Raw genomic sequence first — 144179 nt, 5'->3', positions numbered from 1 at the left:
AAAGTGGGTTCAACTCTCCTTTTTCCATTTCAGATAAAAGTAAGACTGATCTCATGCCTGCTTCTCAACCCACTCCCCCCACCCCATCTCTTCCTTTATGCTTATAAACTCTTCTTCTCACTCAACTTAACTGATATATAGCAAGTTATTCCTTCTTAACACACTATTGCCTTCTTTCTTTTACCCTCCCTTATCTTTGTTCTCTTAAAACCCTCAGAACAAAACCAATCTACCCTTTCAGGACTTCCATCTAACAGTAACTGCCCTCATCCACACTGTCTGAGAGTGATGTGTTTTTAAATTCATCCCTCCCCCAGGGGTCTCCAGTAACCATAAGGAGGTCTGGAAGGTGTCAGTGGGGATCTCCAAATTTTGAGTTCCCTTGTGCCTCATTTCCATTTAACCATTTTGTGGTAGGTTTAATATTTACTTCAAGTATAATAAAAACAAAAATACAAACATCCCACCCTAACAGTAGGGGAATAAATTGCTTCATGTACCATCTCAGTCCCTGGGAAGGACAGAGGGATCAAATTCAAAGCTTAGGTCAGTTTCTATTTTGACACAGTTCCACCAGGTTCTAATTTCAAAGCCCCCTTTGGCTCAAGTTCCAGGTCTTCTTTGCTGAGGGTCAGAAGCAACAGCCAGCTTAGAGTGCTGCCTCCAAAGTCACCATGATTTGAGCCTGGATGCTAGAAATCTACTGCCTGTGGCTATAACTGAAAAGGGCAAACAAAATAGAACAAAATCCCAAGGCTGTGTCTCTCTGGATCCCATGGCCTAAAAGAGAGGAGAGGCTGATCTTCCCTCAACTCAGCTCAGGTCACTGCTGTAAATGAACCGAATTTTACCCCACTTTCATCCCATTGACACTTCCAGAAAGAGATAAAGAGATTGTGCCAGGTTGGTGGTTAGAAGACCATACATGAAATAATGCAGAATGAACTGAGCAGAACCGAGAGAGAATTGTATGCAATAATAGCAGTTCGTTTGAAGAGTAACTGAATAACCAAGATCTGAGCAATATGATCACTAGAATAGCTACCAAGGACTTATGAAGGAAAATGCTATCTACCTCTAGAAATATGGAAGTATGTGTTGTTATGTTCTCACATGTGTGTGCATGTGTATACCTGTGTGTGCATGTTTGTATGTATAAATGTTGGATTCCTCAAATGTGAGTTTGAGAGGGAAGGAGACAACTCAAACTCAAAATGTAATAAAAAAAAAATACAGGGGCAGCTGGGTAGCTCAGTGGATTGAGAGCCAGGCCTAGAGACGGGAGGTCCTAGGTTCAAATCCGGCCTCAGACACTTCCCAGCTGTGTGACCCTGGGCAAGTCACTTGACCCCTATTGCCTACCCTTACCACTCTTCCACCTATGAGTCAATACACAGAAGTTAAGGGTTTAAAATAAAAAAAAAATTTTTTTAAAAAAATACATAGTTTGGAGGGAGGGTGGGGGAAGGGAGCAGCTGGATGGGTCATTTGATTGAGAGCCAGGCATAGAAATGGGCCTTCTTGGCTTCAAATCTGGCCTCAGACACACCCTAGCTATATGACCCTGGGCCCTTAACTTAACCCCAATTTATTTTTCTTCTGTTTTGGAACCAATAAATAGTATTAATTCTAAGAGAGAAGATAAGAGGTTTTTTTAAATAGATATGTATCTATTTTTTAAAAATATCTTTTGCCTTTTAGAATATTATATCCCAAGATTTCCTCTTATCTTTAGCGGAAGCTCTGCCATGTCTTGGGCGATTCCCAATCATAGTTTCTTAAGTATTTGAACTAGTTCTGATTTTTTTTTTAAGGAAGCAACGTTGGATTTTGCCTATGACATTCCTAGGAGTTTTTTGGGGGGAGTTATGTTCAGGAAGTGATTGGTGGATTCTTTCTACCTTTACTTTGCCCTCTGGTTCTAATAGATCTGGGTAGTTTTCATTTATGATTTCTTGAAATATATCATCCAGACCTTTTTTTTGATGAGTGGAGAAAATCATAGTTTTCAGGAAGTCAAATGATTCTTAAATAATTTTTACCTAATTTTTAGCTCCATTGTTTGTTTATAACAGATATCTTACATTTTATCCAATTTTTTTCAGCCTTCTGATTTTATTCTCAGAATCATTGGTTTCTATTCAGCATAATTTGGTTTTCAGTCCATTATTTGGGCAAAGTTTACTATTTTCTGTTCTAAGTAATTTTTTCTCCTTCCAATTCCTTCCTCCAGAGCTCATATATATGTATTTTTATCATTTGCTTCTTTTCATCAATTCATATAGTCCTTATGGGAAATTCATTTTTTTTCCTTTAAGTCTCTGCATTTATTTACAGTTATTTACTTCTTGTTTAAGGAGATTTACAAATCTTTAACAATATTTAATTGTGGTCAATGTTTTATTTGATTTACTCATCTCTCTAGCTTTTGGTCTTGCTTGATCTTGCTATGAGTGACCTGGGATCTTATGTTGATCTTCACCTCCCACAGTAAGGCTTCCCTGGATCTTTGGGGTTCAGAATACTGAACCTTTAGTATGTCAAGATAGAGTGCTAGGAACCTTGGAGTCCAAATGCAGAGACTCAAAGGAAAAAAATGAATTTCTCATAAGGACTATGTGAATTGGTGAAAAGAAGCAAATGATAAAAATAAATATATATGAGTCCTAATCTGAGTCCTTCTATGCCACTCCTCATACCTTCCAAGGGCCTTTCCCTCAAGCCTTTTCAGGGGGAGCCCTCCACTCTTTTTCATCTCAGGATATAGAGCCCTGCAGACTTCATGTGTCTCTGGGTACTGGGAGGCTATTGGCTTATTGTCCACTTTACACTCATACTGACTTTGCTGCTAACCCTTTTCCTATCGCTAGTTTCTTATTTGATTTCCTGATGACTATTCAGTTTGGTGCATGTTTCAGGGTTTTGCTGGAATAGGTATGTGAGAGCTGGTCTGTCTGCCTTCCATTCAAGCAGACATCTTTGTGACCATTCCAGCTTGGTGGCTGAGATAGAGAGGAGACAGGAGTCATAAGAATTGAAAAGTTCAAACTGAGATGCTAGAATATTCAAAAGGACATCAATGTGAATACTGAAATCTGGCCTCACTGAAATCATTAGGGATAAAGGTATGGACATTGGACAGAAAAGAATACTTTGGAGTCAAGGATTGAAAGCACTGAGGTAAGATGGAAGCTAGACTGGAGTTAAAGAGACAACACTAACACCTGGACAATGTGATAAAGACAGATGGAGTAAATTAAAAAGATCAAGAAGTGACTGAATTCGATAGTAGCAGAAGGAGAGTCTCAAAGTGACAGTGGAGAACAAAGAAAAATGTCCTCTTGGTCCATTATGTTGTTGGGTATGAGAGAAGGATGAACCAGCACTAAAGAGAGCAGAAAGAGATGTGGTGCCTTAAGCAGAAAGCCAAAATTCTATGAGCATTACAATCTAAATCAACAAGCTTTTGTTGAGTATCTACCATGTGCGAGGCATCATGGGAGGTACTGAGGACACAAAGACAAAAATAAAAATATTCACTTTACTCAGGAGCTTACTATCAGATTCATGAGTTATGACTCAGAACTCTTTTTGGTCAGCATTGTCCAGAACTCACTAATCCCAAATCAAATCACTTTTTGGTCCTGTTTGAGATCTCTGTGTCCTGCACAGTGTTCATACTTCTTGGCTAAAGCTCTAATGTTCCTTTCAGACATACTTGGGAGCCAGACTCAACCTACCCATCCAGGACTCACTATCCAAAACTTGGGAGCCTCAGCTTCCCAAGAGCTCTCAAAATTCAAAGACCCTTCCAAAAGAGTGTGAAAGAAAGACATCTAGGATAAAGGGAAATTTTGTTAATGCTAGAGTGGAAACACCAGTGGACCCTATGGAAGAGAAGAGCAAAGGAGGAAATAAGGATTGCGAGGGATACGTATGGATTGAATAAGGATGAGGGTGCAGAAAGAAAATAGCAAGGGGAAGGGTTTTTTGCTCCAGAAGATCGCTACTCTTAATCTCAGGGACTAGAGAAGCAGAAAGGAATTTGCTCACCTTGGGGCAGAGACAATACTAAATATAGAGAAGGCTGTAGTCTAAATAAACATCAGATTTTTGTTAAAAATTTAGATGTGAAATTGTTTCTGCTGCTGGTATCTTCCAAGTGGAGCCCCCTGGTAGATTTTATGAGGCATAGAGGAGTCATTTGTAATGATGATCTGGAAGGTCTTGTGGTAAAGAAGGCCTTTGAGGCCTTCCCAGGTGGCTACTTCAGTCCTCTTGCCACCAACGGATATGCCCTTGGCAATGTGATGGTGAAGGTACCTGGGACAGTGGCAGCCAGTTCACTTCAGCCCTGCTTTGACAGGGACCTTTTAGGCTAATTGGAACAGGGACAGGGACAGGAGAATAAATTGTAGTGACAACTAGAAAGGCTGTATAGTGAAGGGCCTTTAGAACTACCATTTTTATTGCTATAGAGTTGCAAAGTCTCTCCCTTCATGCATTTATTTTTTTTAAACCCTTACCTTCTGTCTTAGAATCAATACTGTGTATTGGTTCCAAGGCAGAAGAACAGCAAGGGCTAGGCAATGGGAGCTAAGTGACTTGCCCAGGGTGACACAGATAGGAAGTGTCTGAGGACAGATTTGAACCCAGGACCTACCATCTCTAGGCCTGGCTCTCAATCCACTGAGCCACCCAGCTGCCCCCTCCTTCATGCATTTAGATAAAACAGTCTCTCACAGGAGGAGAATCTGATTGGGAAAACATGAAAGTGCCTAATGGAGATATTATGCACACAGCTACTTGGCTCCATGGGGGTAGATATGGAGCTCCCTGAACTCTTAGGTGTACTCTGGGAATCAGGAATGCAGAGTCCTAAAACCTAACTTTTTCGCTATACTTGTTTCTCAGAGATATGTATTATAGCATGGTATAGTAAAAAGAAAGCCCAATATTTGAAGTCAGAGGACTTGGGTTCTGCCACTTGCATGTTCTATGACCTTTAGGAAACCATCTTCCTCTCAGGCCTCAGTTCCCTTATTTGTAAGATGAAAGAGTTTGACAATGGGAATTCTAAGTTCCTTTTTAGCCCTAAATCTATAACTCACGATTCCTGTAAAGGTAGTTCTAATCCTGTGACCTCCTAGGGCATGGTTTTATCAAGCAGTAATAAAAAAAAAAAAGCATTTAAGTAACGTGTGGATAGAACAGTGGACTTGGATTTAGGAAAACCTGAATTCAAATTCCGTTTCATATACTTGTTAGCTATATGACTCTAGGTAAGTCATTTAACTTGTCTACCTCAATTTCCTCATCTGTTAAGCAATAATAATAGCACCTACCTCCCAAGGTTGTTTTGAGGACAAAATGAGTCTTCTGGACTTACTTGTCACTGGTCATGACTCAGGCATGGCAAAAGAAGATTGCTTTGTACTTTGTACTACTCTTGTCCCAGATCCCTTATGATTTAGGACAAAAAGAGATTATATATACATATACATATATATGCATGTATAATGCTTTGTAAAACTTAAAGCATTAAATAAAATGCTAGCTATGATCATTAATGTTATGACATTAATTGTGAGAGGTAATAGGGCATACTGCCTGGGTTCAGTGATTCTCAGGCCAGAGCTAAATATCAAATACAACAAATTTCGATGGCAAGGATTGACCCTTTGGGTTTTTTCATGTTGTACAGTTATGTACAACATTCAAATGTTAAGACTTTAAAGAGTGACATGATAAGCACACTATATACTTCCATCCTTAAAGCCAGCATAGAGAAAGAATGCCCTTATCTTTGGGAGCTGTTGTTTGTTTAACTAAATTAACTTGATGATGGCTTAGCCTGGAACTATTTGTGACAAATGCACAGACACCGTGCAAAGGTCACCTAAATTGTAAGGGATCTGGGACAAGTACAAAGTACAAAGTACAAAGCAATCTTCCTTTGCCATGCCTGAGTCATGTCCAATGACAAGTAAGTCCAGAAGACTCTACTGTATAAAAAGTGACCCCAAATTCCTTTGGGACATCCTGTATTATTTGTTGTCTTTCAACATGATGGAAAATACCAGCTGGCTCTCCAGACAGACAGGCATATATGAAAAGTGTCCTTAGGCAATAGGAAATCTATAAAAGCAGCTTCAAATAGAAGGGAAAGGAATTTGGGGTTAGATAGACAATTACTTCTAAAACTCACATCATCTCATTGGATCTGTTTTCCAGAATACCATTTCCTGTCCATTGCCCTAGTGATGCTAGGAAAGTTTGGAATCACCTCTGCATTCTCAATGCTGTATGTCTTCACAGCTGAACTCTACCCAACCCTTGTCAGAAACATGGCTGTGGGCGCCACTTCCATGTCCTCCAGAGTGGGTAGTATCATTGCTCCTTACTTCGTTTATCTTGGTGAGATTTTTACTTACAACTTATTCATTCTTTCTAAGCCAAGAAAAATTCAAACGTACATTAAAACCTTAAAGTGGTTCATTTCTGAGAGGTTGTTTTTTGTTGTTTTTTTTCTGTTTTGATACTTTAAAAATGTTTTTATCTATGACTTTTGTTTTTTGCAGCAGTCATTTTTGGAAACAACTCACATTCCACTTCCAGTATGAGCTCTCCCTTTTTAAAGAAAAACAGTTAAAGCCAAAATATCTGATACAATCTATGTCTGATAATGCATACAACATTTCACCCAAGTTACTCCCTTACCTCTGGGCCATGAGGAGTGGGTGTGTTTTATTATGTGTTCTCAATCAGTGCCTTCTGTTTTTATATCACAGTCTTTTCTGTAGATCATCCTCCTCATAGTAAGCCTTTCCTATAACAAAGTAGTTAACCAAAAGAAATCAACACTATGGCTTTATGAGATCGTGTATACAAGATTCTGTATCCATAGTCTCTCATATGTCTCCAACAAAAGGAAGGAAATGTATTTTCCTTTTTTTTTAAACCCTTACCTTCAGTCTTAGAATCAACACCGTGTATTGGTTCCAATGCATATGAGCTTCAAGGGCATTTTACTTCCTTTATTTTAATGTTGATTTTCCTAAACAACATTAGATATTGGATTCTCAAAGCTACAGTGCCTATAATTCAGCAGTCCTGTCAACTGCTTTCCCCTCCCCTAAGTTCTCTCACCTCCTTGCAATAAATGGAAGACTGAGTTAGCTCAAGTTCCTCCACTAAAAGAACAATCTGTTTCACATGGATGACTGAGTCCAGCTGACATGGAGGCTCGCAAGGGAATGCAAAATTGAGCAAGTAAATGATTATGGAAGTCCAGAGGTTCCATTGAGGCTGCCAACGTGGAAATGACATTTCATACCTTCTTCCTGGTTTTTGAAGAATTTTAAATCTGAAACTATAGCCTCAAATTCTACTGATGTCTTAGCAAAGAAATCATAGCCACAGATTATTACAGGCAATTTCCTTATATCAAGCTATATTAGGAGGGTTGTAAAAAGGTTTCTTGCACTGGGTGGAAGGTGAATCTAGATGGGTTCTAAAGCTACTTCTTAATCTAAGGCTCTGGTTTTATGATTCTTATTTTCTACCAGGTGCTTATGACCAAATCCTACCCTACATTCTTATGGGCAGCCTAACTGTGCTTATCGGAATCGTTACCCTGCTTTTCCCAGAAAGCTTTGGAATGGCACTACCAGAAACCTTTGAACAAATGCAGAAGATAAAAGGGTAGGTAGGTTTGATCTAGCCTCTACTAAAGTCAAAATAAAGCTGTTATCACTCAGAAGTATTTAAAAAGAAACACATTAAATAATAATGCCACAAAAAGGACTCATTTTTTGTTTTTCTTCATTCCTTTCTTCCTTTTATAAGAATATCTGGCATGGTTAGTGGTTGGAGAGAGGTTTCAGGATGGTGATTTCATTAGTGTTCAGAATACCCAGCATAGAAGCCTCCTTTGATGCCAATTAGCAATTCCTCAGCTCCTTATCGTCTTTGTTGACTGTGGTACTGGGTGGCTAAGCAACTTACCATTGAACCCCCTTGCTAGTATGTGTCAAAAGCAGAACTTGAACCCAGGTCTTCTTGACTCCAAGTCTGTCTTTCTGTTCACTATACCAAACCATCATAACATTTATTCAGATGGTTCTCATTCATGAGAGGCAAAGAGGTTTGAAAGGTTAAATCTCATGATAACAAAACTACAAAGAAGTTCATTGTAATTTACCACATCTTAGTACCTAAAGAGATGCATTACCTGGATATTTCTTCTTTCATTGAACGTTACACTCACCTATTCCTTCTCATCCTATGAAATTCCTCTTCATGTCCTCTAATTAATACTCCCTGGAGAATCCACTCAACCACAGAATATCTTCCTCAAAGTCTTTAACATTCCTAGAATGCCAGTGTAGCACTTGAGCTTCCATCTGTTTGTATACAAGCCTCACATCTTTGATAATAACAAAATGAACTGACATTTGATATCTTTATCAGGTGGGACCACTGGATATGTATTCTTCACCAGCTACAGTTATAAAGGCTAAGTGGAGTTGGGATAATTCTTTGCTTAATTGATTGACAATAGATATATAAAAGCATTTTGCATCATTAACTCAACTAAATAGCACAATACGGGACATATTTTAAGGACTTAGTAAATGTTTGTTGTTGAGTTGTATCTGACTCTTCATGATCCCATGGACCATAGCATGCCAATTCTATCCATGGGATTTTCTTAGCAAAGATACTGGAGTAGTTTGTCATATCCTTCTCCAGTAGATTAAGGCAAACAGAGGTTGAGTGACTTGCCTAAGATCACGTAGCTAGTTAAGTATCTGAGGCTAGATTTGAATTTCAGTCTCTTTAACTCTAGGCTCAGTGCTCTATCCACTGAGCCATCTGACTGTCTCAATGTTTATTGACAATCCTCATAAGGTCCCTGTCAGGTAAATTTTACAGGTATTATTTTATTTTATTTAACTGAAGCTCAGAGAGGTTGTGACTTTTCCACACTTAAAGTATAAAAAGCAGAAATCAAATAAAGGTTCTTTCTGAGTCCTATCCATTATTCCATGCATCTTTTTAATAACCAACTGGCCAATTTCCTTTTCCATACAGTACCTGGACACCATCCATTATTCTACTTCTTACTTGCAAGTCATGTTGGATGACCTAATCACATCCATGCTATGATCCATTGTTTATTGAGTCACTCACAACTTTGATTCATCTAATGGAAGACTTTCAAAGTTGAAAAGTTACCAATGATCTCTGTCTCTGTCTCTCTCTGTCTCTCTGTCTCTTTGTGTCTGTGTCTGTGTCTCTCTTTTCTCTCTCTCTCTCTCTCTCTCTCTCTCTCTCTCTCTGTAACAACTCTAAGACAAAAAGACAAGGGCTAGGCAGAAGGGCTAGAGTTTAAGTGACTTTTCCATGGTCAAACTGCTTGGAAATGTCAGGTCAGATTTAAACTCAGAATCTCCCAACTCCAGGACGGACACTCTATCCACTGCATGACCTAGCCACCCCCCTAAGATCTCTTAATTGTTCAATCCAATTACTTTTTCTCAATCTTCAGTCTTTTTTATCTTTCTGAAGCTTTTGACATTGTCACCCTCTTCTCTTTGATACTATATATCTGTAGTTTTTCGAGATACTCCTCTCCTGTTTCTTCTACCTATCTAATCATTTCAGTCTGTTTTGCTGGATCTTTGATCTACGTTATGCCCACTAACTGTAGGTGTCCCACAGGACTCTTTCCTGGGTACTCTTCTCTTATCCCTACGTCCTATTTCACTTGGTGTTCTCATCAGCATCCATGGATTTCATTATCATCTCTTTGCTAATTATTCTCAAATCTACTTACCTAGACCTAACTTCTCTCCTAACATCAGTCTCACATCTCCAACCTATTAAACATTTTGAACTGGATGTTTGACAGACAACTTAAACTCAACATGGATAAAACTGAACTCATTATCTTTCCCCCAAAACCCTCCCTTTTCCAAACTTCCCTATTATTGTTAAAGACACCTTCATCCTTCTCCTAGCCAGCCTCACAATCTAGGTATCATCCTTGATGCCTCATTGCTTCTCACCATCTATATCCAATCTGTTTCCAAGTTCTATTAATCATACTTTTGCAATATCTTGAATATGGCCTCCTTCTCTCCTCTGATACTATCATCACCCTGGCACAGGCCCTCATCACTTCAAGCATGGGCTGTTACAGTAGTCTGTGGTTGCCTCTCTCTAGTCATTCAGTAACCAAAGTGATTTTCATGAAGGTCATGTTTGACCTGTTTGGTCAAAAACCATCCAATCTGTAAGAGAAGTCACTGTGATAGAACTCCAAGCATGATCAATCAATTTATTGAAGATTCTGGAGATTCCTAATCAACTGGATCCAAGATGCCTAGAGAGAATGAAACCACTACTTCCTAAAGTAGTCCATTCCATTTTTGGATAATTCATTTTAAAAGTTTTTCCTTATATAATACCTACATCTACTCCTACAGTTTTGACCGAGTGCTTATACTTCTCCCTTAACAGGATGGGTACAATTTACAGAATCACAGAATATCACAATCTCCCCATTTTTCTTGAATTTCAATTCCTAGTAAGCATTTTTGTTTATCTTCACATCCCTGAAGGAAAAAATAGAGCAATATAGTGATGGAATAGTTCTAATTTCTTCCCATAATGCACTGTACTCAGTCCATCCTCTATAGACAGGAGATATATCTTTTCTTTGATCATCTTTTCCCCCAATATATTTGAAAAGGTCTGTTTCGTTTTTCTTAGTTTCTTGAGCTTCTCTGCTCTTCATATTATACCCTCATTACCACATCTTGTTTTTTATATAACCTTATCTACCCTGCCTTCCATCTTCTATAAATGTCTTTTTAAAAATCTAGGTGATCATTGCATTCTTATGCTTCCCCATTCATCCCTTTAGACAAGTCTCTTTTTTTTCCTCACCAGAATTGTTTCTCGTTCAGAAATTCATTCTTTATTTTTTTATTATTTTTTTAAACCCTTACCTTCCGCCTTGGAGTCAATACTGTGTATTGGCTCCAAGGCAAAAGAGTGGTAAGGGCTAGGCAATGGGGATCAAGTGACTTGCCCAGGATCACACAGCTAGGAAGTGTCTGAGCTCAGATTTGAACTTAGGACCTCCTGTCTCTAGGCCTAGCTCTCAATTCATTGAGCCACCCAGCTGCCCCATAGAAATTCATTCTTTAAAGAGCATTAACTTTGCTACAGGGGAGGTATAAGGATAAACTATTACATATATGATCACATATGACTGACATGTGATTGGTTTTCCTGAACTGCATTTTTATTCTTTCTTTTTATAATATTGATGTTTTAAAAACGATAAAGTTTTGTGTCAGGAGGCAAGTCAGGATAATTGAAAGTGCCATACAGTTTCCCAAATACAATCCAGATCATTTTCTTTCCCATCAATCCTTAGCCCATTTTCCAGTTCTCATTGCCTTTCTAAGATACATGTATTGATTGGAGTAACCCAGTGGAAGGCCATTCAACTTCATGTTATAGTCTGGACAGTAGACATCTGTTAGGATTTTCATTCATTTGTTTTTTCCTATGTAGATTTTGGGTTGATCTCCTGAATGGCCCTATAACTCATTAAAAAGACTAGTATTCTGGGACTTGATGCAGGAAGGAGAATGCCATTCCCTAACAAGGACATCTATAGGAATTCACTTGTAAGAGAAGACTTCTTCCATTTGAACCTTTTACAGAACATTGTATGTGAACATTATGAACACCTTTGCAAGTGTTGTTTCATCTCTTGCTTGATACTGATAGCAGATTGCCAAACAAAGTTAGTTCTTTCTGATTTCACACATTTTAAACGTCTACATGTGACAAATCTTATTAAGGGAAAATCTATAAGGCTAAAAGCTTGTTCTATTGAGTGAAGTGTATTTTTGTAATCAGTAAACAATAGCAGTAATTTCCTTCTTGTTTTAGTCAGGCATATGATTATAAAAGAATTATGGCCCTCTGTCAAAAATTATCTACTAAAGCCTGCCTGTGCCCTTCTCATATTGTCATCAAGGATGTTGTCAATATGTGTGTAGAACATTCTCAAAAAGTTTTTACTAGAGGGAAGAATGTAAATATATGGGTTTGCAGTTACTAATGGATTTTTTAGGTTGTTGTAGTTTTTTCCTATTTGATTTTGTCAAATTTTTAAATCTTTTTCCTTCTGAGATATTTTATAATATGATCTCTGAAGGCTTTTGAAATTATTTCACCTAAAGAATAAGTTCCTTTTTTATGTACTTGGTTAGGGCTAACTACTCTAATTCAATTGTTTTCAGTCTATTGGATATTTCCCTACAGTCTGCAAACATCCCAAGTCTCCTCACTTCTCAAAAAATCCTCACTTAATCTATCTATCTCCACTAGCTTATCATTTTATATTTCTTATCTCTTTTGTGGTAACAGTAGTTTCCTCTGCTTCCTTTCCTCCCACTATCTTCTTAACTCTTTGTTAATTTGTTGGCCTCATTGGGGCAACTATTTTACATAAAATAAACTTCTATGTGAAGTGATATTAGGAGCAGCTAGGTAGTGCAGTGAATAGAGTACCCAGCCTGAAGTCAGGAAGACTCATCTATCTTCCTGAGCTAAAATTTGGCTTCAGACGCTTACCACCTGAGTGTCAAGACAGTGCCTCAATAAGCTGGAGAAGGAAATGACAAACCATTCCAGAATATCTGCCTAGAAAACCCCAAAGGGGGACTCTTATAGAGTTGAACATGACTGAAAAAGAACTGAACAAAAAAGTGATTTAAAATCAATGTTTTAAAATTTGTCCATTTTCCATTTAATGATGCCAACAATTTGTTTGAATAGATCAGGTTGTAGCCCTTATAATTGATCTTTATCTTTTGTTGTAATTCATCTTTATCTTTTCTTCCAACATGGTACTGATTGCACATAAACATATTTGGAATAATTTTTGCATCAGTAACCAGTCACATCCAACTGCCTCTACAGAGAAAAAATGGACCCAGGGCACACTTTTAAGTTTAATATGCATTATTAACACTTTACTAAGTCCAGAAATCAATAAATTGAGCCCTGATTTGTACCATTTGCCCATTTGTGAGGTGTAAATATTTTCACTGAAAATTTAACAATCTGGGGAGGTATTCAAGTTGGCTTCAATACATCTCTATTTTCAAAAATCCTTTTAAAGGTAATATTCATGGAATAGAGGTATGAAATTTCTGAGTCTTCTACAAGTCTTCGTTTGGACTCTCATTTATTACTCCCAAATAGTTTCCAACTTTTTTTTGGATCAAAGTTGTCAAATATTATGTTATATATTGATGTATCTTGAATTTTTTTGTGAAGTTCTTCATTGAATTTCTCTACTTATTTTTCTTCTGCCACAGATGTTGATTCATAAAATTGGATTTATTTTCACAGTAATATTTTTGCTTATTCTCACCTTGAGCACTTCCCAGCAAAATGAACCATGAAATGTTTCTCATTGCCTTTACTTGCAGCTCTGTAGACTCCTTTGTTTGCTTATCCAAAGAGAAACTATGATCCAGTTTTCCATTTAGCTGCAACTTTATGTCTTCTAGCTTAATTTACAGTGAGAATAGCAATATTGACCTAGTTTATTTCCTCTAGTAGTCTGGTCAATAGACAAAAGGCCTCATATTTAAGGTACCAAAAATTAATGTAATTAGTGATTCCCAGACTTTAGGTTGGGCCCCAGACCCTTAGAATTCTGAGGTGTTGTTCCATCTCATAAAATGATTCATTATAATAAATAAACAACCATATTCTCTTTAGGTTGGATAAATAACATGTGTTGACATTTTTCAAATGAATTAGCTGCTGCTATGATGAACATAATACAAATTCAATTAAAAGACTGGAAACTCATAATAAACCATTATGGAAGCAGAAAAGGACTGTATAATACTGAAGGCTAGTTTGTCATCTTTCTTCTTTTCTTTGTTCATCTTTAAATACAGAATTCATCACCTCTACTTATTTAATCATCAGTAAATCCACTCAATCTCACATATGGTATCCCAATTATAAGCATATTATAATTTGAAGAAGGAGGGGGAGGAAGAGGAGAAGAAGTAATGATCATGGAAATGTCTTTACCAATTGACAAATCTATAAATCAATATGGCATTCAACTAAACCCAAAGGGACTCATCACCAATAGGCTGGACACTAGGTGATGAATTTGAAGGCACCTATGATGACAAAGGGGATCCTTGTACAGGTTGTTAGATTAGAGGGAGATGGTCTGTAAAATCTCTTCCATCTTTAAAACCCTGTGACTGTGTGTTCATGTTAATATTTGAGACAGAAGGGAAATTAGTTTAAAGAATTTTTTAATTTAACTTTACTAAGCAGAAAAAATTTTTCTTTAGTTTCAGATCCAGGACAAAATCAAGGAACTCCACTGGGAGAGAGGAAAATCCCAAAGTTATCATAACTGCATTCTGACCAACTTCTGTTGCATTTGGAAAAGGAGATCTCTGAGACAGAGGAGAAACCAGAGCATATCCTACCAGAAAGAACTAATTGATGGAAAACATAAAAAGGACACCATTATTATTATTACCTTTGCTATTTCATGAACTAGGGTTCTGTTATTTTTTGAAACCTTGTCTTCTCACCCATAATCAAAATATGTTTTCATAGAGTTCTCAACTGCAATGGTTTCCTTTATGTCTATGAAGGAGGTCCACAATGCTTTTTGAGGACCTGACAGTCAAGAAGTGAAATGCTCAGGATGTCTCATTTATTCTTAGACATGCAAATACCACCCACATCCGAAATGTTGTATATTTCTATCTCAGAAGGCAAGAGTGCAGCTTTGGGTACTGGAAAATGTTTGTGTTTTTTTTTTAATTGGAGTATACTTCAAATGTGGTCATTTCTGAAACAAAACTATCTGGCATTCCCTACAAACCCTCAATATTTGATATGCAGTAATGTAATAACCTTTTATCCTAATATTTGAAGACATCTGCTTCCTTTTGGACACTCCTCTTGAGATGCTAATGACAAAAGAAAGGCATTGTCATCATGGTACATTGTAGAGGTGAAGAAGGTGCTCAAGTGACCCACCAGATATAAGCAACAATGGAGCTAAGGGGATAGTTCTTGGGCCCAATACCAGCATTCTTATACAATATCATGCATCCTCAGGAAAACTCCAAATTTTTTAGTATTTCCTTTGAATATAAGAGTTATCTTATTGTATTAAGCTTGTTTACAAATTAGATATTTCTGTTGTATGTCAAGAAAAGTTTCAAATGAAAAGCGTATCACCAGGTCATCCCACTGGCATAGATATTGATTTATTCATGGCAGTAATGTGGCCTAAGCATATTTTTCAATGAAGTTGCTCAAAGCTAGACATGTTTTGGTTTTTGTTTTTAAATCTTTATTTAAAACATCTCTTTTCCAGAAATAGCTTCTCTATACCTGAGCACTACTGTCCAGGTGTGCCCCTGTGACAGGCATCAGAGTTTCCTACTGGGTAAACTGATCAAGTTTGCACTCCAGTTAAGACTTGGGGGTTTGTTTTTAATGTAGGCTAACCCTACACAATAAACAATCAGTGGAAATACCTTTGCTCTATTCAGCCTTTACATGGCACTGTCTCTGAGAGCTGCTGAAGACCAAATCCTTGCATTATCTAAGTATTGTCTATTACACACATTCCTCTTTAAAATATAGTTTTTGTAAAGAAAAATACATAAGTGCTTAAAGCATCATTGTTATATGCTGACTCATCTTCCTCACACATTGTGATAGAATAAACCACTAATGGCCACTAGTTTGTTTTTTAATATGTCTTCTGTGGTACTGAAAAGAATTTTCTTTGACAGAAAGTTTTCCATGTAATAAACCACTAATGGCCACTAGTTTTTTAATATGTCTTCAGTGGCTCTTAAGAATTATCTTCAACAGAAAACCTTTCAAGTATTTTTCAAAGGAACCTCTGATATAGCATCTAGGCAAGCTCTTTTGATCATTTAAAGATGTTTACCTCAAAATCTTTTACTTTAATAGCTAATTATTAGCCTCCTGAAAAGAGGATTTGTCAGAGGGTACTATTTGTTGTTCTTCTAAATATATATCTATTTATATCTATAAAGTGTTAACACATTGGATCTATTGCACATATTATAAATGTAATTTTAAATATATTAAAGTGTTTTCTAAATCTCATACCCATTATAGAGCAAAAAGAAAAATGGGTGTGCATTTTTCTTAATGTTTGGTATTAGCTGTTTTCACTAATTCGTTTTCAGTCAGTCTCATAGATTCTCCAAGGAAAAAAATCAGCCTCCTCTGGGCTTTATGGCTTCTCTCATTCAATTCAATAAACTTGTATTAAACACCTTTTATAGGGATGAATTAAATGTATAACTGTCAAGGAGGAAAGGATTTATACAGTAACATCCTATGCTACTGTTTCATTTATGAAGTGAGGTTTTTTTTTTGTTTTGTTTTTATAAACTCTTACCTTCTGTCCTGGAGTCAATACTGTGTATTAGTTCCAAGGCAGAAGAGTGGTAAGGGCTAGGTAATGGGGGTTAAGTGACTTGTCCAGCATCACACAGCTGGGAAGTGTCTGAGGCCAGATTTGAAGTGGGTTTTTTTAATTAATGTTTGCTTCCAGAAAAATATACAGTCAAAAATGTAAACTGGAACAATCTCTGAGAAGTATTTTTGGAGAGGTCATAATACATTTCCCTAACCAACAATGACTTAAATTTAAACTGTGTCAATGATTTGAGGATGGGCAATACATAGAATGTATAAGTGCCTTAAATATCCCTGATTCTTCAAAGATCATAAATGTTAAAGCTAGAGAGGATTTAGAGATTACCTAGTCCCATCCCTTCATTTTACTGGTGAAGATACTGACACAAAGAATTGTGATTTGCCTATTGCCACACAGCTCAAGGCTGGCAGAGGCATTAGAGCTCATCCAACCTCTCCCTATTCTACAGATGAGGAAACTGAGGTCTAGAGCTACTGCCCAAGGACTATAGAACTAGTGAGTATCTAAAATGGGATTAACCCTAAACAGTATCTACAACAATGCACTGCTGGCTCAAACTGGGATTCAAATTGGATCTTTTGATTCCTAATGCACTGGAACCCAGACAGATATCACTAAGAAATACTTCATTTCCTCCTCATCTTTTTTCACTTTCTTTGGAAACAGCACATTTGCAATTACAGATTTAGCAAAATGTTTCTATTCCCATTTCTTTTTGCCTGATGCTTTATTTAATCAAATAGCATGCTATTTCCCCTAGGTGGAGGCACAAGCCAAACAGTGACTTCTATGAACAACCTCTCCCACCCAGTCTCTGTAAATATAAGTCCCAGAGTTAAATGTTTTTATATTAGTAGACCAAAGGGTTCCAATAATGTCCTCCAAAGAACAAGTTAGTTCTATGGGAATTTTAGAAGCCTCAATTTAAAGAGAGTCATGACAAATCCAAAGTATATTCCTTTTTTATCTCCTCTATACTCCCAATTTGATCTCATCCTAAAATATCAATGACAAAGTATCAGTGATAAGGCAAATTATTTATTTAGTTATTATTAGTTAGCCTTACAATCAAAAAAGCATCCTTTTCATCAGGGTTTTTAGAATATAAACATTTTCCCCTTCTAAAATGAAAATTGTGTATTTTACTTCTGTGGTCATTTTTAGTCTATTTCAAAATTCTTCATATTATAATTAGTATCTTTAAAGCAAATTATAATTTAGGTAACTGTCTAAAAGAAATCTACTACAGAAATGTTCATTAAAATGATGTTCTCAAAGTATTTGAGGAGGCCACGATGTTTCTTCCTCAGGACGTCACAATCTCTGCAAAGATTTATGACATCAAGAATTCAAACTCCTGGCATACCAGTACATGAGAGGTGCGGCTTCTGAGACTGATCCAGAAGAAGCTATAGCCTCCCTGCTCCTGGTATCAGGTCATGGCTTTTTTTTTTCTTTTTTTAAATCCTCAACTTCAGTTGAATTGATACTAAGTATCAGTTCCAAGGCAGAAGAGTGGCAAGGGCTAGGCAATTGGTATTAAGTGATTTTCCCACGGACACACAGCCAGAAAGTACCTGAGGTCAAATTTGAACCCAGGACCTCCCATCTGCAAACCAAATTCTTTATCAGCTGAGTCAACTAACCACCCCTCATGGCTTTTCTTAATTGCTTCCATCTTCAGAAAACTTCCATCATCTTCATGGTTCTTCCTAGCAATTTCTGCTTGATATATTTTTTTACCTCTGGTGATGTGCCTTGATTCCACTATATTGTGGAAAAGTAAACCTTGTTCCTATCAACTTATGTGTACTTCTCCCACTCTTCCCCATCCACTGTGTGCTTGCCTTTAGACCATTTAATATGTTCTGGAAATTTTCTCCTCCATGCCTGGAATGCTCCTTCCTCCACCCAACTACTAACCTCACTGGTTCCCTTTAAGTCCCACCTAAAAACCCACTTTCAACAGGAAACCTTCCCTAACCCCTCTTAAATCCAGTGCTTTCCCTCTTTTAATTATTGCCTATTTATCCTGTATATAGATTGCTTTGTATATATTTGTTTGCATGTTGTCTCTCTGATTAGACTGTAAACTCCTTGAGGGCAAGTACTGTCTTTTGCTTCCTTTTTTTTTTTTTATCTCCAAGGCTTAGCACAGTATCAGCACTGTAGGTGCTTAATAAATGTTTATTGATTGATTGACTGATCACGTGTGAGCACATCATTACAAGTGAAAGGTATAAGGTAAGACCAATGAAAAATAGAGGAGATAATGGTCTGCAGTCTGCCCAGAAACCAAGGTCATTATAATCAATCACATAAGTATTGATGTGATAGTATGAGAGCCCAAATTGGAATAGGACCAGTGTATTCCTCTGTTACTAGTTGATGTTCTTCTGTTTGATAATGCCCCCTCCCCACAAAAAAGTTTAGGGACTTAATCTTTGTTAATGATGTATTACACTAACTAGAAAGATGCTATGCAATGATGCCTTTCCCTAAGGGAATTAAAAGGAATACCCTCGCTGAAACAAACAAACAAAAAGACATTAGCCATCATTAGCCAAACTTTAAATTGCAAACCTTAAAAAATGATTTCATTCAGGAATAGAGGCTTGGAATTCTTTGTGAATATTCTGATATGAGGAGGGCAGAAAAATCGAGAGTTCTCTCTCTTCTCCCCACTCTCCAACTGGAAACATCCCATCCAGCAAGTCTAATAGTTCTTTGTTTTGAGAGAGCTCAAGGCCCAACAAATAGAGCAGAGAAAAAAAATCAGAGAAACAGTCACTCTAGGAAAGAAGCAGTTTCAGGAACTATAGCAGTCAACTATGGGTCTGCCCTCTGGGGATCAAACTATTGAATATGAGAGAAAATTGGGACAGTAACCCAAAGGGAGTATAACACAGAAATCAATGGCCCAATTCTCTACCCTGGTCTAGCCTCTAGTTCAGAGAAATACACTCTTATTTAACCCTATGATATCCAAATTGAATTCAAATAGTTGCCCTGAAAGATCTCAATTTCCTACAGAATCTGGAGCATTGAATACTTAGGGGACCAAAATATGTTCACCCATACATTTTAACTACATATTTGGTCCAATTTTCCTATTATTTAAGATAGTTTTCTAAGAGGTAACACTCACCAACATCTCCATAAGGAAGTGTGAGCCCTTCTAACAAGCCAAAAACACATTCAGATTTTCCCCATGTCCAGAAGCTATTTTCTAAAGCAGGTTTCTTAAGCTTTATTTTATGTCATGGACCCCTTTGGCAATCTTGACCCCTTCTCAGACTAACATTTTTAAGTGCACAAAACACAGAGGATTATAAAGGAAGTCAATTATACTGACATGACAGTTAAAAAATATATTTTAAGCATTCACTGACAGGTTAAGAACCCCTAGTTTATAGTCATTTATCCCTGGTTTTAGAAAACCAAGGTGCACTAACTCCATTTGTTCAATTTCATAATTACTTCCATGAAAATTTCAAACTGTCTCTTTTAAAATAATATTTTATTGGTGTTTTCTTTTACACCACTGGCACTTCCTGATAAATTACATCACCACCCTCCCTTATTCAAAGAATAGTTAAATTCTCACAGAGACCACATCTAAATAGCAATCTTTACCAAAAGGAGAAGTGTATCACTCTTGGTCCTCTAGAGCCAAGACTGGTCATTGCATTAATCTGAGTTCTAATGTCTTGTGTTGTTTTTATTTATTTTATTATAACTATTGCACATGCGTGTATATATAATCTTTATTTTGCTTTTTACTCTGCATTATTTCATATAATTTTTATCTTGTACATTCAAATTTCTCATTTTAGCATATCTGACAGATTAATAATCCATTAAATCAACATATCATTTTTTTAGCAGTGTTCCAAAAGATGGGCAATTAAATTTGTTTCCAAAGACTACTAATAAGAATATTTTGTGGAATATAGGAAACTTTTCTGTCACTGACCTGCTTGAGAAATATGTCCAGTAGTGGAATTGCAAGGTTAAAAATATATGTTTGGGCTGTATAGTAATTCTTCTTATATGATTCCGAATTGTTTTTCAGAAGCCTTGGAACAGTTGACAAATTAATAGTGTGCTCATGTACCTGTCACCAACTTTCCTATAGCCTTTTACATGTCTTTTAACATGTTTGGAAATTTACTGGTTATGAAATTAAACTTCAGAACTGTTTCATTTGAAATATTTTATATGGTTCCTTACCTCCTACATTTATTTTTTGGCAAATTGTTCATAATCTTTGAAAACATATATTAGGAAATGATTCTTGATCTATATTTGTGTAAGTTTCCTATAGAGTTTGGCTTTCAGACTATTATTAAAAATATCTGATGCAAAATTTTTCTTCTCACTCAAAAATTTTTCTTTGTATGATAGTTGTACTGATGCTAATTGGGCAGGGCAGCTAGGTCTATGTCGCCAAAATTTTTTTTTCCTTTTGCAATCATCTTTATCCCTTGTTTAGATGTGAGTTCTCCCCTTAATCAAAGATTTTAAAGCTGTCTCCTATTTATCACTGTTTTTTTTAAGATGGTCTTTTATATTTAGGTTGCTTATCCATTTGGAGCTTATTGTTATATATGGTGCAAATACTGGTCTAAACCTAATTTTTCTTGCACTCTTCCAGTCATTCCAATAGTTTTATGGGTTTATCAAACACCAAGCTACTGTGCTTATTTGCTTATGGGACTTATTTATCTCTCCTCTTTCATTAATCTCCTTTTCTGTTTTTTAAACCAGTACCAAATTGTTTTGATGATGAATGTTTTGGGTGATATTTGTTGTTGTTCAGTCACGTCCAACTCTTCATGACCCTGTGGGACCGTACTGTTCAAGGAATTTTCTTGGTTAAAAAAAAAAACCTGGAGTGGTTGGCCATTTCGTTTTCCAGTAGATTTAAGTAAGCAGAGGGTAAGTGACATGCCCACAGTCACAAAACTAGTGTTTGAAGATAGATTTGAACTCAGCTCTTCCAGAGTCCAGACTCAGTATTCTATCCACTGAGCCATCTAGCTGCCCCTGATAGCTTTTTATTTGAGGCCTTCTTTATTTGTACATTTAAAAAATTATCTCCCATGAAATTCTCAAACTTTTTTCCTCTAAATAAATTATTATTTGATTAAGTTCTATAAAGAAACTTTTCTGAACTCTTAAAGGTGAATTTGTGATTTTAAATGATCAACATTAGGCCTATTTCCCTAAGTTGTGTTGATTTTTAACTCCATATTTCTCAAACTTTTATTAAAACATGCAAAATCTTTTAAGCCCCACTCTGATTTTAATTAACGTCATGCACTCAGTTGAGCTGACAAACACAATAACTAGATAATAAAATTGCTCAGTTCCTATTGCAGACATAATTACAAGGTACAGTCACCTAGAAAATCCTATTCCATGAGAAGAAAGACAGAAACTAATGAGCTCCAGGAGAAGGAAATAGATTTTAAAAGTGCATATAACTGAGTTTGACCTCTGGACTCAGATCTTTAGAATCTTCTGCTACCTTCCTTCTTCCTGGTTATGTTAGGGGAAAAAAGGCCATGGTAACTCTTTACCTAATTCATTAGTAGGACAAGGCCTAGACTTCTGAGCTCTCCCAACAAATTATTTTTCAGGTAGTTTATGAATTGAAAATTCTAGCTATTGATCTAATTCTAGAATTGTAGAATCATAAAGCTGGAAGGGCCCTTATGACAGTATTTGGACAACTTTGTTGCTTTCAGGCAAATGACTTATCTAAATCAGAGGTTGTTAAACTTTTTTTTTGTGACATAGACACCCTTTAACAGTCTAGTGAAAACTTAGGGACTCTTCAGAACAATGTTTTTAAAATAATAAAATAAAATACATTGGATTACAAAGGAAATAAATTATATTAAAATAAACATATAACTTTTTTTGGTCCTTTCCAAGTTCCCAAACCCCCTGAAATCTATCCACAAGCCTCAGGTTAAGAATCATCTACTATATGAGGTTTATTCAAAATACACAACTTATTAAAGATATATAACTTCTAACAAAATATATATACTTATGAATAATTTCTCATATCCAATCAACATTTCAAATATCTATTTAAACCATAGGTCTTTAATCTGGTGTCCAAAGGCATCTGTGGATAGATTTCAAGAGGATCTGTGAACTTGGATGTAGAAAAAAATTACACCTTTATTTTCACTAACCACTAAATGAAACTTAACATTTTCTTCCATAGGCCAAAAACCCCTTCTGAAGAATAAAATCAGTCTGCCAAAGAGCTCTATGACACAAATCACTCATTTAGATCCATTTCATTCCTCTATTAAAACTTTGCTCTGACACTAGGAAGTTACAGTGAATTCTTGGAGGCTATAAAAGCAGAGCCAAAGTTCTAGCTGGTATAAGCCAAATCAGAAAGTTTTTTTGAGGTTATGAGCCTTTGAGCCCAGAGATAGGTAAAGACCAGCTTAGATAAATTCAAGGCATACTCATCATCAAGTTGGATTCAGGGTGATGAACTTTTGCCCACAAAAGCTCAGAAAGATTACTAATAAGCAGAGGGCTTGTGATCAACACAGCCCTGTAGGGTGCCCACAGTGAGGATATAATGGATGTTTCAACTTGGAAGTCCCTAAGTATTTTTGACTAATCAAGGAAGATAATTGTAAAAAATTGTAAAAAAAAACATCTTTGAAAGAACAGGAATTACAGAAACAGTGAACAGAGGGGCAATGAGCAGTGAAACTTTTTGTAATACTAATGATTTTAACCACTCAGTTTTTAAAAATAAATTTTAGTGATATATTTTGTTTACATTATCACCTACATTTCCCACTATACTGATCCTCCCAGAAAATCATTCCTTTATTAGAGAAAACAAAGAAAAACACAGTTCAGCAAAATCTTACCAAGACATTGGAAAAGTCTGACCTATATGCAGGGTTCTATACTACATTCCCAAGAAGTAAAGAGGCCAGGTCTTCCCATATCTTCTCTGAGACCAAGTTTAATCATTATCATTTCATGGTACTTGGTTTTATTGTTTTGTGCTTGTTTCTTTCTTTTACATTGTTATATCCGTTGCTTTTTATGATTTTCCAGGTTCTATTTCATGGTTCATATAGCTTTCCATACTTCTCTCTATCCAAGTTATCAACAATACTATGTGCCAGGCATTGTACTAAGTACTGAGAATGCAGTGAAAAAAGCCTTGATCACAAGAAACTCAGTCGAACCGAGGAGAAAATATTCAAATAGCTACAGACAGTTCTCGGTTTTCATAAAGGGAAGACCTCTATGAAAAGCAAATTTTTCTTAACTCAAATTTGCCCTGGACATGGGGAAAGGAGGGAGGAAAGGAGGAAGAGGGCTATGTGCTTGAGGAGAGAAGAAACCAGCAAATCATTCAAGAACACATGAGGACCAGAGACAGAGAATTGAGAGCAGGCCTGGCTGCACCAAGAGAAAGAACAGGAGGAGGAGATTGGGAGGGAGGGGGGAACACACAAGTTAGACCAGATACATGATGGCCTAAATAGCCCTGAAGTACCAGAAGCTAGACATATGGGTGGCTGAGCAGAATAAGCAAAGGTCTTCTCTCTCAGCTCCAGAGGTCTCAAGCCAAGTCCCCATCTAGCAGCTGCAATGGTGGTAACATTGGCATCCCATTCTTCTGCTTTCGCCTGGAGGGTTTCTTTTAGGGTTTGTTTAGAGGGGGGCCTGAGGCAGGGAGGCTGCAGAAGATGAATCTGAAGGGCATCAACCAAGATATCACAATACTGTACTGTAAAGGTAACATGGGAGACTTTTAGAATGTGAATTTCTTAGAAAATTCTTTGTGTTTCAACTGCGTGGACACTTGGGTTGATGAGAACATGATTGGGGATGTAGACCGGAAAAGACCACACCCATGTAACTATCAATAATGTGTAAATAAGCCTTGACTGACCACACCAGTGGAAATGCGAATTAGCTAGGGAGGAGGAGGGGGGGAATTGGGGGATGGGGGGTGGTGAAGGAGGTGAAGGGTAAAGTAAAAACATGACTTATATAACCATGGAAATTTTTTCTAAAAATAAAAAATTATTAAAAAAAAAAAGAAAAAAGAAAATTCTTTGTGTTTAATTCAAATTTGTGATTTCTGTAAAGTCAGAACTGTCTATACATACAAACAATCTATATGTAAAAGGTAGAATTTTAGCTGGGAACAGAAGGAAGTCAGGAGGCATCGATAAAGAAGGACCAAATTCCAGGAATGAAGGGCCAGCTACTAAAAATGTCCAGTCAGGGGATGGAATGTATTCATTGGATTTATCCTTTCTTTTAGTATAATAATATTCATATACTACAGTTAGTCATTTTCTGATGCACATGCATCTATCTACATATACTTTGTTCCCAGTTCTTTGTTGCTGTGGAGGTGACCTATAAGATTTAGGGAAACATCTCCTCAGAAAAAGTAACCTTAAAAATCAAAGAAACAGGGGCATCTGGGTGGTTCAATGGATAGAGAGTCATGCCTAGAGATGGGAAGTCCTGGGTTCAAATTTGGCCTCAGACACTTCCTAATTGTGTGACCCTGGACAAATCATTTAATCCCCATTGTCTAGCCCTTACCACTCTTCTGCCTTGGAACCAATACATTGTATTGATTCTAAGATGGAAGGTAAGGATTAAAAAAAAAAAATCCAAGAAACAGAGCTACAAGTTTATATAGACCAATGATGGGCAACCTTTTGAGCTTGGTGTGTCAAAATTCGCCAAAAAACTGAACATAACTCGTGTGGTGTGTCACTTTGAGAAAAAAAAACATAATTTCATGGTATTTATAGTTTAAATAACAAAAATGTATAATTGTAATATATAACTGTATTTAATAAACCAAAGTAGGTAAATTAATATTGGTAGAATTGTCATCTATAGTGCACAGAGTGTCTGCACTACAGCAAATGTTTCATCCTCAGCATGCAGCCCATATCTCTCTGTATGCAGCCACATGCAGCTACGTGTCATCAAAAATGGCTACACGTGTCAGTGCTGATGCGTGTCATAGGTTTGCCATCACCGATATAGACCCTCAAAGTAGCAAGGGCAGGATGAGTTTTAATGATTTCTATCTTGAAGATAAGCCTCTACTTAGAGGCTTAGAGATTTCCTGCCCACCAGAATATTCAAAGGAAATATCCTACTAGAACAAACCTGATATCTGACAACTCCTGAGACCCAGAGATTAAGGTGCTCTAACTGTGAGGTTAATACAGTCAGATCACCTGATCTCCTGTCCTGATTACTCAATGTCTCAAGTTAAGGGGCTGAATACCTTCACCTATGTAAAACCCTCTATCTGTACATCTCCCCTTGTTTTAGGCACTGCTTATCTACCTGGCCATGGTCCATCCACAGAGGCTAATTAAATTGTTTCTCTTCTGGCCTTGCCTCTTGATTTTTTTTAACATATTCTTTTTTTTATTTATTTAAAATATTTTTCCAATATTTTTTCCAAAACAAGATTCATGTTCTTTCCCTCCCTCCTCCCTGAGCTGACATGCAATTCCATTGGGTTTTACATATGTCATCATTCAAAACCTATTTCCATATTCTTCATATTTGTAATAGTGTTCTTCTAAAGCCAAAACCCCAAGTCATATATCCATCAAACCATGTAATCAATCATATGTTTTTCTTCTGTGTTTCTACTCCCACAGTTCTTTCTCTGGATAACATTCTTTTTTAAACCCTTTCTCTCTTAGTAACAACTCTAAGATAGAAAGTCAAAGGGTGCCCAGGGTCACACAGTCAGAAAGTATCTGAGGGACACATTTGAACCCAAGTCCTCTGGACTCCAAGCATGGTGCTCTATCCACTGTCCTACCCCCTTGTTTATTGGTTTATTGACTTGAGACAAATGGACTTAGGTGGAAAGAAGCATAGTCCTTGATGATTTGAGAACCTTTGGGTTGAAGAATTCCCCAACACTACCATAGTGCTGCTATAGATATTTTGGTGTAGATGGAGCCTTTTTTTTTTGGTCACTGACCTGATAAGCTAGACCTAACAATGGAATCTCTGAGTCAAAGGGTACCAGACATTAGTCTTAGAATAATTGCAACTGGCTATCTTGAAAGGAAAGACCAATTCACAGCCTCACCAATTCCTTTCCAGACCCCTTCAAAACTGACTTCCTATTTTTGTCATCTTCATCAATTTGTTGAAGGTGAAGTGAAACTGTACTTTTTTGTAATTTCCCACATTTTATGGAACTAACTACATTTCCTTGTTCCCAAACTGCTAGAATAAATATTGTGAAGCTAAGAGATTTCTTACGTTTATGTTTTGGTACTAAAACTAAAATATATTCCTTCTATATTTGGGTATGATTATGTATATTTTTAAAATATATTCCTTATTTTCTCAAATTTATAAGGAGCTAAATCAATTGTACAAAAAAATTAAGCCATTCCCCAATTGATAAATGGGCAAGGGACATAAATAGGCAGTTTTCAGATAAAGAAATCAAAACTATCAATAAGCACATGAAAAAGTGTTCTAAATCTCTTATAATTAGAGAAATGCAAATCATAACAACCCTGAGGTTCCACCTCACCCGTAGCAGATTGGCTAATATAAAAGCAAAGGAAAGTAATAAATGTTGGAGGGGATGTGGCAAAATTAGGTCATTAATGCATTGCTGGTGGAGTTGTGAATTGATCCAACCATTTTGGAAGGAAATTTGGAACTATGTGCAAAGGGCTTTAAAAGACTGCCTGCCCTTTGATCCAGTCATACCACTGCTGGGTTTGCACCCCAAAGAGATAATAAGGAAAAATATGTGTACAAAAATATTTATAGCCACGCTCTTTGTGGTGATGAAAAATTGGAAAACAAGAGGATGCCCTTTGACTGAAGAATGGCTGAACAAATTGTGGTATCTGTTGGTGATGGAATACTATTGTGCTATAAGGAATAATGAACTGGAGGAATTCCATGTGAACTAGAAAGACCTCCAGGAATTGATGCAGAACGAAAGGAGCAGAACCAAGAGAACATTGTACACAAATACTGATACACTGTGGCGTAAACAAAAGTAATGGACTTCTCTACTAGCAGCAATGCAATGATCCAGGACAATTCTGAGGGTCTTATGAGAAAGAATTTGATCTGCACCCAGAGAAAGAACTGTGGGAACAGAAACACAGAAGAAAAACATTTGCTTGATCACATGGTTCACTGGGATGTTGACTTTAAATGATCACCCTATTGCAAATATCAATAATATGGTAATAGGTTTTGAACAATAATACATGTAAAACCCAGTGGAATTGCTCATGGGCTACAGGAGTGGGGAGAGAGGAGGGGAGAGAAAGAACATGAATCATGTAACCTTGGAAAAATATTCTAAATTAATTAATTTTTTTTAAATGAACTAGAAAAATATATATCCCTTATATTATTTGGTATGATATATAGTTGGTATGATTGCATCCAAATGATAGAATGCTTTTTCTCTTGCCACATTAGCAATATAATACCAAAAGAGTGGTTTAATGTTATCTAATAGTTTAAATTGTCAAGGTTTAAATTCAAATTCCTACCTGATCTTCATCAAGAACTTTCATCCTAAACTGTTTTCCCCTAGTTGTGGGTTCTAGGCCTTAATAAAACTTTAATGAAGCTCCTAGGGCTAAAAAAATGCAAATTAATAGTTAGCTTTGCCTAAACAGTTTTCATTACAAAACCAAATATGAACAATTTCAAGATTATTATGGCCTTTAAGTGCCACTCATCATTTCCTAGGGCAAGGGAATGTTAATTTAAGAAAAATCTCCATTCACAACTTTCTTTTGAAGAAATCAAGGGCCACTTTAAAATTCTTCACCTTCCTTTCCCAAGTCCCCTGGGCAAACCTCCAATTCCCTCAACTCACCTCTGCACTCTTAAAAAAAAAAAAAAATAAGAGCTAGCGCTAAATACTGTACTCAGTAGGTGAAAGTTCAAGTCTATTTTCTTTCTTATTTTTATTTATGCTTATTTTTTTCTCTTTTACGAAATGTATGTTTCTTACATTTAAATGTCAGTTAACTCCCTCCTCCCTTCCCCCCATTGTCATCTGACAAAAAAGTATATGTATATATAAAACTACATCTTCTTATTTCTATTTATCAGTTCTTTCTCTGGCGGTAGACATAACACAAGTTATTCTTCAAACAATATTTATTTTGCTGTATATAACGTATTCTTGTTCTTTATATAATATTCTGCTTGTTTCCCTCTTCATAATTTCATGTAGGTCTTTGCATTGTTTTTCCAAAATTAACCTGCCCAGTCATTTCTTACAGTGCAGTTTAGTATTCCATCACAATCACATGCCACAACTTATTTAGTCATTCCCCAATTGATGGGCATCCCTTCAGTTTGGCAGAGAGATGCTATAAATATTTTAGAACATATAGATTCTTTTCCATTTTTCTTGATCACCTTAGAAAATAAAGGTAATAGTGTTATTGCTGGGTCAAAAAGTATACTCAGTCTGGAATTACTCTCAAAGAGTTATAAACCTCTTATTTTTACATCACCTCCATTTCCATATACTGTATCCTCTCTGCTACCTGGCAAGCCATCCCTTGCAACAAAAAGAGAAAAAGAGCAACTGCAGGGTTCTGAGCTATGCTCTCCAAGCCCCTTCTCTCCAAAGGGTCTCAGAAAGCCTCGTTTTCGACAGCGGAGTCTTGCAGGTGGTCCCTTTAACTGGAGCGTCCCCAGGGACTGGGAGCACTAGGAGCCTCAGCTCTCTCCCGGACCACTCTGTGCCCAGCCAATCGCAGCCACGTCTCTCCAGGGGCTCGACCAGGAAGGTTCCCCACCCCCACACCTCCCTGGAGGCCTGTGCGCGCGGCTCACCCCCGGCCTATGGAGAGAGGCTTCAGCCCTCCAGAGCGGGACGGGGACAGTCCCTTGGGGAAGGCAGGATCCAGAATATCCCGAGCTACCGTGCCAACGGTGCTAACGGCCGGAGGAGGCCCAGGGTCAGTGGCCCCGCCCCCGGAGCCGCCCCACGCCCCAGCGCCCCGCTCCTCCTCCGCCGATCCGCTTTCCCCTCCCCTGCTAGTTAAGGCCCTGGCGGTTCGGCTGCGACCGCTTAGTCTGTCGGGTCGTATGCTCAGCGGGACCGCCCTCCCGCACTCCGCGCACGCGCTCTCCCAGGTCCGGGAGGTCTCCCATAGACCCCGCGCTGCCCGCGACATGCGGGACTACGACGAGGTGACAGCCTTCCTGGGCGAGTGGGGACCCTTCCAGCGCCTCATCTTCTTCCTGCTCAGCTCCAGCATCATCCCCAACGGTTTCAATGGCATATCCGTAGTATTCCTGGCGGGAGTCCCCGAGCACCAGTGCCAGGTGCCCGCCTGGGCAAACCTGAGCAGCGAGTGGCGCAACCATAGTATCCCGCTGCAGCTGCAGAACGGCCGGGAGGTGCCCAGAAAGTGCCGGCGCTACCGGCTCGCCGCGCTAGCCAACTTCTCGGCCATGGGACTAGTGCCCGGTAGGGACGTGAATCTGAGTCAGGTGGAGCTGGAGCCCTGTCTGGACGGCTGGGAGTACAGCCAGGACACATACCTGTCCACCATCGTCACTGAGGTGGGTGCTGGACTGGGGTCGGGGCTGGGGCCAGGGAACGCGGACGCGTGGTGCTGGGTACAATGCCCTGCGTAGAGCTGACCCCTAGAGGTATGTGGGCAGTGTAGACTGGAGTCACCTTTTAGCTCTTCTGGTGCTGCGAGATGCACGGTAGTGCTTTTTGCTAAAGTGCCTGTCATTCTAACCAATTCCTGCTCCTTTGCCTCTAATAACAGCATCACTATAGGAGATACACAAGAAATACAAAACCTAACTTTTCACCGAAGCCTGCTTGGTTCGGGCGTTTTCACTGGTGACTTAAAAGGATTTTTGAAGGGTTTATGACTTTCAGTCTCTCCCATAATGCACCCTTCAAAACACACTCAAAGTGGTGTCTCCAAAAATATACAGAATTTTTCCTAGAATTCTTCAGTTCCTTAGAAAAGAGGTAACTGTGATAGTCATCTACCTCCTTGCTCTATACTGGCATACTTTTTTTTTTTAATCAGGAAGTAATAGAACATTCCTGGAAGGTTAGATCTAGGACTGTTAGAAATCTGCTAAAATAAATGTTGTGATGCTAAGAGATACCTTAAACTTGTGTTTCTCATTTTGCAGATGGGGACACTGAGGCTTATAGAGAGGAAATAACTTGTTCATGGTTACATAGTAGCAGTGTCAGATATAGAAAGATATCCATGTCACCAGCCTTCCCTTTTATCAAGACATGATAAATAAATAGTGTTCATTTTTCAGGAACTTTTATTGGTAACATGAAAAAAATAAACAAGTCTTTAGCAAAATGCTTCTCTTCTCTAGCACACAGAAGTATCCTCCTTCCCTCAGAACAGATTTTTTCCAGATCATTTGATTGAAGGAATTGACTGCATTTTTTACATGAATGGAATGGGGATCCAAGTGATGTTTTCTATTTACTTGCAACTCATCCAATAGTTATCTACAGCCTAGATAACCATATCTAAAAATGAAAAAAATTAATATGCTCCTAATAATCCTTTCTTGTGGTTTTTGCATGCTATAAGTTGAAAGTGGTTTCATGAGTCTTAAATGAGAAAACGAGATAGACTTTGGTAGTTGTTCATATGCTATGATGATGGGAAAAAAAAGTTCTTCATTTAAATTGATATATTAGTGTTCACATCAGGCAAATGGCATAATGAAAGACATTCTGGAATCAGAGTAGGTGAACTCTCTCTAAAGTGTTTTTCCAGTTTTCACCTTCTTTGATACTTTGATTTCTTTTTGCTATGGGGATGGTCTTTAGTGGAAACAACATTGGATTTGGAGAAAGAGGCCCTGGATTTGAATCCTGACCTTACTACTTACTATCCTTGGCACCTTGGGCAAGTCCATTAACTCCTTAAAGCCTCAGTTTCCATCTCTGTTAAAAAAAAAGAGGGTGTTGTTAAGAGCAAGTGATTTATAAAAGCCTTAAACCCTGCATAAGAGTCAAATAGCATAATGGAAAGATCACTAGAGACTGGAATCAGGAAACATGGGCTTGAACTCATGAAGTCATGTTCAGAACTTTGCTACATTTGTGATTTAAAATTTTTGAGTCATACTTGCATAAACACCTGTTCCAACTTGACTACATGAGGAGACCAAGGAAATACATTCAATAGTAAGGCTGCCATTCCTCCAAACCCTTTCCCCCTTCTGTGGAGCCTGAAAGATTTCAGGGCTTTAGACTATACCAGTTTTTTTCTTCTTCCTGAATTGTGCTTACTGATAACTAAGAAGACTTCAACTTGGAGACAGGGAAGGGTTGGTTATTCCTGTTACAGATTTGTAGGAATCCAGTGTGATTTACTTTCCCCATCTCTGGTTTCAGGGTTGTTACAGAATTGTATGTCCTTGTTTCCCATCCAGCTGAACTTCACAGTCAAGTTGGCATATGGTTTCCCTCTCCAGGTAGTAAAGACAAAATAGTTCAGTGGAAAGAATGACAGACAATAAATAGATCAGTTACTTAACCTTTCCAGTCTCAGTTTATTCTTCTATAAAAACAGGGATAATAGTTATCTCACAGAAGTGTGAAGTGAGTAATAATTCTTAAATTGTAGAGTGGTCCATTTTACTTCTACCAGAATGGTACTTCTTATTCAATTTGACAAAAGAATGAAAAAGGCTTATGTTTATGCTTATGTATTCAAATACTTTAGATATGGCAGGTGTCTTATTGCCAGAGATTTTTAATCAATAGAGTTTCAGTTCTTCCATGGAAGGGTGATCCTCTTTGAAAATAAAAACAAACATTTGAAAATACCCTGGGGGGGAGGGGGACTCGGGTAAGGTGCAGAGGGATGCAGCTAGGTATCCAAGCCTGGAGTCATGGAGTTTGTAGGTTCAAATATGACCTCAGACATGTCTTAGCTTTGTGACCTTGGACAAGTCACTTAACCTCAATGGCCTAGCTCATATTGATCTTCTCTTGGAATATTCTAAGACAAAAGGAGGGTTTGTTGTTGTTGCTGTTGTTGAAGAAAAATAGAAACTAGGGGCCCGTAGAAATAAGATTTGAATGACAAAGTTTCCTTTGAAGGGAGGATTTGGAGTTGGCTCATAAATGGAGAGTTGTCTTTGTTCAACAAATATTATTAGGTGCTTCCTAGGCTTTGTGCTAAGGACTGTAAGTGCTTACTGTTAACCTACATGCTTAAGAATAATACCCTTGTTAGGGTTTAAAAGTGGGGGTGGGGTCCTTCCCCAGGTAGGAGAATTGAATTAGATGGTTCTCTTGGACTCAATGTCCCTATTGGTTCTCTCTTGGGCTTGATTCCTCCATTGGTTCTTTTCTCAGTCTGGGATTCTTTCTCTCTCATTCTCATGCTTTTTAAGCTTCTTTCACTACCTAAGACAGATAGATCATTCTGGATTTTTATCCTCTTGCATTAAAATACATTTCTCCCCATTTTTCTTCACTGACTTCTGCTATGGCAGTGCTTTCCCATGGGCTCAGAGCAATGCAGACTGCTGGATTGATGGGTAGTTATTGTTCAGTCAGTGATAATTAGTAACTGCATGCTTGGGGCCTTGCCTTTTTACACACTGGAGTGATTTATGCTGCCTAAGGAATGGCGCAAGAGCTGTGTGCCCTTTCCCCTACTTTCAGGTCCTCTGTTAGCTGGGAGGCAAATCTAGCCCTACCTAAATTTGCTTGAGTATCTGTAGGCCCTGGGCTTATTGTGTTTTTTTGTTCTCTGGGAGGGACAGTCACCACTGGCAGCTGATGGGCCTAATCTGACTTTGCTCTGTTTTTTTGGACCCATTTTCTTTCAATACCTGTGTGAAAATTTTTCTTCTTGGAGTGTGCTTCACCTTGGTAATTGGCCTTGTTGGTATTTAGCCCTGTGAGTTGGTTGGCTAGTTATTGTCCTTCTTACTCGTAGAGAATTAAACTGATGTTGGGACTGTCTAGTTGGAGTTTCTAATGAGGAGTCTGAAGCCTTCTTGGCACTGTTTCCTGGACTTATTGACCTCATTGTACTGCTATGACTAAGAAAACAAGGTTTCTGTGGAATTGGATTTTTGCTGATTTGTCAAGCAGCTTAAAAGAAGGCAGTTCAAATAGAGAAAAGAGAAATAAGGGACTAAGTTTAACAAAAAGAGCACTGCTTGCTTTAAGAAAATTTTTCATAAAAGTTCCCCTGAGTTTTTGTTGGGTACTCTTCTATAGGCTGTTCCTAGATGTCTTAGGGAAATGGCCTATGTAAATTAGGAGACAGATAGATGCAAGTCTGAGAGCTCTGGACCATTTAAATACTTTTTGCTTTTCTCTCCCAGAAGTTCCTGGAACATTGGGAGCCTTTCTTCTCTGATCACCTTCATCAGCTCTCCAGTTTTTCTTTCATCCTGCTATTGACACTGCTCTAAATGCTAGGCAATTCCCAGCTGGATCCTGCTGTTCCCTGCTTCCTTGCATTGGAAAAAGCAGAAAGGTCTGGATTTCAGCACTCCTTGTTCCTTCTTTTCCCCAGGAGTTCCCTCACCCCAGACCATGCAAGGGAAAATCACAGGATCATAGATCTAGATTGGAAGGGAATTCATAGTTTCCTATTTTGCAGAAGAGAAAACTGAAGCCCAGGAAGGTTATGATTTGCCCAAGAACACATGGAAAAATCTTCTAAATGTGTATAATGGAAAGTAGGTTTGGAGTTAAGCCTTGGGTTCAGTTTTTATCTCTGAAACTTACTAGCTGTGTAGCCTCGACAAATGTCCAGTACCCTCATCTGTAAAATGGAGATAATAATAGCATCTTCCTAATGGGGTTGGTATGTACTATGTAAATGTAAGCTTTAAATTTGTTATTTAAATGAGTTCTTTAGTTCTTTAGTTCAACTTCATCTTTAAGAAGCAGAAAGTGAGGCCCAGACAAATTAAGTGACAGTTGCTAGCTATTGGGGAAATCCTCAACACAAATGTCCTTATATCCTTAAAGAGAGAAATCCCTTCCACCTCAGTCCATTTGTTTGTTTATGTGTGTGTTCAGTCATATTTGACTCTTTATGATCTCATTTGGAGTTTTCTTTTTTTTTTTTCTTTTTTAAACCCATACTTTCTATCTTAGAATCAATACTCTTTAAGAATCAGTTCCAAGGCAGAAAAGCAGTAAGGGCAAGGCAATTGGGGTTAAGTTATTTGCTGTGAGAGTCACACAGCTAAGAAGGGTCTGAGGTCAGATTTGAATTCAGGCTCTATTCACTAATACACCTAGCTTGTATTTTGTTCATATACATCAAGTAGCAAGACTAGATTAAAAGTTTAATTAGCATTAGGCTGTTGCCAATTGGATTAGCTAAACTCAGAACAGAGAGAAACAAACATGTATAGGGTTTTACATAGCCTTAGAGGTAGCATTACGTAAGCTGGGCAAAAGGGAAGTATCAGATGAGGATGCTTGGCCATTTTCTTTATTCGAGGGGTTGAGTAAAGTGATTTAGGGGAAAATGTGTTCACCTTGGGGTTAGAACACCCTATCCTTGGATCTTGGGAGTTGCCAAAGATCTGGTTTGTTCCAATGAGATATTTTTCCCTTTAGTAAATCTCATCAGAATATCCTGGTGGGGCAGAAAATCTCATAAGACAGTGGAGTGGAGGTCTCTTTCCAGTTAGAATTAGTAAGCTTATTCTCTTATTGAATAAAATATAGTCTGAGGTTGGTTTCTATTTACATAGCATCCATAGCTCTATTTCTTTTATCTCTAAAATTATGTTTTCTGCAAAGATGTTTCCTCCAAACTCACAGGTTTTATCTAATTCCTCTAAATAACACCGATAAAGTACTAGAACCAGGATTCAAACCTAGGTCCTGTGACTCAAACTTTGCGGTGTCTTAAGACAGGCACAACACTGTTGGTTTAAGGTAGACTTGAGGATGTCTACTCTAAGCATATGAAGACTTTCCCTGGCAGAATGGGCAGAAGAGAACAATTTGTTCTAATGGCCATGAAGGCAGCTAAAGCAGGCCCTCTGGAGTGCTTAGAGCTAGGTTCAGACATTAATACCAGTTATTTTGACTTATGTGCTGCCACTGGACTTCCAACTCTGCCTCACTTAAATCCAATTTACAGGCAAGTCAAGCCATCACTCTCATGATGTCATTGGTCATTTTCAGAAACAAAAAGCAAGCAATAGCCTTAATGAGTGTTTTGGCTTTGTTTTAGGATTGGCTTACCACTGCCTTCCCTTTTCTCTTTCTCTGATTGGCTCCCTTTCCCCTTCAGATGAATAAAGGATCTGGGAGCACCAGAACAAAACACAGACCTCAGAACCTGCAGTCATTCTCAGATGTTTGTGAGAATATGACCATGCATGTCCTAAGATGAAGATGATAATGATAACTAACATTTAGCACTTGAAAACCTGCAAATGATTTACAATAGCTAGTGCTTTAAGCTTACCAAGGGCTTTACACAGATCAGACTATCATTTGACTAACATATTACCTTGGCCAAGTTAGCTAAACTCAATTTTCCCAGCTAGAGAATGAAAATCAGGGTTTCCTGATTGAGCAAGTACCGTGTTCTAGGTACTAGGTTATATGGGATTTTAAAAAATTAAAATAACCAAGTCCCTGTCCTCAAAGATCTTGCATTCTGGCAGCAGGTAGGTTAGGGGAAAAGCCTCCAATAAAACTATAATGCTGAGCAGAATAGAGTCAGTGTGAGGAAATAGAGAGGGAGTTAGTGGAACCCAGATTAACATTCTACCCCTATCATATGCTTGATAATGTGACCCTGGGCAGATGCTACTCTGGACCACTCTAAAACTGTAAGTTAAAGAAAAGGTGTTCACTTGAATTGTTAGAAAAAGTTTCTCACTAAGAGTTCCCAAGACTTATGAAATCATAGGTTTAAAAAAATGGCATCTGTTCTAGGAGAGTACACAGAGGAAGAACTCAACTCTAGCTATGAAGACAAAGACTTAATGCCTCTAAAGCTGAAATCTAAAGATGTCAATCTGAGAAGGACTTTGAAAGGCAGGGAGGATTTTGATAGTTAAAGGTTGACAGAGTAAGACATTACAAGTAGAAAAGAAGCATAAATAAAGGCATTGAGTTAAGAGCTAAAAGGAGGTAGGATATGTCTGGTGAGAAGTTAGACAGACTAGCCAAGGGGAGTCCTGTGGGAGATTCAGGTAAGTTTAGGTCTGATCTGGAGGTTTTTGAATCCTATCAAAGGAATGTGATCTCCAAACCAGTTCAGTAGCTTATAATTTATTCCCAAGTAGTAAAAGAGTACTGGCCAGGGGTTAGGAAATTAAGGTTCGAAGTAATAGCCATTACTTCTCTATGAGACTATAGATGAGTTATAGTTCCTCTCTTAGACTCAGTTTCCCCATCTGTAAATGTAAAAGCTGAAATAGATTGAGTGGCTTACCACTGAGGTGTCGTGTATGCCTATCATCCTTTGGCCAAAATTAATTCATGAGAATGTCTGAGTTATCATCTTGTTAATGGGCAAGCATTAGTAAAACATTAGCTGGAAATGAACAGAGTTTTCATGCTCCTTTCCTCTCCTCCCTAAAAATGTACCACCCACCTCAGCCTTCTTTCTTTCTTTCTGCTTGTCCTCACTTTTTTCCCTACCATTATTTTGGCCTAATTCCTTTAAGGGCCTGATTCCTTTAAGGTCTAGCCTACCCTACCTTTCAAGGTCAAAATTAATTAGTAGTTAAGGTCATTTTACCATTTACACGAATAGCAGATGACAAAGGTCTTCTAGAGACAATGATTTCTTTTTTTTTTACTAATGAAATTATCTACCTAAATTAAATTATTTATAAAATAGTAGTGATAAGATCACTGTAAAATCTCTCTGATACCATTGAAAAAAAGTGTGTGTGTGTGTGTGTGTGTGTAGCAGGGCAGGTAGGTGGCTCAGTGGATTGAGAATCAAGCCTAGAGATAGGAGGTTATGGGTTCAAATGTGGCCTCAGACACTCCCTAGCTATGTGACCCTGGGCAAATATTCTAAGAATGCTTAAAAATGCATAAAAAAGGCCCCTGTCCAATGAAAGGATGCCTATCACTGAACCAGAGGAACCAGATCCCTTGTAGCTCTAACATTGTGCCCCAAATCCCTCTGAAGATCCTTCCAGGATCTGATTGATCCTGGGCCCAAGGAAAGTAAATTCCTTCTGCCTTTTGTAGTATTTAGTCAAATAAAGGTAGATGGATTGTGGCAAGAGGAATTGGGCTAAATACCATATTGGATAAGTTAGTATTACACAAAGGAAAGGTTTTGTTCTAAAGCGTATCTGTGCCTTATGGCATCCCTAACCCAGGCCACACAGTGCACAAGGAAAGAGAATGGAGAGTTTTCTGTTCTCACTACAGAGATACAACACAAAGAATGGGCCCTATTGATGGTACATCAAGAACATTATAGGATCATAGAAAGGAATCATAGAACCAATCTACTTGTTCTAAAATTGAGGAAATAGAGATACAGTTAGATAAAGACCTTATCACAGGTACTGAGGAGTAGAGCTGAACCTTTCATTCATATTCTTGAAGTATAAACCTAGCATTCTTTCCATTATACTAGGCTGCTCCCACTTTTTATGGATGGATAGTGACTTAAGTGAATTTGCTGGATGTGAATTTAAATTTGCTATAGTCCTGATATAAAACAAAAGAAGTGTAGAGTAGGAGTCAGGAGACTTTTGTTAACTTGCTATACCATCATCTCAAAGGTAGTCTAACTGTGATGTGGAAATACTCAGATGGAGCCCTAAACTAATTTGCATAGATATCCTCCATTGGTCCATGGTTTTGTACAAAGCATCCTATAGATGGCAAGTAGCTTCCCACATCTATTGAGATGATACAGGACAATGGCACAGGAACACTCATTCCTAATAAAATCGATTAACAGCTTGGCCTATCTTGTGCATTTATTTATTTGCCTACTGTCTGCCTCTTTGAAGTATGAATTTGGTGCAGGTCCATTGTTAGTGCCTGGACATATCTCAGTGGCCCAGGCTTCAGTTTCCTGTGCTCTTGCCTCTCAGTACTTGGGTTGGCAGGACAGAGTTGATTATTTTAGTATTAGAGAAAAATACCAATGAAGCAAGCCTGAGCACAAGATAGAACTGGAAAGCCAAGATACTTCCTAACCCTAAAATTCTATGATGATATGTCAGTATTTGTCTTTTAAAACAATACAAATTAGTTTCACTGATCTCTCACTTGATAGTACCTCTGTGATTTGAGGGTTACCCTCTTGCTAAAGCTACTATAGTTTTAGTGGTTGTTAAAGTACAGTCATTCTGATGGATTTCATTGTGCTCCATACCCAGAATGTTTTTTTCTATAAAAATCCCAAAATATGGGTTAGAGGGGCTTGGAGTATTGTTGTATCCTGAAGCAGTTTATTTGCCCAGAGTAGAATGTTGGGAGCAGGGCTTGGCTATGCCTTACTAACCTCATTCTTTACTTGGGCCAAGGCATGAAAGTAGAAATATATTAACAAAACTATATTATTTCTGCCTATCACTGGGGAGATAGCTGGAGAGCTTCTATTTGTAGCCAGTCAAGACCCATTGATTCTTACCTAGATCCTTGTCCTGACCTTTATCTTCAAAAGGTACACTAGAGATGGAGTTGGAATGAACTCCATTGAGTCTTTCCCAGTTGGGTAACCTTGTGCTGGTTATAACCCAGGTAATGAATCCAAAGATTGAGCAAGTAAACTGAGATTTGAGCCTGGGGCAAAATAGAGCTCACAGTTTTTACTGAGAACAAGCTATCCCCTTGACTTTTCAGCTCTTTTTTTTCCGTTCTCTGGTACCGCCTTCTTTCTCATTCTCCTATTCCATCTGCTAGTACCTCACATTTTTCTTTTATAAATGAAGAAAATGGCAATTATCTTTGTTATTTGCCAACTGCTTAATATGCCTACATGCCTATGGAAGCTTTCCAAAAGCCTTAAGCCAGTAATAATCAAATCCTGTTATAAGAAATGACCCTAGGCACAACTCCTTTAATATTTACCAGACAGCTATGCTGGGAGCTGGTCCAATTCTTCCTTTGAATCTAGATCTAAGTCAGATCTAGGTTTTCCACACAGGGTAATAGAAATTCAAATCCACTTGAATGACTGGGAGAAGAGGGAGGAAGTAGTGGAGTTGGCAGTCCTTGAATCCTTTGTGGGAATGCTTTTGCAGTGGTGGAACAGGTATTTGGATATAGAGGGTGGCATGGAAGGGAGGTAAACAGGTCCATCTTTTTAAGGCTACTAGTTTACACAGTTGATTGCACACTGGACCTGGAATAAGGAAGACTCAAGTTCAAATTTGGCCTCAGACAAGTATTGGCTCTGTCTAGAGTGGGTAAGTCACGTAATCTGTTTGCTCCATTTTCTTCAACTGTAAAATAACATCTATCTCACAGGGTCGTTGTCAGGATCAAATGAAATAATATTTGCAAAGCATTTTGTACCTGGCACATTGTAGGCCCTTTATAACTGCTAATTCTTTTCCTCTTCCCTCCTGCCTGTAGACTAGTACCAGAAACTCAGAACACAAAGATAAACACAAGAATTCTCCTCTGGTTACTCTGTGTTTATGAGAACATAGTCCTGAATGAACCAAAAAAGTATTACATGATCAGAAACAATAAATGAACTAACTTTACATGAAATCTGTGTGTTTTTAAAAATACAATTCTATGATATCACTCTCTTACCTTAGATAGGACATTTAAGAAGAGTCTCAGTTGGGATTTCAGGGTGGATTAGAGGATGAGAATCAGTTATAGTATCAGCTTCTATTAATCTCAATAATAGAAACTTCAGGAAAATCAGAAAGAAACAAAATATCTAGAAACAGCAACAAGAAAAATAAGAGAGGCCACAAAATAAATAAGATGGAAGACTAAACATTTTCAGATTCTTCTCAATTAGAGAAACAAACCTCTCCAGAACAGAAACTGATGAACCAAAGATAAAACTACAGCTATTTTTGTAATTTAGGACACTTTGAATCCAAAAGAAGGAAATAAAAACCCATGAACTGACATTTATACTGAGTTTACTCAGTACTCCATGCCCACACTCCAGGTTGGGCAGTGGAGCTGCACTAGCTGATCCACATGGACTAGAGACAAAACCCAATAGCACACTCAGGTTCTCCCCACCTCTTTCCAGGGCTATGTAGATTCAGGTCCTTTCAGGTGCCTAGGAGATCCCAGCTTCAGGCTGTGGAAGTCTGCTCTGGCCAGGACAGATAGCTTTCTTGCCTCTTTACCACTCTAGACCAGGGAAGATTCCTGGGACTACCCAGATAGCACTGCCTCAGGCAGAATTCTGTTCAGCAAAAGGTCTCTGCCAGAGAGCCAGGATGGAGGAAAAGTGATAAGACTGGAAGTAGAATTCCATATCACATCCAACTCCACCCCATCCTCTCCAGAGCCACCTAGATCCACCTACAAAAATCAGCCTAGTAGCACTAATGGGGCAGCTCTCTGAGCTGAGACCTAAAAAACAGAGGAAGCTGGATAAGATCCCAGGGTAGGACACAGTATGTGTTGGGGGATGGGGAAGTACAGGGGGAGAGATGCATTAGAGATCCACTAAGACTGGGAGAAAGTGTTCAGCCTCTAGCTGGGACCAGTTCTATCTACCCAAAATTCAATTGGGGCATATACGTAGGCTGCTTTTGCCCATCAATTGCCTCACGTGGCAGGAGGCCAATATGCCAAGATTCAGCTATCCAGACAATCACTATCACAGAGAAGCCAAAAAGTGAATAGGAAAAAATCAAGGGGGAAAATAGACTGAAATTACCAAAGGTATCAAGAAGAAAGAATCCTCAAAGATCATGATCATAAACAGATAAATCAATAGGGAAACAGCAGAAAGAAATATGCCTACCAGATCTAGTTCAGACATCTATGGATAAATACCACAAAACAAAGGGAAATGATCCAGCATTTGATAAGATGCTGTTCTTCACAAGTTTAAAAGAAAAATGAGAAATCTGAGAAGAGAATGTATGGCCCATATATCAAAAATGATGAACAGAATAGAAATATCTGAACTTGTACTGTTAATTCTCACCAAAGAAATAAGAGAAAACATTAAGTTGGGAATGTAAATACATAGAAGTGAAGGAAAATCCAGAAGAGAAGAAAACAATAGCATTAAAAGAAAATATGCTCACTATGTAAGCAAAACATACTGATCTCAAAGATAGGATATATAAAGACCAAAGGATCATAGGTCTCCAAAAAGAAAACGTTAGGACAAAGAAAAATAATGAGCAAAGCCAAGTAAAATTCACATATCATCTTAAAACATCTGCAACATCAGAGAACTGAGACAGTATTATGGTAAAAATATACTGGCTCAGCTATAGATATTAATAGAGAAATTTGGAAAGATAAAATAGAATGGTTAATGGTTATACTGAAAAAACTGAATAATGATGTTGATGAAGTAAGAATTTATAAATTACAGGTAACATGTAGGGAGAAAAAATCCCTGGAAGCAGCAAAAAGCAAATTTTATGCTGTGAAACATTAAGCAACTAATAACATAAACAAATTGATGGTGGGGAAAGAAATCCCACAATTTAAAAGCTGTTAACAAAGATAAATAATGATCAATCTTAAAGATAGTTTATTTTTTTAAAAAAGGAACTAGAGAGAAACAAGTAAATGGTCAAAGATAAAAACTATCTCAAAGTGAAGTACACAAATTTGGAGCTTAATTTTTTTTAATGAATATGAAAGAAATTAAATTAAATTTGTAAAAATTGGAGTGAGCTATCTTTAAAGATATTGCAGGGGGCTGCTGGGTAGCTCAGTGAATTGAGAGTCAAGGTCTAGAGACGAGAGGTTCTAGGTTCAAATCTGGCCTTAGACACTGGGCTTGACCCCCATTGCCTAGCCCTTACCACTCTTCTGCCTTGGAACCAATACATAGTATTGATTACAAGATGGAAGGTAAGGGTTTTATTTAAAAAATATATATATTGCAGGTTCTTCCTCATTTGAGGTCTTCCAATAGGGTTGGATGACCATATGTTAGGGATGTAGTAGAAGGGAATTTCAATCAGGTACAGGTTAAACTTGATAGCATATAAAGGCCCTTTCAATTCTAAAGATTCTGTGATTGTGTGTATGTGATATTTCAGAACAATAAATAAACATTTATTTTTTTTTAAACATTTATTTTTTTAAAGAGGATTAGGGGTAAAGAATAGTGAAACTAAAAGCAGCCCTTCAATTTTTAATAAGGGGAACTCAAACATTAAATAGACATTATTAATAATATTGACCTTGTTTTAGCTTGGTTTCATTAAGATAATTTTCATTACACTTAGAATTAGAAGCATTAGAAAGGTTATACTCTTCAAAATTACAAAGCAAAGGGGCAGCTGGGTAGCTCAGTGGATTGAGAGCCAGACCTAGAGATGGGAGGTCCTAGGTTCAAATCTGGCCTCAGACACTTCCCAGCTGTGTGACCTTGGGCAAGTCACTTGACCCCCATTGCCTACCCTTACCACTCTTCTGCCTTGGAGCCAATACACAGTATTGACTCCAAGATGGAAGGTAAGGGTTTAAAAAAAAAATTACAAAGCAAAGAATGATAGGAAACCAAGAGTCACATTTATATTGTTATATGATAATACTCCTATAAAAATAATTCCTCCTATAAAAATAAAAAGTTATCATTTAGATTAAATAAAAAAACAAAACTCAAATGATGGTTTACTTAGAAAACCCTAAAGAGGCAACTAAAAAGCTAATCAAAACAATAAACAACTGCAGCAAAGTTGGAAGATATAAAAAAAGTCCACATAAATTGTCAGCATATTGTGTAATACCAATAAAACCCAGCAAGACAAGATAGAAAGAGAAATTTCATTTAAAATAACTCCAGACAACATGAAATATTTGGAAATCTGCCTACCAAGATACCCACTGGAACTATATGAACACAATTATGAAGCATTTCATACAAATAAGAAAAGACCTAAATAACTGGAGGAAAATCAATTCCTCATGAGTAGACAGAGCCAACATAATAAAAATAACAATGCATCTAAAATAATTTATTCAATACAATACCAATCAAAGAACCAAAAATTTACTTTCTAGAGCTAGAAAAAGTAATTCATCTGAAAGAACAAAAGGTCAAGAATATCAGTGAAAAATCAAACATGCAAAGGAAGGCGTCCCAGCACTATTGGATCTCAAACTATATTACAGAAGTAAATTAACACAATTGCCATGCCAGTACTTGATCAATTGAAAGATCTCAATAGTTGGGGCAAAAATTACAGTTTGACAAAAACTTTTGGGAAAACTTTAAAGTAGTCTGGCAGAAACTAAGCGGAGAACAATAATTCATACCATATACCAAGACTGGCTCAAAATGGGAAATGATCTAGACATAAAAGATGACATCATAAGCAAATTAGTAGAATAGGGAAGAAATGACTGGTCAGATCTATGGGTAGGGGAAGAATTCATGACCAAAAATAGAGACAGGAAAGATCACAGGAAATAAAATAAATAATTTTATATTGTTGTTCCTGTTCAATTTTTTCAGTCATATGTGATTATTCATTTGGGGTTTTCTTGGCAAAGATACTAGAGTGGTTTGCCATTTCCTTCTCCAACTCATTTTATAGAGGAGGAAAGTGAGGCAAACATAGTTAAGTGACTGGCCAAGGTTCACACAGCTAGTAAATGTCTGGGGTTAGACTTGAAGTCAGGACAATGAATCTTCAGATTCCAAGTCCAACACTTGATCCATTGTGTCACCTAGCTGCCATAATTTCAGATTACATAAAATTAATACCATTTGGCACAACAATATTAAACTGTGTATGCCTTTTGACCCAGAGATACTGGTACTAGATCTATACCCCAAAGAGATCAAGGTAAAAGGAAAAAAGACTTGCAATTCCAAAATATTTATAGCAGCCCTTTTTTGTAATAGCAAAGAATTGGAAAGTGAGGGAATGTCCATCAATTAGGGAGTGACCAAACAAGTTATGATGGAATTATAGAATGCTATTGTGCTATAAAAAATTATGAAGGATAGAATTTCAGAAAAACTTAGGAAGACTTGTATGAACTGATGCTAAGTGAAATAAGCAGAACCAGGGGAAAAAATTATATGGAATAGAAATACTGTACAGTATGGGAAGACTAAGTAACTGTAATCAAACCTAACAGCCAATCACAATTCAGAAGATTCATGATGAAAATTATTATCTACCTCCTGAAATAGAGCTGATGAACTCTGAGTCCAGACTGAAGCATTTTTTTTCTCTTTTTCTTCCTTTTTTTTCCTGGGGAGGGACCTGGCTAATAGGGAAATTTTGGGGGCATGACTAAATATTTGTAATGGGTTTGTGTTTTCTTGCCTTCTTTTTTTAAAATTTTACTCTTTTTAAAAAAAATTTCCAATTTTTGACATTTGTTTTCTGAAATTTTGAGATTCGAATTCTCTCCCTCCTTTTCCCCCAAAGCAGTCTGATATATGTTATATCAGTGCTTTCATACAATACATATTTCCATAGTCCTCATACTATGAAAGAAGACACATATTGGCTTGGCCTGTCCATGAGCAGTTGTTTAGATCTGACTTTATTTGTGTGATTTTGGTAAGTATACTTCCTGTGTTTTATATTGTCTACAGTTATTTTAAATGGAATTTCCATTTCTATCCCTTACTGTTGAACTTTGTTGGTGATAAGTAAAAATGCTGATGATTTATGTGGGTTCATTTTGCATCCTGCTGGGAAGAGAAACACAGAAAAAAAAAAACAACTGCTTGAACACATGGGCTGATGGGGATATTACTGGGGATTAGACACTGAATGATAACTCTAGTCCAATTACCAATATATGGAATTAGGTCTTGATCAATGATACATGTAAAACCCAGTAGAATTGTGCGTCAGCTAAGCGGGGTTGGAGGGTTCAGGGGAGAGGGAAAGAACATGAAATATGTAACTAGGGGGAAATATTCAAAATTAAAATTAAAAAATAATAATTATTATAATATTTTGCAATCTGCAACTTTGCTAAAGTTGCTAATTGTTTCTATTAGTTTTTTGGTTGATTCTTTTTCTTCCCTTCTTAATAAGTAGGGCAGGGAGATGGAGGAAAAGAATTTGGAATTGAAAACAAAATAAAATTGAATCTTTTAAAAAAGACAAGCAAAACTCAACAATACATTACTTACTCTTGAAACTTTAAGCTGGACAGAAATATAATGTGCTCTACCAGTTCAAGAAATGCAAGCAAAATAGTGAAGGTATCACTTTACCAGAAAGCTTCAAGGAGAGGCAAGGATTAAATCATATTTTAAAGTAAATGATTTTAAAAAAAACAAATGTTAAACTTATATGTTCTCAAATAACAGGCAGCTAAATACATAAAAATATGACATCATTGTAAGAATAATCAGAAATTGAATAATACTAAAAGATGAACCTAAAAGATAAATAAAAAGGAATCATGGAGCAGAAAAGGCTTACTTTACAAGTTGGAATCAACAGAAGATAAAATAGACAATTCAATTTTGATTACATAAAATTGAAATTTTTGCACCAAAACAATGCATCTAAAATTGGAAGGGAAACAAATTTCTCTGATAAGGGTTTCATTTCTCAGAAATATATGGATCTGGTTCAGATTTATAAGAAAAGATATTCCTCAATAGATAACAATCAAAGAATATGAACAGGAAGTTTTATTTATTTGTTACCAATTACGTATTATAACAAATTACCACACAAGTTTTCCTAAGTTATATGATCAAACATCTCCCTCCCTCCCTTCCCGCTGTGCTGGCAGGCAATTCAATCTGGGTTATACATGTGTAATCATGAATAACAGATTTCTCTCTTGTTCATTTTTGTTAGTAAGTCATCTTATAAAACCAAAACATAAATCCAAATAAACAACTGAAAAACTGTATGATTTCATCTGTATTCTGACTCCAACAGTTCTTTCTCTGGAGGTGGAGAGCATTCTTAGACATAAGTCCCTCAGAATTGTCCTGGATCATTGTATTGAACAGGCAGTTTTCAAAGAAAGAAATACAAATTATGAATAACAGATGACAAATACTCCAAATTCAATCATTAAAACATGTAAATTAAGTAACTCTGAAGTTCCACCTCAGGGATCAATGGAATAGACTTGGGGTAAATAACCTCAACAAGCTAGTATTCAATAAACCCAAAGATCCCAGCTTTTGGGAAAAGAACCCACTATTTGACAAAAACTGCTGGGAAAATTGGAAAACGGTATGGGAAAAATTAGGTTTGGATCAACATCTCACACCCTATCCCAAGAGAAATTCAAAATGGGTAAATGACTTTAAGGAATGACTTAAAGAGGGAAATTATAAGTAAATTAGGTGAACATAGAATAGTTTCCTTGTCAGATCTATGGGAAAGGAAAGAATTTAAGACCAAGCAATAAATAGAGAACATTACAAGATGTAAAATGAATAATTTTGATTATGTTAAATTTAAAAGATTTTGTTCAAACAAAACCAATGCAACCAAAATTAGAAGTGAAGTAACAAACTGGGGGGAAATTTTTATTAAAAAAATCCCTGACAAAGTTTCAAATTTATAAGGAACTAAGTCAAACGTACAAGAAACCAAACCATTCCCCAATTGACAAATGGTCAAGGGACATGAATAGGCAATTTTCAGATGAAGAAATAAAAACTATCAATAATCACATGAAAAAAGTTTTCTAAATCCCTCCTGATTAGAAAAATGTAAGTCAACACAACGCCAAGGTACCACCTCATACCTGCAGACTGGCCAATATGATAGTAAATGAAAATAATAAATGTTGGAGGGGCTGTAGCAAAATTGGGACACTAATGCATTGCTGGTGGAGTTGTGAATTGATCCAAACATTCTGTAAGGCAATTTGGTATTATGCCCAAAGAACTTTAAAAGATTGCTTGCAATACCACTACTAGTTTGTACCCCAAAGAGATAATAACAAAGAGTTATACAAAAATATTTGTAGCCACGTTCTTTATGGTGGCAAAAAATTGGAAAATGAGATGGTGTCTATCAATTGGGGAATGGCTAGACAAATTGTGGTATATGATAGTGATGAAATACTATTATGCTGTAAGGAATGATGAACTGCTTGATTTCTATATGAACTGGAAAGACTTCCATGAACTGATGCAGAGCAAAATGAGCAGAACCAGGAGAACATTGTACACAGAAACTGAAACATTGTAGAACAATCAAATGTAATTGACTTTGCTACTAGTAGCAATGCAATGATCTAGTCTAGGACAATTCCAAGGGACTTATGAGAAAGAATGCTATCCACATTGAGAGAAAGAACTGTGGGAGTAGAAACACAGAAGAAAAACATATGATTTATCATTTGTTTAGTTTTGGTTTTAAAAGATGGTTACAAAAATGAATAATATGGAAATAAATATTAAATGATAACACATGTATAACCCAGTGGAATTGCTTGTCAGTTTTGGGGGGAGAAGGGGAATGAAAAGGAGAGGGAGAGAAAATGAATCATGTTACCATGGAAAAATATTTTAAAATATAATTAAAAATAAAATAAAATGTATCTTACCAATGCTTTCCCCACCCCCCCCCAAAAAGAATTAAGTTCCACCTCACACCCATCAGATTGGCAAAACTTGATAAAAAAGAAAATGACAAGTGTTGGAGAGACTGTGGAAAAATAGATACATTAATAGACAGAGTTATGAACTGGTCTAGCCATTCTCAAGAGCCAAAAGAAATTATCAAAATGTGCATATCTTTTGACATAGTAAAACAACTGCCAAGCTTATATCCCCCAGAGATCAAAGAAAAAGGGAAAGGGGACCCATAGATACAAAAATATTTATAGCAGTTTTTTGTATTGGAAAAGATCTGGAAACTAAGGGATGCTCATCAATTGGGGAATGACTGAACAAATTATGTTATTTGAATGTGACAATACCTTTGTTCAATAAGAAATTATGGAGATTGTTTCAGAAAAACCTAGGAAGACTTATATGAACTCTGCAAAGAGTAAAGGTGATGAACTCAGGATGCAGAATGAGACTTGTTTTTTTTAATATAGCCAATGTGGTAACTTGTTAACATTTATTAGAAATATTTTGTTTGTCTTTTTCAATGGGCAGGGGCCAGAGTGAGGAGGGACAAAGAATACAAATTTTTATTAATTAGAAAAACATGATTTTAAAGTAGCTAGGTTTTATACTTCATAAGAGAATTATTTTTAAGCCAAAAAGACTATATCAATTTCTAAATATAAAAAAACCTTTACCTCTCGTGAGACAGATTAGCTAGGTTAGGTGTTGATCCTAAAACATGGTAAATGCAACACTAAAAAAAAACTATAGACTTTTCCCCCTTAAATTTGGTCACAATAATGCTAAATAAAATATTAGGTCACATAATACACCAATACATTTTTAGTTTCTGTTAGCTAAATAGCACCATGTTGCTAATCATCATGCTGTGAGCTGAGGATACAAAGATGAAAATTAAACCATTCCTGCCATGAAAAAGTTTACATTCTATTGGAAGAGACCAAAAACATACCCATATATCAAATATAGAGTCTGGGCCTATGATTTGTAATTTGGAATTTCTGAACAAGGTAACTCCTCTACAAGTACAAATAGGAGTAGATGCTCATAGGGGAAATCCAAATCTACATATCCAGTAGGGAGATGATAGTATGGGACTGGTGCCCAGCAGAAAAACTAGGGCTAGATATGTAGATCTAAGAATAATAAGCATAGAAATTATAAGTCAACTGGAAGAGCTGATAAGATCACCTAGAGAAAAAAAATTTTTAAGTGTCAGGAAAGACAAGAGCTTTGGAGAACACCCATGGTTACTGAATTTGACATGGATGAAGATGCAGCAAAAGATACTGTAAAAAAGAATGAAAACCAAATGTAAAAAATCTTAGAGGGAATTAAACATTTAGGAGTAGAAGATGATCAGCAATGTCCAATGTCACAGAAAACAAGAAGGAAAGAGATTGAGAAAAGGCAATGAAAAAAAGCAGTTTCAGTTGAACAATTATGAAGTTGGAAACCAGACTGCAGAGGTTTAGAGAACAGAAATTCTTGGAGGATCCTAAAAGGATCTGAGGATAGATTTCTGAGAGTCTATGAACTGAGGAAAACAATTATATCTTTATTTTGATTTATCTGTAACTGAAATTTAGCATTTCTTTCAATTGTTAAAAAAAATTATTCTGAGAAAAGTACATAGGAAGTTTCACCGGACTGCCAAGGAGGACCATGACACCAAATAAAGGTTAAGAACCCTTGGTTTATAAGAGAATGAGAGGAAAGGAAGTGGAGGCACAAAGTATAGATGAACTTTTCAAGTCAAGTTGAGAAGGGAAGGTAAAATTTAGAATGGAAGTAAGTGAAAATAGTAGAACCAGCAGGGTTTGGTTTTGTTTTTAAAGAAACCAAGTAGTATGTTAAATGTCAAAGAATTCAGATGAAATTTTTTAAAAATATATAAAAATGCAAGAAAAACTTTAAAAATGCAAACTAAAAAATTACTAATAAGGGATTCAAGAAATAACAGCAAATAAAATTAATTGAATAAGTAAATTAAAAGACTGAGCAAAAAAAATTTTTAAGAGTTTAAAAAATAGAATTAAAAGCATAAGTGGAAGCAGCAAATAGGATACAGTAAAACAAAAAGATCAATGGAAAAGGAAAATCAAAACAAAAACTAGAATATAACAGGTAATTAATGAATTGTCAAAGTCATAGCTTTAAAAGACAAAACAAAAAATATGATCCTTGGACTAATTAGAATTCTTTTTTTTTAATGGGTAGGCAATGGGGGTCAAGTGACTTGCCCAGGGTCACACAACTGGGAAGTGTCTAAGGTCAGATTTGAACCTAGGACGTCCTGTCTCTAGGCCTGGCTCTCAATCCACTGAGCTACCCATCTTCCCCCTTAATCAGGATTCTTTAAAAAGTGTCAGAATTTTTTTTTTTAATTAGGTATCAGATCCTTGGAACCAATCCATGAAAACATCCAGAGTGAGAAAGAATAAGAAAGACTGCAAGTAGAAAATTCCCAAGACACCAATATGAAGAAAAGAAAAGAAAAATTGTCTAAATACATAATTGTAATATTTTAAAGATAAAGGTTCATTCAAACATCAAGAAATAAGAAAATTACCTCAATTAGATTATCATTGTGTTATATGTTATCCACAGAAAGATGAAAGAACTTGAAAAAATTAGATTTGTCCTTATTAAAGGTATAGGAGAGTAAACTATCATTATGTGTTCTATAAACTTTAAAAACCACCTGAAAACAGAAGAACATATTTTAAAATCAGTAAGACTTCAAAGAATTCATAAAAAATGTCCGTAAAATTTTAAAATCTCCACAAGTAGTAGGAAGGAATCTAAAAAAAAGTAAGTTCTTAAAAGGAATGACATTCTTTAAACTTTTTGCTGAGATTATAAAATAAGCAATGTTAGTTATTGCTACTGCTTTTTAATATCAAATGTTAGGGAAAATAATCATTCTTTTTAAAATGCTGATGAGAAAATTAGATAGCCATATAGTAAGGAAAAACTCACAAATTTAGATCCATGCTTCACACTGCATACCCTGAAATCTCTAACCGAATAAATGTGTGTGTGTGTGTGTGTGTGTGTACTAGAAGGTGGAATAACATACTTATTCCAAGAGTGGAGTATGCAGTTTTAAAGTATGCAATAAAAGACAATATAACCAAGATGAAAAATTATTTATTGGGTAAAAAATATTCCTAATATATTTATCAAATCTCACCTTCAGAACTTATAAAGAACTGATAACTGACTACATAGACAGTACCCAGTATCCAATGGTGAAACACAAGTTGTAAATAAACGTTTGAAAAAATGTTGTCTCCTTAATGAATAAAGGCAAGGCAACTATGATTATAGCCTCACATCTATAAAATTGATGATAATGAATTAAAAACTCAGTGTTAAACTCAATGTGATTGAGCAGAAATGGGGAAACTAGTATACTCTACATCGTTGGTAGAACTGCAAACTGCTGGCCTCTTGAAATTCAGAATAGTAGTCATAAGCTTAACCATGCCTTTGAATCCTGCCCCTATCTATTATTTGGAATCCATCTTAGAAGTTTAAGGAAAACAGAACTACCTCTACAAATGTTTGTAGCTGCCCTGTTTCTTTCTTTTTTTTTTTTTTTAACCCTTGTACTTCGGTGTATTGTCTCATAGGTGGAAGATTGGTAAGGGTGGGCAATGGGGGTCAAGTGACTTGCCCAGGGTCACACAGCTGGGAAGTGGCTGAGGCCGGGTTTGAACCTAGGACCTCCTGTCTCTAGGCCTGACTCTCACTCCACTGAGCTACCCAGCTTCCCCTTGCCCTATTTCTAATAGCCGAAGAAAAACAAAACAAACAAACAAAACCCCACAAGACTAAATATCCAAGGGTTGAGAATAGTTGAATAATCTCATGTTTCAGTGTAAAAGAAATAAGATACAAGTAGAAAAAAATATGAAAGACTGAAATGAAATAATACAAAGCAGACCTAGAAAAATAGATGCATATTGAATAGGAGCCTTTCTTTCAAGAAAAAAGTATATTATGACACCTGAATATGTACTAGAGACTACAAAGGGCTATGAAAGATGATAAATTGTTACTTCCATATTAAATACATTTTTATAAATAAAAACGTTTAATGAGGTTTTATGTTTTAAATTTAAAACAAACTTTTTTTAAAAGGTAGGGCCCCTAAGTACCATCTGACTGCATATGTGATATAGCTGTAGCTGTGCAAGTCAGAGAAAAAGGTACAATGGAAGATGCCATTGCTTGTCTTTCTCATCAAACTGTTATCCTCTTACTCTGCCCATGATTTTCCTTTTGGGATTAAAGCTGACGCTGGAGGGAATGACCATTCTGGTCAAACCCTGGCAGCTTAATTTGAAAAGTAGTGCTGGCTGTAAATGTTTTATACCAATGATGGGCAAACTTTTTAAAGAGGGGGCCAAAGGAAAGGAAATGCTCATCTGTCAGTCTGTTTCTAAGGCAACTCTTTCGAAGTTTCATTGTATTGTATCTTACTCATTGTATTCGTCAGATTAGGAATAATGTTCCACAGGTGGATAGAACATTTTAGGGCCCCTCCCATCTGGCCTGCAGGCCATAGTTTGCCCATCACTGTTTTATGCCACTTTTGATGGTACAGGTTAGGATACAAGGATGCTCAGACACCTCACCATGAAGTTTAATACTGACCCAGAGACAGTGAGAGGTCCCAAAGCTTTTGGAATCACTAACAATAATGGTCATAGATGAGGTCCATTTAGATTTTTATGTGTGTTGACAAAATGTAGCCTTGACCACAAAGTAGTTATTTTTGAAGTTAGCTTTGGATGTGAAGTTTGTGTCTAAGGATAGCCTTAGGGACAGGTAGGTGATACAGTGGATAGAGCAACAGACCTGAGGTCAAAACAGACCTCAGACACTTATCAACTGTTTGACCTGGGCAAGTTACTTAACCTTGTTTGCCTCAGTTTCCTCATTCGTAAAATGAGCCAGAGAAGGAAACAGCAATGCACTCCACTGTCTCTGCCAAGAAAACCACAAATGGGATCATGAAGAGTTGGACATGATGAAACAACAGAACACAAAAGGAAAAGATTAGCTTAGAGCCCGATCTTCCTGAGATCTGGAAGATTGAAAGAGAGGGTGGGCTAGGGAAGATGGAAAGGAATATGGGGAAGAATGGAAATGAAGAAAAACAGACCTGGGTGCCAGGGACAGGGGCTTCACCCAACCAGACCTAGAGCCCAGTAGAGTATTCAAGATTAGCTCCTTCTTCTTAGGCTGTTTGGTGGTTTCTGTGGTGGACTTTTTTTTTCAGCTGTTTTTTGGGAATTGAAAATACTCCCTGTTAAGAACTTCAAATGGAAATAGGGCATATGCTGATCTCTATCTCTGGTCCAGGGCTCTTTGATGACTGCCCTCAGAACCAGACATTTAGGCTTTTCCTAAAGTCAAAGGAAGGTTGCTTTGTACTTTGTTTCAGAGCTGGAGGTGGGGGAGGAAGGACTTTTGCCTGGTTTTGGCAGAGAGGGAAAATTGTTCTCCAAACCAAAAAGTAACTCTTTGTCCTGGGAGGAGCAAGTAATGGTTTTTGTTGTTGTTTTCCTGAAGACATTGTTGTGCCAATATGCAAGAAGAGGGTGAGAGGGCAGGAGAAGATTGAGTACTGTCCCCAGGAATGTCTGAGTGCTGTGTCATTTGAAAAAAACCTAGGGTGCTAATGGTTCTTTTAATTCCATACTATGTCCACTAATATGTCCATGTAAAATGTCATGGAACCATTACTGGGCACATTGGATTGACTATAACATCCAAGGACCCAAAGAATTTCCTGTTTCACTCCTCTTTCCCTCTCCCACCCCCCCAAACAACATATAAACACAAAAGAACATGAGGTATACCAAGTACATTCACATTTGCATATATATGTGAGGACTGAATCATGGGTACTGAAGCCCTCACTAAATGTCTGAAACAGTTGGGATAATGGGGTACCTCTTAAGAGAATGTGCCAAGATGCTGTTGATAAACTGTAAAAGTGAAGTCTTCCTTTGTTTCTTTTACAGTGGGACCTGGTCTGTGAGGATGACTGGAAAGCTCCACTAACTACCTCCTTATTTTTTGTGGGTGTGCTTATCGGATCCTTTATTTCAGGACAGCTCTCAGACAAGTAAAGTATATCCACTCTACTGGCTCTGAAGCAATCAGCTCTTTCTCTTTACTGCTCAGTTGTGCCCAGTGTGAATAATGTCACACAGCTGGGCTTGCATGGCCTGCTTACTTTGGGATGAGGTTTTTAGTGTGAAGAAATCCTTTACCTCTCCCATAGACTCCACTCCTAGGCATCTCTTCTTCATTTCCCCATGATTAAAAAAACATGTTTGACTGACCAAGGCTTACGTGATAAAAGGAGAAGGAGCCTGTTGAGTTGCTTCCTTTAGCCTTGAGAGTTCTGTTTTTAAAGATTAGTTTATAAGTATCACTGGAAAGCTAAGTAGGTATCTAGCCTCAGAGAACCCCTTCTGATGATGAAAATCAAAATGTGTAGGGCCTGAATTAGCCAAAAGGTTTGTTGATGCCTCCCAGTAAGCAATCAGCTAATTACATGATCATCCATTTTCTTTTTCCTATATAGTCCCAAAATATCTGTGCCTGATTTTTATTCCTTCCCCTGCTTCCAGGGGTCAGTAGGATTAGTAGGAGAAAGGATGACTACAAACAGAGTAAAACAAAACTCTAGGTCTTCTAGTGGTATCAGAACCTTACCTATATTATAATCTCAGTTGTCATTGTAATTCTTTCTTTTGTAATTCTCACAGAAGATTTCCACCTGATAAATGAGAGGTCCTATCTATATGTGATGCCTCTTGTAGCCAGAGCTAGGATAATTGGTAGAAATCTAATTGGTGCTGATGACATTTTATCTCTACTGTGTATCTAGTGTCTTATTTAGTATTTGTTGTAAGAAGTGTTGGGTGACCAAAGCCATCCCTTATATAAAATCTTCCTACCCAGGACCCCTTTTTAAATTCCTAGATACCTTTGCAGAGGGAAAAAAATATATATTTGACCATAGAGAAGAATGGCTTTGAGTAACCATTAAGTCTTTACAAGTATTTACATATTTATAAATGTATATATAAGTACTTACATATTTACATATATAAATGTTAGGATCTTACAGAATAATTATATGAAAAATTCAGGCACAAAGTTTTTTCTTATTGGAAGGGTTTCTGCTTGAGAGGCAACAATGTCTTAAAATATATAAGTAATCAGAGAGATCAGGTTGATAAAGATCCGTTATGCTTCCATTGTCCAATCATTTCAATTTTCTCTTGCCTATTTTGAGCTTTCAGATTATTTTTCCTATAAAGAAGCATACAAAGAAAAACAGTTTTCCTTAAGAATAAAGCTGCCCTATGTTATGGCACAAAGTCGAGGTTGGTTGTATTGCATAAATATTTTTATATTGATGAGAGTTGTAGGAGATAGCTGTGAATTTTTTCTCATGAAGATATCCTCTAAGTATAAGTTAGCATAAATGGCTTCTGAGGTTTCTTCCAACTCCAACATGCTGTGAAACCAAATATATTTCTTTCTTACTAGAATTAGCTTCTTCCAAGGCAAAGGTAAAGGAAAAAAACGTCCTATAGTCTCCTGTGGGCAAAATTAAGTAAAGATATTAATTGAAGATGCAGGCAGTTTCTAAAATATGGAATGCCCGTGGCCCTGCCATACCAGTGACAGCCAACAATTCCCCCCCCCCCCCAACTTTGTTTGGTGAAGAGATTTCTGAATTCATCTATACCAAGGCCCAGAAATGACTTCTAGCTGGACAGAAGGCAAGGAATACAGGTTTTTTGGTTTTGTTTTTTTTTTCAACTAGTAGCCTCCTTGGTCAGAATGACAAACTTTCTTACACCATGAACTAAGTTTGAACATGAAACATATTTCAACTACATTCTTGACTAAATAAGTTTTTATGGGCCAATCTGGGATCTCTTAGATCATTATTTCTCTGAGAAAACATATTCCAAGTGCCAAGCAAATGACTTGCCAATTTGGGGAATATAACCCATTAATAAGTTGAGAAGTGATGTGGTATGATGGAAAGTGTTGGTGGCAGACTACCTGCATCCAGATCCCAGAAATACCATTTACTCCTTACTTGCATTACCTCTCTTCTTTGAGATCTTCTGTAAAAAAGAGGGATGACATTCAAAGTCCTTTCCAGCTCTAATTCTAATGACTGCTTGCATTTTTTTTTAATATCTAGTAAGTTATTAGCAAAGCAGTTCCAAAACCCAGGCCAGTAACTTTAAAAGCAGCAAATTTCTTTAAATTCATCTTGAATGAATACTTTGTTCATGAAGTCCAATTTGTATGCAGGCCTTGGCCTTGTTTAAGTTCTTTTCCCGTGAAATAAATAATCCTTAAGTTTAAGAATAACTGAATCTGCACTGACAGAGCCTTGACTCCAACCATTATTCATAGGCATACATGAAGATTGGAGTCTGATATTTAGTGTTGAGTTTTGAAAGGGATGTGTGGGTATGGGTGTGGGTGGGTGTGTAGGTGGGTTTGGGTGTGGGTGTGTTTCCAAAGCTTTCTTTTTCTACATCCTAAAAGTTGGCTTGCTAGGCTTCCCATCAATTCCCATATCAGAGATTGTTCGTGCAGGATGAGTACTGTGGGTTCCCTGAAACACCTTCTCTTTTCTGTTTTTCACCTTTTTTTTTTTAATTTTTAGAATTTCTCCACCAGGAAGGACTAGGCCAGGGAAAAGAGATGAAAATCAAACCAGTTTAGCTAGGTAGGTTGGGTTTGTTAGGAGAAGAGAGTATTTGTTTTTTTAACAAAGATTAAATAGGTCTTGCTTTTCCTTTGCTATTCCCATGCCTCATTGCCAAGGGATACCGAATAACTTGCAGGATTAGCTGTCACTTTTGCTCACTTGGGGCTTGGTTCCAGATAACATTATAGATTTTTTTGGCACTTATTTTTCACCTGAACTTACTTACAAAAACCACAGTGTTTTAGATCCAAATCCTTTCTTGGTCTTTCTCTAGCTGGTCCAGTCTAGATTCTTTAACACTCCAACCAAAAGAAAGTAGGCCCATCCCCTACAATTAATTTTTTAAAAATTGGTTTTGTATAAAGCTAGGTGGCGCAGTGGCCTTGGAATCAGGAAGACTCATCTTCCTGAGTTCAAATCTGGCCTCAGACACTTATTAGCTGTGTGACCTATCACCTAACACTATTTGCCTCCACTTCCTCATTTGTAAAATGAGCAGGAGAAGGAAATAGCAAACCATTCCAGTATCTTTGCCAAGGAAATCCCAAATGAGATCACAAAGAGTCAGATACATGAAATAACTGAACAACAACAATGAAAAAGTACTTGATCCTGGGAATAAACAAATGTGGTATTTTATAAGAGCTTCTTTCTGGTGCATGGAATCAGGGGTAAACTAGGGATTGAAAAGGCAGGGGTGATCTAGGGATTGAAAAGGCTATGTTAACATCTGTAATGGGAGACATTTCTTTCAGGACTATTAAAAGACCGACTGTTTAGACTAACAGTACCAGAAACAGAGAACTTGGCCACCATGTTTGTGAAAGTTAAGCTTTAAATAGTGGAAAGGGCCCTGGATGTGAAATTAGAATTAGCATTAGAAATTAGATTTGGCATTGAGTCCTGGTGCTGGCCTTTCTTATATTTTCCAAAATCACTTCTTTGTGCCTCAGTTTTCTCATCTGTCAAATAGATCGTGCCTGGAGTACCTCATAAAGTTGTGAGGGAAGTGCTTTATAACCGATAAGATGCCAAGGAAATGGGACCTATTAATCAATTTGGGATAGGGAACCTATATGAAACCTTATTCTCCAAAATCATTTTCAGCAGCCAGGATTGGCCACAATCAGAACCTTATTGCTGGCATTTGCCTTCCTTGCTGGGAACAGCTATAAGCAGAGCCCTATTGAGATATGGAGGGCAGTGGCCATTCTATAGAGGAACAACCCCAAACCTGTGTTTTAGCTAATGAGTGTAATTTGGGAAGTAATCATATCTCTAGCAGGCCATTATAAACTTAATTCTAGGCTGTCATCATTCAGCACCTCATTCCCTCATATTAAAGGGAACCTGGTAGAAACAGTGTAATCCTTTTGCCCCAGACAAAGTGCCTTCTGAAGATGCCAAGAAAACTCCTCCTGCCATCTTTGAAAATTATGAAGTTGTGGGTGAGGAACTGAAGAACTTAGAGATACAGGCTATTTTTTTTTCCTTGTTGCCAATTTCCCTTCAGGAAAAATTTCCAAGGGAGAAAAAAGTAAGGTTTGAAAAATGATATGAGAACCTAGTATTTGAGAATAAGATTCTGTTTTCTACACCATGGTTTGAATATAAGAATGATGAGATCTTGGTCAGTGATGGTGTGTCTACTGAAAGCTAATTTTTTTTTATGTATTTGCCTAAAGACTTGTGAATCTGATAAGGAGGACTTCAAATGGAAAATGCAGGATGGAAGTAAAAATTTACCCACATCCATTTTCCCAAACCAGATACCTAAGAAAGAGGATTATCAAGATTATCAAAAGATCTGGGCAGTAATTTTAAAACTCTCAACCCTAAATACCTACTCACAGAGATTACAAGTAATAAAATAAACTAGAAAGCATATGCAATAAGATATAGTCAATATCATGATAATTTGGGGAGAATAGGAAGATTTGTTGGGTTGTGATTTAGGATTACAATATGGCTGAAGAAGGCCATCATACCTTATTAATCTTAGATTAAAGGGAAGATGTGTAATAACATTGTTAAGAAGATATTCCCACGTGAGAAAATCCAGGAAGCATAGTAAAGAACATTTGAATGAGAATCAATGGAGGGAAAAATAGAAATAATGTCATAGTGAAAGTAGATGACGGCTTTCTCAGCCAAAAAAAAAAAAGATGATTAGCTCAGAAAATAGATAATAAAAGTAGCATATAGATAAGATATAATAGTAACCATAGACTTGAGCTATTTGATCAAACACATTATCTATTAAATCAAAATAACTCATCAAGTTTTAACTTGCCCTATGAGAAGATAATGATGTTGGAGGAAAACAGATCCCCCATCTGTTCCCCTTAACAATACACTATGGAACTTGGAAAGATAGCAGTCTAATCAGAATGAAATTGGATTCATGAAGACCTGAGTTCAGATCTGGCCTCAAACACTAGCTGTGTGACTAATACTAAGTATTGGTTTCAAGGCTGAAGAGTGATAAGGGCTGGACAACTGGGGATAGTAAATGGCTTGCCCATGGTCATACTGCTGGGTCATATTTCAGTTCCAATTTGAACCCAGGACTTTCTGTCTTTAGTCCTGGCTCTCTATCCACTGAACCACTAAGCTGTCCCCACTTCAGTTTCTTCATCTGTAAAATGGGGATAATAATAGCACATATCTCCCAGAATTATTGTAAGAGTTTAAGAAATAAATTCCTTGAAAATTGGAGTGGGCCAGATAGAAAACATAAGGAAAGAAATATTACCAAAAAAGTTAAAAATTGGAGGGAAAAAATTAACAAATTGTATATATTTTTAAAATAATAATTTGCATATCTAGTAAAGCACTTAACATAGTGCCCAGCAGTATAAATGCTTTTTGAAAAAAAAAAAAGAAGAAGAATCTAATGAAGGGAGAAGAAGAGCAGGCCTAGTGCCCTGGGCAAGAAATAGCCCCTGGAATATCCTCAGAGTCCATTAAAGGAGGTACCTAATTTGGATAAGAAACTCAGCACCAAGCAGGCCCTGGCCATGCCATTCAGTGGCAGAGCCTAGCCCAAGCACAGAACCCTCAACTTAGATACTGAGACTGCTTGAAATGAGCAAACTAAGGTAAATTCCAAATACCATGAGGAAATACCTCTATTTGAGAGATGCCCAGGGAGTAGTTTCTGAGGAAGAGAGCAACATTACAAAAAATCCAGGCAAAGTCTCAAAGAAAAATACATCCTGGCCACAAGGATTTCTGGGGTAGCTGGAAAAAATGAAACAGGCTACAAAATGGACTAGCCACAGAGGGGAAATGGTAAACAGAACTGATACCTTACAACAGATGGTAGAAAACCTCACAGAAGAAATAAATGCTCTGAAAATTGAAATGGGCCAGATAGAAAACAACAACTCAATAAAGAAAGAAATATTACAAATATAATCAAAAAACTTGGGGTGAAAAGGAGGAACAAAAGAAATCTAATAAATTATATATTTTTTAAAAACTGACCTGGAAAACAGATCAAGGAATAACAATCTAAGAATTATTGAAGTAGCTGAAAACCATGACTAAAATAACCTGGACATCAACTTTCAAGAAATTCTAAATGAAATCTCTCCAGAATTCTTTGAACCAAAGATCAACCTGAAAAGAGAACCCACTGGTCACCTAAAAAAGAAAACCTAAATAGAAACTCTCAGGAACATAATCAAAATCCAGAGCTTTTGGGTCAAAGAAAAAAAAAACACTAAAAGCAGCCAGAAAGAAAGAATTCAAGACTAAAGAACAACAGTCAGGGATCACACAAGAGTTGGAATCTACCCCTTTATATAAAAGAGAAAATTTGGAATACACTATTTCAAAAGGTAAGAGATAAAAGCATTCATTATTATTATTTTGTCATTTTCAGTCATGTCTGATTCTTTGTGACCTCATTTAAGGTCCAGTTTATGTCTGAGGCCAGATTTGAACTCAAGAAGGTGAGTCTTTCTTATTGCAACCCTAGTATTCTATTCTCCAAGAAGAAAAACAATAGTCCTTTTATTGAATCAAAGAATTCCAAGAATTCTTGACTAAAAAGCTAGAGCTGATTAGACATTTCAAAACAGAAATGAAAGCTCCAAACACAGAAAGATACATGCATTTGTTTAATTGAAGTGGAATATATAGGGAAGAATCATTAACTTGATAGTAGAAAAAAGTGTCTTCTGAGACCCTAATATCTTTAAGGGTCATAAAGAAAGGACAGAAGACCTGTGAATGATTTTGTTTTATTTTGATGGCTTACAGGAAAAAGACAAGAATGGGAGGAACTAACTGTAGAAGAAAGGAAGGGGAATGAGAGGGAAATCACTATTATAAAATAGATGTGTATAAGATGAAGATTATATAATTATAGAAGGGATGAAGGTACAGGCATCACATGAACATTATTTGCATCTGAAATAGGTAAAGGAAGATAAAAATTAATTATACCCCACCCACAAAGAGATTTTCTGTAGAGAAATACATTAAATTCTAAAGGAAATGATAGGGACAAGGAAGGGCAGGATAGGAAAGGAGATAGCCATGAGCAAAATAAACTTTCATGTTGTAGAGGGCAATGTAAAAGGAGTGATAAATGGAAGAGAGAAAAGAGTGAAAACTTGGAATCAAGGCCAGGACAAGAGGAAGAGGAAAAACCCTGTCAGAGGAAATAAACCATTTCCTACATAGATCAAAAATGTTAGGCAAACCCTTTCTCTTTTACCACCTTCTCATTTGCAAAGAGCAGGATGGAAACAGAGAGGTAACAGTACAAGAAAACAGAGATAATTATATATTTTACAACCATAATTGTGAATAGGATGGATTCATACATAAAACAGAAGATAAATAAATGGTTTAGAAAACAAGCTGAAAATATGACAGAAAAAATTATATTTGAAATAATTACAGAATCTATAAAATATTTGGGTTTCTGGGGGCAGCTGGGTAGCTCAGTGGAGTGAGAGTCAGGCCTAGAGACAGGAGGTCCTAGGATCAAACCTGGCCTCAGCCACTTCCCAGCTGTGTGACCCTGGGCAAGTCACTTGACCCCCAGTGTCCACCCTTACCAATCTTCCACCTATGAGACAATACACCGAAGTACAAGGGTTTAAAAAAAAATATTTGGGTTTCTATTTACCAAGAAACAACCAGGAACTGTAATTAATCAAACTATAAAATGCTTTTTGCAAAAACAAAATAAATAAATAATGGGGGGAACATTTGTTTCATGGATAACTGAGCCAATATAATGGAAATGACAAGAATAGCTAAAATAATTTTCTTATTCAGTGTGTATTTGGCATGAACCAAACTACCAAAAAAATCTATAAAAACTAATAAAATTCATATGGACAAACAAAAATTTAAGAATCTCAGAAGTAATAATGAAAAAAAGTGGGAAGGAAGGAGACCCTAGTAGTACTAGGTCTCAAACTGTACCACAAAGCAGTAATAATTTGGTTTTCTCACTAATTGTTCAGTGGAGTAGATATACATACAGAACTGAGCACAGGAGAGTAGTGTTTGTTAAACCCAGTTACTAGAGTAAGGACTTATTTAACAAAAACTAAGAAAGTGGGACAGCATTCTGACAGAAATTATATTTAGATCAAACCAGATAAACTCTAAATAGATACATGGCAAAAAAAGAAAATGACCAATGTTCAGTTTCAGGGTGAGCATTGGCAGGAAGGCCTACACTACTATGCCATTGGCCCAGCCACTCTAAAAAATAATTTGGAACTTTGTCCCCCAAATTAACTAAACTGTGTATACCCTTTGACCAAGCTACTAGGCCATGCTTAAAAAAAAGAAATCAAAGAAAGAAGAAAGGGACTTCTATATACATATAATATACATACATAACATACATATATACATATATATGTATTTTGACAGCAGTTCTTTTTATAGTAGCCCTAAACTGAAAACTAAGGGGCTATCCTCCTATTGGGGAAACCATTAAACAAATTATAGTGTATGCACATATTGAGAAATTATTATACCTTAAGAAATGAAAAATGAAAAAAAGAGTAGTTTCTGAGGAAACAAAGAAGACCTCTATGAACTGATGCATAGTGAAGTGAACATAAAGAGGAAAACAATTTCTATTTTGACAACATTGTAGGGGGAAAAAACAATCTTGAAAGACAACTCATTTAATATAATGATAACCACATCCAGAGGAATGAAAATGAAGTCCTGCCAGAGAAGTAATAAACCTTAAATGCTAAGAGAGATGTATGTTTTCAAGCATCACTAATGTGGGAATTTATTTTGCAGGATTATTATGATGAGAATTTTGTTTTTTCAGAATGAGTTTTGGGTGTGGTTTTTTTTAATTCAATGGAGGGAGTAATGGGAAGAACAGATTATAAATGCATATAAAATCAAATAATTTTTAGAAAGTAGGGGAGGTAACAAGGGAAAACTATATTATAGATGTGGTTCTAACAAGGAGGAAATGTTGGTAGAAATGATAGGAAATTTGGAAGGAAATGGCTGTTTCATCTTAGAATTTGTGATAAATAAGGAAAGGCTGAAATACTTATTATCTGCCTAGATTTTGGGAGAGGGTATTTCAAAAGACAGAAGGAAAGAAAATGGGGGGGAAAATATATATATAGTTGATAGGTATTACCTGCCCTAAATTTCTTCTAAGTCATTCCAGTATTATTATTGAAATCTGTATATTCAGGTTCTCTCAGCAATGAAATCTCTTAACACAAATGATTTTGATGAGGAATAGCTCTAAAGAGACCAAAGTTGCTCAGAGAGCCAGGACTAGAGGCAGGAAGTCTTGGGTTCAAATATGGCCTCTCAACTTCCTAACTGCATGTGACCCTGGGCAAGTCACTTAATCGCAGTTTACTTTGACTTTGGTAAGTTAACCCTTACTGCTCTTCTGCCTTGGAAATGATAATATTTATTTTAAGAGGAGAAAAATAAAGAATCCAGTACAGGTGTTCATGAAACCTCAAGACTTAATAAAGAAGACATCCAGAAGATAGAAGAAAGAACGGGTGACTATGGATAAATACAAACAAGAGGAATGGTGGTTAAATGTAGTAGTATTAGAAACACTAAACTGAGACACTGAAATGGCAGTGAATGCCATAGAAAATGAAAAGGCTTTTTCTTTTTTTTTTTAAGTTTACAATGCCAGTGAAGAAGAACAAAGAAGAGATAGGAAGACTATTCAGAGTAGTTGGTATAACAATGATGGTTAACAGAACTATTCTACTCTTATTCTGCTTCTGTTTCTTCTAAGGAAAACAATCTTCAGCCTGGGAAGGACAAAACAAAAATAGTTGACAGGAAATGAAACGCTAGATAGTAAAGAGATGATAGGATACACCTAACTACTATCTTCAGTATTCAACTCACCAGGTATGAATGAACTGCATTCCAATATACACAAGGTGTATATTTGGCAAAGGTGACTGGAGAGCCACTGCTGGTGATCTTACAATAATTGTAGAGTTCTGTTGCTCCAAGGATAGAAGATATATATACATTCTAATCATCAAAGAAGATGAACTCTACAATAAGTCATAATATTGACCATACCCAAGCAAATCTGTTACCAAGATTTTATTGTAAATATGTCATTAAAAAGGACCTGTAGATACAAAAATATTCATGGCTGCTTTATATACAATAATGGAAAAACTAGCATCCTATAGATCCATTGACTAGAAAATGGTTGAGTCAATTCATGGATTTTATGGCACCATAAATTTACAACTATAAAGAATACATGGCAGGGCAGCTAGGTAGCTCAGTGGATTAAGAGCCAGGCCTAGAGATGGGAGGTCCTAGGTTCAAATCTGGCCTCAGACACTTCCCAGCTGTGTGAGAGAATGAACACTGTTCCCTTTTCCTTTTCAACTTCTGCCCTTCTACTAGAGGAGTTTGGGGACAATGCTGATGCTTCCTCATCTCCCAATTCTTCAGGCTCCTTAAATCCCCTGACTTCAGCTACACATAGGAGTGATCACTCCCTTGGGTTGCATTATTACCCATAAGTGTTCTACTTCAATCAAAAATTCTGAAATTCCTCTACCTGACCTTCTGTTGTTCCATCTCTCCCTATGCCTTAACTCTCTTAAACCTATTCTTTTTCCTCACAGTGATGTTAGATCACTCTGACTCAGGCCTAAGCCTAAACTTTCTTTCCTTCTCATCTTGACTCTATGGTTAACCAATTCAAGTCCACACTGTCATCAATACTAATATGCTTTGCTTCCTCATCTTATGACCATTTATTCCAGTTGTTTCCATCATCTTTCTGTTCTATTCCTATTTATGAGCTGCTGAACCAAGCCAGATGAAGGCACACAACCATGCTAATGGGGAACATTACAAATTCATGTTATCCAACTTCAATTAGGTCTTCACTGAAGCAAAACAATCTTTTTATTCCTCCTAAAGTGATTCCTTATCTCATTCTCCACAAAAGCCTTTTTTTTTTTTTTTTTTGAGACAACTGGTAGCACAGTGGATAGGCCATTGGACCTGAAATCAGGAAAACCTGATTTCATATCTGGATTCAGACACTATGTGACCTTGAGCAAGTCACTTTACCTCAGTTTCCTCAACTGTAAAATGGGAATAAGGATAGCACCTACTTCAAAGGGTTATTGTGAGGATCAAATGAGATGTATTTAGAAAAGCATTTAGCACAGTGCCTGGCCTGTAATAGGTGCTAAATAAATGCTTTCCCCCTTCCCAAACCTCTTTTCACACCTCCCATACTTCCCCCTTTTTTCTCTCTCACACTAACATACAAATACATACACAATAGTAGAGATTCAGAGTAGAGTTCATTACTTTATTGAGAAAATTGAATCCACTTACTGAGAACTCTCTCTTCTCTATTTTTCATCTCAAAACTCCTTGACAACATCTGCTCTATCCTTCTTTATCTTGGGCTCTGTGAGGTGCTTCTTAACCTTGCCACAACCAACCCTTTGACAAATGACCTTGATCCCATCCACTCCCGTCTTCTCCAGCAGATTGGAACCTCAGTCATCCTCCATCTCTTTAATATTAACCTATCCCTAGCATCTGGTTTAATCAGTGATTCTGAGGAAAGGATCAATGGTAGGCTTATAAATTTTGCAGGTAATACAAAACTATTAGGGACATAGAGCTAACATGCTGGTGACAGAGACAGGACCTTTAGCAGGCGAGAGAAATTGACCATATCAAATAAGATGATTTTTAATATGTATGAATATAAAGTCTTAACATTTGGGTCTTAAAAGTCAATCAATAGAAGGAGGGGTTATGATTAGACAGTAATTATGTGTCAAAATACCTCCAGGTTTTAGTGAATTGTAAACAGGCTCAGGATTAGTTAGCACTGTGAATTAGCAGCCACAAAAAATTATTGTGCCCTTAAGCCAAGCTTGGGAACCTTCTCACCCGTCCCTCAGTGGTAAAACCAGATCACCCGGCATTTCTGCTTCCAAGTTCTGCTTTCCCTGGGCTTCAAGAAAGGGCCTTACCCCCCCCCCCCCCATAGAACAAGTCCTCACTTCCTTTCAGTAGGTATATTGTTTTCCCAATGTCATTCCCTTGTCAATGTACTTTCTCTCTTTCTTTAAGGTTTGGACGGAAGAATGTACTATTTGTGACAATGGGGATGCAGACAGGATTTAGTTTTCTACAAGTCTTCTCAACAAGCTTTGAGATGTTCTCAGTGCTATTTGTCCTCGTGGGCATGGGACAGATCTCTAACTATGTGGCTGCTTTTGTTCTTGGTATGACAATCCTAGATGAGATGAATACATGTTGTAGCTCTCGTTCATATCCTATCCTTTATTTCCCCATCATATCCCTGGTGTTCCTCACCCATGGGCTCAGTCCTGACTAGAAGGCTCTAATAGATTACATTTACAAACAGGAAAAATCAGTCAGTAAACATTTATTTAGTGTCTACTATCTGCCAAGCACCGTGCTAAGTGCTGGGGATAAAAATGCTAACAGAGGCCATTAATTACTTTGCCCAAGATGAGCTAGTGAAAGAGGCAAAAATGGACTTGTTTTCTAATTCCCTGAGCAACCCTGCTGCTTTGAACTTGAAAACAACTGGACAGCTTCACTTTTTTTCTTATTGGGCTGTTTAAAAAACAGAGATGTAGTCAAAACCTAGCCAATAAAGTATTTTCACCAATTTTAGATTCTGAATGCAGCCTGTGGAAGAGGAATGTTGATTGATCTTTGAGATTTCGAGATTAAGGGGCCCTATTGTCCAAAGAGAAGGTTGTGCTCAATCATTTTATCAAGTTAAAAAGTGCTCCTTTCTTAGAGAAAACCAGAAGCTAATTAAAAGAAAAAATTTACAGACAAGAGGTTTTATTAACATGGGCTATAATTCCTATCCAGTTTTTTAAATTAAATTATAAGCAGGGCCAGAGGAGACTAGCCAGATCCACAGAAAGGGTTTGGGGTTTTGATACTCTGTCTAGAAAATCAGAAATTGCTGAAGCCAGATCTCCTATCCTCTCCAAAGCTTATGTCTCCTGGACCACTGGTACCAGTCACTGGACTTTGGGTTCCTTTGGTTGTACAATTTCCAGGGAGTTATTTTCTCCTCATATTTAATCAACGATATTCCCTCTTGGTTTGGTTTTATTTCATTATCAACAACCCCACACATACTTCCCCCATGTGCCATTTTTAGGAGCTTTTCCCTTCAGTGGAATTTACTAACAACTACTAAGAAACACATAAGTAATGTAACATCATTAGGACTTTGCTGTGCAAAGTATTATTTCCTTCATTCCAATTCCTCTTCAGACTGATATTAAGGAAAAGAGAGAGATGTCAGTGAGCCACCTCTCTATTCTGGAATTATCCATCCAGTTATTGCCTCATGCTACACTTCAGGGTTTGTTAATTCTGAAATACTTTCCAATATCTCACTAGTTCTATAAGTAGTCAATAAGCCAAGTTACAAGGTAATATATGTCCCTTTTTTTTTAACAGGAACAGAAATTCTGGGCAAATCAATTAGGATAATATTCTCCACATTGGGAGTTTGCATATTTTATGCAATTGGCTACATGCTCCTGCCTCTGTTTGCTTATTTCATTCGAGAATGGAGGATGTTATTACTGGCCCTAACTCTTCCAGGGTTGCTTTGTTTCCCACTATGGTGGTAAGTATGACCTTATTCAAAGACTGACAACTCTTGTAGCTGATCAAATTTGGCCATAAGGTTCATGTGTTCTGTGGTTTGGTCATCAAAAGAAGGGAGAAGGAAACAATTTGGTTATATCCTAATCAAAATTCCCAAGAGGAAATCCATTGATTTTTTCAAGTTTTTTGAAAAATGTTTTCTCAGTCCCACAAAAAATAAATAATTTAACTAATGAGTGTACAAGCTTGTGCTTGGAGCATGAGTTACAAAAAGAGAAAACACAGTCTCTCTTCTAAAGGAATTCTGAATCTGTTGGAGAAGAAATATTAAGTATACAATGTAAAATGCTAAATTTTGTAGTTAGAACTCTTTCCATGCTATGTGAGAAGCTTTCAATGAAGTAAGATCACTGAGGGCTAGAGTTATCAGAGAAGGCTTCTTGGAAGAGGCCCCTAACAAACAGTTTGAATTTGGATATACTGAAGGAGGACATTCCAAGTAAGAATAAAATTAATGTAAAAGCACAGATGGAGTATTAGAGTATTCTATGAAGAAGTTCCAATGAGAAGACTAAGAAGTCTTAAGAAGGTACACATACCGAAGGCAATGGAAAATCATATTGTTCTATTTATTTCCAATACAGCCCAGTAGCAAAGTTAGAAAGAGAAATTCCATTTAAAATCCCTGTAGACAATATGAAACGCTTGAGAATCTGTTTCCCTAGACAAACATAGAAATCAAATGAACACAATTACAAAATGCTTTTTATACAAATAAAGTTTAGATCTAAACAATTAGAACAACATTAATTGCTTATGGATAGGCCAAGCTAATATAACAAAAATTACAATCCTACCTAAATTAATTTACTTAATCAGTGCTATACTAAACTACCAAAAAACTATTTTATGGAACTAGAAAAAATAATACAATTCATCTGGAAGAACAAAAGATAAAGAACATCAAGAAGACTAATGAAAAAAATATGAAGGGTGGTAGCCTAGCAGTAATATCTTATTACTATAAAGCAGTAATCCTCAAAACAATCTAAGAAATAGAATGGTAGATCAGTGGAATAGATTAGGGGTAAATGACTTCAGCAATTAGTGTTTAAACCCAGTGATCCCTGTTTTGGGGATAAGAACTCACTATTTGACAAAAACTGCTGGGAAAATTGAAAAACAGTATTAAAAAATTAGATATAGATCAGTATCTCACAGCATATACCAAGATAAGGTCAAAATTAGATATATGATTTAGACATAAAGGATGATATGAGTAAATTAGGGAGACATAGTTTACCTGTCAGATCTATGGAGAAGGGAAGAATATATGACCAAACGTGAGATAGAGAACATTACAATATGTAAAATGAATAATTTTTATTATATTAAATTAAAAAGGTTTTGTACAAAGAAAACCAATATAACCAAGATTAGAAGGGAAACAACAAACCAGGAACAAATTTTATAACAAATTTCTCTGATAAAGATCTTACTTATCAAAAATATAAAGAACTAAATCAAATTTATAAGAATCCAAGTCAGAGGACAGCTGGGTAGCTAAGTGGATTGAGGGTCAGGCCCAGAGATGGGAGTTCCTGGGTTCAAATCTGGCCTCAGACACTTCCTAGCTGTGTGACTCCAGGCAAGTCACTTAATCCCTAGCTCTTACCACTCTTCTGTCTTAGAACCAATACCCAGTATTGATTCTAAGAGGGAAAGTAAGGGTTTAAAAAAAAAAAAAAAAGAATCCAAGTCATTCCCCAATTGACAAATGGTCAAAGGATATGAAGAAGCAGTTTTCTGATTAGATTAGAGTAATGCAAATTAGAACAATTCTGAGATACCACCTCATACCTATCAGATTGGACGGTATGATGGAAAAGGAAAGTGATAAATGTTGGAGGGTATGTGGCAAAATTGGCATACTAATGCATTGCTGGTGGAGTTGTGAACTGATCCAACCATTCTGGAGGGCAATTTGAAACTATGCCCAACAGGCTATAAAACAATGCATACCCTTTGATCCAGTAACACCACTACTAGATCTATAGCCCAGAAATTTTTAAAAAGTGGGGAAAAGACCTACTTTTACAAAAATATTTATACCAGCCCTTTTTGTGGTGGCAATGAATTGGAAATTGAGGACATCAATTGGGGAGTGGCCGAACAAATTATGGTATATGATGGTGATGGAATACTATTGTGCTATAAGGAATGATGGACAGGATGATTTCATAAAAAGCTAGAAAGATCAATATGAACTGATGCAGTGTGAAATAAGCAGAAACAAGAAAACGTACACAGTAATAGCAATGTTGTGGAATGATCAACTGTAATAGACTTTGCTACTCAGCAATACAAGGATCCAAGGACAATTCTGAGGGACTTATGGCAAAGAATGCTATCCACCACCAGAGAAAGAACTGTTGGAGTCAGAATGCAGATCAACCAGGGGATTTTTCACATTAGTTTATTTGGGGTTTTGTTTGGGGGTTATGGTTTTATATGATTATTCACTTACAAAAAAAATGAATAAAATGGGTATATGTTTGCATGATAATACATGTATTATCCAAATCAAATTGCTTGCCAGCTCTGGGAGGGGGAAAGGAGGGAGGAAGAAAGAAAATTTGGATCATATAACTTCAGAAAATTATGTGGAAATTTGTTATTAAATGTAATTGGTAAAAAAAATAAATTACAAAAGGGGGACAAAAAAGAAAGAAAATCAAAATTAATAGGTAGCCAGTGAACTTTAAATTTTATGAGGCAGGAACTAGGACGGGGAAGACTTTAGAGACCATGTGCCCTGTCCCACCCCCAGACCACAGGCCATGCCCCACCCCACTCTTACCCCAGATAGGGGAGTGAGGAAGCACTCCCATTGGGCTGCTGGGCAGAGGAATGCCTTCAGGCTCATGAAGAGGGGGAGGGGCACAGTTCCTCCTGGAGTCCCTCTGGCTTTCTAGTAACAAACTGGTGGGCAATGGTGCGCATGCCTATAGAGAGGGCTCTCCATGCCCTCTTTGGCACATGTGCTGTAGGTTCACCATCATGAAACTGGGGTATTGCTGATCTGATTGTGGTTTTTTGGGAAAGAGCAGCCTGTCTGCAGTATCATAGAAAGGCTATTAAACCTGGACCAGGTTATTGGTGATGGGAAAGGAAGAAACATTCAAGAAAAATTTGTTTCCCACTCAAGTTCCAAAGAAATCTGGCTGCAAGAGGGAGATTATAGTGGCCTTATACACCATGAGCCCATTCCTTCTGCACATCTTGTTATAGTTAATAAGCCTAATGACAACCAAAAAAAGAAAAAAAGTTCCCCAGTATTCTCCCATTGTCCACAAGATAGCGCCATTGTTTTTATGTTGCATTGAGTCACAGAGATGGCATGGTAATTTCATGAATTAGACATTTGGTTTATGCAAACCAAGAAAAAAAAAAGTGGGTGGGGAGGCAGATTACCCAACAGTTTTTATGTTTAGATTTTATCATAGTCTAGCCTACCTTTGAGTAGGAAAACCCCTGAGAATCTGTATTATTCATGACTTTTTCTGAATACTTTACAGATTTAGGGTTTGTGCCCTAACCTTGTCCATCAGGATATCATGTCCCAGTCTTTTGCCTTGTAGCATCCTGGTAGTGCTTACCTTGTCATTGCATTGCACAGTAGGTTCAGCATGCTTATCAAACTTGCTGCTGCAGGGTCATTCCTGAGTCCCCCAGATGGCTCCTGTCTCAGGGAAGACTGGAAGAGGCAGAAGTCATCATTCGGAAGGCTGCAAAAATCAATGGGATTGTTGGACCACAAATAATATTTGACCCTATGGAGGTAAGTGCTGAAAGAAATATGACAAGTTAGTCATGCATTTGCATGAGCTGAGACCATCTATTTCTAGGTGTGTTTCATGCCAACAAAAGAGAGTATTCTGTCCTGAGTTGTGGGAACAGGTAATTTCACAGAAAGGAGCCCATGGTGTCAACGAATGGCAATTCCTTGTTCTCGAAAATAAATTTGGGATCCTATCTTTAGGAAAATAAGGCTTTGTTGGTAAAATTGGAGATCAAACCTTCATCTATATTTGCTAAAACTTGTTGGAGAAACAGTTATTTTTCTAACATGGAATTCTTTTCTTCCTGTCTTAGAATCAATACTAAGTATCAGTTCCAAGGCAGAAGAGTGGTAAGGGGTAGGCACTTGGGGTTAAGTGACTTTTCCACCTGGGAGCACAGCTAGGAAGTATCTGAGGCCATATTTGAACTCAAGACCTCCAGTCTCTAAGCCTGACTCTTTAGCCACTGTGCCACCTAGCTGCCCCTCTTCAGCACAGAATTCTTCATCTAGTCATTCACTCAGTCAAAATAAAGAATGGCTAAATGTTCCTTCTATACAGTTAGGTCAGGGAAGAAGGAGTCATCTGTCCAAATTTCATGATTATGGGTTTATTTTACTTTTTTTTTTCTCAGTGCAGAAAGCTTGGAAGTCCCTGGAAAATAATCATTATTTATTAGGTTTGAAAATCTGCGTTGCTGATAATATTCCTTTATTCGTGGGAAATATTAGTCATTTAGCATCTGCATTGCATACAGATTTTATCTATTTGAATTTCTTACTGTTACAAAGCAGCGAACTGAGGCAGTGGATAGAGAGTTGAATTTGGAGTTAATAAAACTTGGGTTCAAGTTATTTCTGTGACCCTGGCAAGTTATGTAGTTTCCTCAGTTTCCATATCTGTAAAATGAGGGTAATTATAGCACTTACCTCATGATGTTGCTGTGTGAATCAAATAAAATAATATATGCAAACCTCCATTCCTAACTCTCTGGACTTTCTCTTTCATAACCCCTCAGTCCCCACTTCTCTGCACCCACCTTTTCAGCTTCCTTTTATTTGTCTTTTCTATTAAGAATATAAGGTCCTTGGGGGGCAGCCAGGTAGCTCGGTGATTTGAGAGCCAGTCCTAGAAAGGAAGGTCCTAAGTTCAAATGTATCCCCAGATACTTCCTAGCTGTGTGACCCTGGGCAAGTCAGTTAACCCCCATAGCTTAGCCTTTACCACTTTTCTGCCTTAGAACCAATATACAGTATCAGTTCTAAGATGGAAGGTACAGGTTTAAAGGAAAAACAAAAGAATACAACTTCATCAAGCGGCAGGCACTGTCTTTCTACTTGTATTTATATCCCCAATGCTTAGCCTTGTGCCTAACACTTAGTAAAACATTTATTAAATGCTTATTGACTACATTAAGGTGCTTTAAAAAGAAAGTGATATGCAAATGCTAGCTATTATTATTTTGGAGATTTGTCAGGGAGAGATACAATTTGTAAAGATATATAAACTAAAAAGAACCATGTCAAATTTGAAATCTGAATTTGCAGGCCAAAGTCTCCTTGGTGCTTGTAGGCATTGTAAGCTTATGGCCTGGCTATGCCTTTGGCAGGCCCCCAGGAGCCTGCATGAATGGAGATTCTCGGGGGAAACCATAATTGCTGTGCTCTAAAGGTGGTGGTACCTACAGCAGAGATGTGAAGGACAGCAGGACTGTGGTGATTCCTAAAAGGGCCCACGAGGAAAAAATGCTTCCATTTCAGGCAGTATTTCTGACGACTCCCCTGGAGTCAGAGGATCCTCGATTTAGAGCTACAAGGGACTTTAGGAGGTGGTGAAGCTTTCAGAGCACCAAGGTGCTTCTGCCTCACTACCAGTCTTCTCCCAATCAGTCACTTCTCTGTGTCCCTCCCCAGCCACCCCCCAACCCTCAGTCCTTACAACACTCCAGCTTATGGCTTCTCCACTTTCCTTTGCTCCCTGGAGAGGGCCCACAACTAAATACTTCCTGACCCTTTGGCCTAGATATCCTGGCGCTGCATGGGAGGGAGGCATGGAAACATTCACTGACAGCCCTTGATAAATGGAAGAGGAAGGAAGCATGGTCACAGAAATATGTTCAACCAAGGTTCATTTTGGGTGAACCAGAATGTTTGGAGAAAAATCGAGACTACCTTCCATCCTCTCCAATAGAGGAAAAGAGTCTATTTCAATGAATCCCATAAAGTCACAAGCTGACCTTTTATTGAACTACAAAGTTGGGGGAAAATCCACCACTCAAAGCTGGTTTACTTAAGAAGAAACATCAGAATGTTTGGACATGAGCTTGATTAATGGCTAAGGCTGCACCAAGTTTGACAGGAAGTGACTCTGGGTGAAGCTTGGGTCAGTTCTCCTGTTTTTCTTTCCAAATTCTCTTTTTCCTCTAGGACCAGTACTGTAAACATACAGTGTGAGAACAAATAACATGGATGCTTCCAAGTAAACAGACTGGTTCTAGTGCAGTTCAAACATTTATTGAGCACCTACCATATGCAGGGCCCTAGGCAGGATGCTGAGGAAGCAGATGAGACCCAGAGAGTGGCCAGGCCTGTCGGAAGATTTCAGCCCCGATGCAGATGGCTTATGGCCTTCCGCTGTCAGAGGAGGGGATGGACTAGATGGTCTCAGATGTCCCTCTCCGCTTGCGCAGCCTGAGAATTCAAAGATGCTACGATTCGATTTAGCCTGCTCTGTGAATCCTCTCAAGGCAGTCAAGGAAATGAGCTGTCAGTCTGTGTTCTTCCTCTGGCTTCATGTGCAAATAGGAATGATTCCATTCAATAAACAGGAGGTGCCTATGGCACGTCATTGTGCTAACATTAGGAGAAAGATAGCATTCAGATAAAACAGCCCCTGCCCTCATGGAGCTTGTATTATGGTTTGGCAGGGAAATATAAAACAAATTTTTAAAACTACAATAAAAATAATACATAAAAGCATCAGGCATAAAATATGGTGGATAAGATTGGGGAATCAGAGAAAATTTCATTTGATTTGGGCTTTAAAGGATGCTTAGGGATTCAGTAAGAGTGGTGGAGTCGGGAGGAGTGAGGAGAGAGTAGGAAGAAGCCATTCCAAGCATAGGACTTAAGCAAAGGCACAGAACTGGGAAAGCCTCAGGACTAGAGGGAGGAGAACAAGCAAGGCCAGTTTGACTGGAATACAGAGTACATGAAGGGTTAAATTAGAGGCCTGTGTGAGTTAAATTAGAAAGTTGAAGTGGCAGCACATTATGAATGGCCTTGAATTCCAAGCTCAGGCGTAACTAGCTATCCTAGCATTGTGGTGCAACTTGCACAACCAAATTGCAGTTAGAAAACCTGCCTCCAGTTTTGCTGCTGCTGGAAGAGAAAGCTGGAATCCTTAATGGAAAAAAGCCCTGTGTTATGACAAGAACTTGGCCCCCTGTGCTTTGAAGTCATGTTTGTCTGCTGATTGCAGTCTCTTCCCTCACTATCCAATCTGTCTTACAGTCGCAAGATCTGAGTTCCCGGAAGCAGCAGACCCACAGTATTTTGGACCTATTTCGAACTCCTAATATCCGGACCATCACCATCATGTCTATAATTCTTTGGTGAGTAAGTGTGGTGTCCTCATTGCTACCAGCACAGCACCAGCAGCTGGGTTCACACACTTTAAAATCCTTCTTAGAAGCCAAGTAGTAGGGAATGAAACTAGTCATGTAAATTTTGGGGGAAAAAAATACAGTGAAGATGTGAAATGTTAAAGATGCAACATTATGTAAAGCCTTTCTGTCAAGCACAGCTATATCAGCACTTCAAGTTTGTGTTTGCTAAAAAGGACCCTCAAAACGAAAGTAGAGGTTTGTGGGGAAGGAGGAAAACATGACCTGCAAGTGGTGTAAGTTAGGTGTATTCTTCTCGTCCCCTTGAGAAGTATGAAAGATCAGGGACTAGCAGCCCTAATCTTTAACAGATGGGTAATAAAACTGACTTTTAAATAATAAAAATAAAAACAAACAGAACACTATGCGTCTAGTGACCAAGTGTGGCCCTGAAGAAGTAAAAGAAACAAGCATTTATTAAGTACTCAACAAATATGATCATAACTGGTCTTCACAATTTTGTGAGATAGATATATTTTTGTCCCCGGTTTACAGCTGAGGAAATTGAGGCAAACCGAGTGACTTGCCCAGTGTCACACAGCTAGTGTGTGTGTATTATTTGGAAAAAAGTGGTGTCAATAAAAGCCAAGCTGGGCCCTGGGCCTCATTTTGGGGTGAACTGAAAAAAAATTTTTTTCAATTTGAACTCTGATCTTCCTGACTCCAGGCCCAGCATATCTATCTACTGTACCACTTAGCTTCCCCAGAAGAATTGATAAAATGCCCTTCTTCTTCCCTTCATTGAAAGGATGGGAAACTATGGGTGTGGAATATTTGTTTTTATTTTATCTTTATTTCCTTATTTCTTAGTACATGGTAGACACAATATATGCTTGTTGGTTATTTAATTCAATATCAGATATGCTGTTAATGTTATTGAAGTGCTTTTCCCCCTCTTTTTTAAATTTTTGTTACTAGGAATGATTCACTGGGGAAGTTTATTTAGGAGTTTATTTATTTAGAAGGGGAGTTTATTTGGAAATTATTTAAGTAAGAACAAAAGGTATTAATAAAAACTAGATTTCTAAAAATCTGGGTCCTGAGCTGATCTGGTATGGCTTGTAATATTGGTTTGACCCCTTTGGACTGACCAATGCCAAAGGACAATATCTGTGACTCCATGTGACCAGTGAGAATGATCCGCCCTCTGTACACAGTGGCAGATACCATTCTCTCTTTTAAAAAAAAAAAATCTTATTTTCAGTTCTAAATTCTATTCCTTTTACCACCCTCTTCCCCACCCACTGAGAAGGCAAAAGGAACATATCCATTATATGTATATGAAGTCATGCAAAATATATTTCCATATTAGCTGTATTCTGAAAAAAAGAGATGGAGGAAGCAAGAAAAATAAGGAAAGAAAAAAATATGCTTCAGTCTGCATTTTGAGTCCATCTGGAGATGGATAGCATTTTTCATCATGAATCCTCTGGAGTTGGAATGGATCATTGTTTGTATTAGAGTTACTATCTTTTTGTGTGTGTATGTTACTGTATGTATTGTTTTCTGGGTTCTGCTCATTTCACTTTGCTTCAATTCAAATAAGTCTTCTCAGGTTTCTCTGAAACTATCCCCTTCATCATTTCTTACAGTACAGTAGCATTCCATCATTCAGGTATCATAACATGTTCGGCTATTCCCCAACTGAAGGGCCTCTCCTAAGTTTCTTTTTTTTTTTTATCCCCTCAGTTTCTAATTCCTTGCCATCACAAAAAGAGCTACTATAACTATTTTGTACATATCAGTCTCTTTCCTTTTTCTCTTATCTCCTTAGGCAATTATAAATCTATACCTCTAATTAGCAGTATTTCTGAGTCAAAGAGTATGTACAATTTTCTAGCCCTTTGTGCATCATTCCAAATTGCTCTACAGAATGGTTGAACTACCCAACACTGCATTAATGTACCTATTTTCCCATGTCTCTAACATTTGTCATTTTCCTTTTTATATCATCTTAGCCAATCTGCTGGGTCTGAAGTAGTGCCTCAGAGTCATTTTAATTTGTATTAAATTTAATTTAATTTAAATCAGTAGTGATTTAGAGCATTTTTTTATGATTATTCATAGCTTTGATTTCTTCCTCAAAACTGCCTGTTCATATTCTTTGGCCAAATAATTGGGGAATGACTCCTTTTTTTTATAAATTTGGCTCAGTTCTCTATATATTTGAGAAATTAGACCTTTACTGGAGAAACTTGCTGCAATTTCTTTCTTAGATTCCTGCTTTAATTCTAATTTTGACTGCATTGGTATTGTTTGTGCAAAACCTTTTTAATTTCATATAATACAAATTATTTAACCTCTCATCATTCTCTCCATCTTTTGTTTGGACATAAACTCTTTCCTTATCCATAGATCTTAGCATTTTTTCCATGTTCCCCTAATTTACTTATGATTTCACCCCTTATATCTAAATCACATTCTCATTTTGAGCTTACCGTGGTGTTTAGTGTGAGATATTTATCTATGACTAGTTTCTGCCAGACTGTTTTCCAGTTGTCCCAGGAGTTTTTGTGAGATAGTGAGTTCTTGCCCCAATTGATGGGATCGTAGGGTTTATCAAACACTAAATTAATGTGCTCATTTGTTTCTAAATAATATATGTCTAATCTATTGCATTGATCATTCTGTTTCTTATCTAGTATCTGATCATTTTAATGATTACCACTTTGTAACATAGTTTGAAAGCTGGTGCTGGTAGGTATGCTAGCCTCTTCCTTTACTTTTTTAAAAATTTGATTCCTTTGGTATTCTTGTCCTTCAAATGAATTCTGTTATTTTAGAAAAAATGGGAAAGAATTCTTTGGTAATTTAATTAGCACAGCACTGAATAAGTAAATTAAATGGTATTACCATTTTTATTGTATTGGCTTGGCCTACCTATGAGTAGTTAATATACCTCCAGTTATTTAGGTCTGTTTTTATTTGTATGAAGTGTTTTGGAATTGTATTAATATAGCTTCTGTGAGAGTCTTGGCATGTAGATGCAGAAGTATTTTATAGTGCCTGCAACTATTTTACATTTTTTTTAAACCCTTGTACTTCGGTGTATTGTCTCATAGGTGGAAGAGTGGTAAGGGTGGGCAATGGGGGTCAAGTGACTTGCCCAGTGTCACACAGCTGGGAAGTGGCTGAGGCCGGGTTTGAACCTAGGACCTCCCGTCTCTAGGCCTGGCTCTCACTCCACTGAGCTACCCAGCTGCCCCCCCTGCAACTATTTTAGATGGAATTTCTCTTTCCATCTCTTCCCACTGGGTTTTGTTGGTAATATATAGAAATGCTGATGATTTATGCGAGTTTATTTTGTATCCTGCAACTCTGCTAAAGTTAATTGTTTTAGACAATTTTCCAGTGGACTCTCTAGGGTTCTCCAAGTATACCATCACATCATAAAAAAAAAAAAGTGATAGTTTTGTTTCCTGATTGCCTATGTTTATACCATTTCTTTTCTTGTCTTATTTACTAGAACAAGCAGTTCTAGTAAAATATTAAGTAATAATGGTGATAATGTAGATCCTTGTTTCACCCCTGATCTTACTGAAATCATAGTTTATCCCCATGTAAGATAACAATTGCTTTTGGTTTTAGATAAATACTACATATGTTTTAATAAAAGCTCCATTTATTCCAATGCTTTCTAGTGTTTTTAACAGGAATGAGTATTGTATTCTATCAAAACCCTTTTCTGCTTCTGTTGATATCACATGATTTTTGTTGTTTCTTATTGATATGGTCAATTATGCATATAGTTCTCCTAATATTGAACACCAGATTTTTTTTTCTGAGTATAAATCCAGCCTGGTTGTAATGTACAATCTTTGTAACATATTGCTGTGATCTCCTTTCTAACATTTTATTTTAAATTTTGCATTAATTTTAATTAGGGAAATTGGTCAGTGGTTTATAGTCTTTGTTTTTGCTCTCTGTGGTTTTAAAATCAAAACTATATCTGTGTCATAGAAGGAATTTGGTTAGACTCTTTTACCTATTTTTAAAAAATCTATATAGTATTAAAAATCATTGTTCTTTAAATATTTAGTCAAATTTACTTATAAATCTAGTCTTGGGTTGTTGTATTTAATATTGCTGCTTTTTTTGCCTTTATTTTTTAACACAGTTTTTGTGAAGGCACCATGCCCAGCAGAGAATCCTGTTTCGAATCAATATTTTCCAGAAGTCTATCATATTAATTTCTTCTAAAATTCTGTTCATCTCCTAACTTCTTTCTTGTTTACTTTATGGTTAGATTTATCTAGATCAGAGAGGGATGAAGTGAGGTCCCCCACTAGTATAATTTTATTATTTCTTCCTATAACTCATTTTACTTTTCCTTCAAGAATGTGGATGTTATGCCAGTTGCTGCATATATATTCAGTATTGATATTACTTCATAGTCTACAGTACCTTTGAACAAAATTTCTTTTCCCTGATTATCTCTTTTAATTAGGTCTATTTTTGCTTTTGCTTTGTCTGAGATCATGATAATTACTTGTGCCTTTTTTACTTAAGGTGCAGCATAATAGATTCTTCTTTTTTTTTAATTTATGTGTGTATTTCTGTTTCAAGTATATTTCCTATAAACTACAAGTTGTTGGATTCTAGTTTCCTATTATCTGCATCTGTTTTATGAGTGAATTCATCCCATTCACATCCACAATTATGATAACTGCATATTTCCATCCATCTTATTCTATTCCATTTATTCTTCTCTTTTTTTCCAGAGATCTATCAAACTGAACTTTTCTAAAATTCTATTTTCCTCCTTGATTTCTTTCTAGTTTATTTTTTGGTTTGATTTATCTAATTCTGAGAGGGGAAAGTTAATGTCCCTCTACTAATAGAGTTTTATTGTTTATTTCTTCTTGTAACTCATGCAACTTCTCCTTTAGCAATTTGGATGCTATGCCATTTGGTGCATGTGTTTAATATTTATATTACTTCATTTTCTGTGGTATCTTTTATCAAGATGTAATTTCCTTTCTTAACTCTTTTTTTTGTTGTTTGTTTACAGTTGAGGCAAATGTTTCTTTCCTTTTTATTTATTTATTTATTTGATTGTTTTTTGCTGTTTTTCCATGTTTACAAGATACATTATTTCTTTCCTTCCCCTCTTTCCTACCCCCTCCCAGAGCCCACAAGCAATTCCACTAGATTGTACAAATGTTGTCACTTGATACCTATTTCCATATTACTCATTTTTGCTATAGAGCAGGTTTTTAAGGCCTAGACCCCTCCCCCCAAATAACATACCCATATATATATGTGATAAGTGATGTCATATGTTTTGCTTTTGCATTTCTACTCCCATAGTTCTTTCTCAGTGTGGATAGCATTCTTTTATATAAGTCCTTCAGGAGTGTCCTGGCTTATTGCATTGCTACTAATAGCAAAGTCCATTACATTGGATATTTTCCCCTATTATCTCTTTGGAGTACAAACCCAGCAGTGGTATTGCTGGATCAAAGGGCAGGAAGTCTTTTAAAGCCCTTTGGGCACAACTCCACCAGCAATGCATTAGTGTCCTGTTTTTACCACATCCCCTCCAACATTTATTATTTTCCTTTACTATCTTATTGGCCAATCTGCTAGATGTGAGGTGGTACCTCAGCATTGTTTTGATTTGCATTTCTCTAATTATGAGAGATTTAGAGCACTTTTTCATGTGCTTATTGATAGTTTTGATTTCTTTATCTGAAAACTGCCTATTCATGTCCCTCGTCCATTTATTAATGGACTTGATTTTTTTGTACAATTGGGAATGGCTTGATTTTTTGGACTTGTTTTTTTTTGTACAATTGATTTAGCTCCTTTTAAATGTGAGAAATGAGATCTTTGTCAGATGTTTTTGTTATAAAAAAATTCTAATGTAATCAAAATTATTCATTTTACATTTTCGTAGTATTCTCTATCTCTTGCTTGATCTTAAATTCCTTCCTTTCCCATAGATCTGACAAGTATACTATTCTTGTCAAGTATACTATTCTTGTCAAATATACCATGTTCACCTAATTTGTTTATGGTTTCCCTCTTTATAAATTCAAGTCATTTACCCACTCCGTGTTAAAATTGGTATAGGGCATAAGATGTTGATCTAAGCCTAATTTCTCCCATACTGTTTTCCAATTCTCTCAGCAGTTTCTGTCCCAAAAGCTGGGATCTTTGGGTTTATGGAACACTATCTTGCTATTGATCCACCCTTCTATTTCTAAACCATCACCATATAGTTGTTTTTTTTTAATTTTTTTTTAAACCCTTACCTTCCGTCTTGGAGTCAATACCGTGTATTGGCTCCAAGGCAGAAGAGTGGTAAGGGTAGGCAATGGGGGTCAAGTGACTTGCCCAGGGTCACACAGCTGGGAAGTGTCTGAGACCAGATTTGAACCTAGAACCTCCCGTCTCTAGGTCTGGCTCTCAATCCACTGAGCTACCCAGCTGCCCCCTTTCATCACCATATAGTTTTAATGATCACTGCTTTATAGTATAGTTTGAGATCTGGTAAAGCTAGGCCTCCATCCTTCACTTTTTTTTTCATTAGTTCTCTTGATATATTTGACCTTTTGTTCTTCCAGATGAACTTTGTAATAATTTTTTCTAATTCCATAAAAAAATGTTTTGGTATTTTTATAGTTAAAGCACTGAATAAGCAAATTAACTTAGGTAGGATTGTCATTTTTTTGTCATTTTTGTCATTTTTTGTCATTGTCATCCTACCCATGAGCAATTGATGTTTTTCCAATTGTTTAGATCTAGTTTTATTTATGTGAAGAGTGTTTTATAGTTATGTTCATATAATTCCTGAATTTGTTTATGCAAGTAGATATTTTATCTTGCCTGGAGTAATTTTAAATGGAGTTTCTCTTTCTAACTCTTGCTGCTGGGTTTTGTTGGAAACATATAGGAATGCTGATGATTTGTGTGGGTTTATTTTGTAACCTACAACTTTGCTAAAGTTATTGTTTCTACTAGTTTTTTAGTTGATTTTCTTGGATCTCTAGGTCAGTGATAGGCAAACTTTTTAAAGAGGGGGCAAAGGAAAGGAAATGCTCATCTGTCAGTCTGTTTCTAAGGCAACTCTTTCAAAGTTTCATTGTATTGTACCCTACTCTTTGTATTTGCCAGATTAAGAATAATGTGTGTAAGCTGGATAGAACATTTCAGGGGGCTGCATCTGGCCCACAGGCTGTAGTTTGCCCATCACTGCTCTAGGGATACATCATGTCAACTGCAAAGAATGATAGTTTAGTTTTCTCATTGCCTACTTTGATCTTTTCTTTTCTTCTTTTTGATTTCTTGTTGATTTCTTTTTCTTCTCTAATTGTTACTGCTAGCATTTCTAATACAATATTAAATAGTAGTGGTGATAATGGGCATCCCTGCTTCACTACTTATTGGGAAGGCATCTAACTTATCCCCATTGTAGATGATACTTCCTTATGGTTTTAAATAATCCTGTTTATTATTTTGAGAAAAAGCCCTTCTATTCCTATACTTCCTAGTGTTTTCAATAAGAATGTGTGTTGTATTTTGTCAAAGGCTTTTTCTGCATCTATTGAGATAATCACGTGATTTCTATTAGTTTGGTTGTTGAGATGGTCAATTATATGGATGGTTTTCCTAATATTAAACCATCCTTGTAGTCCTAGTATAAATCCCACCTGGACCTAGTGGATAATCCTTGTGATAACTTATTGTAGCCTTTAGCTAGTATTTTATTTAATAAGTTTGCATCTACGTTCATTAAGAATATTGGTCTATAGTTTTCCTTCTCTGTTTTTGATCTTCCTGGCTTGGGAATTGTGAAAGAGAATTCTTTACTCTATTGTCTATCCTGAGTTAACACTAACTTAAGTACTCACTAGATACCAAAGACAGGATTTACTCTCCTTTGTCTACCTTTTAATTGAATCAACAAAAGATTGAACACCCTACTTAGTGCTAGGTGAGAAAGCCAGCAAGATACTTGGAGAGTCCCACCCTTTTTTTTTAAACTCGGTCAGAAACTTGTGAATTCTTTTAAGAAGTTCACACAAGAGTTCACACCCTCAGAAACTGTTCAACCAAGAAACTGTGAATCTTTTTTTATGAGAAATTGACCTTCATAAGGTGAAAAATCGATGCCACAGACACTGCCCCCACACCCACTCCCACCCCCACCCCCCCCCCCCCCCCCCCGGGGGCAGTGCTAGACAATTTGGAAAATGTGATTGGCCTCTGTGAAGAGGGGAGGAGACAAGAAGTCACCATAAAAGGAAGCCAGAACTCTCTCAGAAGAGACGATCTTTGAGAAGATAGTCTGAAGAGATTGTCTTCTGGAGATAGTCTTCTGACTGGGGAGAGTCTTCAAGGGATGTTCACTGAAGACTGCAGTTTGGATTCAGGGCTTGGAGCTCAGCTTCCACTTAGACTCTGACTCCTGGACTACTTCATTGGGTGAGTGGAAGGCTGACTCCCTGCCTAGTTTCCTAAGAGACTAGCTTCCATCTTGGAGGAGGCCTAGTGAAAACTAGTATAGGTATTTTTCTCTAACCTCTTTCACATTTCTCTACTTTATTGTTTCCCCTCTATTTTGGTAAATAAACTTCTGACTTGAGATGTAATAATTTTGACGATCATGTTATTTCATATAATTTGAGCCTAAACATTAAATTTAACCTTTACAGAATCTGTACCACATTTTTACCATAAAAAGAATTTGGTAAGACTCCTTCTTTGGCTATTTTGTCAAATAGTTTGTAGAATATTGGGATTAATTGATCTTTAAATGTTTGATAAAATTCATTTGTGAATCCATCTGGCCCTGGTGATTTTTTCTTAGGTAGTTCTTTTCATGGCTTGTTCAATTTCTTTTTCTGATTTGAGATTGTTTAAGTATTCTATTTCCTCTTCTGTTAATCTAGACAATTTATATTTTTGTAAATATTCATCAATTTCACCTAGATTGCCATATTTATTGCCATATAATTGGACAAAATAGTTCTTAATAATTACCTTAATTTCCTTTTCATTAGAGGTGAGTCACCCTTTACATTCATGATACTGTTAATTTTGTTTTTTTTCTTAATTAGATTAACCTAATTAAAGTATTAACAAATACTTTATTTGTTTTTTTTCTCTCCATGTACCCTTACTAATTATAATTTTTATTGCATTATGATTTTAAAATGTTGCATTTATTATTTCTGCTTTTCTGCATTTGTTTGCAATGTTTTTATGCCCTAGTATATGGTCAGTCTTTGTGAATGTACCATGTGCTGCTGAAAAGGTTTTGATCCCTATTTACTTTTCTCCATATATATATTAACTCTAATTTTTCTAAGACTTCATTCATAGCTCTTCTTTCTTATTTATTTCTGGGTTGATTTATTTTGATTCTGATAGAGTAAGGTTGAGATTTCGCACTAATATAGTTTTACTATGTATTTCCTCCTTAAACTCCAATAGTTTCTCCTTTAAAAATCTGGATGCTATACCATTTGGTGCATACATATTGAGTACTGATATTCCTTCATTTTCTAAACTGCCTTTTGTCAGGATGTAATTACCTTCCTTATCTCTTTATCAGATCTATTTTTACTTTGGCTTTGTCAGATATCATGATTGTGACTCCTGTCTTCTTTTTCTCAATTCATGCCCAATAAATTCTGCTCCAGCCTTTTACCTTTACCCTGTGTGTGTCTACCTGCCTCATGTGTGTTTCTTGGATTTTGGTTTTTAATCTACTCTGCTTCTTCCATTTTATGAGTGAGTTCATCCCATTCACATTCAGAGTTATGATTATCACCCATGTATGGTTCCTATCATTTTGATTTCCTCTTTTAGTCCTGCCCTTTCTTCTTTCATTATTTCCCTCTACACTAGTGTTTTGCTTTTAATCAGTCCCCCTTTTCCCCACTCTTATTTTACTTTCCTTCCTACCCTCTCCCTTCTTATTCCCTTCTTATTTACCTTCCTTTTACTACTTCCCATTCCACTCCCCCCTCCTTCATTATTCCCTCTCAACTTCCCTGTAGGATAATATAGAATTATATATCCCAATAGACGGCTGTTCTTCCCTTCCAGAACTGATTCCACTGAGAGTAAGGTTTAAGTATTTATTACCTATTATCACTATCTTCCTCCCCTTCTTATAATAGTATTTTCCCCCTCTACCATGTACCTCTTTATGTGGTATAATTTATCCTATTTTTCTTTTTCCTTCAATTTTCTCTTAATACCATCCTCTTTTTTATCCCCCCCCTCATTTTTTTTATATATTGTCTTAAACAACTGAATACCACAACCTCTGCCTATGAATAATACTTCTATCTACTATGATAATGAAAACAATTTTTAAGAGTTATAGATATAATTTTCCTTATAGGAAAACAATAAATTTGACCTTACTGAAGCCCTTAAAATTTTTTTCCCTCTTTCTTGTTTACCTTTTTATGGTTCTCTTGAATTTTATATTTGGACATCAAATTTTCCATTTAGTTCTGGTCTTTTCTTTAGGAATGCTTGGAAATCTTCTATTTTGTTAAGTCCCCATACTTTCCTCTGAAAGTATATAGTCAGTTTTGATGGGTAGGTGATTCTTGATTATACACCCATTTCTCTTGCCTTCCTGAATGTCATATTCCAACCCTTGCAGGCTTTTAGTGTAGAGGCTGCCAGATCCTATGTAATCCTGACTGGGGCTCCTTGATATCTAAATTGTGTCTTTGTGGCCACTTGCAATATTTTCTCCTTGGCCTGGAAGCTCTTGAATTTGGCTATCACATTCCTAGGGTTTATCTTTTGGGGATTTAATGTAGGAGTGATCTATGGATTCTTTCAATGTCTATTTTGCCCTCTTACTCAAGAATATCAGGGCAGTTTTCTTGGATAAGTTTTTGTAATATGATGTCAAGGCTTTTATTTTGTTGGTAGACCAATAATTCTCAAATTGTCTCTCCTGGATCTGTTTTCCAGGTTAGTTGTCTTTTCAATGAGATATTTTATGTTTCTTTCTATTTTTTCATTGTTTTGATTTTGCTTTATTAATTCTTGCTGTCCTGTGTGATCATTAGCTTCTACTTGCCCAGTTCTAGTCTTTAAAGACTGGTTTTCAGTTATGATCTTTTGATTTTCCTTTTTTGGTTTAGTCTATCCTGCTTTTCATGTCTTCCAACAGGCCAATTCTGGACTCCAATTTGCTTATTATTTCATTTGATTTCTGTGCCTCTTTTTCCATATGGGCAATTTTGTCTTTTAAGTTGTTATTTTCTTTTTGCATTACTTTCATTTCTTTATCCCACTTTTCTTCCCATTTTTCTTCTATCTTTCTTACTTGGTTCTTGAAATCCTTTTTTAGTTCCTTGAGAGCTTGTGACCAATTTCCATTTTGGAGGGAAAGTTTGGATGTGTTTGCTTCTTTGTCACTCTCTGCTGCTGCTTCTATATTTTGCTCTTTTTCTCCACAGAAATTATCCAGGGTCAAGAGCTTTTTTTGCTGCTGCTTATTCTTTTTGCCATCAGTGGATTGGGGGTCCCTGCATGTTGCTTGCTTTCTTAGCTTCTGTCTTGCAGGGCTTTGCCTTAGTAGTATCTTTCCTTCCCAGTCAGAAGCTGAGTGAGGGCAGATAAATCTCTGATGTTCTCTATGTAGCACACTTTAAAGCATTTTGCCCTGAGGCTATCTTTCCAGCCCCTGCTGCCTCAGCTGCAGTCAACATCACCTCAGCCCAGGCTTTGTGCTCCCAAGACTCACCACCAAGGCCTTGTACCACCCTCAGGAGTAAATCTGTGTGGTGCCTTCAGTCAGCCCCTGAGAATTTAGTGATTTCCCCAACCCACGCTCTGGCTCTGGCATGGTAGGTGGTATGGGGAGAAGGGTAATCATCTTGCACTTTGATACATATAATTTCGCCTCCTTATAGCATGGGAATCCCCAAACACTGCCTATCTTTAAGGCTGCATCTAGTGGGAGAGCCCCTTTATTCATCTAATTTTGATTTCTGTCCTTTTGAGACACTTTGTAATGATTAGTTGGAAAGAGATTCAGAAGACTACTGCTACTATGCCATCATCTACCCATCCTTTCTTATCTCTTAATTAGATTAATTTTCACTTTTGCCTTGTCTGAGATCCAGTTACATATATTTCTGCACTCTTCCCTTCTTGTACCAATTCAGATGAAAGTAAGGTTCATTGCTCACTGTCTTCCCCCATTTTCCCCTCCATTTTATAAACTTTTCCTTGTTTGCCTCATTTATGAGATCATTTTTACCATTCTTCCTTTCCCTTCCATGTTCCTCCCAGTGCATTCCTCTTTTTCATTGTTCTGTTCTTTTGAAATTATCCCAACATAACAAACTCACATCCATGCCCTCTATCTAATAGACTCTTTCTAACTGCCCTAATGATGATAAAGTTCTTAAGAGTTTTGATATATCATCTTCCCGTATAGGAATATATACAATATAACCCTGTTAATTCACTTATGGATTCTCATTCTCTTTCCCATTTCTTATGTTTCTCTTGAGTTTCATGTTTAAATGTCAGATTTTCTATTCAGTTCTTGTCTTTTTTATCAAGAATACATGAAAGTCCCCTATTTCATCAAATATCAATTTTTTCTCTGTAGGATGCTACTCAGTTTTGGTGGGTAAATTTTTCTTGGTTGTAATCCTACCTTCTTTGCCTCCCAGAATATTATATTCTAAGACCTCCATTCCAGTAACATGGTAGCTGCTAAACTTTGTGTAAATCTAACTGTGGTTCCATGATATTGAAATAATTTCTTTCTGGCTGCTTTCAGTATTCTCTCCTTTGCCTGAGAGCTCTGGATTTTGGCTATAATCTTACTGGGAGTTTTCGTTCTCAGATTTCTTTCAGATAACTTGTAAATCCTTTCAATTTCTATTTTGCCCTCTGGTTCTAAAATATCTGGGCAGTTTTCCTTTATAATTTCTTGATATATGTCTAGGCTCTTTTTTTAAATCATGGCTTTCAGGTAGTTCAATAATTCTTAAATTATCACTTCTCAATCTATTTTCTGGGTCAGTTCTTTTTTGTATGAGATATTTCAAATTTTATTCTATTTTTCAATCTTTTAACTTTGTTTTGTTGTTTATTGCTGTCTCATACAGTCATTAGCTTCCACCTCACCAATTCTAACTTTTAGTTATTTTATTCAATGAGTATCTCTTACCAAACTGTTGATTCTCTTTTCATAATTTCCTCATATCTCTAATTCCTTTTCCCAGTTTTTCTTCTACCACTATCATTATTTTTAAATCACTTTTGCTCTTTTTTTTAAGCCCTTACCTTCTGTTTTGGAGTCAATATTGTGTATTGGCTCCAAGGCAGAAGAGTGGTAAGGGTAGGCAATGGGGGTCAAGTGACTTGCCCAGGGGTCACTTTTGCTTTTTAAAACATTTCTTTCTTTAGCTTTTTCTAGGAATTCTTGTCAGGCATGTGTCCAATCTGCACTTATTTCCTTGAGGCTTTCTATACCTGTAAAAGTTTTCAAGTCATTGTCTTCTTCTGAGTTTGAAATGCAAGTTTCCCTGTCACCATAGTGACATGGTCAGGTTCCATTTTTGTCGTTTGCTTATTTTTCCAGCCTCCTTCTCAACTTTGGATTTTATGTTCTGTTGAGCTCTGCTTACTCTAGGAGAGGAAGAGTAGAATTTCCTTTTGCTGCTTTCATATCACAGGTCTGGAGGCCTATAAGTTTTCAGTGTTTCCATTGTTGTATGATCTGAAGAGAGATCTAGTCACTGCCCTTTCTCTAGTCCTACAGATAGGGTTCCTGCTTCCTTCTGACCATGACTGCTTTACTTTGCCCTGTAATTGTGACCCAAAAATAGATAGTGGGTGGCAGAGCTGCCAGATGGTAACTATTCCTGCTTCTAATGTTAGTACAGGGATCTCATAAGATATCTTTCTGAGCAAATATTCAGTCCCTTTACTTTCTCTAAATATTGGGCAGCTTCCTGCCACTGCTGCCACCAACATAGCCAGTTGCTGCCAACACCACTTGTGCCCATTCTATTGCACCATGCTCCTAGCCAACTCTCACCCCAGTATCTATTGGACTCACTATGACTTTTTTTTTAAACCCTTACCTTCCATCTTGGAGTCAATACTGTGTATTGGCTCCAAGGCAGAAGAGTAGTAAGGGTAGGCAATGGGGGTCAAGTGACTTGCCCAGGGTCTCACAGCTGGGAAGTGTCACTATGACTTTTAATTGGCTTTCTTACCCAGAATTGGGTTTGGTACAATTTTTTTTATTATTATGGAGTAGGAGTGTTTGGAGAGCTTAGAGAAACTAATGGATTTACTTGACCACCTTTACCCTGCTTCCCATTTACCTCTCTCCAAAAAGCTCTTTGATCTTGGTAATGAGTAACAAGAAAAGTAGAGATAAAAATTATTCCTCCAGTCAAGATTAGAAATAGAATGGGGGAGGTTTACAAGTTTCTCTGATAAAGGCCTCATTTCTCATATATAGAGAGAACTGAGTCAACAAGAATACAAATCATTCCCCAATTGATAATTGATCAAAGGATATAAACTAGCAATTTTCAGAAGAAGAAATCAAAACTATTCACAGTTACAAAAAAATGTTCTAAATAATTATGGTCTAGAGAAATACTGATTAAAACAACTCTGAAGTACTGCTTCATACCTATCAGACTGGCTAACATGACAGAAAAGAAAAATGACAAATGTTGGAGATGATGTAGGAAAATTAGAATGCTACTGCACTGTTATGGAGTTGTGAACTAATTCAGCCATTCTGGAGAGCAATTTAGAACTGTGCCCAAAGGGTTCTAAAACTGTGCAAACCCTTTGACTCAGTAATACTTCTACTAAGCCTATATCCCAAAGAGATTTAAAAAAATAAAAAAGGAAAAGAACAATGTACAATACCAATTCTTTTTATGATGGCAAAGAATTGGAAACTGAGAGACTCCCCCATCAATTGGGGAATAACTAAACCAGTTGTGTTATATAATTACTATGAAATACTATTATGCTATAAGAAATGATGAACAAGATGCTTTCAGAAAAACCTGGAAAGACTTACATGAACTGATGCAAAGTGAAGTGAGAAGTAGCAGGAGAGCAGTGTATATACAGTAACAGCAATATTGTAACAATGATCAACAGTGAATGATTTAGCTATTCTCAGCAATACAATGATCCAAGGCAATTCCAAAGGACTTATGATGAAAAATATTGTCTACCTCCAGAGAAAGAATTGACAAGAGTCTGAATGCAGATTGAAGCATATTACTTTTTTTACTTTATTTTTTATGGGAAGGTTTTTTGATTTGTTTTCTTTCACAACATGAGTATTATGGAAATATGTTTTGCATGACTACACATGTATAACCTTTATCAAATCATTGTTTCCTCAGGGAGGAGGAAGGGGAGGGAAGGAAAGAATCTGGAACTCAAAATTTTTTTAATGTTAAAAATTGTTTTTACATGTAATTGAAGAAAAAGAAAATATCACTTTAATAAAAAACAGATAATGATTCCCATAAGAACAAAAACTAAAAAAACATAAATACAGGGGGGAAAACTGGCCAGAAGAAGCCCCAGGTCACCCCAAATCGTCAGGCAGATACAGTCAAGTTCCTCTTGGTTTATGAGTTCCAAAATAGTATTCTGCCTCAATCCCACATAGGTAGATAACGGTTATAGGAGTCCAGATGAAACTCCACAAAGAAAACAACCCTTTTCCCTCGACTTCTTGATTTCTGAATTAGTAGATGTAGAGGTGCTATATCTTGAGTGTTGGTGAAGCTGGTAGTCATATAGTCATATATCTGAAATCTGTGACTATTTTAGAAGATGAGAGACCGGATGGACTCTCCTCTCTGGGGAGGCTAGATAGAGGACTGTCTGGAGGCAGGGGAATGAATTGGACTGTCTCCTTAGGTCTTTTCTAGTCAGAGGGTTTCACCAAGCATCCAAGTCTATAGGGATGAAAGACCAAGTTCCTGAAGACAAGGTATGTCAGCTTTTCTCAAACACTCTCTAAACTACCCAAGGCCATAAACAGAGAGGCTCTTAACAGAGACTGTGAAATAATAGTGATGATAAGGATAAACCTTATCTCCAGGTCCTTATTAAATACTCTTTCTTATGTATAGGATAATATGTTTAGAAGTGGCTAGATGACTGCTTGGTTTATACCCCAAAGAGACAATAAGGAAAAAGACGAACAAAAATATTTATAACGGCGCTCTTTGTGGTGGCAAAAAATTGGAAAATGAGGGAATGTCCTTAAATTGAGGAATGGCTGAACAAATTGTGGTATATGTTGGTGATGGAATACCATTGTGCTCAAAGGAATAATGAACTGGAGGAATTCCATGTGAACTGGAATGACCTCCAGGAATTGAAGCAGAATGAAAGGAGCAGATCCAAGAAAACATTGTACACGGAGACTGATATACTGTGGTACAATCAAACATAACAGACTTCTCTACTAGCAGCAATGCAAGGATCCAGAGCAAGGCTGAGGGGCTTATGAGAAAGAAAACTAGCCACATTCAGAGGAAGAACTGTGGGAGTAGAAACACAGAAGAAAAACAACTGTTTGAACACATGGGCTGATGGGGATATTTTTGGGGATATAGATGCTAAACAATAACTCCAGTCCAGCTATCAATAATATGGAATTAGGTCTTAACCAGTGATACAAATAAAACACAGTGGAATTGTGTGTCAGTTGGGGGGGGGGGCGGTTAGGGGAGAGGGAAAGAACATGAAACATGTAATTATGGGGAAATATTCAAAATTAAAATTAAAAAAAGGAAAAATTATTTATAACCCTATATCCAAAACAAAGCCTAATACCTTCTCCCAATAAAGTATACCATTGCCTTAAAAAAAAAAGTGGCTAGGTGATGGGGGAAGGAAGATCCTAATGTACTCAACTACATGGTCTTCATTGTTTTTGACAAAACTCCTTATGTCAAGACCAAGGAACTTAAATATTCTTCAGCACCTTAGGTAAGAAGGGGGAAATGCTGTTGAAGACTGTCAAGCAAATCCTATATACCCAACTTGGGAAAGGTCACCAAAGAGCTAGAGTATTCCCTGCCTCTAAGGACAGGTATAGTGACTAGAGTGCTGGTCTTGGAGTCAAGATGGTAGGTACAAATCCTGCCTTAGAAAGAGAGAGACATAAACTTAACCACAGCATTAATGGGTGCTTTCCCAGTTGTCCTTGTTCTTATCAGACTCTGGAGCTACTCTAAGAGGAAATACAGGCTAGTCAGGTTAGGAATTGAGGATGTCTGTGAGTCATTCATTTCTATAGAATAGCATGGACTTAACTTTATTTTAATGCCAACATCTGCATACAAGATGCAGCAGAGAATCTAGCCACACTGGGAACTTCCAGGCTACAATGAATCATTCAGTGTTTCCCTCCAGGTCTTCTGCTTTCACTGAGAGTTCCAAGTGTCAAAGAATACTTTTTAAAAGTACATTTCTGGGGGCAGCTGGGTAGCCCAGTGGATTGAGAGCAAGGCCTAGAGACAGGAGGTCCCAGGTTCAAATCTGGCCTCAGACACTTCCTAGCTGTGTGATCCTGGCCAAGTCACTTAACCCCCACTGTCTAGCCCTTACCACTCTTCTGCCTTGGAGCCAATACACAGTATTCACTCCAAGATGGAAGGTAAGGGTTTAAAAAAAAAAAAGTACATTTCTAGGGGTTGCAACATGCAAAACAACCAGGATACAATTACCCTCAGATTATACCTGGCACACCCTAACTAAGCATAGCCCATGTTTCCTGAATATAAGCGCGCTGGTCATTTGGTACCATAGACTAAACACTTCCTTTATACAGGGCTTAGCCTGTGAATAGGAAGAGGGAAGAAGGATATGGTAGAATATTTCTATCCAATTAAAGTTGGGGTCTGAGAGTACATGTTTGGGAGTGGAGTGAGGAGATTTCCTACATTCTGCATCCTACTGCTCCTCTACTGAATGATATCAGTATCCAGAGGGCATAATTTAATTAAAATTAATTTTAAAATGAACCTCCAGAACTCATGAGAAAGAACACTATCCACATCCAGAGAAAGAACTGTGGGAACAGAAAAGCAGAAGAAAACATATGATCAATCATGTAGTTCGATAGGGACATGATTAGGGTTTTGGTGTTAAAAGATCACTCTACTACAAATATGAATAACATGGAAATAGGTTTTGAACAATGATACATATATAACCCAGTGGAATTGCTTGTCAGCTCCGGGACAGGGGAGAAAAGAGGGGGGTGAAAATCATAAATCATGAAACCATGGACAAATAAAAATACCCATCGGGAACATTGTAAAAAAAAGTGATTGTTTATAATTTATGCTAAAAAAAATGAGCCTTCAGTAAGATTCTTCATCTGAATGTCAAGTTTCTGAGTTCCCTGTAATCTCTGCAAGGGGAAAAAAATTGTGTAAGGGGTTGGAGGTTGGGAGGGGCCACAAAAAAATATTATAACATGAGTTGGAGTTGAAATCAGGGTAACTGTGTGTAAGAGAAATATCTAAGGGGATTAGGGGGGCCTGTAGAGTGACAGTGATCAGTAGCTGATCCAGGTATTTTTGGTAACTTTAATTCTTCCCTTATATTCCTAAATAAAGGCAAATTATTCTTTCATTCTGCTGATAATAAGTGCCATTTATATAGTTCTTCCAGGTTTTAAGAGTGTTTAAAGTAGATTCTCTTATTCCATCTTCAGTTAATCAACATTTATTAAGCACCTACTATGTGCCAAGCACTATGCTAAGCACTGGAGATACAAAGTCAAGGAGCTCACAGTCGGGAGACAACATGCAAGCAATTATGTACAAATGATTTACATATAAGATAAAGAGAAAATAACCAACAAAGGGAGGGAATAAAAAATTAAGAGAAATTAGGGAAAGGCTTCCTGTAGAAGGTGAGATTTTATTGGGATTTGAAGGAAGCCAGGGATGCAGGAGACAGAGAGAGGAGGTGGAGCTTCCAGGCTTGGGGACAACCAGTGAAAATGCTAAGAACAGAGATGTCTTGTTCGGGGTACCTAAGGAAGGCAGTCACTGGATCAAAGAGTAGGGGTTAGGGAGTAGGTACTTAAGTGTCAGAATTCAGAAAATGAAAGTCTAGTCCCTGCCCATAGAGAGCTGACTATTGTCTGTTATCTCTCAGTTCTTTCTTGGTGGCTGTAGTCAGGTCACGGTACATTTTTCTTCTTTCGTTTGACCTGGTTCTGCAACTAACTCACTAGGTGGCTTGGGGCTATTGACTTAATCTCCCTGGGCCTCGGTTCCCTCCACCATGAAGTAGAAAGTTTGGACTAGATGAATTCTAAGGTCACTTCCAGCTCTAACCTTCCATGATTCTAACACTGCCTCTCTTCAGTTTTCATGTCATTCACTGGATCCAATACCTCTTCTCTCATAGTACTTAATTATTCTCAGGATGTTTTTGCTTCTTTAAATTAAATTTGACATTTTTAATAAATTTTTCCCACTCCCCTTTGTATTTATTCCTAATGGTCACCCCCTCTCCCATATATCTAAGCTTGGGTTTTCTAAGCTGAGCAGCAGAGTGCTTTTATGATAGATAGATAGATAGATAGATAGATAGATAGATAGATAGATAGATAGATAGATAGATAGATAGATAGATAGATAGATAGATAGATAGATAGTCTGGGGTAGGGTGGACTATCAAACTCATTGAAAATTATTCCTTTTCTTTCTGAGACCAGGCAGTACTTAATTTCTGTACTAGATCATCTGAAGGTGGTGTGAAGCCTCATGTTTGCAGTGGTAATTATTCCTATCCAGATGAAGCTTGTCTGCAGCTTCCTTCTCAGCAAGTTTACTCAGGAAATTTTCTTATAGAGCAGCAATGCAATCCACTCTCCTCTACTTTTGTTTCTTGCAATAAGCAAATCACAAAAGATTCCCCTCCATGAGTATCAGGGACTGACCACAAATGTTAACTCATGTTGTGGAGCAGGGTAAGAAGATAAGCTTTCAAGCTTTTGTTTTCCCCTTTAATCATCCTCATTTATTAACAGGATGACCATATCAGTGGGCTACTTTGGTCTTTCACTTGACACTCCAAACTTACATGGTGATAACTACCTGAACTGCTTCCTCTCTGCCGTGATCGAAGTTCCTGCATACATAATCGCTTGGCTGCTCTTACGGTACCTGCCCCGACGGTATTCCATGTCAGCTTCCCTTTTCTTAGGTGGCAGCGTTCTTCTCTGCATACAACTGGTGCCTCCAGGTAGGGACCCTGTGGGTCACGATTTTTGTTTCTTCTGGCATGCCCTTGTAGATGAAAGAGTCCACACTAATATGGGGAATAAAATCAAGTGTCAGTTCCTGCTAGTAGATCTAATTCATTACTGGCAGAAGACCATAGATAGGCAGTTCTCTATAAGACTGGGGTATTATTTTAAACCAGGATTCAGAGAAGGAGCTCCAGCCCCTTTAATTTTGTCCCATTCCTGAATGGGTGAGAAATATTCTGGACACATTGGCATTGTTTTCTCTCCAAAATAAAAAGGATAACTATTCCTGTTCCATTTTCCCCACCATGAACCTTATGTACAGAATGTGCTTAAGGAGCCCAATCACTGTTAAAACCTTTTTTCTTACAGACATTGACACTGCCCTAATTGTGGCCAACACATCTGACTCTCGGGTGAGAAATATTTCTTGGTGGAGAGAAAGGAAATCTTGCAAAGTAGGAATTATTTCCTACTATTCCTATACACCATACTGGCAGGAACCAAATGTCCCATATCATCATATATCCATCCTCTCCCATACTGAACTGCAGTATCATTTCCTAATGTTAAAAGACCACAGCAACACAGGAGTTGAGAAAACAGACTAGCATCAGGTACCCTTGAATGAGTAGCCATTTAGTCCCAAATTATTGGAACTGAGCCCCGCTCTGAGCTAGGCCAGTACAGGGCAAGTCCCAACTACAGATGACCTAAAGGGTCTTCATTTGTTCAGGCCAAACCCTGGCCACAGTTCACTCAAAGTTCAAGAGGTGTGGTGAGAAGAAATAGCTTAAAATAGATATATTACTAAACTGCTTATAAGCTCCAATGCCACCAGAATCTACCAAGAATCTGCCAACATTTCACTTATAACGGTTAAGTTACATATAGGTGCTGCTGGGAGGAGACATCCTTAAAGATCTTCAAGAGTTGCTAACTCAGGGATGGCATTTATACATCACTGTTGGGTTATTTAACCAAAACTAGTTAAATATCCTAAGGACAAAGGGATACTGGGTCTGAAAAAAACCTGCCTATAGGGTGAGGTAAATGAAGAAAAGGAATACCAATCCAGGGAGCAACTTCTCTATACATCTAAAAACCTACTCAAATACATCCTAATGGCTGCAGCACAGGGCTCAGGCTCTCAGGCTCCATACTTTAGGAGCAAATTCACATTGTCAATGTTTGGAAACCAGATTCAATAACTATTAAATATAGATCATCATAAAGCAAAATATAATAGCCAACAGGTTATTAGGGAGCCCAAAATTTGGCTCTTAAAAGGACCTCTGTAGTATTCTTTCAATATATAGGCTGAGGCTCTCAGAGCTTCTCAGTGGCACTGCTCTGATGGTATTCTGCACCTCCCTTTGACCAAGTCCATGCAAAAGGTTTCCCAGGGGGATTTTCCATATGAACTGGACTGGAATCAGGACCTTGGGCATAATTTTCCCTTTTCATTAGGAATTTTTGTAAGCTGACAAAGAAATGGAGAGGAAGTCTTCACTGTATAAGGGAAAATCTTTAGGCCAGGAGGACATGAATTGATCAGTGCATTAGAAATGACCAGAATAATGCTCAGAATCTCACTGAAGGGTGGGCTTCCTGCCCCTGCTTTGTCTCCCCAGACTTATACTTACTGTCAATTGGCTTGGTGATGATCGGGAAGTTTGGGATTACCTGTGCTTTCGCCATGGTGTATGTGTACACAGCTGAGCTCTATCCCACAGTGGTCAGGAACATGGGTGTGGGAGCCAGTTCTATGGCATCTCGACTGGGAAGCATCTTGTCTCCTTACTTTGTTTACCTCGGTGAGTCACTGCAGACAGCCTACAGCTGGACAAAGGTATATACCAGCCATATTCCAGAGTATGGTATCAGATTTGAACAAAGTGTCTTGGCTTAGCAGACAAGCATAATGCTTGGTTTCTCTGTGAACTGACAGTTTCTCTATGAAAAGCCAAATATGATAAAGAATAATTCCTAAAGACTCCAACTAGGTGGTGCAGGTTAGAATGCTGGGCCTGGAATCAGGAAGACTCATCTTCCTGAGTTCAAATCAGGCCTAAAACACTTCCTAACTATCAAATGACTAGGAAAAGAAATGGCAATCCACTCCAGAATCTTTGCCAAGAAAACCCCAAATTGGGTCATGAGGAGTTGGACACAACTGAAAAACCACTGAACATAAACAACAACTTCAAAAAAAATTTTTAAACCCTTACCTTCTGTCTTGGAATCAATACTCTGTATTGGTTCCAAGGTAGAAGAGTGGTAAGGGCTAGGCAATGGGGGTTAAGTGACTTGCCCAGGGTCACACAGTTAAGTGTCTGAGGTCAGATTTGAACCCAGGACCTCTCATCGCTGGACCTGACTCTCAATCCACTGAACCACCCAGTTGCCCCCAACAACTTAAACTTGTTCAGAGGGAAAAGATGATCTTCAAGGTCCCTTCTAGCTCTAAGAATTTATGATTTTACCACAATGTCTCTGAGTGATGGTTAGTGGCTGAGAAGGTATGTGGGTTGATTGTGGGGAGGTACTTACTTTTCTTTTTTTTATTTAAAATATTTTTCCATGGTTACATGATTCATAACCCCCTCTTTCCTACCCTCTCCCAAATCCAACAAGCAGTTCCACTGGGTTATACATGTATCATTGTTCAAAACCTATTTCCATGTTATTCATATCTGCAGTATTTAACATCAAAACCCCAATCATATCCCTATTGCACTACATGATCAATCACATATTTTTCTAATGCATTTCCATTTCCACAGTTCTCTCTAGATGTGGATATCGTTCTTTCTCATAAATTCCTCTGGATTGTTCTGGATCATTGCATTGCTGCTAGTAGAGAAGTCTATTATATTCGATTGTACCACAGTGTATCAGTCTCTGTGTATAATGTTCTCCTGGTTCTGCTCCTTTCACTCTGCATCAATTCCTGGAGGTCATCCCAGTTCACATGGAATTCCTCCAGTTCATTATTCCTTTTAGCACAATAGTATTCCATCACCAACATATACCACAATTTGTTCAGCTATTCCCCAATCGATGGACACCCATCATTTTCCAATTTTTTGCTTTCACAAAGACTGCAGCTATAAACATTTTTGTATGAGTTTTTTTTCTTATTATCTCTTTGGGGGTACTTACTTTTCAAATGAGAAAACAGCCAAGGACTACAAATATTCAAATGCATTTTTTATTTATATTAAGATTGCCTTAGCTGATTCCATCTGCATTTCTCTCACAGAGGGATTCTTTTGAGATTCTAAAAAAAAAAAAATGAAATATATATGTTTTTAGGGTCTCAGCTAGTAAATGTTCAAGTCTCCTCTCTTCCAACTCCAAGTTCAAATTTTTACTAGTTGGCTACTTCTCTTAATCTGATGATCTTCTTGTGGCCATTGTTAGCTTTGAAGTAAAGAAATGTTACTCCCAGCCAGGGATAGCTATACTTACTACCCAGCCATGGTCCCTGTCTATTGACTTAAAGAGTATTCTGCCCTCAAGCATTTCCATTCTTTTGTGCACAGGCTATGATGTATCTCCACCAAGTGGAAACTTACCTCATTTTACATGAAGGTACATAGACAGGCTGTAACATATTTGTGGGGCTGGTATAGTCAAGTTATTCCATGAGCTGATGCAATAGTTGTCTTGGAAGTATGACACTGGGAAACATGCAGAAACAACACCTTGAATTTTGGCCCTCAGTGACATCCTTGATTAGTACAGAGGCCCCAGAGACTACTGTCTGAGCCCATTGGCATTTTACTTCTAGTAAGTCAGTGTACTGCTCAGGCAATGCAAGGCTGATCCACAAGTCTGTTTTGACTAGTGCGTTGTTGGAGCTAGTGAAGGGAAGCAGGGATGGGATGAGGGAGAGGGGATGTGAAAGAAGACTGAAAGAATACCCCAATAAGTACCCGAGGTGACAGGAGCATAGCCCTAGGGCCAGCACCATTGTAATCATGCAGCTCTTCTGTGTCTTAGGTGCTTATGACCGATTCCTGCCTTACATCCTCATGGGGACCCTGACCGTACTGACTGCCATCCTTACCTTGTTCCTCCCAGAGAGCTTTGGGATCCCTCTCCCAGATACCATTGATGAGATGCTGAGGGTCAAAGGGTAAGGAAGCATTTTCTCTAAAAACCTATATTATTTCTTCTTGATTCAGGCAGACCTCACAGTTGGTTGATTCTCTGATTCAGACACCACATAACTCAGGGCATGCTATGGATTTGTACATAGTATAGTAGGAATACTTTTATTTCATGTCCAAAATAAAAAAACAGAAAAGCCTAACAAATTCCCCATTCAATGACTCCTGGGGAAAGCAAGTCTAGGCATCTTGCAGTCAGTCAATAAACATTTATTAAGCACCTGCTATGTGTCAGGCATTGTACTAAGCAGTATCAGAACACAGTCCCCATTCTCTAGGTGCTCACAGTATTGTAGAGGAGACTCCATGCACAGCTTTGTGCAGGGAGGAAAAAACACACATACATTGCATGTATGTGTGTGAGGGTGTACATAGGATAAATGGGAGATGTGCAACAGAGCAAAGGTGCTAAAATTAAGGAGAATCCTGTGGGAGGTGGGATTTTATCAGAGACTTAAAAGAAATCTGAGAGATGAAGTTGAGGATGCAGAGAATTCCAGGCATGAGGGGAAAGACCTAGAAATGTGAGAAAGGTTGGGTGGGAGAGGTAGTAGTACAGCCTCTAGTGTATTAGACACTGCAGACACGCCCAGCATATATCTTCCTGTCTGATCCTGCCCAACGCCATCTCACTACATGTCTCCACTATAACATTAGTACATTGCAGACAATGGGAAGAGTAATCAGAAGAAGCCAATAGGATATGGTTCTTCCTTTTCCCTTGGTGAAGTTCCACCCTTCTTCAGATACTTTCTAATATATTTTTTAAAAGCTATGATTAGAATAGATATATCTCTGATGGAAGGTAGTTTTGCATATTTTTATTGAATTTCATTTGCCATATTTGTTTTATAGAATTAAATACAGGAAGAGTCTCAGCCGCAGCAACAACAACAAGTCAAGGATTTTAAAAGAAGGCGAAGAAAGACAGACAGTCCTTAAAACCACAACCTTTTAGTGAAACCCGTATTCAGTAAAAGAGTAAAGAAGACTTTCCTACAAGGACTTGGGAGAACACTAAGTGTCCTAGAGTGTTAAACATCCTGGTATTTATTATATTGAACCCATTCCTTCTTTGTTGAATAGGTACATAGACACTGATAGTTAGTCTGTCCTTAGAGAAATCAAGACCAGGTTGCTTCAATAACAGAATGGACTTGACTTCTTATGAGAAGTTAAATACCTATTAGAATTAATGAGTATTTAAAATGGGTTTGGTTGTGATGTACTAAATTTACAGAGTAATTTCAGATTCTCTGAAAAGGGCCACCAATAAAATTGGATGTTTATTTTTCTTCCTTCCCTCATTTGCTGGAGGATGACAATTTTGCTCTTCTTGTCTTCCTGTGTTCCCAAGGAAATGCTTAACCAGACTTCCCCAAGGCTAAAGAAAGGGCAAGGACTGGGAAAACCTGAATGTAGTTGCAGGGAAATAGATTTTATTACATTGAATATCAGCATCCGTGCAGTAATTTGCTAGCACAAGCTCGCTAATCGCTCAGCACAACTACTGTGTGAACTTGTTTACATCCATGTGATCAAAGGATTGGGCTTGTCCAGGCCCACATTAAAAAGAAGATATCGCAACTCTGCCCCTCTATTTTCCATGGTTATATAAGTCGAACCTTCAGTGTTACTCCAAGTTCATAGGAGTTTTTTTTTTCCCTAGTAGTTTGAAGGGAGAACAAAATGGAGAATATGTGGGGAAGGCTAGGGAGAGAAAACAGTGTAATATCTGTTTTCTCAAAGCCTTGAGATTTTTCTGGCAGAGTATGGAGGGGAGAGCCTTTCTCTTTAAATAATTTCCTTTCAAATTATACTTCAAAAAGGGGGACTAAGTAGCCCCTAATTTTTTGCCATCTATGTCCAGCTGCAAATAAACTGGATGTGAGTAATTATTTGCTAGGAACCAATGCTACTAGCACTTGTTTAGATGCCAAAAGTGACGACATGAGGTGCTTTCCTTTTCTGATCTCTATCATGGAAAAAATGACTAAGACCATGGATGTGATTTGAGTTTCTCCTGTTTGATTGTGGGTGAGAGTATATCTACTCATCCAAGTAACAGAGGTTACTTAAGTCCTATGACAGCCATAGTTGAAACAAATTAGGGAGAGAGGAGGGTAATAAGCTTTTTATTTATCTTCTCTTCCCTCCTACCCATTCTATTGCCATGGTACTACTAAAGCATATTCTTCACCTGGTCAAAAAAGTACATTTCTTTTTGTGAAAACCACTGTGGTATTTTGGGGATATGAAAAAAAAAACTTTAATAAACAAACTTGTTTTTTTTTTATAAAATGATAGGTCTCTACAACCTTTATTTCTATTAAAGCAGCTAATTTATTTATCACTCCACTACTTGGTTTATCAAAGTGCTAATATTATATTTTCATCTGCTATATCCTCCCACTGACTTTGTATAACTGAACCTGGTTGATTCAATGGATTAGATCTCCATGTGGGTCAAACAACTTCCTTTCATCATCAGCCAACCCTTATCCCCCCCAATCCTGGTCCCACAACTCAAACCTCCCTAGCAGACTATAACCCTGCCCACAGATGGGTTCTCCTAACACCAGACTGACTCAGAGATGAATGCTATTGTCCTACAGCAGAACTGGGTAAAAAGAGAGCGAAATCACTCACAGGTCAGGTAGCTTTCTTTTACTTATAGGATAAAGTACAAATTACTAAGTATGGTATCCAAGGGTATCCACGACTGACTTCCACCTACTTTTCCAACTTTGCTAACACTGTCCCTTTTTATATTCTGTATTGGTGTGTTCCAACCTGAATGGAATACTAGCTATTCTCTGATCTCACTCTTTTCACTCTTCCATGTTTTACTTAGACTACCACTATTTCAGACTGATGTCTATCTTTCTCCTCAAGGTCTCAAATTATAAAGTAGCAATTATCAAAACAATCTGGTAGTGGTTAAAAAATAGAAAAGTAGATCAAAGGAATAGATAGTACAAGGAAAACCAAGAAAGAATTGAACTTAATAACTCATTGGTCAATAAATCCAATATAAATTACTTGGGGGGGAAAACTTCCTATGTGATAAGAACTACTCAGAAAAAAATGGAAAAGTTTAGGAGAAATTAGGCTTAGAGAGGGCAGCTGGGTAGCTCAGTGGAGTGAGAACCAGGCCTAGAGACGGGAAGTCCTAGGTTCAAATCTGGCCACAGACACTTCCCAGTCGTGTGACCCTGGGCAAGTCACTTAACCCCCATTGCCTACCCTTACCACTCTTCTGCCTTGGAATCAATCACAGTACTGATTCCAAGGCAGAAGGTAAGGGTTTAAAAAAAAAGAAAAGGAAATTAGGCTTAGAGCAACATCTTATACTATATACCATAATAAACATAAAATGCCACATGAATATTAAAGAGCCATTCCCCATTGGGCAGAAGGAAACAAAGTAGGATAAAAGCATTTATTAAATACCTTCTATGTTCTAGGAACTGTGCTAAGTGCTTTACAAATGTCATTTAATCCTCACAACCACCTAGGGAGGTATTATTACCCTATTCTATAGTTGAGGAAACTGAGACAGAGGTTAGTTGACTTGCCCAGAGTGACAGCTATTAAGTGTTTAAGGCTGGATGTGAACTCAAGTCTTCCTTTCTCCAGGCCCAGAGCCACCAATCTGGAAAAGTGGTTAAAGGTTAGGAATAAACAATTCTCAAAAGAACTGCCAGGGGCAGCTGGGTAGCTCAGTGGAGTGAGAGTCAGGCCTAGAGACAGGAGGTCCTAGGTTCAAACCCAGCCTCAGACACTTCCCAGCTGTGTGACCCTGGGCAAGTCACTTGACCCCCATTGCCCACCCTTACCAATCTTCCACCTATGAGACAATACACCGAAGTACAAGGGTTTAAAAGAAAAAAGAAAAAAAAAAGAACTGCCAACTGTTAACATCCATATTGAAGATTGCTCCAAATCACTAAAAAGAGAATTGAAATGAAAATAACTGTTTTTATCTTAATCAAATTGGCAAAATTAACATAAGATACAAACAGCGTTTAAAGAGCTATGAGAAAACACACATATAGACTATTTTTTTAACCCTTACCTTCCATCTTAGAATCAATATTGTGTATTGGTTCCAAAGCAGAAGAACAGTAAGGGGTAGGCAAGAGGGTTAAGTGACTTTCCCAGGGTCACTCCGCTAGAAAGTATCTATAGATCGGATTTTAACCTAGGACCTCCCATCTCTAGGCCTGGCTCTCAATCCACTGAGCCACTCAGCTGCCCTACATACACAGACTATTAGCAGAGCTCTAAACTGGTCCAACCATTCTAGAAAACAATTTGCAATCTAAAATAAAGACCAAAATGTCCATATACTTTGACCCTGAGATCTCACAGCTAAGCATATTCTTCAAGGAGGCTAGGGACAAAAAGAAAGTCCCCATATATACCAAAAGATTTAGTCTCATTTTTTGTAATAACAAAAAATTGGAAGCAAAGTAGTTGCCCATTCATGAGGGAAGGGGACTAAACAAACTGACACAGGAATATTACTGGACTGTAAGTACTCTAATGGGGAAACACTTGTGAGTAACTTAAATATTACTGGGTTTAGAGAAAGGGGAGAAGGAGGACAGGGATAATAGACTGGAACTAACAATCTGGGGAAACACAAACCCCACCAAAGTACAAGGAATGGGAAATTATGGATTGGCAGTTGATACCAACTGCCACCACAGATCCACCTAGCCTGGGAGTCTGTGAAACTAACAAGTGAGTAGACTGGAACCAAAGAAATATAAAATACATGTTTAAAACAGACTATAGGGTTAGAGATGATGGGAGAGGTCACACTTAACCTAAAACACTAAGGATCAAATTTGAGGTTAAAAGTTGAAGATCTGGGAAATCCCTACACTACACTAAACAGGCATCTAAGACACAAGGGACAAATGGGATCTCACATAGATAGTCAATAGGTCTTGATCAGTAGTAGTCCAAGTATACACCAAGAGCACAGGAATCAGCCAAATAGCTCTTCAGAGAAAAATCAGGGTGACTGACTTTGCTTGTCCACCAAGCAAGTCAGAAATCTCAACCTCTACTCCTTGATCCTGTTAGTTGTAAGTCTCAGGTATTGCTTAGAGATACCCCAGATCCACAGGTCTCTCAGATCAGTGGTTTCCCAACTCCTTCCCAATCCACTCCCACTACCTTTTAGATAGTCTACTGTGTTCCAGGTTGGAATCTCAGCTCCTGTCTGCCTGTCTAAGCTTCCAAAATGCTTTAAAACCCATTTCCCAGGGGCAGCTGGGTAGCTCAGTGGATTGAGAGCCAAGAGGTCCTAGGTTCAAATCTGGCCTCAGACACTTCCCAGCTGTGTGACCCTGGGCAAGTCACTTGACCTCCATTGCCTACCCTTACCACTCTTATGCCTTGGAGCCAATACACAGTATTGATTCTAAGGCAGAAGGTAAGGGTTTAAAAAAAAACAAACCATTTCTCTCTTACAGTACTGACCAATGTGAAGAATTCAAGGAAGCATGGGAATTCTTATATGAATTAATGCAGAGTGAAATAAGCAGAACCATAAAAATAATATTCATAATGGTTACAAAAATATAAATGGAAAGAGCTCTGCAAAGACTATGACCAAGCTTGGGCCCAGATGATAATTGAGAAAATATAATATACTTTTAGCTCACTTGTCCAAGATAGTAGACCAAATATTTTCCCAATCCTCATTAATGCTCAAAAAAAATTCACAAAGAGGAACTGTGTGCCTTAATGATGGCCAGATCAAGAAAACAAAAAAGAGCTCTCACGTAGTAAAAATGCTCATGAATTAATTTTGAAATGCTAAACCTTAAAGCTGATCGCTCAGCACCTCTCCTTCACCAGATTCCATACTCTTAACTGACACACACAAACTGATCCATATGCTTGTAAAGTTGGGGACCATGTGGGGAACCCCTGCAAGCTACAGAGTTGCTTTAGCACACCTCCCCCCATGCCTGCCTCCCATAACTGATTCTGCCCAGCAACACCAACTGTACTGCCATTGGCCTGAGTATTCCCTAGATTAGAGACCCCAAAAACTCATGAAACTATTCCAACCATCTCGGAGGCCTGAAAAAAAGTGACACTTATTCAGCCCAAACAGAAAAGGAAAGGACAAGAGCTAAGGAAAAAACCAGGGCAGAGCATGAGTATCTGTTCTAGCCTTAAGGAAAGGAGACTGAAACCCAGCTGGGGCCAATCTGGTGCTCTCAGAGACTAGTGGGGGCAGGAACCAAAACCAGTGAAACCTAAATCCTCTAACTTGATACAAGGCTGAAGCAGATCTTGTACATGCCCACAAGCAAAGGAGGAATCAGAAAGTGAATGACAGTGACATATCCTATTTAAAAGTTAGAGGAAAAAAAGGTTGAAACATCAAAGATTACAAGAGGAAGAAAACAATAAAAAGCTAGAACACAAACAAATCAATAGAGAATCATAAAAAAAGGAGAAAGGGTATTAACCCTTAAAGAAATTACAAAGCTATACCAATACTCAATGAAATACAGACTCCTGTAGAATCTCAAGAGAGCTTAGACAGCAACAAATTCCATAATGGTCTAAAAGAAAAGCAAAATCCATATGAGAATAAATTTAAGAATTAACATATATCAGTAGTTATAGTTTTCTTCTCAAGTAATTCACGTATACATTTTCAGACTTTTTCAATGTACTGGTAAGTTCTGCTTATTTTTTCTCTAATATTTTTTCACTTTTTGTTTTTAAAAAATATTATTTGTTATATGGGATAGCACTCTGGAATGATTGGGGAGGAATGCTGGGGGAATCTATAGTGACATAAAAACATTAATAAAAATGTATTTTTAAAACTTTAAAGAAATTATAAGTCTCCATGTAGTAATTTTAAAAGTCAATTAGCAGCCCAGGAAATATTTTGAATCTATAGTAGAGTTTCTCAAAAGATACAAAAGAGAGATGAACAGACTTGGGGATGGGGGGGGGCAGGGTGGAAAAAAAAAACTGGCCAAAGAGAAGAAAGGTAACAACATTAAAAGAACAAACACTTCCTGTAAGCCATTAACCTCAAAGACAAGAGTCAGAGGCAATTTAAGAACATGACAAATCAAAAAAAGTTTGGACACTATAATCCAGGGAATAAAAGGGTGGGGGGGAACTGCCCAGAATATTGACTATAGAAAACAAAACATCAGTTCAAATAATCCATAGACTACCTCCAGAAAAAAAAAATCTGCACTTCAAATTCCAAGACACGTTATAGTGAAAATTAGCACTACTAATGGTGACCCACAAATTCTGCAGCCAGGAGAAAGATCTTCAAATATAAAGGAAAGGAAATTCAAATAATACAAGATTATTCTTGAGCACTGGCTCAAAGGAATGGGATAATAAGGAAAGCAAAAGAGCTCAAGCTCAAAAATGACAAAGTCTACAAGCTTGAGCCTAATCATCAATAAAAAAGATGAATGTTCAAAAGGAATTTGAGACATTCTGGAAAGAGAAAAAGACAGGAATAGAACGTTCTATTTACAAATACCTTAAATCACAGAAATATAAGGCAAGTAAATAAGTATAATTACCAAAGAAAGAATAAGAAGTAATGAAATTGGTTTCCCTATCTTTAGAGGTTATTTTTTTTTTTTTTAAGAAAAGCTTAACTTAGAGAGTTAAAAGAGAATGCCGGTAAGGGGAAACAGGAATTACCAAGAGATTTAAAAAGCACAGAAGGGAATAACAGTGTAAAGGGGTTAAAAAAAAAAAAAGACATTAAGGTAGAGGAGCAGAACTGAAATGCCATGGATTACACCTAGCAGTCTACCTGCAAGTAGAGTCAGGTATTTTGTGGGCCAAAATCACAAAGTGGGAGGGTACATAGCTGGAGAGAGGGGAGGGGAGGTATAGAAAAAAATAAGTGACGTACTCTTATCAAGTCCATAGTCGAACAGTGAAGTAATGATGATGCCTTATAGTCGGTCTCACATGAGGAGAGATAGAACTAGAGATGAAAGAAGGGAGGCATTGAAACAAGTAGAATAAAGGAGTTAAAGGGGTAGTCCTCTCTGAAGAGCAGCTTAGTTTACTCTTATGATAGGAGATGAAGACTTTAAATTGGGTTTTACCTGGGGGTGATGCCTTCAGAGATCACCTTCTCTGAAAGAGTATTGTACCTCCACATCCTGTTTCTAAGAGGAGAAAAATTCCAGACCCTAGTGGTGACTGGCATACAGAAGAGGGTTGAGGGGCAGGCATAGATCCAGAGATGAGATTGGAAATAGGAGGAGAATGATGATGGGAAAAGTTTGGTGGATAATTTATTTTACACAGTTTAGGTAGGACACAGAGAAATAGTACTTTCTAGTCACATTACTTCCCTCGTCAACTGATATTTTTAAGAATGAAGCACAATTGGGGGGGGGGGGCCGCTAGGAAACACAATGGATAGAGAGTATCAGGCCTGCAGTCAGAAGGACCTCTTTCAAATCTGGCCTGAAGACACTTCCTAGCTGTGTGACGCTGGGCAAATCACTTAACCTCAATTGCCTAGCCCTTGCTGCTCTTCGTCTTAGAACTGATACTAAAATAGAAGGTAAGAACTTAAAAATAAATAAATAAAAGAATGAAGCACGATAAGACAAGATCTATAAAGACAATTAAACAAATTAATTAGAAGACAGGTTCAAACATAATACTTTAGAAGATTTAATTATGTGAGAAATACAATTTAATTACATAGGAAATACAAAAAGACTAAAGAAGGAGTAAATAGGGATACATAGACCATGAATTAGAGAACAAAATTTTAGAAGTGATGAAAAGGGAAGAGAATCAGTGAAGAGAATAAAGAATATTTCTTGGGAAAAAAAGGTAAAGAAAATCAATATACTAGGGAATTAAGATGATAATGCTAGATTCTCTGAAGAGGAAACACGCTTTAAGAAATAATAATCCATGAGTGATAAAGGGAGAAATATCATCCATTAGGAATCAGAAGAAAAATCATTAAGTAGAAGAGTTTAACTCCCCATTGAGAGATACCAAGGCAGCAATTTATTATCTAGCAGTGGTATGGTGCTATGCTGGGCTGGAGCAGGCAATGGAAAAGTGAAGAAAAAAGAAATTAAAACTTCCAGGTTCTAACCAAAGAACACTTCCAACAGCTTTGTCCCAGGGTCCCACCTGTTGTCCTGCTGCTCTAGCCTCTCTGGTTCCTTCACGTTCTCCTCTCCAGCTTTACACTGGCTTCCCTTCTTTTCTGGGTAGCTTTTCTTCTTCCTCTTTCCCATCATCCCTTAACATAGGAGGGTCTAACTTCCCAGCTGAAGTTAATCCTCACAAATTACAGGGTCAGAACAAAGCTTCCTAGGGGATGAAGAAAGGGAATGCTGGGAGGTCTCCATCAGACCAGTAAGGTAACAATAGGGAAAAGTAAGTTGTTTCCAACAGCATGTATATGAAATGTGGAGAACCTCTCAAGATTTGACAAGCCTGCCTATGAATCACTTCTGGTGATTCATATTGGTGCAAACTGTACTACCACAAGGAAGCTAGAAAACATGGCTATAGATTTTGAAGTCCTTGGCAAGAAATTGAAGACTTAGGGACATAGATAGTATTTTCAAGATAGCTATCAGATGAAGACAAGTGCTTTGTAAGAAAAGGTGATTCTGAGAAGCAAAAATTTGGCTAAGGACATTTTGGAATTGAATTTGAATTGTTGCACTAAGGCTTAAAGCAAAGGACTAACAGGTTCTTGGTCACAATGAAATGCAATTCATGAGAACTGGCAAAAATATCTTTGACTGGACAAATATAATCAAAAGGCCTTTAAATTAAAAAAGAAAGGGGAAGGCAAAAACTACCAATGGGTATCTAACCAAACTAAATACCATTAAGAGTAGCTAAAATGTAAGAATAGCAGTAGAGGTGTCCAGTCATTCAGAGGAGAAAAAATCCAAGAAAGAAGCCAGTAATAAAAAACCATCTTCAAATATGTATACTTGCAAATATATTCAAATATATTTGTATATACATAGAGTATAAGTAATAAACAAGGTAAAACAGGGATATTTACACAATGTGGAAATTCAATATTAATCTGTACCCCTTTTGTCACTCCAAGCAACCTTTGGATTTTAAAGGGAAAAAAAAGTTTAATCTTAAAATTGAAGCCATAATGTATGTCTTTTCCCCTTGCTGAAGTAGGTCTTTGTTCATCTGTAAACAAACTTGTTCTGTAGTAAAGCAGTTAAGTTAGATAAAGCAGAGCCCAGGTCGGGGAAAGTGGTGTTATAAGGGGATAAGAGGAGATGGTAAGGAGTGGGTCACCAGGGGCCTAGGAGCCAGCAGTGGGCATGCACATAGTGTGGCCATTCTAAATGACTCTTGGTATCCGGAAGACTAGCTTTTTGTTTGGGCTGAGGTTGGAGTCCTCCTATCAAAGAGGCTTGGGAAAGGGACTTCAGGAAGAGAATAAATTCAAGTAGAGGGAAGAAATCAATCTTTTCCTGGACTGTGGGCAGAAGAGGCATGTGGTCTGGCTCTGGGCTGGCTGCAGCCAGGTGGGTTAGAAAAGGCGGCTAAGACAGTGGCCAGGCTGGTGCCTATTCTTTCTCTAGCCCTCTTTTTATTATTTATAAATAATTATAAATTAAGATAAGGTCTCCAGGGAGTTTTAATTATAACAAGAATTAAAATTAGACCTTGGAGAGATAAACTAAGACTTGGTGGGATGAGGCCTATGCCTAAAGTACTAAAGCTCACCCAGGGTCACACAGCCAATATGTCCAAGGAGGGACTCTAATCTGGATCTTCATAGTCAACTTTCTCTGGGTTTTTTTTTAAACCCTTACCTTGTGCTTTAGAATCATTATTAAGTATCGGTTCCAAGGCAGAAGAGCAGTAAGGGCTAGGTAATTGGGGTTAAGTGACTTGCCCAAGGTCACACAGCTAGGAAGTGTCTGGGATCAGATTTGAAGCCATGTCCTCTTGGCTCCCTATCCACTGAGCCACCTAACTGCCCCCTCTAGGCATTTTTTCACTAGCCATTCCCCAAGCCTGAAATGATCTCTCTCATTTCCACCTCTTGACTTCCCTGGCTAAAATCTTATAGGAAGATTTTCCTAATCTCTTTTAATTCTAGTGCCTTCCTTCTGTTCCTTATTTCCTGTTTATACTGTACATAGTTTGTTGCTACATAATTGTTGGCATATTGTCTCCTGATTTAGACTGTGAGCTCCTTCTAGGGTAGAAACTGTCTTTTCCCTTTCTTTGTGTCCCCAGTATTTGGTTCAGTACCTGATACCTAGTAAGTGCCTAATAAATTCTTTTTTTTTTAATTTGAAAATTTTTATTTAATTAATTGATTTAGAATATTTTCCATGGTTACATGATTCATGTTCTGTCCCTCCCCTTTTTCTACACCCCCTCCCGTAGCCAAGGAGCAGTTCCACTGGGTTTTACATGTGTCATTGATCAAGACCTATTTCCATCTAATAAATTCTTAAAGACTGATTGACTACAATAAATGTGGGTGGTATTTGTGCTTTTTAATGTTTATTTGCAGTTTCTCTAATTCATAGTCCATTTTTATAAAAGTGTCATATGGTGCTGAGAAATATAGATTTTTTAAATGATCTCATTCAAAAGGCACCACAAATCTTTTAGTTTTAACCTCTCCAAGAGTCTTAATTTCTTTTTTGTCTCTGTTGTTTGTATGTATCTCAGCAAGAGAAACATTTAAGCCTACTATTTTTATGTTACTACTCATGCTTTTTGCAATTCAATTAATTTTTCCTTTGTTGTTATACAATTTGATGTTTAATATTGATATTAGTTTATTATTTATGATTCCTTTAAGCATGATTGTAATTTCTTTATTGATATTCTAAATTTTTTTTTCTGCTTTCCTTAACATGACTGCAATTCATACTTTTTTGGATTCACCTGATGCATAGCAAATGTGGTTGTGTCTCTCATTTCGATTCTATGTATATTTGCATATAAGCATATATTGTGGGGGTTTGGTTTCTTACCCGTTTTTGACACACTTTTTTGTTTAGTCCATTCCCATTTGAAGTTATGAATTAGGTGTTTGTGTTTTTCTCCATTTGTCTTTAGTTTTGCTTTTTTTAAAAAGATTTTTTAAAAATCTTCAAGTCAATACTTTGTCCCTATGATTATTTTTGCTTCAGCTACCTTAAAGCATTAACTTTGTCATTTTCAATTTTTATATCCCCAGCACTAAGCACAATGCCATATATATATATATGCATATATATATATATCAGTCAATAAACATTCACTAAGTCTATTGTGTGCCAGGCACTGTGCTAAGTACTAAGATATAAAGAGAGACAAAAGATAATCCCTGCCCTTGAGGGCATAATATAGGACATAATATGCAAACAACTAAGTACAAACAAGCCAAACACAGTACAAAGAATAACTATAACCCTAGGCTGGTCTAGTCACGTCCAGGTCTAACATGGAGCAAGCCTTAGGGTGCCTTTGAGTTTACCTAATCTGTCTACCATGGAGATTCCTACATCCCCTACTATGTAGGTGGAGAAGCCTCCTTTGAATGGCTGCCTGCAACTGTAAAACTGATGAGACTGAGTCAGGAGCTCTCTTTTTCCACCATCTTTTTGCCTTGGCTATTTTCAGCCATTCCTACCTGCTGTGCTCACCAGGGATGTCATGAACTAAACAGTGAGACAGGAGGAACTTGTGTTCCCCTGCTCCCTCCCTTTTACCCCAATTCCAAGAAATGGGACTGGTGGATTTTGTTTCCATTCTGTTATCTGTCCTCAGTTTTAGGTTCCATGAACCAGGAGTTTGAACTCTGGTGACCTTGGAGCCAGAACTGCAGGTGGGATGGTATAGCCAGTTGGGCTAGTATAGAAGTGTTGGGAAGTCAGGGTACCTGGAACTCAAACAAAGGGGGCTTCGGATTTGGAACTAGGAGTTTGCCCTATGAGTACAAAGCTAAACTATGAACCTAATCTTCATCGCCACCCTAGAAATTTAAGGGGGTTAGGAGTGGAGCAAAAATTTTACCTTCCATGTAATGGAGGAAATAAATTTGCATATTTGTGACTGTACCTTTACATTCATTTTGTAAAAGCTCTGTCATATTATTTAACCAACTGAGGAAAAGTAATAGAATTAAGTGGGATTAGCAATAGCTACCTATAAAAGGGGAAATTTTAGCTAGGACTTGAAGGAAGCCAGGGAAACTAGACAGCAGAGATGAGGGAAACCATTCCAAGCATGAAGAACTGCCAGTGAAAATTTCCACAATCAGGAGATGGAGTATCTCCTTCAAGGAACAATAATGGATGGACGATATGGGGGCAAGGAAGAATAAGGGGGAAGAAAATGGTGTGGCAGCTAAAGTATAAGAAGCCTGAAAAGGTGGAGCTGGAAGAGAGCTAGTTTATTAAAGGCTTTCAATGTCAAAGGATTTTATATTTGATCTTGAAGGTAATAAGGAGCCACTGGAGTTTACTGAGAGGGAGACATAATCAGACCTGTATTTTAAGAAAATCACTTCGTAAGAGGATACTTCTCAATAGGGAAATGGCTAAGTTAAAGTATATGATTGTAATGAAATACAATTGTGCTATAAAAAATGATGAGCAAGAAGAGCTCAGAAAAACCTGGAAAGATTTACATGAACTAAAGCAGAGAGATACGAACAGAAACCAGTAGAACATGGTACACAGTGTCAGCACAACGAACAAGTGTGCATAACAGCTATTCTCAGTGTTATAGGGAAAGAGAGGATTTGAGCATATGAGCAAAATCTGCAGAAAAGATACAGAGGCAGGAAAGGTTCTGGAATTCTGCAGAAGTGACTGAGCTGTTTTTCTAACAGTCAGTTAAGCCTGGAGGCTGAGACTTCTCTCCCTGGAGTGGACCTAGTGAGATTGGCTTGTCTCCTGTGGCTTTCTTTCTACTTTATCTTCCTCATCATACCTGTTCCTGTGGTATCCTGTTTCCTGCTGGCTGAGTGATACATCTACAGAGCTTCTTGAACCATCTAAGACATCTATCTGTGAGAACCTCTCCCTATGCCTGTCCTTTTTAGCTTCTAAACTCAATACTTCTGTTACCATCCATGGGGAAGGGGCAGGGTTGGGTTAGAGGAGTTTATTTATATTAGGGACTGGGTTTCAGGTAGCTAAGTAAAGGACCAGTGTAGCTTAATCTCTCTGAAGGCTTCTGGTGAGGGAACAACTGTAGATCTGATGGGGAGAGTTAATTAGTGAATATTAGATAAGTTATCCAAATTCCCTTTCCAACCTTCCCTTACTTTAATAAACCAAACCATCCCTGTGTTTGTTACCTCTACCTGGACTGTATTTGTTAGATTGTCACCTATATCCTGTTGGTCTTCTCAAAACCCGTGTTATCTTCTGTTATTGGTCCTGAGTAACCATTTAGATCTATTCCCTGAACCTACCAATATCCCAATCATACCACCCTGGTATTTCAGTTACTTATTTCATCAGCAATACAATAATTCAAAACAATCCCAAAAGACTCACTCAAAAATGTCATTTGCTTCCAGAGAAGGAACTGATGGAGTCTGAATCCAAACCAGAACAAACTTTTTTACTTTTTCTCAAATTTATTTTTGTTTGAGTTTCCTTCCACAAAAGGATTAATATGGGAAATTGTTTTTTTTTAAACCCTTAACTTCTGTGTATTAGTTCCTTGGTGGAAGATTGGTAAGGGTAGGCAATGGGGGTCAAGTGACTTGCCCAGGGTCACACAGCTGGGAAGTGTCTGAGGCTGGATTTGAACCTAGGACCTCCTGTCTCTAGGCCTGGCTCTCACTCCACTGAGCTACTCAGCTGCCTGTATGAAAAGGCTTACCAGGATAGACTGGAATGAAGAGAGATTTGTGATAAGAAGACTAATCAGTAGGCTATTGTAATAGTCCAAATATGAGGAGATGGGAGCCTTCACTCAAGCAGCAATAGTATCAGAGAAGAGATGGAGGCATATTGGAAAGATGTTATGAAGGTAAAATCAAATTGTATATGGGAGCTGAGAGAGTGAATGGTCAAGGATAGCATCTAGGTTGTGAGAATAGCGGTGGCCTTAACAGTAAAAAAAGGAGTTTGGAAGAGGGAAGGACTTGAAGGGAAAGATGATGAGTTCAGTTTTGGACATGTTGAATTTAAGATGTCTATAGGACATCCATTTGGAAAAGTGTACTAGATAGTTGGAGATTCAGGATGGAAGGTCAGCCAAGAGGTTAAAACTGGACAAATAGATCTGTGAATCATCATCATACAGATAAGAACTGAATCTATAGGAGCTGATGGGCTCACCAAGTGAAGTGGTATAGAAAGGGAAGAGAAAAGGGCCCAGGATAGAGGCAGCATTTATTTAGCAGGCATTCCTTGGATGAAGATCCAGCAAAAGAAACTAAAAAGAGCCAATAGTAGTGATTTAATGTTAATTAAATTAAATTGAACTGAATTTTCTTGACTAACCCAGCTTAGGATACATTTGTTTAGAACAGCCAAATGCTAAATCTTCCCCTGAGATCTTCTGTATTGCTGTAGCTAAAAGTTGAAGTTAAACTAAAGTTGAAGACAATGGAAAACCTGGGGTCAAGGGCAGGTAGGCAACACAGTGAGTAGAAAGCCAAGGCCTGGAGATGGGAGGTCCTGGGTTCAAATCAGACCTCAGACACTTCCTAGCTGGGTGATCCTATGCAAATCATTTAACCTAAATTGCCAAGCCCTTGCTGCTCTTCTGTCTAAAAATTGATATTAAGATAGAAAGTAAGGGTTTAAAACAAAAACAAACAAACAAAAAGCCAGATCATTAGAAGGGCCATGGGTTCTGAAATTGCATTTCAGAAGGTACCTTATGCCTTACTACTCTCTCTTTAATCCAATTACCCTGGCCTCTTTTCTTTGCTATTCCACAAACAAAACATTGTCTCCCAGTTCCTGGCATTTTCACTTGTCCCACATAACTAGAATGCTCCCCTTCCTCATCTCTACCTCCTGACCTCCTTCAAGTTCTAGCTAAAACCTCACATTCCACAAAAAGCTTTCCCAATTCTTCATTTTAGTGACTGTTAATTATTTCTCATTCATCCTATATATAGCATGTTTGTACTATTGTTTGCTGGTGATTTTGTATTTGATTGTGAGCCCCTTGAGGGCAAGGACTGTTTTTTTTTGCCTTTATTTGTATCTCCAATATTTAGCACAGTGCCTGGCCTCTAGGAGGTACTTAATTAAATGTTTATTGATTGGCTGACATGAAATTTGCAGAGGTTATATTCTTTGCTATAAAAAGGGTATGTTTAACATAAAAAATGGTTTCAATATAAATCTAAGTACTTAATGGTATACAGTATTTATTTTAAACCCTTCCCTTCCTTCTTAGAATCAATACGTTGTATTTGGTTCCAAGGCAAAAGAACTAGGCAATGGTGTTAAGTGACTTGGTCAAGTCACACAGCTAAGTGCCTGAGGCCATATTTGAACTTTCCATCTCTAGGCCTGCCTCTAAATCCATGGAGCCACTTAACTGCCCCCAATTTATTGTTTAATGTAATATTATTGACGGATTTGTATTTTTTTTTAATATTACCCAGTTACATTTTTTAAAAACCCTTACCTTCTGTCTCAGTATCAATTGTAAGACAGAAGAGTAGCACAGACTAGACAATTGGGTTTAAGTGGTCACACAGCAAGGCAGTATCTGAGGTCGGATTTAAACCCAGGATTTCCTGATTCCAGGCCTGGAGCTCTATCCATGGAGCTACCTAGTTGCCCTCATGGTGTTCATTTATTGAAGCGATTTCTTTTTTTTTAGAATTTTAGTCCTCCCCTAAGCCTCTTCTTCAGAATAAGTTTTGAAATCTCTGTAAATTTCAACTGCCATGCTCTGCTTCAAAAGCTATTTCAGTATCATCTTTCTCCATGAAACAGCCCCATCATCATCACTTGCTCTTACCTCTCATTCTACTGTACTATTTCTTCTCCACTTATTAGCACTTTAACATATATCATTTTATTCTCTAATTGTCTATCCAAATAATTTCATTCTTTTCTATATGGTTTTCTCCTGTTACTATGTCATTTGTATTTTCCTGATCAACTATAGATACTTTTCAGGCAAGGATGAATCTTATAATTCTCCTATCTCCCCTATAATATTTATCATGGTGTTAAGCATATAATCACTCATTAAGTATTTATTAAGCTCCTACTATTAAGAGAGGGAGAGAGGGAATAAGCATTTATTAAGTGGCAAGAGCTTTACAAATATTCTTATTTGATCCTCACAACAACTCTATGAGATAGATGCTAATACCACACCCTGTGCTAGGCTCTGGGGATACAAAGACAAAAATGACAGTCTGTCATCAAGGAGCTTGGATTCTATCAGAAAGGAATATGCACCTAAAAGCATATACAAAATACACATAATAATTGGCAAATCTTTTTTATTTTATTTTCCCCCCAATTACATGTGAAAACAATTTCCAACATTTTGCAAAGAATATTGAGTCTTAATTTCTCTCTCTACTCCTATCTCCTATTCCTAATCCTGCTCATATAGATTTTATATGTGCAATATTAATCCTTTTGTGAGAGGAAACAAATAAAAAAATGAGAAAAAAGTGAAGAAAGTTTGCTTCGATCTGGATTCAGACTCATTTCTTTTTCTCTGGAAGTAGATGGCATTTCTGATCACAAGTCTTTTGGGATAGTTTTGGATCGTTATATTGCTAAGAATAGCTAAGTCATTCACAGCTGTAAAGTCTTCTTGTTGCTGTGTACAATAGTCTCCTGGTTCCCCTTATTTCACTCTGCTTCAGTTTGTGTCTTTCCCAGTTTTTTTGAGCTCTTCCTGCTTGTCATTTCTTACAACACAAAAGTATTCCATTACAATCATAAACTATAACTTATTCAGTCATCCCCGAGTTGATGGGTATCTCTTCACTTTCAAATTTTTTGCCCACATAAAAAGAGCTGCTTTAAATATTTTTTGTACATATAGGTATTTCCCCTTTTTATCTCTTTGGGACACAAACCTAGTAACTATTGCCAGGTCAAAGGGCATATACTGTTTTATAGCCCTTTGGACATAGGTCCAAATTGTTCTCTAGAATGACTAGATCAGTTCACAACTCCCCCAATAGTACATTTGTGTCTCAGTTTTCCTAAATCCCCTCCAAGTTTTGTCATTTTCTTTTTCTGTCATAAAAGGCAATCTAATGGATGTAGGGTGATATCTCAGAACTGTTTTAATTTACACTTCTCTAATAAGAGCATTTTTATTTTGCATGACTATAGAGAGCTTTAATTACTTTAAGAACTGCCTTCTCTAAACTTTGACTATTTATCAATTGGGGAATGACTTGTATGCTTATATATTCAACTCATCTCTGTATTGGAGAAATGAAGCCTTTTTTAGAGAGACTTGTAAAAGAAATTGCATCATTATGATTGCTGTGTTTTACTCTCCATCCTATTTCCCCATATTTAGTTTTTGACCACCGCCTCCTTCAATTTGCCCTCTTTTCTATTCCTTCTTATCCCCTTCCCCTCCAACAATTCCAAGGAGAGTAAGGTTCCCCTCCTCAACTTCTCCATCTTCTTTTCCACTGTAAAAGCTTTTTCATGCCTCTTTTATGTGAGATAATTTACATCATTCTATTTTCCCCTTCCCCCTCCTCCCAATGTATTCCTCTTTCTCATGCCTTAATTTTGTTCTACTTTTTATATCATCCTATCATATTCAACTCATACCCTTGCCCTCTGTCTATGTCTACTTCTTCTATCTACCCAAATAATGATAAAGTTCTTTGAAGATACAAGAATCATCTACCCATATGGGATATATACAGTTGATCTTATTGAATGTCTTTTGATTTCTCTTTCCTGGTTACCTTTTTATAATTCTCTTGAGTCATATTTGAGAATCAAATTGTCCATTCAGCTTTGGTATTTTCATCAGGAATATTTGAAAGTCTTCAACTTCATCCCTTTTTTCTCCAGAAGGATTATGCTCAGTTTTGCTGGGTAAATGATTCTTGGTTTAAGTCCTAGTTCCTTTACTGTTGGGAATATCATATTCCAGACCCTCCAATAATTTAATGTAGAAACTGCTCTATCATGTGTTATCTTACCATTGGCTCCATGATATTTGAATTGTTTCTTTTTGGTTGCTTGCAATTTTTTCTCCTTGACCTGGGAGTTCTAGAATTTGGCTATAATATTCCTAGGAGTTAGCCTTTTGGGATCTCTTTCAGGAGGCAATCTCTCAATTTCTATTTTGTCCTCTGGTTCTAGAATATCATGGCCGTTTTCCTTAATAATTTCTTGAAAAATGAGGTCTAAGCTCTTTTTTTTTTTTATCATGGACATCAGGTAGTTCATTCTTAGATTATCTCTCCCAGGTCAGATGTTTTTCCAAAGAGATATTTCACATTTCCTTCTATTTTTTTCATTCTGTTGATTTTATTTCTTGATGTCTCATGAAGTCATTAGTTTCCACTTGCCCAATTATAATTTTTAAAATATGATTTTCTTTTTCTTAAATAATTTTTATTTTTTAGAAAAGTTATCATGATTACATGATTCATGTTCTTACTTTCCCTTCACACCCACACCCCCACCCCCCATAGCTGATGCGCATTTCCACTGGTTTTAACATGTGTCATCTATTAAGACCTATTTCCAAATTGTTGATAGTTGCATTAGTGTGGTTGTTTCGAGTCTATATCCCCAATCATGTCCGCCTCAACCCATGTGTTCAAGCAGTTGCTTTTCTTCTGTGTTTTCACTCCTGTAATTCTTCCTCTGAATGTGGATAGCGTTCTTTTTCATAAATCCCTCAGAATTGTCCTGGGTCTTTGCATTGCTGCTAGTACTGAAGTCCATTTTACCACACTGTATCAGTCTCTTTGTACAGTGTTCTTCTGGCTCTGCTCCTTTCACTCTGCATCAATTCCTTGGAGGTCTTTCCAGTTCACATGGAATTCCTCCAGTTTATTATTCCTTTGAGCACAATAGTATTCCATCACCAGCAGATACCACAATTTGTTCAACCATTCCCCAATTAAAGGGTATACCCTCATTTTCCAGTTTTTTGCCACCAGGCAAATCTATGATCTCTTTGGGGTACATACCCAACAATGGTATGGCTGGATCAAAGGGCAGGCAATCTTTTATAGCCCTTTGAGCATAGTTCCAAATTGCCATCCAGAATGGTTAGATCAGTTCACAACTCCACCAGCAATGCATTAATGTCCCAATTTTGCCACATCCCCTCCAACATTCATTACTCTCCCCTTCTTTCATTTTAGCCAATCTGCTAGGTGTGAGGTGATACCTCAGAGTTGTTTTGATTTGCATTTCTCTAATTATTAGAGATTTAGAACACTTTCTCTTGTGGTTATTGATAGTTTTGATTTCTTTATCTGAAAATTGCCTATTCATGTCCCTTGCCCATTTATCAATTGGGGAATGGCTTGATTTTTTATACAATTGATTTAACTCCTTGTATATTTGAGAAATTAGTCCCCTGTCAGAGTTTTTTGTTATAAAGATTTTTTCCCAACTTGTTTCCCTTCTGATTTTGGTTGCATTGTTTTCGTTTGTACAAAAGCTTTTTAATGTAATATAATCAAAATCATTTGTTTTACATTTTGTAATCAGTGGAATAGACTTTGGGTAAGTGAAGTCAGCAAGACAGTGTATGATAAACACAAAGAGCCCAAATCCACTATTTGACCAAAACTGCTGGGAAAATTGGAAAACAATATGGGAGAGATTAGGTTTAGATCAATATCTCACACCTTACACCAAGATAAATTCAGAATGGGTGAATGACTTGAATATAAAGAGGGACATTACAAATAAATTAAGTGAACACAGAATAGTATACTTGTCAGATTTCTGGGAAAGGAAAGATTTTAAAACCAAGTAAGAGTTAAAGAAAATATGATTTTCTTCAGTGAGCTTTTGTACCTCCTTTTCCATTTGGCCAATTCTGCTTTTTAAGAATTTCTCTTCATTGGATTTTTGTGCCTCTTTTACTAATTTTCCTATTCTATTTCTTTATTAATACTAATTTCTTCATTATTTTTTGTGACTCCTTTGCCAACCTGTTGACTCTTCTTTCATGATTTCCCTCTCATTTCTTTTCCCAATTTTTCTTCTACCTCTCTTATTTGATTTTTAAATTCCGTTTTGAGCTCCTCCAATAATTTTTGGGGGGCTGAGAGCAATTTATATTTTTCTTGGAGACTTTGGATACAGCAGTATTGACCTTGTTGTTGTCTACATTTGTGTTTTGGTCTCCTTTTTACCAAAATAACCTTCTTTTTCAAGTTTCTTGTTTATGTTGTTTGCTCATTTTTCCAGCCTCTTTCTTTTCTTTTTAATTTAAAAAATTATTAACTCTGTAACTATGGAAAGGGAGCACAGTTTCAAACTTCAGATTCTTTGTGTAGCTGCCTTGAGAGCTGCCTCTGAAGATCTATCCACTTTTAGTTCTTCCAAAGAGGTATGAAATAAGGAGAGGTATGTTTAAATATTCTCCTGGTCTATACTCTGCTCTGTGAGTATCCACAAGCACCTCTTAGAATTGTGACCAGAGTCCCCTGCTGGAGCATGCTAATATCTTGCACCCAGAACCAGGAAAGGGACCCTCTAATCTCCTAAGCAGCTATCTAATACCCTGTATCATCTATGGCTGTGCCCAGGGCCCATTGCTGTGTTGGGACCTGCTCTGGGGCACTGCTTTGGTCTCCACCTCCATCCTAGTGCATTAGATCCCTTGTGCTGGCTTTCTAAGTTGTTTGGGGCTGAAAAAGTACTTCACCCCATATTGTTGTGGGTTGTGCTACTCCAGAATTAATTCTGAGGCCCCAGTAGTTGTTTTTTTTTAAACCCTTAACTTCTGTGTATTGACTCTTTGGTGGAAGAGTGGTATAGGGTGGACAATGGGGGTCAAGTGACTTGCCCAGGGTCACACAGCTGGGAAGTGTCTGAGGCCAGATTTGAACCTAGGACCTCCTGTCTCTAGGCCTGACTCTCAATCCACTGAGCTGCCCCTGAGGCTACAATTTTTTGAAGGGGATTCTGGTAGAGATCAAATAGGTCCATGTACTTTCTCCATAATTAGCAAATCTTGACTATCTGATTGACTCCCTCCTCCCCCACCCATTTCTTCTTTCTCTCTTTAGAAATAAATTTGGATTCCTGGTAGAATAAGAGTTAAGCTCATAGATTTATTTCCTTGCTATAAGCTACACTGATCTCTTCATTCAAAAGTGATCTATCCTACCCATATGCTCTGAAAGCCTTTGGTTCATACCTCGCTCTGACCTTGTTTTCTATTTTGTATCACAGATTTATGTACAAGTCTATTCTTAGTTGCAAGCTCTAAAAGGTAAAGGATAAGGTCTTTTTTTTTCCCCAAAAAAACTTACCTTCTATCTTAGAATCAATACTGCATCATTGGCTCCAAGGTGGAAAAATGTTAAGGACTGAGCAATGGGAGGTGAGTGGCTTTGTCCAGGATCACACAACTAGGAAGTATCTGAGGTCACATTTGAACTCAGGAAGATAAGTCTTCCTGACCCCAGGTCCTGCACTCTATCCACTGGACCACCCAGCTGCCCCAGTAGGTGCTATATAAATGCTTATTCTCTTCTGTATCTCCCAGAATAAACCCTCATATTTGACTTTCAGGAAATTTTTTTTAAAGGAAAAAAATGTACCAAAGAAAGTAAAATCTGGGGATATATATATATATATATATATATATATATATATAAAGCTAAATGAACATTACTTTATTTTTCTTAGTGTTTCCATCTTTAAAATGGAGCTAAAAGTACCTTCATAATTTACCCAGGAAGTTGTTGTGAGCACATAAGAGATGACATATGATAAGAGTTTAGAGAACTAGTTGCCTTGGCACCAAACTTTGCATGGGTCATTCTAACAGTCAATAAGTATTTATTAAGGGGCAGCTAGGTAGGTCAGTGGATATAGAGTCAGGCTTTAGGTCAGGAAGACCTGGGTTCAAATCTAGCCTCGGACTCTTCCTAGCTATGTGACCCTGGGTAAGTCACTTAACCCCCATTGCTTAGCCCTAACTGTTCTTCTGCCTAGGAACAGATACTTAGTAATGATTCTAAGAAAGAAGATAAGGATTTAAAAGTGGGGGGAGGGGTTATTAAGTGCCTAGAACAGTGATAGTGAATCTTTTAGAGATGGAGTATCAAGTTTCACCTCCACCAACCTCCCACCATGTGCCATGCCTCTCCCCCACACTGAGTGCTGGGTGCGCCCCTCTCCCCTTAACCCACACAGGGAAGGAGAAAACACTCCCATTGGGCAGCTGGGCAGAGGAAGGATGAAGTGAGGAATGTCCTCACCACTGGTGAAGAGGGGAGAGGAGTGGCCCAAGCATTTTGCTCCCCTCCAGCTCTGCCACCTGTGAGCTACCCACCTTAGCCCCTGTGTGTTCCCACTGGCTGCTGAGCAGAGGGGCAGGAGATGTGAAAAAATGTCATCAGGCACAGTGGAGAGGGGGAGGGTAGCAGCTCTGGCAGAGTCCCTCTGCCTTTTGTAAGGATGGGATTTGTGCAAGGTGGATGGGACAGGAGGAGCCAGAGGAGTGACTGACAGTTGGTGACGGTTGGTGACAGTTAAGACCAGAGGGGATTCTGGGAAAGTCTCTGGAGGAGGAAGGAGAAGAGAGGACTTCCGCAGTGGGGGACTGAGGAGAGAGGAGGAGAACATCTCAGCTCAAATCCAGTCCTGAGCGCTTCCTGAGGATCTTTCTTTGGACATTGAAACCTTGATTCCTTGCAATTATAGAAAAGGATAGAAACAGGAAATAGAAATAGAAACTGATGGAGAAGAGGCAAGGGGAGACTCTTAGGAGTGAGAACCCCAAAGGTTCCCACCCGAGTGACGGACTCCATAGAAATAGAGAAGAGAGCACCCCAAAATCCCTCTGCCCTTCACCCCTTTCCCCAATCCCTGAATTGTGATTAATAAAAGACATTCATTAGTCAGATAGCATTCCAGTGTGCCCGAGAGATGAGGGGGAGAGGAACCACAGCGTGGTCTGGCTGTGTACATTCAGCAGGAGGGGAGAGATAGAAGAGCATCTCACCTCAAAGACTTTCTCTCTTTCCCTCTCGATCATAACACTGGTCAACTGGCTCTCATTTATTCTTACACTTTCTAGTAATTAACTGGACGGGAAGGGTGGGGAGGGCCTGTGTGCCACAGAGAAAGGTCAACATGCCACCTTTGGCACCTGTGCCATAGGTTCACCATCACTGGCCTAGTATATGCCAGGCATTGTGCTAAGCACTGTGAATAAAAAGAAAAGCAAAAGATAGTCCCTGCCTTCAAGGAGCTTATGTCTAATGTGGGAGACAACAAGTAGTCAGCTATGTATAAACCAGCTCCATACAGGATGGAGAAGAACAGGGGAAAGGCACTGGGATTAAGGGAGCTGGGAAAGGGAAAAGTTCTCTGTTTTGTTGTACAACTGGATGTGGCTGAAGTTTTTTAAAGTATTCTGAGAACTAATTCAAGCAACTTAGCACAGTAACCTATACAAAACAAAACTGTTACAATACCCACTCTAGATAGTTTGTGGGTTTTGTTATTTATTTGGGCAACCTTATAGCTTCTGGGCCTTTATGTAACCTTTGTGGCAGAAGCTCCTTCTAGACACAAAGATTTGGGTATGCTTTGGGGATGTCTGTTTGTCTCTATCTTATGGCCTCAGTCCCTTGGAAATTTGAACTTCAACAATTAGCATTCTTCTTTAATAAGCACTCTGGCTCACAAGGCATCTAAATATAAACAGTCTCTGTGAGTCTAAGAAAGTAACTTAACCTCTGTCTGCCTCAAGTTCTTCATCTGTAAAATGGAAATAATTACAGCACATACCTTCCAAGGGTTGTTTTAAGCTCCTAAACTGTATTTGTAAGGTGTTTTCCAAGTCTTAAAGCACAATTAAAATGCTATTATTATTATTAACACAGTCAGTGAACAAAAACTACTTACATTCAAGCCCACAGCAAATCAAGACAGTCCTCTTCCAAGTGTCAAAGTTTCCTGCCCCCATTACCAAGGGCCTGTAATTTACAGTATTACTCCTGGGTGTATCCCTCGAACAAGGTAAAAGAACTCACCTCTGAGCCCACAGAAAATCAAAGAAGTCCCCCTTCCAGTGGGCCAATTTGTCTCTCTAGGTTCTGAAAAGGTAATACTGAGGCAGTCCTAACCTGGGTGGAGCTTTCAAAAAGTAGAAAGGGCTTGGGTTTCATTCTTCCTTACAAGAAGCTCAGTATGTTTGTTTTTTGAAATTCTTCTGCCCTGGGGGTTCCCCTGCTTTGATGCTAAATCAGAGCCAAACAAAGGGGAGAACCCAGGAGGCTTCCAACAAGTCTCTATTATCCTCTCTAAAATGACTCATCAATTAATATATGTATAACCCAATAGAATTGTTGATCAGCTCCAGGAGGGTGAGGGAAGAGGGGAGACAGACAACATGAATCATGCAACCATGGGGAAATTTTTTAAATAAAATTTAAAATAACAAAATAAATAAAATAAAATAACTCATCAATGACAGCAGTTTACCTCTTCCCTCACCAATTCCTGTGTAGTATTCATATTATTGATAATGGTACTTCTCACTTAGTTTTGGAAGTGTCAGGCAAGACCAGCCTCAGGTTGCCTTATTGGTTTAGATCCAGGACTAGGACAACATGAAACATTCGTAGACCATCTAAGAGTTAACAAAAATACTTAAACCTAGCATGAAAGGTTATTGAGCAAAGATACTGTTGGGCATTGCTGTCCTGCCCTTGGGCTGCAATGTTTGAGTCAGCCAAGTTTAAGGGAAAGCAATTCCTACCTCCTTCTGGAAAGGGGCAGGTGATGAGACACATGTGGAAAGGGGGAGGGAAGTGGCCCAAGTGCTACACTTCCTTCTAGCTCTGCTGCTGTCTGTGAGCCGCCCACCATTGTGTGCTCCCATTGGGCTGCTGGGCAGAGGGGTAGTAAATGTAAAAATCATGTAAAAAATGTCCTCAGGCTCACTGGGGAGGAAGAAGAGAGCAGCCCCTCTGGCACATGTACCATCGGTTCACCAACACAGTTATAGGGTCTATGAGTATCTCACTTAATTCTAGTTAGGAACCTGAACCTCTATACCAGCCTAAATTATGCCTGGCCTATAAACTGTCAGTGATGGTTATGGTATTTGTATCAGAACGGCTTTGCTGAAGTTTGATGCAAAGTTGAATCTCATGCTTCTGTTAGTGCTTGTCAACTAAATACCATAAATTTCCCTCTTGAGGGGAAGAGGAGAGGATTGGTACAAAAGGAAGCATCCATAGACCATCTAAGAATCAGTAAATGTCAGTTTACTTAGCTGTAGTGTGGAAAGGCTACTCAGAAAGGATAGAGATTGAATTCGGTTGGGCATAGCTTCCTTACCTTTGTCTTGGCCATGCTTGTGAACAGGTTAGAAGCCTGTGTCACTCCTAAGGGAGGAGTCTGGCTTACGCACTTGCACCACCAAGAAGCTAAGTCAAAGGTCTGGGCCACAGTCCCCAAGGCCAATAGAGATACCTTTTTAGAGGGAAAAGCTACCCAGACTAAGTACCAAAGAAACCCTAGTATTCCCTCCTCCTAGGGCACCTCCAGCTGTATCAGAAGCACAGCCACTCCCTTTCTGTCCTCCCACCTCTTGTCTTCCTCTGGGACATCAGGGCTGCACCAAGGCCTGGAAAAGGAAGGCTTCCCAACAGTTCCCTTCTCCCCCTCCCCCCAAGTCAAGGGAAGAAATTCCTGTAGTCTCTACTACATGGAAAAAATATGGTGTGGGGTGAGGAGTTGGCCTGGATACTAAAAACCAGACACTAAAATTAAAAGTTAAAATAAATAAAAATAAAACTCTAAAATTTCTAAAAGTAAATCCTATGATATGTTCCTATTGGATTAAGTTAGTGTTCTGGGCCCAGCAAAAAAAAAGTCAGCTAGCTTTCTCGGAATTGTTCCCACCTCTGAGGAAAGTGCTCTGCTGTCTTTTGGTTTTTCATTTGACAAATGAAGGGTAGGTGGCCTCTTCTCTCCCTCTTTCTCTTCCTTTACTCCCTCTTCTCCCTTTTTGCTCCCTCCTCCTTCTTTCCCTTCCCTTTTCCTCGGGTCAGTGCCACTTCCGCCACCGGCCGCTTGGGGGCGCTGCGAGCATCTAGCTCTTCCTGCCCGCGCGTTGCCCCTGGGACGCGAAGCCTCCGGAAGAGAGGAGTGAGGAGGGGAGGGGAGGGTTGAGGGGGAAGGGAAGACCGGGGTCCCTCCCGCCGGGCTTTGCCGGGCTTTTCCAGGACCGGTTTTCCCCCTTGGAACTTCCAAGCTCTGGAGTCCTGCCTGCCTGCCAGGACCCTGACTCAGGCCGGGACTCCCCCATGCCATTGACCCCAGCGGCTTCTGCCCCGCCCCTCGCTACGAGACTGACCCCATCGCGGCGCTGCCAGCCAAGTTCCCGGAAACTCCTCGATTTCGCCGCCTGAGCTGACTTTGTGAGAAACCGAAACTGCAGCTGGAGGCGGCCTGGAGCCGTCCGGCGGTCACAAGTGTACGCGGGGGAGGCTTCTCCCCCCCCCCACCCTCAGTGCCTGGAAAATCAGAAATGGATCTTAGTAGAAGGAGGTGGAGGCGCCTGAGGTCATCTAGACCTACCCTTTCATTTTACAGAAGGGGAAACTGAGGCACGGAGAAGCGAGTCTTGCCCGAAGTCACACAGGCCGCTAGGGCTCGAGGCTTTCACGACTACATTGCCGAGAGACTGCTCTCTGCTCGAGGGGAAAAGCTTCTTTTGGCCCTCTCTTGCTCTTACAGGAATTGGCTGCAGATCACTTCTTGACTGACCCTGGGCCCACGTTTTTCCACTAAAAAGAGACATTTTGGACTAGCTGGGAAAATCTTATGTATTCCCCGGTCTTTTCCTTGGCCAAATCAGAGAGGCTGGAAATCCACCAGACACCCACCTCTGGGTTCCATCCCTCATATGCATGAAGCCTTACTCATATGCATGTCTCCCTATTGTCTGTGCCGAAGGAAAGAAGTGGAAAGGTGCCCACAATGTGGATAATCTCCCGTCAGAGGCCATAGAATATTTACTCTTAAACTGTTGATTTGCCTTTGGGGTTTTGCTGGTCCTGGACTAATATAATTAGCTTGCAATCCAGGCACCTGCCCACAAACCCCCGAGAAAGTTGAGTTCCAGAATCCACAAAATTGGGTAATCCATGTAATGAAGAGTTCTCCGGGGCAGAGTCTGCTGGCATAATGCAGTTAAATGCTTAAAATCTGGGCTGTCCAGATTCCCCACCCCCGCCCATAAGCCTCCCGGACTAGTGCTAAAACAATAACGATCCTATCTTTCCTATCAGGTTTGCACAGAATAGTGTTTCTCGAAGCTTTTGCCACAGGTGAGCTCATCCGACCTGCACAGCGCCCCCTAAAACAGCTGAAGCTGACGCTTCTTGTCTTTTCCAGGAAATCAGCCCAGTTATAACCTCCAAAGCTTCCTCGCCAGAGCTCCTCCCTAGTCCTCCTCCCTTTTCCACGGTACCCACCCCCACTGCCCCCGTTCTTGGATGGGAAATCTTGTTTCCCTGCAGAGCTTCACAGAGCCAGGGAAAACAGTTGAATGCAGGGGGAACCAGTCAGAAAAAGACACTTTGCTAGAGAAACCAAAATGATAGAATAAGCTACCCAGATAGCATTTACTTGCCACTCTTTCTGCCAAAGAAATAGGGTCTTACTCTCCTTGTTCATTTGATATTTGTGAGTTCTTCCTGCTCGGATGTATTGCCTACTACCAATTCTTCAGGAATGTAAGCTATTGCTATTATTGCTATTGCTCCTCCTGGCAGGCAAGTGAATCTATCACTCAGCCTGGCCTTTTTTCCTCCCAGAAAGGCATTTACAAGAAAGGAAACTCCGGCCTCCTTCTCCCACCCCAACCTCTTATCAGGATTCCCGATGTCTAAATCTTAACCCCTTAACCAATTTTGTTCTTAAAGATAATTCTCTTTCAAATTAAATGGGTTTATTTTTTTCTAAAAAGAGTTCAAAGTTCTCCATTCATGTGGTGAGGTAGCATCCTAGTTTCACCACTTGTATTCATCACCTCTTGCCTGAACTGGTACAATATCCTGCTTCCTAAATGGTCTCCAGAGGACTGTCAAGTTGGTATTCCTAAAATGTAGGAATATTGTTATCCCCTAAAGTTTCAGTGGCTCCCTATTGCCTCTAGCAAAAAGACATTTAAAGCCTTAACAATCTAATTAGTGTGTCTTTTCAGGTTAATTGTCTTTAGGCTTTTTCTGAGCCTCAATTTTCCAGCCAAATTGGGATATTTGCTGTTCCTGGTACACAATATTCCATCTGGAACTCCTGGGTCCCTTCATGGCTGAGGTCAAGTTCCACCTTCCAAGAGACTTTCCTGATTCCCCCAATTACAAGTCTCATTTGTATACATGATATATATATATATACACATACATATATATCATGATATATGCATATATAACATATATTTAGTTATCTATATTCCTTTATTGTCCCCACAAATGCCCCTAATAAATGTCTCTTTGAAAGCAGGAAATTTGCTCTTGGCTCATATTCCAGCAGCCAGATGGCTCAGTGGATGGAGCAATGGGCCTGAGGTCAAGAAGACTTGAGTTCAAATCTGGATACTCAATGTAGGACTTAACCTTTGCTTGCCTTAATCACTTGTGAAGGAAATTGCAAACCACTCTGGTATCTTTGCCAAGGAAACCTAATGGACAGAATGGTCCACTGGGTCACATAGAATTGGACATGGTTGAACAACTTTAAATTCAGCACCTAGAAGAGTGCCTTGCCCCTTATAAGATTTTAATGTCTTGTTCGTTGATTCTGTGCTCTTGATCAAGTCACTTAACCTCTTTAGGCATCAATTTCTTCCCTTGCAAAATGAAGGCGTTAGACTAGATAAGCTCTATCCCTTTCAGATTCTAACTCTGTGATCCTCTGATCACTGAGAGACTTAGGCATTTCTCTCTTTTTAAAATAAATGAATAAATTGTGCATCAGCTAAGGGGGTTAGAGGGATTTGGGGGAGAGAGAAAGAACATGGAACATGTAACTAGGGGAAAATATTCAAAATAAAAATTAAAAAATCAATAAAAATTTTAAAAAAATGAATGAATAAAAATACCTTATCTTCATCTTGGTATGGTGTATTGGTTCTAAGACAGAAGAGTGGTAAAGGCTAGGCGATGGGGGTTAAGAGCCTTGCCCAAAGTCATGCAAGTAGGAAGTGTCTGAGAAAACATTTTTGAACCCAGGACTTTCCATATTTAGGCCTCCCTCTCAATCCACTGAGTAACCTAGCTGTCCCCACATATCTCTCTTCATCCCCTGTTGTGATGGAAAAAATGCTGGATTTATAGTTGAAGAATCTATTTTCAAATCTCACCTGTGATATCTATACCTGTGTGAGACAAGGAAGGTACTTTGCCTCTCTGACTCTCAATTCCTCAGCCATAAAACTGAGAGGTTGGTCTAAGGTCTCTTTCAGCTCTGTAAACCTTCACTATAATCCTAAGGTTTCCCTCCCAAAGGCCCAGAAACAATGTGATTGTCTCCTGTTCACAAGTCGGCCTGGTTTCTACTCCTCCATAACACCATATTCCCTCATTCCTAATCATAGCTGTGCCTGGTCCCTGTCCTTCTAATGAAAGTAGGCCCTTTCTGCTCCTTGTTGACACATGATTCCTCTATATTGTAGAGGATACAAAACTCACAGAACCATTGGTACTTATAAGGCCTATAAGTACCAATGGTTCTGTGAATTTTCCGACTTTTTCCCCCTGTGCCTCCTCAGAGTTCAGGAGCCAGGAATTTCCATCAGCAAATAGTCCTCCCATCCCAATAAGCAAAGTTGTTGAACTGGGATAGATAGTAAGGTAAAGGGAGAGATAGGAAGGAGATAAGGAGTTAAGGCCAGTGAATGTGTCTTTTAGTTCACTATGAGGATGGAGAGTAGGTGAGGGAAGTATTGAGGAGACCACTATCCTTCCTGTCACTCAGGTTCAAAACTTCAATGTCATCTCTGACTTATCTCTCTCTAAACTCTCCATATCCAACCAGACATCGAGATCTGCCAGTTCTACCCCCACAAAATCTCTTAAATCCATCCCTTCTCTTCTCTCTTCACATGGCTATTCCCTTAGTTCAGGCACCTCACTTCTGGGTTATTGCAATGATCTTCTGATTAGAGGGCTTTAGTCTCATCCCCTCTCCAATCCAAGCTGCCAAGTCAGACCATAGCACTCTTTTTCCAAAAAGAACTGGCAGTGGTTCCCTATTGCTTTTAGGATAAAATATAAATTTATTAGTTTGGCATTTTGAGTTCTTCATCCATCAGTCAGACAGAAGTAGGTTTTTAATTACCTATTATATGCCAGGCACTATACTAAGCACTGGGGGGGTATAAAGAAAGACCAAAAAGAAAAAAAAGCCCCTTATCTCAAGGAACTCAGTCAAATGAAGAATATAATATGCAAGTAACCTTGTACAAGCAAAATATAGACAGAATAAATTGGAGAGAATCTCAGGAGGCCTGGTAAAGGCTTCTAGCAGAAGATGGTATTTTGAGATCTGAAGAAACCAGAGAAGCAAGTAGGAGGCAGAAAAGAGGAAGAATGTTCCATGCATTGGAGACAACCATTGGAATGTTCAGAATTGGGATGTAGAGTATTATGTGTGAGGAATTGCAAGGACAGCACTGTAACTGGATCACAGAGTAAGTGGAGGGAAGTAATGAGGGGGGAAGGGAACAAGCATTTATATAGCGCCTACTATATACCAGGCACTATGCTAAGCCCTTTGCAAATAGTATGTCATCTGATGTGATCCTCACAACAACCCTTCAAGGTAGTTGCTATCATTATCCCCATTTTACAGTTGAAGAAATAGGTTAAGCAACTTGCGTCAGAGTCACACAGCTAAGAAAGCATCTGAGGCCATATTTGAACTCACATCTTCCTGACCCCAGGCCCAACACTCTATCCTTTGGGCAGTCTAGCTGCCTTTTGAGGGTGGGGAGCAGGTAGAGGTTATGAAGGACTCTGAACAAAAGAGGATTTTATATTAGTTCCTAAAGGTGACAGGAAGCCAATTAGGGTTTAATGAGTGGGAGAATGACTTGGTTGGGCCTGCACTTGTGGAGGATGGACTGGAATGGGGAGAGACTTATAGCAGGAAGATCAACTAGCAGGCTGTAACAATAGTTCATGCTTAGGTGATGAGGACTTGCACCAGGTGATAGTAAGTAACATAATAGATACCAGGATGTTACTTGGAGTTGAGGGATTAAAATTACAGGTTCTTTTTAGAAGTGCCTCCCCCCACCTTTTTGCAAAGGGAGGACTATGGGTGTGGAACATTGTATACAGTGTCACACTTTTTCAACGTTCATTAGTTTTGCTAAACTTCTTTTACATTTTAAAAAAAAAATTCTTTTGTTAGAAGGAATAGCTTTCTGGGAGGGGAAAGGGGGGAAAGATATACTGGGAGCAAAAGATGTGAAAAAATTTTACTCTAATTTTTTTAGTGCCCTTCAGATAAGAAAGGCCATTTCTACTTCCACATGTCTGCTCTGATCTTTGGACTGCTCTCATTGATTTGGTTAGCTGATCTTGCGTAGTCTGGCCAAATATGTTCACACAAGGGTTTTCCTCTTCCTTCCTATGGGCATAGTTCCCTGGTTGTATTTTAGAGAGAAATTTTGCCAAGTGGCAGAGCCCCAAGGTCCTAAAAGGGTTAAGAATAAGTTCCTCACTGGGGAACCCACAAGAGCCAGGCCAAGAAGAGTTCCAGGGACTCTAATTCTTTAAAATATACATCCCCACAAACCCTCACCCCTCCAGTCTGATGGGCTCAAAAGTTCCACTAAGAAATATAGTCATCCTGTTCACTAATTCCTCTCACCTTCAATAGGCAGGAGAGTTTGGCCAGAGATTATCACCATGGAACAGCTGAATTGGGAATGTTAGGGATGGCATTGATAAAGCCTATGAAGAAGGTAGGAGTAGTTTGGCACTCTCCACCAGAGTACATAGTTGCCCCAAGAAGAGAAATCTCTTCCCTGAGTGACTGACTGCCCTTTGTTGGTTTTAGCTGTCCAGCTGCAGTGGTCCAAGGCCAGGGACTGTGAGGGGAATTACCCAGGGGCCATAGCAATGGGAAGTCAACCCATGAGGAAGGCCAAGTCTCTGTATTAAAATTGAGGAGTCCAGCTTCATAGATTCTTCTGCAAAAGGAAAGGAGCAGAGATAGTGAGTGACCTCTCCTCACAGATTGAAACTTGGATGAAAGCCCAGCAAGGGATTGGTCTTCCCCTAAGCTTCTTCCCATTTCAAGGCTTAGTACCTATTGCCACAATTATCCTTACTTCCCAATTGGACTGCCAAAAATGAGATACAGGCTTTCTCAGAGTAAGCCTCCTCCACCCTCCTAACTATAGGACATTCCCACTCTTTGGACCTAGCTGGAAGAAAATTTGTGTTGCCTGTGTCTCAAGATTATAGCCAAGACTGATTCCAGTGGAAATGCAGGAAGAGGAGAAAAGCAATGGAGAGGCACAGGAATATAAGCAATTTCCTAATAAAATTAATTTGGAAATCATGTCTATTACAATCTGTATTTATAGTTCACATGTTTAGAGATAGAACTATAGCACTGATTTCAGCCCTGTGCTCCTGGCTGACCCTTCTGTTGAATTTGGAAAATGGATAATTTGGTTCAGGTCCCATCCACAGCACCCAATAAGTGACTGTACTTGCTGAAGAGGTTATTTTCTTTGGACATACAGACCAGATGCTAGGCTCTTTCCCAGTGTGATTTCCTTGAGAGTATATCTTATTGGTATAAAAATATGCCATTTCTCCCAAATCTGCCTTCTCTGAAACCTGAGTGCTGGTTAGAGTTGCTGCTACTTAATAATAGTTAATATTTATATAGCATGTCAAAGCTTGCAAATCACTTTACAAATATTTGACCCTTACAACAACCCTATGAAAGTTTTTATCTTTCTCATTTTTATAGATGGGGAAACTGAGAAACTAAGGGTACCATAGCTAGAATATATCTGTAGGAAAATATAAGTGAGGTAATGGGGACACCAGGGATATTACAATAAACTAAGTGGTTTGTGGGAACACACTCTAGGATTTATGAGAGACTGGACCAGGGTGAAGAGACCAGAGTTTACTGGATTTCCACAGGAATGGCAGTTGATCTTAACTGTCACCCAGCTTCCACTAGACCAGAGTATAGTAACAGGCTAACAAGGTAAAAGGGACTTAACAGCTTTAATTATGTTAGACTAAAAGGTGGGAAAGGATTTCTATACTTAAAATCTAAGGGATAAAACCACAGGGCAATGGGAGGACTTATTCTACTCTTATCTAAGTGATCTAAACTAACAGGGCCCAAGGAGCTATAAATGGAGTCTCTGGGTTTCTGCCTCAAACCTAGAACCTGCCAGGCTTGAGTGCAGCTAGGGCTTTGTGGCTTTGGGATTCTCACTGCAATCCACTGATGATCTCTGGATGCCAGGAGCTAAAGTTGTCTCAGGAACCAAGTAGTAAGGGTTTTGCTTGAAGCACTGTCCACCAGAACTCAAACTTCACCTCTTCTCTTGGCTCTGTAGATCTTGTCCTTTTGCTAGATGCCACACCACACAGGATCCCAGGGGAAAACAGGATGCAAGGTGTCCTTTCCTCTGAGGTCTCCCAGGCTGGCAACAGTTTTTGTCCACCACTAATGGAGTCCATACTCAGGGCACAAACAGACTTCCTCCTCCTTCATTCCAACCTGGAATTCCCAGCTCTAGCTCCTTCCTGCTAGGTACAACTTAATTCCTAATAACTAGCTAATCTAATCTTACTCAACATATCCAAGGATTCAGCTCAGTTCTTTCTGACTCGCTTTAGCTTTCTCTAATATACCCTGCCCCCATAAGCTGTCTTTCCCCCTTCATCAGCCAGGATACACAATTAGCTCACAACAAAGGCATTTAATCTAATAGTGAAAAAATGTCACAATAGAACTTTTTCCTCCACAAAGTTGGGGCATGTTCTTCCAAAACTTTATGCCTTATCACTGGGAAGAGTGAGCACATATAGGAATCATGCCTGTGAGATATGCATATAGGAAATATATATGTACACACAGAAGATGGAAAGGTGTTTTGCTTCCAAAGTAATACACATGCACGTGTCCTTCCTTTCAAATGTATCTCATTTTAAGGGTGCAGCCAGCAAAGTGATATTTGCTGAGTAACTATTATATCCAAATCACTGTGAGGGTTAAAAAAAAACCATATAAGATAAATTGTGACCCAATGGAGCTTACAATCTAGATGGAAAAGGTGCCAAAATAAGGAAGTAAAGGTTATGGTGCCACAGATAGGTATTAAGTAATCAAGAAATTCTAAGTGATCACTTACATATTTAAGGAGATGGTATTTGAGTTTGGTATCATCATTTAGAAACTGGAAGGAACCTGAGAGGCCATCTAGTCCAAACTCCCTTGATTTTATTGATGAGGAAATTGAAGCTAAGAAAAATAAAGTGACTTGCTCAAGGTCACTCAGTTAATAAGTATCAAAAGCAAGATTTGAACCTACATTTTTTCCTGATTTCAAGCCCAATCTAACCACTCCACCACCTAGCTACCTAACCAATCTTCCTCTATTAACCATATTTTGTTAGGCAACCCTGATACTAGGAACTACAAGGACTAGATTATGCCTTTTAGCCATCTCCAGGAAGACATCTAAAACTTAACTTAACTTAACTTTGGACTTAACAGGTCCAAAACATAATTCATCTTTCCCTAAAAAACCTCCTCCTCTCTTCCCCCCTTTTCAAATAATCACTATCTTTCTAGGCACCCAGACTTCAAGGCTAGATGGATTCATGAATGAATTCTATCAAACATTTAAAGAACAATTAATCCTGATAATAAAAACTATTTGGGAAAATAGGCAAAGGAGTCCTACCGAATTCCTTTTATGACATTAATATGGTGCTGATACCTATGCCAAGAAGAGCAAAAACAAAGAAAGAAAATTATAGACCTATTTACTTAATGAATATAGATGACAAATTCTTTAAATAAAATACTAGCAAGGAGACTATAGCAATATATCACAAGAATTATTCACTATGACCAGGTGGGAGTTATACCAGGAATGCAGGGCTGGTTTAATATTGGGAAAACTATCAGCATAAGTGGCCTTACCAATAACAAAACTAACAGAAATCACAAGATTTTCTCAATAGATGCAGAAAAAGCCTCTGACAAAATACAATCCCATTCCTATTAAAAACACTAGAAGGCATAGGAATAAATTAGACTTTCTTTAAAATAAGTGGTATCTATCTAAAACCAATCAAGAATCATCTGCAATGGGAGTAAGCTAGAAGCTTTCCCATTAAGATCAGGGGTGATGCATGGATGCCCATTTAACCACTATTATTTAATATTGTATTAGAAATGCTAGCCTTGGCAATAAGAGAAGAAAAGGAAATTGAAAGAATTTAAGTTGGTAAGGAGGAAACTAAAGTCATTCTTTGCAGATGATAGGATAGAGAATTCAGAGAATTAATTAGGCAGCAGGCTTGGAACTTAGATGTCATCCTCTATTCCTCATTTTTTCACACCCCTCCTCTCTCATATCTAGTCAGTGATCAAGTCCTATAGTTTCTACTTTCAAAACATCTTTCTGTATGTGCTCCCTTTTCTTCTCTACCTCTGCATGCCTGATAGAGGTCATGATTACTGTGTCCTAGGACCATTGCAATAGCCTGGCTAATGTCCCTATCTCAAGTCTCTCCCTACTCCATTAGGCTATCAAAGTCGTCTTCCTAAATCTAAGGTCTGACTATGTTGCCACTCCATCCCATTCAGTAAATTTCAGTGGCCCTCTATCCCCTCAGGGTCAAATATAAAATCCTTTTTGGCTTTCAAAGCCCTTTATAACCTGATCCCTACCTATCTTTCCTTTCTTCTTACACCTTCCTTTCCTTCACATGCTTTACAATCCAGTGATCCTGGCCTCTTGGCCTCCTGGCTATTTTTTTTTTCCACACTGCAATTCCTGATGAGTCTTTTCACTCACTGTCCCCATGCCAGAAATGCTGGAATGATCTCCCTTTTCATCTCAACCTCTTTACCTTCCTTGAGGTCAAGGAAAATGAGAATTGAGAAAAAGCCATTAGATTTTGCAACTTAGAGATCATTAGTAACTCTGGAGAGAGTAGTTGCAATTGAATGAGAGAGTTGGAATCAGACTGCAGAGTTGAGAGGAGAGGAAGTGGAGGTATTTTTTATAGATGTGCTTCTTAAAGAGTTTAGTCAGAAAAGGGAAAGATCATGGAGAAAGTAATTGCCTGGAGTCAAACATCTTTGGCTTCAAGGTCAAGTTCTTCCTCCTCTATCTATGTATCTATGAGGTCACAACAACAGAAGGTCTCTCTGGGGATAGAAGTTTCCATAGGGAGAGAAGGAAAGCTTTCCAAAAAGAAAGGGATGGTATGAACAAAAGCAAAAAGGCAACTACTATGTGACTCTGAGAAAGTCACTTAACCCCCACTGCCTCACCCTTTACTGCTCTTCTGCCTTGGAATCTATACTTAGTAACCATTCTAAGACAGCAGGTATGGATTTACTTAAAACTTTTTTTAAAAAAGGCAAGAAACTAGATTAATGCCCTAGGAATACAAGGAGACAAGTTTGACCAGAGTGTTGGGCTCATATTAGAGGTTAGGACAAGTTGGGTTTAGAATTGTAGGTTGGGGCCTGTTTGAATGGCAGGCTAAGAATTTTGGGCTAGTAAGTGAAGAGCCACTGAAGCCTTTTGAGCAAGGGAGTGACCAGACCAGAGCAGTGCATTTAGAAGATTAATCTGTAGTAGTATTGACAAGAGGAGAGACTGTTATGATGATCTAGGTTAAAGGTACCAAGGGCCTGAACTATTGAGCTGACAGTCAGAGCTGGAAGGAATGAGAGATTCAAGACATTGGGGAAGAAGAATCAAAAAGTGTTGGAGACAGGACCTCTGTGGGGAGGAGGTTGGTGAGTGAGAAAGGGAAGCCAATGATGTCAGAGGTTTTGAACCTGGCTAATGTGAAGAATGGTGATACCATGGGATGTCAGTCAGTGTAGAAGCATTTATTAAGTACCTGCTATGTACCAAGTGCTGTGCTAAGCCCTGTAGGAAAAAAAAAAAGACAAAAGATAGTCTCTGCTCTCAATTTGCTCACAATCAATTAAAGTTTAAAACTGAAGATTTCTGTGACATCCTATATTGACAGAAATGGGGAAGTCAAAAAGAGTGGATGTTTTGTGGGGAAGATGTCTTCAGTTTGGGATATGTTGAGTTTAAGACACCACTGGGATTTTGTTGTTCAGTTACTTCAGTTGTGTCTAACTTTTCACAGCTTTGGGCTTTCTTGGCAAAGATACTGGAATGATTCCCCTTCTCCCACTTGTTTTATAAGTGAGGAAACAAGGTTAAGTGACTTGCCCAGAGTCATATAGTTAAGAAATGTCTGAGGCCAAATTTGAACCCTAGAAGATGGGGACTCCTGACTCTGGGTCTGGCCCTCTATACCCTGTACCACCTACTTGCCCTACCACTAGCATATGCAAGTAGAAATGCACAGTAAGCAGTTCAAAACATAGAACTGGAAGCCTGGGGGAAAAAAAACAACGTTGGACTAAAATGTAGAGATCTGGGAGTCATCGGCATAATTGACATGGTTGAGACCAGATATGATTTTTAAGGTCATTTGAACAAGAACAAGGACCAAGATTTGGAATCCATTTCTAGGTCTTCCTTAATTTTTAACCCCCTTTTTTTTAATTAAAAGAAGATTTTTTTATTAAAACTTTTTTATTGAAAAAAAATTTTTAACCCATATCTTCTATCTTAGTATCATTACTAAATATCAGTTTCAAGGCAAAAGAGCAGTAAGGGTTAGGCAACTGAAATTAAGGGACTTAACCAGAGAGTCACAGAGTTAGGAAGTATCTGAAGCCAAACTTGAACCCAGCATCTCCTTGCTCTTTATTGACTGAGCCACCTAGCTGCCCCTCCTCCTACTCTTTTAACTTCACAATACTGCTGCTTGATATTCATATGAAAGGCCTTGAGTCCAAAAATAGAGGCAAAGGGCTTTCTAAGTACTCCGTTGACTAAGGGAGAAGGTATAATAGGCAGCTCAGAAAGATTTTCCTCAAAAAGCATTAAAGTAATTTGTTACAATTACAGATTAGAGAGATGCTTTTTTGTCTTCATTGTATTCCAATGCTTTACAGTTCCTGGTACATAGTAAATGCTTCATAAATGCTTGTTGACTGACTGATTGATTGAATGACCTGGAACATTTTCTTATCAGGAATGCTTCGTGCTCTTACCACAAGATAAACAAGTAGTCACTGGACCTGGAAATTGATTCCTAAAAGCTCTGGTATAAAATAAAAAACCCTTTAAAATCAACATTCCAGCAAGACTCAAAAAACAGCCGAAGGGCATCAATGAGAGTCAAACTGTTGAATACTGAAAATGAACATTGTAATCTAAGGCAAAAAGTGTAATTTCACTCAAGAACAACAGCTTTCATGAAACTGCTTCTTCATGGTGAGTCCCTGTCACAAAGAAGTGAGTCATTTAGTCATTGAAACCACTCAGTAAACAAGAGGCTTTTTCTGAGTATCCTTAGCAATTTTCCTTTAGCCCCAAAACAAGTAAATCTGTGATCTTCTCAGTGATGCAATCCTATTCTTCTTCTACAAACGGGAATTACCATTAGCAGATGCTATTCTGTTCAAAATTTGAAGACAGGATTTCTTCTCAAACCCATCAACTAGTAACACTTTGCACAATTATCTTAGTAATATAAAACAAACAATCTGGAAGATGTCTGAATTCTGATCAAAGTGCCCCATGATGACTGCCCTGAGAGTGAAGTGGGCAGAAAGGTGGTAGATGGACTGCAGGCACAGAATGAGACACACACATTGTTGGATATTGCCAAAATGTTGCTTTGTTTTATTTAACTTTGTTTCTTTGTTATAAAGGAAGGTTCTGATGGGGGGGCGGGGCAGGGAGAATTATTGATAAATGGTAAAGATGTTTAAAGAAAAGAATTCCAGTAAAATATTTATTTAAAAAATAATAATAAAGCAACTCAACCTGTCTTAACCAAACATCTAACTGGAGGAGTGATTCTGTTTGCAGGCATTTTACTAAGGGAGGAAATTGTGGTTTCAGTAGATTTGTTTGGCTTTTCTCAGGTCCTATCTGTTAAGGGCCAGGACCTTAGAAAGGAGCAGGGCTTCCACAATCTCTTGGCTTTCCTCTTCCAGTAACCAGGAATATTGTTGACAGACTACATGTCTGGTACCGATCCTAGGCTAGTAACCAACTGTGCAGGCAAACCAAGGCACCATCATAAGGTACTATCCACAACAATAGACCAAACTGGGTTACAGAGTAAATGACCCTGGGCATGCTTGGGCTGTGGTACAAGGAAGGAAGGGAAAAAATCCTTTTTGCTCTTCCAGCGATTGGCCAGCACATTCCTTGATTCCACCACCCCAGAGATAGGTGAGACAGAACCCTTACCAGAACCTCTGCACTCAGTAAAATCCTCTTTAGTAACACTGACTTAGAGGTGTAGAAACTTGACAGAAAGGAAGGAGTGAGTTGATTGAATGATACACAGAAAAGAGGAAAAGTAACTATTACTTGCCACAAATGATAACAGTATGATGCTCTGAAGGGCCAATCAGGGATTGAAACAATGGACTTGAGTTCAGTCCAGGGACTAACTTCTGAATCAGCAGCAACTCCACAGGACTGAAGTACTTAAGTTAGCTGGGGTCATCTGAATTCAAGGTCAAATTCAATTTTATCAGGAAGTCAAATACCACAGAGATTAAATGTGAGAGAGTGATATCTTTGGCCTGAAATCTGATTCAGGTTAATGGGTTATAACTCAGCTCAATTACAAGTCCCACAGAGGTACCACCAAATAATAACCAAGAACAAGAGAAGTCTTGGTTCTTCCTCATACAGTCTCATCTCATAGGAACATAGATTTATATTGGAAGTATCAACCTGAATAAACATAGAATCATGAAAGCAGTTACAAAAGAACCCATCTTTAATCAGGACAAGGAAGACAATGGTCTTATGGCCATCACACAGAGTCATACACGCACCACCAAATAGAACCACCAGCTCTAAGACTGGGAATAGTATTTCCAGGAAAATATACCAAGAATGGGAATTTCCACTGAACTAAAGAACTTGGAGTTCTATTTCTACCTTAGGGAATACAATCAAAGAGAAACAATTGACTAGTTACATAGGAGACTGGGAAAGAGGTTGTAGGAGGCTAGGGTACCTAGGAGAGGCCTAAATACAATAAGAGAAACTATGAAAAAAATTTAAAGGATACTTAAGAATTGACTCTATGGGTGCTTGATGGCCTTTGGTTTAGTCTGGGACAAAGAGTCAGTTTGAGAGTTTCTTGAAGGCAAGTTCCCTTGGGACAAGGGTAAATTTGGGGTTTTATAAAACAAGGTTTTCAAAAGGAACCTTTGGGGCTATCTACCTCTTCTCTTTATTCTCTGAAGTACCATCTGCATCTGAGCTTTTCTCCTCTGGGGATGACCCTGGAGCCAATAAAGCACATCTTCAGACCCATTCAGAGAGGGTCTTGCTACTCCCCTTGGAAAAGGTCCCCAAAGTTGGTTCTTCCACAGTTTCCTTCACCATTCAACAAGTGCTGTACCGATACACAAAGACAAAAATGAAACAGTACCTGCCCTCAAAGAGTTTATATTCTATTGGAGTAAAGTAGCATGTACAGTGATAAATAAATTTAAATTTATGCAAAATATGTAGTAATTTGGGTGAAAGGGAACATGCAACTGGGAGACATCATGATAGGCCTCATGTAGGAAGGAACATTTGAGCTGAGCCTTGGAGGAAGCTGAAGATTAATAGGGGAAAATTTCTCAGGTAGAGGGGTATGCCTGGGCAGAGAAAAGAAGGGTAAGGGAACATTATACAGTGTACTAGAAACAGCAAGAAGACCATTTTGGTTGGAAAGTAGAGTGTATGAGAGGATTGGAAAGGTAGACTGGAGACAGATTGTGAAGGATTTGAAAACAAAAAAGTGAGGAGAAATCAACCCCAGGCTGTCTGTGAAAAGTTCCTTATTCAGTTAGGGTTGATTATGAGCCCCAGCATTAGAAGGTACGCTCCTTGAAGACCAGAAACTATCTTTTTTGCCTCTTTGTATCTTCATCATTTAGCACAGTGCCTGACACACAGTAGGTGCTTAAAGTTTATAGGTTAATTGATTCTTGTTTCACGAGTGCATCAGAGGCACTTAACCGTTTATTGATTTGAGTTGATTTATTGGCTCTGTAGAGGAGTAATTGCTAAGGGAGGTGTGGAAGGGGAATCTTAAGTCTTCCCCCAGAAAGAAATTATCCTTTTTCTCTCAATTTGTATTGATCTGCAAAGAGGATTCACCCTATTTCTGTCTCCCCAACACCCAGATCACCAGAGATGGTGCATTCAGTTCTGTTCCTGTAGTTGAGAGACCATTGTGATCAGAAGAGGCAGCCTGTACTATAATTCACAAAACACTTTCCTCACAACATCTCTGTAACCTAAGTAGGGTGGCAGAAACGAGACTGGAAGGCTTATACTTTCAAGTTTAGTTTATTGATAGATAGAGAGGTAGATAGACAGACAGATAGATCATCTCTGCCATCTGTCTCTAGTCTGACATTGGTTAGGGAGTCAGGGGCAGGGTGAGAACTAGAAACTCCAGCTCTTTTAGGTGCCTGGTATAATGGCTTCTGCTGATTTTTCCTGATTTCAATCTCTGGCCACCCGGAAGGTGGCAGATACTACATTCCAGAGAAAGGTGAGTCCCTGGCACCACAGTTTAGCATCCTCCCCCTGGGGCAACACCCCAGCCTACAGTCTCACCTTGGTCTGGAAAGTGCAGAGAAAAGATGGCATGAGGAATAAAGTAATTATGTAGATGTGCAGGATTCCAAAGCCTGGAGTGAAAAGAAAAAAACCAAAAGCAGAGGTTTCCTGAATAACCTTCCCCTTCTTTTTCTCTCAGGTGAGGCAGCTAGAAGCTAGGAACCCCGAGGGGTTCTCTCCAGGGCTGGCCAGACCGCCGGTCGGGGGTGTGTCTGTAGCCCGCGGGGAAAGGAGGGGGAAGAGAAGGAGGAAGGCTGTGGGAGATCGAGCTAGCGAGCTAGGGAGGGAGAGTGAGCGAGGGAAAGAGGCTCTGTACTTCCCCCTAGCCTCTAGCACTACAACGGCCTGATTTCCCCGAAATGATGCTCTCTAATCAGCCAATCAGCGGTGGCGAGGCTCCCCATTGGGCGGGGACAGGCTCAGCCCAGCGCGGGGAATCCCGCTCAATGTTTCCCGGCTCCAGGACTCGGGCTCAGAGCGAAAGGCGCCGTCCTAGAGGTAGGAGCTTAAGAGCAGGACCCCGAACAGAATCCGTGCCTCGGACTCTGCAGACTAACCACGGCTGGGGATATCTGGAACAGGGCCGGCGGAAGCTCAGATTAACCTTCTCTGGTGCTGCCCCGCAGAAAGCGACTGCGGGCCCAGAACTAGGCGGCCGAAAATTGGAAACAAGGCGAGCTCCGGTTTTCCTAGCCAGACTTCTAAGGCAGCGGCGGCGCAGGTCCCCGAACAGGTAACAGGGGCC

General features: G+C 38.1%; 3 protein-coding genes across 5 annotated transcripts in view; all 3 read left to right on the top strand.

Annotated features, from left to right (window-relative positions):
• Nucleotides 1-14973, top strand: part of SLC22A4 (solute carrier family 22 member 4) — a 96605-nt gene extending 81632 nt beyond the window's left edge. For both annotated transcript variants that reach the window (XM_044664672.1, XM_044664671.1), the window contains exons 8-10: nt 6235-6417; nt 7569-7704; nt 14421-14973. In XM_044664672.1, coding sequence (XP_044520607.1) covers nt 6235-6417; nt 7569-7704; nt 14421-14496 — 395 coding nt within the window. In that variant the 3' untranslated portion in view covers nt 14497-14973. The remainder of the gene's footprint in view (nt 1-6234; nt 6418-7568; nt 7705-14420) is intronic.
• A 14761-nt stretch (nt 14974-29734) lies between these two features.
• LOC123237628 (solute carrier family 22 member 5-like) lies at nt 29735-102544 on the top strand. The gene is made up of 10 exons (XM_044664667.1): nt 29735-30214; nt 54393-54496; nt 66746-66900; nt 68129-68300; nt 71996-72122; nt 75636-75736; nt 95847-96061; nt 97700-97882; nt 100074-100209; nt 101099-102544. Exons 1-10 carry the CDS (start codon nt 29735-29737, stop codon nt 101199-101201), a joined length of 1776 nt encoding a protein of 591 aa, XP_044520602.1. The 3' UTR covers nt 101202-102544.
• A 41547-nt stretch (nt 102545-144091) lies between these two features.
• IRF1 (interferon regulatory factor 1) overlaps nt 144092-144179 on the top strand; it is an 11760-nt gene continuing 11672 nt past the window's right edge. For both annotated transcript variants that reach the window (XM_044664670.1, XM_044664668.1), the window contains exon 1: nt 144092-144167. The gene's annotated coding sequence lies outside the window, so the exon portion shown is untranslated. The remainder of the gene's footprint in view (nt 144168-144179) is intronic.

This window comes from Gracilinanus agilis, chromosome 2 (assembly GCF_016433145.1).
Source record: "Gracilinanus agilis isolate LMUSP501 chromosome 2, AgileGrace, whole genome shotgun sequence".
Taxonomy (NCBI): domain Eukaryota; kingdom Metazoa; phylum Chordata; class Mammalia; order Didelphimorphia; family Didelphidae; genus Gracilinanus; species Gracilinanus agilis.
This window is presented reverse-complemented; position numbering and strand designations above follow the sequence as displayed.

Coding starts and splice junctions, on each gene's coding strand:
- LOC123237628 (XM_044664667.1), top strand. CDS start 29,735: ATGCTCAGCGGGACCGCCCTCCCGCACTCCGCGCACGCGCTCTCCCAG. Junction 66,901..68,128: donor TGTGGCTGCTTTTGTTCTTG/GTATGACAATCC, acceptor TTTTTTTAACAG/GAACAGAAATTCTGGGCAAA. Junction 68,301..71,995: donor CTTTGTTTCCCACTATGGTG/GTAAGTATGACC, acceptor TTGCTGCTGCAG/GGTCATTCCTGAGTCCCCCA.